This window comes from Melospiza melodia, chromosome Z, assembly GCF_035770615.1.
Source record: "Melospiza melodia melodia isolate bMelMel2 chromosome Z, bMelMel2.pri, whole genome shotgun sequence".
Taxonomy (NCBI): domain Eukaryota; kingdom Metazoa; phylum Chordata; class Aves; order Passeriformes; family Passerellidae; genus Melospiza; species Melospiza melodia.
In genome coordinates this window covers 63,829,339-63,956,647 of record NC_086226.1, presented here as the reverse complement: position 1 = coordinate 63,956,647, position 127,309 = coordinate 63,829,339, and the positions used below count along the sequence as shown (strand labels likewise).

The 127,309-nt window shown below is 40.2% G+C and overlaps 1 protein-coding gene across 3 annotated transcripts; it reads left to right on the top strand.

Annotated features, from left to right (window-relative positions):
* Positions 1-6,333: 6,333 nt before the first annotated feature.
* RNF38 (ring finger protein 38) lies at positions 6,334-120,619 on the top strand. 3 transcript variants are annotated; one of them, XM_063181466.1, is made up of 12 exons: positions 6,334-6,859; positions 60,883-60,953; positions 90,446-90,639; positions 96,361-96,574; positions 99,388-99,555; positions 103,535-103,705; positions 105,321-105,482; positions 108,386-108,492; positions 110,034-110,118; positions 111,630-111,751; positions 112,080-112,179; positions 117,176-120,619. In XM_063181466.1, the coding sequence occupies exons 1-12, from the start codon at positions 6,334-6,336 to the stop codon at positions 117,236-117,238; spliced, it is 1,983 nt and encodes a 660-aa protein (XP_063037536.1). In that variant the 3' UTR covers positions 117,239-120,619. The 3 variants fall into 3 exon arrangements, with proteins under 3 accessions (XP_063037536.1, XP_063037538.1, XP_063037539.1); XM_063181468.1 differs by lacking the exon at positions 6,334-6,859 and adding an exon at positions 20,895-20,919; XM_063181469.1 differs by lacking the exons at positions 6,334-6,859; positions 60,883-60,953 and adding an exon at positions 66,324-66,364.
* Positions 120,620-127,309: the final 6,690 nt, after the last annotated feature.

Sequence of the window (127,309 nt, the reverse complement as noted above, 5' to 3'; positions counted from 1 at the left end):
TGCCTCAGACCCACACAGTCACTGATGATGGGTTCTGTCATTCCAACCTATTTTTAAATTCCTGGTTTTATTCCTCCAAGAAACTTTAGCCTGGGATAGGAGAAATTACTTCAGTGTGCATTTGATGGGAAACTACACACAAAGCCTGTAAAACATTAAACAAGGCAGATAATAAAATTCTGTTACATATAAACAAAACCACCAGTGCTAATATTCTGTCAATGCTCTAGCTCAAGCTTTATTACTCTTGCCTGTCCTCTTCTTGCTCTGTAACTAAACTCCAGTCACTATAATTGATAACACCTCTGTTCCAAACCAAATGGCTGTTCATTCCTCCCTCTTTTCCTGTACCTTTTAATTCTTTAGGGAAGGTACAATGATATTTAAAGGCATTTGGTGGAAAAAAAAAAAAAGAAATTTGGCCACAGGTCAAGACTGCATACTGATTATTTCTTTAAACCTGGCTCTTAAGCTCTGTCAGTGAATAAGCAAATACAAACCTAGCTTTCAGAGTACTCCTTGTAGGTCTTCCATTGATTATACATACATTTCTTATACACTACGATGCAACATCAGGAAGGAGATAGTATTCTCACTGGCAGGTAATCATTTAACAATTGATGTGTTAAATGTGATATATTTTTGACATGGAGCGAAAAACAATATGCAAATATACCAGAACAAGAATATAAAAGCTAATAAAACAGAACACAATATTACAATGAATCATAGCATATAAGATGTAATATGCCAGATACAAATGGTGTGAATTCCGTAAAAATATCACACCAATGATATCCAGCATTTTGTTCAATTTCTCTTGTGATTCAAAAAATTCTAGCAGGTATTATGGCTGATTGCAATAGTCACTTGTTTTTGTTACATAATAGCCTTTTCATATCTATTTTTTCAGGTTTCTAGTTTTTCAAATTGAGAGCATGTTGTGTTCCATATTGGTCCTAAGGCTACAGGCCAAACTGAAGTCCAGAATTCTGCCAGCATTGATGTGAGCTTTTTGATATTTGGACCTCACTGTCTGCAGAATTTACCAACTTTTGTGGGTTTACAATGTAGAATATCAGACTTCTCAATGCAAGGGTTAGCATTGTCTGATACATGACGCTTCCTATCTTTTCAGATGTTGTCAACACTGTCTCCAGTTATAACACCTCATCATCAGTGTATTAATAAAGCTCCAAGGAACACTTAGTATACTTTCTAAACAGTTACTTCCTGTAGTATGCAAACCGAATGACAGCTTTCACATATTCATTTATCAGTTCCTAGTAGAGGAGAAAGAAGTCTTGGATTGTATCCAAGCCTCAGTAATGACTAGTTTCATTCTCACAGTTTCCCTTATTCCTTTCCCTTGAAGTCCAGCAAAGTGACTCTGTGTTTTTTGAGTGATAGGTGTTGAATCCTCTCCTGATTTCCTGAATACCACACCAAGATATTTAAAGTATACTGCTGGTGTTGTTCAGTACATGCATCCTATTCATTAAGAATATTAACTATATCACTTTTCCTGGGAACAGCTGCAGTGAGTAGTTCAGGGACACTGTTCAAGGCTCTGCAATCTACTGGCAGTCACCATGTGCCATGAGATTACCGTCAGCTATACAGGGAGAATGAGACTTGATAACAATTCCCCACTCCTCTAGTTATCAATTATGATAATATTAATATATCAGTTCTTCTATCAACATAAATTCAAAATAATATAAATTCAATTATCTAATTCTTTCATCAATCCACAGGTGGATAGCATTAGAAGGAAACTTGGACCGTGAAATGTCAACTAGAATTGCTATGGGATAAAGGAGCAGCTGCTCGCAACAGATTGACAGCCAGGGATGTATTTGCATAAGGCAAACTGTGAGTCAAAGGGTGTGGTGCCCCTTTTTCCCCTTTCCCCATGAGACCACCCGTGAGTGTCCCCTGAATACACACTAGCTAAAATCTGAGCAGGAGATGAGTGAACATAGTCCAGGAATCTAATTGCCTAAAGGTTAGCTTTTAAATCTGTAATAGCAGGTCCACTTTTCTTCAGTTTCATGTTCCCTTCAGTCTGGCTACACTCTTGTACAATTACTAGCTATGACAATCATGAAACTTCACATTGGGTTTAAATATTAGCCACCATGTCTAACAGTCATTTGAAAAAGCAGGTCTGTATTTCTGCTACTGCTTGTTCAGAAACAAAGGGATGCATGAATGGTGTTTTACAGTGTGGGATAAAGCTGCATTACGTACTACAAACAATGTCATATTCTCCACTGTAACATGGAAGAGCTTCACAACATTCCTCTTTGATGGGCATTTTAATATATCTGAAGACTAGAGTATAAGAAATTTAGAGTGACTGAAGCTGTTTTACTTGGGTTTCTTGTGGAGAACCTGTGCCATCACAGGTCAAAAATCTTATAATCTACATAGAGCCTGACTGTCAGGGTTAATCCACAGCAGCTACTGAAAGGATGAGAAACATCCTGCCACGGACAAAATAAAATGCATGATGGAAACACCTATCCTTTTGACTGCACTGTCCCTTCCACATTGTATTTCTCATACTCATTCGAACCATGTATTTTTTCCCTAAAAATCAAAACTTATTAGAGAAAAGTCACTCTAAACCAAAGAAGGGTTAGTTTAGATTAGGTACAAGGGGCTTAAAAAATGTGGGAAGAGAGTTTACCACTAAAAACTGAGGTAAAAAAATGTTTTCTGTACTAGACCAGTTGTCCTGTCTTATTTATTGGAGGCTTACATTTTCTTTGGTCTCCTTTTCTGACCACATACCTGAGGAAGTCATTATTATTCTTATTATTGTGGTAAAGTTTCTTCTCTGGTTGGGCTATCACCTGGATTAAGACCTCAGTGCATTCCAGGAGTCTCCTGGCGTGTTTACGGGAGACAGAAGTTGCTGGGCTACTTTCCCAGTAGATGTCAGAGTATTTGAAATCCCCCCATCTGGATCAGAGCCTGGAGTGTGAATCTTCCTGTAGCTGAAGTAAAAACACTTCATTAACATCCTCCCCTACGTCTGGTGGCCTGTAGTAAACATCAACCATGAGGTTTCCCTTGTTGGCTTGACCCCAAATTTTACCTATAAATTTTTACCCATTTCGCCTGTTCATTGCTGGTTTTCCATGGCAGCTCTCTGTAGTTCACCCATTTTCCACACAGAGGGTAACACGATCCCCACTGCTGCCCACTCCTCCTTCCTTGCCTGTCACTTGTGAACAGCCCATAGCACTGGTGCAGTGCTCCAGCCGTGCAGTTTGTCCCTCAGTCACATCTCAGTGGCACTGATTAGACCACGGTGTTCCAGCTGCACAGAGGTTTCCAGCTGTTGCAGTTACCGTGCTGTGGGCATTGCTGCAGGGGCGCTTCACCTGTGCTGCAGATTGTCTCCCCTCTTCGGACAAACACTCCCCAGGGACATTGAGGCATTCCACAGGTCAGTTATCACATCAATTTTCAAGGTCCATTATCAGTTTTTTCAATCTTGCCAGCCTTGCAAATTACTTGCAGTAATTTTCTTTTTCTAATGATCAGGGACTTCAGCAGCACCAACAGAAACAAAACAGAGATAATGAAGGATTCAAATCCCATTGCAAAGTCTGGTTTATGCAAAGTCTTAAAACACCACTTCAGAGGCTATCAGATTTAAGAGATGCTCTGGGCACAGTGGATGTTTAACTTTTTCAATTTCTAGTGAAATAATATACCTAATCCCACAGTTTTCAACATTGTATCACAGTAAGACCCTGAATATCATACATGTACACTTCCATTTTTTATTGTTTTTTTAAGCAGCTTTGCAAGTTTGTAAACTTTATAACAAAAATCACAACAAAGGAGAAAAAAAGCTTTTTATAACTTTTCCCTGGATCTGTTCAATATAAACTACCAAGGAGTGTAATTCTGGATAGCCAGCAGTATGTTTATTTAGAAAAATGAGTTAACAGTTGTTTAAAACCTTAGACAAAACCTTGTGTTTAAGTACCTGAGGACCTTAAGCAGATTTGAAGGCTTTTTGTACACTGCCAAAAGCTTGCCTATTTTCCAAATATGGCACTTACCCTAACAGGGTATTAGACTAAAGGTAGTATCTCTTATCATACTTGAGTAAAATGACTCCAGGAAAAAAAAAAAATTAAAAGCTTGGATCTAGCTTTTGCAATGATGTTATCTTGAAAAAGCTTTATTTAAATTTAGAACTAACAGGAAAATGGAACACCAAAGCTCCAGAAGAAAATGAAGTGCAGTGCACCGCAACTGTCAGGTTATGTCTGCAAGACTCCTGCCCCAAATTGCACAGAAACAGCTTTCCTGAACTTCCAGACAGCCTGTAGTCTGGAGTGTGCATTAGACTAATAGCTGAAGTAACTTCATAATTCAGAAATACCTCTTCTTTACTTATCTCTGGAAGACAATCTACATACAAAAAGATTAGAAAAATTGTCTTAGCTGAAGGACTGGTGCTATTTTCACACCTTTTCCTGTAGGGTATACTTAGTATTCAAATCTGCCATTTTTGGAGGGCTCACAAAAAAGAAGGAAGTCTGTGCCAAAAAGCACTTTTAGGTATTACCTTCAACATGGGAGTAGTTTTAAAGCAACTTCCCCCCAGGAAGTGAGTGAAAAATGAATCATCACAAAAGCAATAGTGGCTCTGTTCATCACTTTCTGCCAGCTGTAAACTGCCAAGAGTTTCATGCAGGCTGCATGTGCATGCCAGAGAGCAGCAATCTGAAAGAAGTGTAGACACCTCGGAAAGGTGAAGTGTAAGGAAAGTAATTCAGACCCTCATGTTTCACATAATCAGGAAATAGGAGCTGTTGAAGTTGTTTCCAATTTCAGGGCTGGAGACCTGAAACACTCCATGAAGCTTAAGACAAACAAATGAAGAAATGTTCAGAACGACCTTAAAAATTGTTTGGACATAAGAATCACATCAATAGTCTGCTACAAACCCCAGAGTTGTTAATCCTCTGGGGAGTCATGATTACCTGCTCCCACATTGGATGAAAACCGCAACCAAATGATATGGAGTGACAGAAAAAACTGGCACAGTGGGGCAGGCAAATGCAGGATTTGTGGAAACATTTCCTACTCATAGCATGACACAGGAGAAGGCAGCACTGCTGTGATGTGCAAAATGAAACAAATTCTCTGCACATTTAGATCTCAGAGAATTACTGTTGCTCCACTGAAGACAGCAAGTGCACCCCTCTGGCTAGTAAATTTCGCTAAGCATTTTCTTTTGTTAATGCATGTGTCATTTTTCCCACTATTCCATTCTTTCTGAGAACCAAACCCGCTGGGCTCGCTCCACACACGCAGCTGTTCCTCCGCATCGCAGAGGCGCATGGACGCACCACACAGGCATTTCCCGCACTTTCAGAGAAACTCTTAGCTGCGTCTTGGCTGCGTTCCTGGCGTCTTCTCATGCCAATGGATTTGCTCGAATGTTGTTCGTCTGACAACGAAACTGGCGTCACCGTGACAGCTTAAGGAAATCCCTGTCCTTAACCTATCCCTTTACCGACATCCTTGACTCTTTCGCACATATACCGGCAGGCGCGGTTTGTCCCTGCGAGAGATCGGTACCCACCGCCCCCCGCTGACGCCTGGATGGGGCGGTCCCCGCTACCTACACGTGCCTCTGGGGGCTGGCTCACCCCTCGATGGCACCCTTTGCCCCTGCCCCCCGGCCGTCGTCCCCGGAGCGCCGTGCCGAGTTGGGGAGGGGCGCCGAGCCGGTCAGCGAGGGCGAAAACCCGCGGCGGTGCCCTTGCCCGCGGCGGCGGAACGCGGGACAGGGCGAGGATGGTTCCGGGCTCTGGGCGCAAGGGTTGCTCGGGGAGGGCTGCGACCCGCCGGGGGTCCTGGCAGGGACCCCGCTCCCGCTGTCCCGAGGAGGCACCGCCGCAGGGCGGAGCAGCCGCGCCTGTGCGCGCCCGGCGGGTCGTCACGCTTTGCGACAGCGCTGCTGCGGGCGGCAAGAGGCCTTGGGGAGGCGCCGGACTGCCTGCGGGCCGCTGGGGCTAGAGGCAGGGAGGGAAGGAGGGAGGCAGGGAAGGAGGAAGCAGGCGGGGAGACTTCCTCCTCCTCCTCGGTGGCAGCAGTAAGCAGCTGCGCGGCTGGAGCAGCCGGCACGGTTGGGCACCGGCCCCCCCGCCGGGCGGCGGGCTGCGCCCCGGCCAGAGGCTCCCCACGCCGCCCATGCCACCCACGCGTCCCCGCTAGCGCTGACCGCTCCGCCGTCCCCGCGGTGGGGCTGCTCCTGGGGCGGCGGCCGCCGCCGGCCGGCCGGAACGGACAGCGATGCCGGTGGCCGCCCGCTCGGCAGCCCCCGGGGCGCAGCCCGACGCCGGCTTCCATGCCCCTGCCCGCCAGCGGGACCGCGGCGTCGCTCCGCGCGGCGAGGAGAGCGGCGGCGAGCGGCACCTCCGTCAGGCCGGCGAGGCGGGCCGGCGCGGCAGATGGGTGGCTTCTTCCGCCGCCCCCTTCCTGCCTGCCTTCTCCTCCTCCCCTCCGCCGCCCCCCGCCTCCTCCGTTGCCTCCTCCCCCGCTGGTGGGGCCGCCGTCGCCGCCTCCACCTCCCCCTCGGCTGCCTCCCTTCTCCCGGCACTCCCCCAGACCCGCGCCCGTGTCCGCTCCTGCTCCGGCTTCCCGGGACTCGCCATGAGCGGCGGTTCCGGTCGCTTACCGCCGCCCGCCGCCCTCTGCCCGCCGCCGCCCCTCCACGGGCCGAGCTTGCCGGAGGCGGGAGCGCGGAGCCAGGGCCGGGGCAGCCCCGCCGGGCACGGCGCGCCCCGCGGCGCCCCGGGCTCCAGAGCCCCGCCACCAGGTGAGCAGGAGAGGGGCCCCGGGGGACTGGGAGCGGGTCCGGGCGTCCCACCCCCGGCTGGCAGCGCAGCCGGCCCGCAGGGCCGCGGAGTTGCCCTCCGCAGCGCCTCGGGTCCGTCCCGGGTGGGCACCACAGGCGGGACGGGACGGGAGGGCAAACTCCCGCTGTTCTGAACACGGCGAGGCGAATCGCGGCGGCAGCTGGCGGCAGGCCATGTGTCGCCTGGCCAGCAGCGGAGTGCTCGGGGCCGCCTTTGAGCCGGTGCCCGGCGCGGCGATGGCTCTTTCCCCGACGGTCGGTCGGGATGCGGCGGTGCGAAGCGCGGGCAGCCCGCAGTGCTGGCGCTCGGGCGGGCGCCTCAGGCTGTGGCGCTGCTGCCGCCGGCGCTCCCCAGCCCCGCGCCCCTGCCCGCCCGTGCAGCTCCAGGGGTTGCGCTGTGCGGGGCACCGTGTGCCTGTGTCTTATCGCACTTTGGTGTGTCCTGGGCAGCGCCAGGGCCTCGGCGGTTCTGCCGCCCTGCCTCCCTTACGCAGCGGCCGCCGGCCTTCTGCTGCCTGTCGGCTGAGCCCCGCTCCTGGAAGGATTTTTGTGTGTGTGAGTGTGTGTGTGAGAGAGAGAGGGAGGGGGCGATGTGTCCGTATCCGTGCCCGGAGCCAGGCTCCGCCCCTCGCAGCGGGCTGCCGGTAACTGCGGGAATTCGCGGAGCGCAGTGACCGGTCATACCAAGTAATTTCGTGGTGCTCCTAAATGCTGATTGCAAGTCAGACTTTTGCCTTGTGAGACCCCCACTGAGTGTCTTCGGGGCTCTCATCGTCAGTTCCACAGACGTGTTTTTGCATTTCCTCTTAGAAACCGCTCCGCGGCAGGGTCCCTCTGAGGAGCTGGTTTCGAACATGTGGTTCGTTCATCCTGAAGCTTCGATGTTTTCAGGATTGTGGTCCTAACATATGGGTTGATGTGCTTGTTTATAGTCAAACACAATAGCCGCTTCCAAGGCTGTGCTGGAGTTTCCCACATGCTTATATTTAAACGCGTGTCTGTGTGGTTTTGGGATCAGGGCCTTAGATGTTTTCCTAAGCTGTTCTTTGTGAATGGCAGCCAGAATTAAGTTGTTTATGCGTATATGAAGTTACTAATTAGGAAGTGGTATGGGAGAAGGTCAGAAAACAAGACATTGTTGGGCCTGGAGGGTGAAAAAATGAGGTGTCTAATTAAGTCTTTTCTTAGAATATATTTTTAGTGGTGCTTATATCTTGGGCACTTAGTTGGGTGTTTATACTGATAGAATCTTGCTCTGAAATGAGTTTATAGACGAGCTCCTCTTGAAATTCGTGACTGACAGCATAGTAAAGGATTACTTACAATGTGGAAAGTTGAGGGAGAACTTGAATTTTTACCTTTGCATTGTATTATATAGTGCAAAAGCAGCTTTTGCTGTGTCCTGAGACACATGGTACATGGGGCAGATTAGTCCCTCCCAGGCCTTCCAAAAAAATTTATTGGGAGAAAAATATTTTTCCAGTATACATTATTTGGAAATGGTGGTTTTGTCTGATGAAACTCTGTTTCAACTTTTTGTTTTAAAATTGCATGGGCATTCCTGGTATAGATGATAACCTTATCTTAATGCCTGATCTCAAAACCTCTCTTAATCTTCTTAAGCTCTCAGCAATCCTATAGACAAATTGACCTAGTATGCTACTGCTGGGAGATAAAAGCTTTTGTATTTTCCGTGATTTGGAAAGTCACGGTAGAGAAAACTATAACCTTTACCATATAATATATTCATCACAGGCCTAGTGTACAAAGACCTTAATGTCGGATTAAGGAATACTGGATTTTTTTTTCTCCAGAAAGGGGCTTTTTTGGGGTTTGTTCTGAAGTTTTGGTATTCACTAGGACAGTTGCTGTGTTTAAAAGCCCTTAAAAGTCCTGTGTTAAATGGCAATTGCAATAACCAGAATGATTTTGCTCAAAAGAGCTCTTGAAGACACACAAATTGAAATATTAAGTTTTACAGTGTACTTAAGTCACAGTAGCAGGTCAATGCTTGTTACTAGTCATTGTCTGAAAAATATAAAGAACATTTTCAGATAGTGTTATATGTGATTCATCTTATAATTTTGAAATAGTGTCATAATTTAAAGACAAATCCAGGAGATTTCTAGATTGGGCATGAGAAATGTCTGTTTCTTTGCTTGCTTTTCTCCAAAGGAAAAGACTCTTCATGGAGGTCTATCTTTTCCAGTCAAATATTGGTCACCAGTGGGAAAAACGATGAACTAAACTCAGGCAGCAGGGCCGAAGTTGGACTGTTTTGCTGAGCATATTCTTAGTTGTAGTCTTAATCCTAATATATTAACTTTTGATAAAAACCTGTATTGTGACCTAATCTTCAAATATCGAGGGGCAGTGAAATTGCTGTACTTTGCATGCAAGGTTAGGAGAATGTTTGGTATTTCGTTTCTCCTAGCAGAAAAATGTGCAGTGGTAGTTGGGTCTCTTCTGGTGTTGTTTCTTTTGTGTTTTTTTTCCAGTATGTGTCAACAGAATGGAACATCTCCATTCATGGCTGTCAAATGTGAAAGGATATTGGACTAGAAATGCTGATGATTCTTTACTTCATTTAGAAAATTGATCCTGATCTTAAAAGGCATTTCACTGTCCATGAAGTAATTTGCCTCCAGTGGGGTACCTGCGTCTCCTTGGTGAAAAAAAGTAATTCACCTAGAGGAAAGGTTGTCAGCTAGGAAAAGTATGTCTGTAGTGGAAATTCTTTTTTTTTTTTTTGTATGTTTATTTGTTTAGGTTTTGCCTTTTCATTTTTTTTTTGTTTTTTTAGGTCTGAATTGACATTCTCATTTGTGGAAGGAAAGATGGCTTTTGGAAGTTGTGCTGTATCTAACATTTGGTGTTATGTCCATAACTGGCGAAAACAGCTTTTCTCTTAAACATCTTTGTTACTCATATCAGCTCTTTGGATGTCATCTGATGAACTTTGCTATGTCTACTTAATACTGCTTTTTCTCCTTCTGTGGCTAAGTCTTTAGTTAGTTTAATTGTTTTTTAAGGTACCCACTAAGTTAAGTCCTATATTAACAGGGGTAATGGAAGGTGCTTATTTTGGCAGATAACAGTGTTTGCTAAGTCTTTCAGTGTGAAGAAGCTGAAACTTCTATTGAAAGGATTAATCCCAGTTTTCAAGCCTAGCTGATTGTAAGAATGTGAGGAGTTGGACTTCTTGTGAAGATCATACGAAGTGTCAGTTGAATGCAGTGGAAAGCAGAATTATTAGTGATTCTGCTTAATTCTGTATATGCTGAGCAGTTGAACTAGAATTGTATGTTCATAGTGACACATAAATTTTTGTGCTTTTAGCAGTTGTGCATAGTTATACCATCTCTGTGTGGTATTTGTGGTTTTGTTCTCAAACTGGAGAACAGTTGGTGTGGCTTTACAGTGAGAGTCACATTTAATTCTGGCATGCCTGGTGATAGATGCTAGTTTTTTTATTTATGACATGGTGGTGCCTTCACTGCCTTAGAACCATATAAAATAAAGTGAGATGGAAAAACAGCTTCTTGGTTGGAACAGGTGAAGCATATTCAGTATGTGGAGACTTCTCAAGAGTTATAATTGATTTTGATAGATTAAAGAAAAAATAAACAAACAAAAAACCTCCCACTGAAACTAGAAAGTATCATTAGAGGATCTCCATTTTAATTTGGTCAAAGTGTGATGTAAAAAAATGGCTTGATGGCACTTCTTGTTTGGAATTACCACAGTGTTGTAAATCTGTAACTTTGTGTGTTTGAACATATTCTGTTTTGCACATGAGATTGCAATTACCTTTAGCATACCAGAATTTTTTATTATAATGGTGGTATGTTAGTTCTGCTATTTTCGAATTATAAAGGAAGATAGGAGGCTATGTCTTCACATAAATTAGTTGTACTTTTTAAATAGATTATAGTAATTACAGATTTAATGTTAGCCGACATATAATAAATGTTTGTTTCAAGAAGTTAGTTATAAGATATGTGATCTGCATATTTATCGGATTTATTTGGGAAATAAATACAAATGTATTTCCTTAACAATTATTTTCAGATAAGGTGTAATGATTTTAAGCCATGCTCTGTGACTATCACTTTTTTATTTTTATTTCTCTTTTAACCTGTAGTATTTACAGAATCTGGAAATTTTGATTTTATGGTCTGAAATTGTTCTTTGGAGGTGTGCCTTTTAGGTGCGAGCATCAAGGCAGCTCAAGTGGATGCTAGCAAGTGTTAATATACTGCCATACCCTGCCCCCAACAGAAATATTTAAGGATAAAGTGAGGCTAAAACAAAATTTTTTAAAAGAAAATATAGAATATAAAATTAATATACAGTTCATTTGATTGTAGTGCACAGAATATGAACAACTCGATTGTTGTCTAATCCGGTATATTTTAGATGTAAAATGTGCAAAAGCATGGAAATTAAAAATTCAGAATATTCTCTAAAGTACAAATTTCAGTTTAATAATAGCAAGAAGACCAGAGATATGTCTTTAATTTGGAAATGCATGCTTTGCTTTGTAACATCTGCTTATGAAATAATCTAAATTATCCTTTTGGTCTAAGTCATCAAAATACTGAGCTTGAGAATTATATTTGCATTGTCACAGAAAGGTTAAAATGAAAAACTGTTTTAAAGAATATTAATGGGCATGATTGAGAACACTGTAAATTCTTGGAAAAGCTGTGTTCAATTAAAAAATAATGGTGGGGTTAGGAGTTTTTTCTTTGCCTTTTAATGTTTAGTTTTGCTGCTTATACAGCCCTTTTTTCACCCACAAATTATCTTGGCAAAATGAAATCCACATGCAGACAGAACCTATTTAACCAATTTTTTTTTATTTCCTGAGAAAGATAGGCTTTAAATCTTTTTCAGTGGATCGCTTTGCAGTTTTTTTGTTAGTTCTTGCACCCTAGGTATTTTAAATGATCTCGTATGGCATCTGCTTCATATTAGAAGTTCAAATGGAGATATGTCATCTGAACGTAAGGGTTGTCACTGTTAATGTGATGCAGGATGTGGATGGGTGAACAGGAAGGTACAGTACCAGAATAAGAGAATGTTACAAATTTTTCAGGGTCTTGGTTTTTGGTGGAATAGAGTTAATTTTCTTCCTGGCAGGCACTTTGGGCTTCAGCCAGTGTGTGGTGATGGAGGTATTGTGCATCATTTTTTTCTCTTGGGTTTTATTGCTGGGTCACCCCTTCCCCTCACCCCCTCATCTCCCTATTGATTATAATTATATCATTAATGTTGATTTGGTATTTTATTTCAATTACTAAGCTAGTCTTATCTCAAGACATGATTTTTACCTTTCGTGATTCTCACTCACATCCCACTGGCAAAGGGGGAGAGTGGTGGAGAGCTGCTGCTGGTACCTAGTCAGGGTTGTAGTCATGGCACACTGAGAGCTCCCTTTACATGAATATTTCAGTAAGATAGTACTTTTCCCCGCCTTTGTTTTACTGGGTTTTGTTTTGTTATGTTATACCTTTTTAGTGCCTTTTTATTTCTTTACACCTTCTTGCTGCATTCTTCTATGCTTGTTCTAAACCTTTCTTTTCTTGTTTGTGTATGTGAAGTACAGTAAGTGCTTGGTTGTTAGAATTCCTTGCATAAAGAAAAGATCCTCCATTCTTGCTAGGAAAAATAGTCCTATTCTTGTATTTTCATGACTTAAAGCTTCTTTCAGGAGGTTGCTTGATGTGTAATGTAGGGCAAAGAATGCATACTTCACTTAAAGAAAGATGCAGGAAGTGTTTTAAATAGTAAGTCATAGGTATTTTCACAACTATTTTAAGCAGGCATGACATACAGTGTTTTCTGAACTTCTGAAATGCACACACATGCTCCAAATGTTCATTCTAAAAACACTCTTCTTTAGATTTTCTCAGTGGAGAGCCTGGCATCCCAGCCCTAAGCTCCTGAGTTGCTGTTCCTATTGTCTCTGGCATTGTGTTGAGGTTGAGTCTCTGCAGCATCCCTCTCATGCAAGCCCTTTGCCACCGCAGTGCATGAAAAAGTAACATCTGTTGTCAGTCTCAGGGTGGGAAAGTGTGTCATCAAGATGTTTCTCTAATGTCTTTTGTAATGACTGGGGTTCTGCATCCAGACAAATAATCTGTGTTGCTTGTTGCATTGTCTGGCAGCTGGTGTGGTTTTCTTGACTATGGACTGTTATAATAACCAGCCTTCACTGTAATATTTCAAAGCTCATATCTCTAAGCATTTGGGCTTGGTCACCACCTTCTAGGACAACCCCAAATGGGAAATTAAAATATTAAAGGAAACCTACTCTAGCATTTCAATTACTAAAACCAAATGAAACCCAAACTTCCCCAAACAACAAGAAGATAATTCCAGCAAAATAACCCCCTGAAAAGCTTAAAGTCTTTAACTGAATTTCTGTTCATCACGTGTAAGATTCACACGTGTAGCACAATGGTGTGCAGCTAGTATCAGTAAAGAATATTGCTTAAATTGTTAGAGGGTGTTTATGATTGTTTCTGATATCCTTTAATAACAGGAATTGGATTTCTTCCCATGATACTATCAATCTCTACTTCCAAAAAAAGTTATTTGTGCTTATGCACATTTTTCTGGAAGGAGGGTACAAGGAAGGTAGTGATGTTTAAATTTTCTGCCAGCCTATGGAGGAGTAAAGTATGAATTCTGTGAATGTTATTAAAATACTTCATAATCTGCATGCCTGGAAAAATCCCTGTTAGGAACACTCCCCTTAAATAGTCTAAATAGCACTAAAAGCCATGCACTGTATTTGTTTGCATGACTTGTAGTTGTGCAAGAGCCCAAGGAATGGCTATTAAACCACAAAGTATGGCTAGAAACATTGTGTGTGTAGAACAGTTTTGTCTGTTGGAGAATACTTGGAACAGCTCCTATGCCGTGTGATTGAACCTGCACCATGGAACAGCAACATACAGTTTGGAAACTTTTGCTGCCTATTTTTTCAGCATAGCTGAAAGTTATCTCCACTTTATCTTTTGCTGCTTGGCACCTAAAGTACATTCAGGATCTGGAGTGAAAATATTAGAGATTTATATTTACTTTCTGATTGAGTTCTTGCTCTGTGAAGTTTTGGCTTTTAGGCACATGGATACTTCTGCTTTCATTAAGAGCCTTTGCAAATGTTTGTGGGATCTGGATTGTGGTGGATTTTTTTTCTCCCTACCTACAAGTCAACAGTCTAAAGTGATTTTTTGAATTTCCATTAAAAATGCTATCATCTGCTTTTTTAGTGTGTGCAAGCTCTCTGTATATGTCTTTTCCGTGGCATCGCTTTTTTCCTGTTTATAAGTTGAAATGGCCCAAAGCCAAGCAGAGTAAGCAGTAGTTTTTGGAAAGAATTATCATGCAGATTTAGTAGTAGGATATTGAGCCTTTTGGCACAGAAACCCTGTGAGTCTGTAATTGTTGTGATTTGTGTGTGGTTTTGAGCAAGTTTACATAAAGTGTTTATGATATGATCTGAAATTTGCTTTTACAGCTTATTTTGGAGGTTGGCTACAGGTTAGACTTCTCAGCTGTTTCAGAAATGCATTTTGATTTTTGGAGGCTTGGAAGTGAAAGCTTTTAGCCAGCAGTATGACAAGTGTGTCCTGGTTTAATCATTGAAGACAAAGTGTCTTCAAACTTAAGAAATATGTGATTATCCTTATAAAGATGAGCAAACTGAGGTGCACACTGCAGGGATGTATTTCAAAAAGTTAGAGTCAAGATGTATTTGATGTTGTTTGTCACAAGGCCCTGTTGAGTTGGAAAAAGTGAATGAGATAGAAAAATATTCTTTTCTTTATTAAAACTTTTAATTTAATTTTTATAACCCTGGCATTCTCTTGTGCCTGTACAGTATTGATTCTGCTTTTATGCACTGAGATACCAGAAAATATTAATAATGAAGAATTTGGACGCTGAGGAAAAATAACTTAAAGGATTTGTTACATTTTGTCAGCTTTTTATTTTATGAGGCGTTCTGAACATGAAGGATTGGGGAAAAGCTATGAAAGTTGTAAATATGGTAAAAATTATTGGGTGGGTGGCACCCATTCAAGGATAGCAATCCCTGACATAGTGGTGGAGCTCGCTTGCTCAAGGGCAGCAAGCTGATGTAGGGGCTGTAGCGTGGGACCTGTGAGGAGAGGTAGAGGACACCAGGATTGCACAGCATGGTGAAGAGATGGCCCAGGCTGTGAGGAGAGGTGGAGGACACCAGGATTGCACAGCATGGTGAAGAGATGGCCCAGGCTGTGAGGAGAGGTGGAGGACACCAGGATTGCACAGCATGGTGAAGAGATGGCCCAGGCTGTGAGGAGAGGTGGAGGACACCAGGATTGCACAGCATGGCTGAAGAGATGGCCCAGGCTGTGAGGAGAGGTAGAGGACACCAGGATTGCACAGCATGGTGAAGAGATGGCCCAGGCTGTGAGGAGAGGTGGAGGACACCAGGATTGCACAGCCTGGCTGAAGAGATGGCCCAGGCTGTGAGGAGAGGTAGAGGACACCAGGATTGCACAGCATGGCTGAAGAGACGGCCCAGGCTGTGAGGAGAGGTAGAGGACACCAGGATTGCACAGCATGGCTGAAGAGATGGCCCAGGCTGTGAGGAGAGGTGGAGGACACCAGGATTGCACAGCATGGTGAAGAGATGGCCCAGGCTGTGAGGAGAGGTGGAGGACACCAGGATTGCACAGCCTGGCTGAAGAGATGGCCCAGGCTGTGAGGAGAGGTAGAGGACACCAGGATTGCACAGCATGGTGAAGAGATGGCCCAGGCTGTGAGGAGAGGTAGAGGACACTAGGATGTGTGCACAGCATGGCTGAAGAGATGGCCCAGGCTAGATCCCAAACGAGAGATCCCAATGGCCTCTGTTCTCTTATGGCGCATGAAGAAAAGATAGTGCCAGACTTTTGCATGTGCTGGTAAGGCGAGTCACTGGGAATAGGGCTCAGGCAGAAATACCTAAATATCTGGCAGATAATTTTAGGAAGAATCTTTCTTCTCTCTGAAGCAGAGAACTGTGGACATTATGGACCTTACAACTTTGGAGAGATTCAGAACTTTGCCAGGCAAGGCTCTGCTCTAAATTGACCTGGTCTGAGCAGAGGGATTGAACTATCAGATATCCAGCAGTCTTTTGCAGCCTGAAAAACTTTGTTATGTGTAGTGAGCATGTTATCATTAGCCTGGGGATGCCTGCTTCAGGCATTTCAAGTAGAGAAGGAACAGCAATTTGGGACTGGTTTAGTTGTGCACGGTCAGAAGTGATGGTGAGAACTCAGTTTGCTGAGTGTCGCCTCAATCTTGTGAGACTGCTTTTTTTTCAACCTCGATTTTTTCACATGCTTCCTCCTCACACACTCAAAAGTCCCTCTTGTTATGGGTATTTAATATATAAATGCTTCTGGGTAAAGCATCAACAGCTGTTTGTATTTAAAGCAGAGCTATACTTCTGCCTCTCATCCCTTTTCATAACTTACTTGCTGGTTAATGTACAAACAGTCTGTTTTCATCTGACAGACAAAAATATGCGCTTCAATTCTTTATTTTTGCGTCCAAGAAGTGTAGGGGATGTTGGGTTCTGTCTTTCCTGGTACAACTCTCAGAAAGTGCCAGATAAATTAATTGAGAGATGTGTTCAGCAATGAGAGGGATTTTTCTTCCCAAGCTTGGACGGTATGTAAAAAAATATAAAAATATATTCACTGATGTATTCTTACCCTTTTTTGTTAGTCTTTATCAAACCAGTGTTTGTAATATGATGACTCTCCTAGTGTTTTTATAGTATTTTTAAGGGAGAATGGTACAGACAAGAATTTAGTCAATAAGATAAAATATGAACGCAGCAAAAGGTAAGAAAAGAGTGAAAAATCATGGTATATGACCTCCTCAGGCTGCCTTCCCATGCAAAAGTGAAATGGGCATTCTTAAGTAAAGCTGTCATACTTGTTCCCTTAGTCCTGTTTCTCTGTAAATAGCTTCAAACTTGACGGAGGCTTTTTAGCGTTTTAAAACAACTTATAGTAAATCACTGCTTAAGTACCAGAAAAATTAGTCTGCTCTCTCAAGCAAACAGCTTGAAGAGATCTGATGCTGTTTTGTGTGACTTACTGATCTGTGGACACAGGTAGTTGCTGGGCAGTTAGACAGTATTTTGCTTCCAAACAGCTGCAGTGTGTGGTCTCTCTGACAAGGACGCAGGAAATAAAGGAGGATCTTGAGAGCTTGGGAAACCAAAGGAATTGCAGTGAATGGGAATTGTAAGGATTTGGAGGCAAAACGTTTTACTGCTGGAGAAAACATAAAAGTACGCAACAAAATTCCACTAACGCAGATTTTCATTATTTCTGATGTTTATGTAACAACTGATTTCTTTTGAGGATCACTCTTAAAACATCTGTGCCATAAAAGAGAATTTTTAAAGCAAGTGAGTTGCCCATATTGTTATGGACTTGTTTACTGTGAATTAACTGAAGCATCATTGTATCTCTTGTTTATGAGCTCTGTGGAGGCTGTGTGGCAGGGTGGGTAATGAAGCAAAACGATGATGCCAGAGTGTTCTGGAGTTACCAAGTCTTCAGCTAGGTTGGGGCAAAAGTGGTTTTAGAGCATTTTTTAAAAAAGAGTAGTGTCAATTGTTTCATTTATTATTCTGTAGTGTTACATTTCTGCATTACATCAAGTTTTTGTTTTCTTAATTATCAGGCATTTTTTGAATGCTGCATTTTCTGTTTGCGGCTGATGTCATAGAGAGGTAACTGTTTCTAGAAGTTAGTTCTTGTGCACTTGTGTGTTTCTCCCTTTTCTGCTAGTTTAGCCCCTTGGGGTTTTTTGGTCTCAGGTAGCAAGAGAGGTAAAGAAAGAGTCTAATAGTTCGGATTAGCAAACAAGACATAGATCATTCTACCACTGTAAAATGCTGTAAAAGAGCTTTGTTTTCAAGGCACCATATGTAACTATGGCCTTTTATGTCTCTGTGGATTTTCAAAATAGGGTTGGCTATCCAGAAAAGAGATGCCTGAATGATTGCCTTCTGGAGTGGTTTTAATTTTGATCTTCTAAAGATCTTAAATTTACACAATTTGAAGAAGAAATGTTGTCTAAGGTTTACTGCATCTCTTTAAGAAGAAGGTGTACCATAACCATTAAAGATCTTATGATCTCTATAGAGAGCAGTAGGTGAGAATACTTTAATACTGGTTAGTGCAGTTGATATGACTGTTGCTGAATATCTGCATACTGACATGCTTTGATATTTATCATGCAGTATCTTTGGAGTTACTGATTAGGGTGCTAGAAACTTACGCTGTGCTAACTCAATCAGTGTATCTGAAGGGGCAAGGATGGTTTTCTCAGACATAAAAGGGACTTTAAAATGCTCATTCTGGCAGAGTTTGTCCTATTTTGAGAAACAAGGTAACTCATCAGTACGACCATTTTGGTCTGATAACCCCATTGTTCTTGGGTTGTATACACAGTGCATCTGGAAAATTGTGGTTAACAAATACACTTGTGTGTTCTCTTATATAGATTATCAGCTTATAGATGCTTGAAATTTCAAGTTCCTAACAGCTGTGTGTGGTACTGAAAACTAATTTTCAGCCATGTTGGGGCCTATGTGGTACCTGTTTGGAGAGTGGGTGTCAGCTGCCTCTTCCTTGCAGTCAGTCCATGTGATGAATTGAAGAGATGATTTCCTATAAAACGTTTGTGTTTTAAGCCTTTACCTTGCTTGCCTAGCTCTTGGTGTCTTGGGTTTGCTGCTCCTTGTGTTTAAAAACTTTGTGCACCCCTCAGGTCTTTTGAAGAGTCATGCTGGAACGTCCTGGATCGTTCTTACGGTTGTCCAGGCATTTTCTTTGCTTTTGCTACCTCCTTGGCAGATTAAGCTTGTCTATTTCAAGGCTATTGCTGGAGGAATAAATTTAAAAGTGCAGTGAAAAATCTTTCACTGGTGGGCTGAATTGCACCACTTGCAGATTATTACATTCAGCATTCTTGTGACCACTGAAGCTTTTTATGTTATCATTGGAGCAGTGACATCAAAAGAGAAGAGCTATCACAAAGTCTTAAGAGAGGGGAGACCAGGACATGTGGTTACGTATTCTCCAGGGCTGCCCAGAGTGCTCAATGGAAAATACAGTTAGCAGGCTGAGGGTGAAGAATCATGTCCTGGGAGACACATTTCTGGGACATGAAAATGATTCTCAGCGCTGGTAAACAAAATGCTGTCTTGTTTCAACTGCTCGGATTCCTTGTGAGGATTTTAAATGAACTGCAAAACTGGGCTTAGAACTTTCTTTTTATGGTGTTACCAAGAAACACTTTTGCACATGAAGCAAGCTGCTGTTGTTACGACTGTGTTATGAAAGAAGGGGAAGTAGACTTTGGTTGTTGTATGCATTTAAAAGTAATGTGGCAGTCTGATCTCTGGTTAAATCTGAACTTGCAGAGTTCTGCTCTTGCTGTAGCATATTTTGTTTTGGAAATACTTGGGCAGTGAATGCTTAAATACTAAATTTACTCACCCAAGCACTGCAGATGTTGCTTTCCAGAAAGCATTGTGAAACAGAGCAGATGGAGGCAGGTTTTGAGAAGCAGATTTGCTCTATTGCCTTCGGAAGTGTAGACATAATTCTCAGCATCAACCACAAATAGTCATGCTTCAACTTTGCAAATCAAGTATCATGAGTTAATGTCTGATCTACTGGTCTGTGTTGATTTCACTCTTTATGCTGATGTTTAAAAAGTCATGTGCTATTGTACGCTAAAGTTTGTATTTGTAAAGAGAAGGGCAAGAGAAGTTCTTCCAGAAGTCCAGTGGCTGATCTTCATTTCTATAGAGACGCTATTAGAAATCTTTGTTTTGCTTTGAAGATAACCCAGAAGCTGCTGAAATTGAAAAGGGTAGTGTGCTGAAACAAAAAATTGATACTTCTCAAGTCACAAGGTTGTTACTCGTTTGAACTCACCACTACATAAATATTTCTGTTGACTAGTCTCTATTGTTCCACTGGCTATTAATTTCATTAACATTCTGGTAATCTTAAAGAAGGCTTGAGAGTTCAAAACTGGTGAATGAGATGACTGATGTTAAATCCAGCGTCTTAAGTTCTAACATTTTTTCTTTTGACATGCATACTTTGAGTTTGTTTGCTTCTAGAGACAAACAGCACATGCATGTGGAAATGCTCACAGACGGACACACAAACTTAGATACCTCATATATATAAACAGTAATCTCTGTATCTCTAAGAATATCTGCCATTTGGTAGTGGCCACTGTCCTTTACTTCTAATTGCCTCAGTGCATTATGTAAGGTATAAAAAAAAGATTTGCTGAAACTGGCTCTGTGGTTTCCTAGAATTAATGTGTGTTGACTGCATTGTAAACTTTCAGGGATTTTTTTGTGAAACTTGTCTACAGTATGCAGTACTATAGCTAATAATTTGCTGTTGGGACTGGGTGACCCAGTTACTTTGAAACTTCTTTTCCAGTTCTATATGCTGGTTACTGAGATCTTGTGTGCAGCTGAAATATGCTTAAAAGAAAACCGTATGATATATGTGTCTTCCAATACGTGTATATAGTTTTTGTGTAAATGTTGGAGCCCTGTGTTCTGGACTGGAGGGAGGTATGCCTTCATTAAGAGCAACAGTGGTAGTTTGTTCAGTTGTATAAAAATACTGGTGATAACAATCCCCACCAAAAGAAGTTAGTCTCTTAAAATGACCTGGATATAACTGCAGTAACTAGTCCTCTTTCTCAAAGTTTTCATGTCAAAGGGGTATTTTGGCTGCTAAGCTGCTGGACAAACAACTGAAAACTGCTGAGCTACGTGGATATGTCACAGGTACTGGCTGACGTGCATCTGTGTTGCTGCTTTTGCTTTCAGATGTTACCATGAGTATCAGTTGGAGCACAAGGAGCTATGGTAGTAGGAGAGTTTGGGAGAGCTGGGTCTTGTTTACTTGAGAAAGGTAAGAGTGTGATGGGGTTGTGGGAATTCCTGATGGAATAGAGTGAGAATGGGTGATAACTAGCCAGGCAAGATAACCCAGCAATGAGATGCTTTACCTTACTAAGTCAAAGAGGATATCACAAGCTGAGAATTGGCAACTACAGAGAAGGAAATACTAAATCCACATTGTCTCTGTAGCATGTAACTGAATTAGGAGGTATGAAGCAAATCTCAGAGTATAGTTCATTTCTGCAGAACATATAAGACAATATAGAAACTAAAGTAAAATTCAGTGGGGAAAGAAGGTTATGTTCTGATGAGATAACTTTGAACACAAGGTGCCCACCAAAGCCACTCTAATCACCTTCCTCATCTGGATGGTGAAGAAAAAGTATGACAGAAGGTTCAGCAAGTATGGTCACTGCAAACCAGACTTGGTTCAGAGAAATAATTTAATTAACTGCCAATGAGAAGCCAGAGAAGGATAATAAGAAATAAATACAAACCTTAAAACATCTTTCACCCACCCCTCCCTTCTTCCCAGGTTCAACTTCAGCTCCAGATTGTTCTCCTCCGAGTGGCTCAGGCAGATGGGGGATGGGAGCTGTGGTCAGTTTGTCACACTTGTCTCTGCTGCTCCTCCCTCCTCAGGTACTTTCTGTGAGGTCTCTCCCAACTCTTCTAGCATGAGTCCTCCCCATGGACTGCAGTTCTTCATGAACTGCTCTAGTGTGTCTTCCAGCATGGTTACAGCCTCCATCAGGCACCTGCTCAGGTGTGGAGGCCTCCGTGGGCTGCAGGAGATCTCTGCTGCACCATGGACCTCAGTGGGCTGCAGAGGGGATAGCCTGCCTCATCATAGTCCTCAGCACTATGGGCTGCAGAACAATTTCTGCTCCAGGGCCTGAAGCAGAATTTTCACTGACCTTGAGGTCTACTTCGCTGTTGCTGTGCAGCAGTTTTTCCTCTTCTTAAGTATGTTCTCTTAGAGGCGCAGTCACTGTCACCGATGGGCTTGGCCTTGGCCACTGGTGGTTCTGTTTTGGAGCTGGCTGCACTGGCTCTTGTACATAGAGGAAGCTTCTGACATTGTCTGACGGATGTTACCCTGTAGCCAGCCACCAAAACCTTGCCACACAAGATGGTCTGAAAAAAATTTCTTATTATCCACATAAGTAACCAGTGCAGACAGACGTTGCCTGTATGTATGTGTTGTCTGACCTTTGTCTACACAATGATTTTGATGTCATGATTTATCCACAGCTCCAAGACAGTTGCTTGAAGAAGGAAACACAACTTATTTCCATAGGGGGTCCTGGAGCAAGATGAGTTATATGATGAATTGGGTGAAAAGGGTAATGCAGGGAAGTAGAGTGAATTCAGCATGTTTTACTTTCTGGTTTGTGATTGCTTATGACTTAAACTTTTCTGCCTAGAAAAGTTCTACAGCTGAAAAGGGTAATGTAGTTGGCCCTAAAGTCAGGTTTTTCTGGGTTTCACATCCTATACCTTGCATTTAAAATTGAAAGCGAACTGCATTGCAGCCATTATGTTGAAAAAAGAAGTATAAATATACAGAAGGAGCTAGATAAAGGCTGTGAATCCTACTAGATTACTCACTTGTCAGAAATAAAGATGCTCTTTATACTTGTAAGTTTGCCTATGGGGAGCGGTCTGGAATTATTAAAAAATAAAATAATGAAATTCCAATTGAAATGCTAAACCACAACTTCTTGATGTAGATAGAGATTCATGTGTCATGTCTTTTGCTTAGCTTTTTGGGGATTTCGAATTTTCAACTTAAGATTGGAGGCTTTCAAAAAATTGTGGGGGCTTTGTGGTGGTGTTTATGTGTTGGGTTTTGTTTGTTTGTTTGGTTTGGTTTGGTTTTTTTTTGGTGTGTGTGTCTGTGTGTTGGTTCCCCCCCTCCCTACCCGCCTCTGGAGAGAAAGCAACTGCAGAGCCAACAAAGCTGCAGAAATAATCCAGCGTATAAATGGAATGGAAACAGTAGTGTTCAGACTAATCTGTGATTTTCAGTAAAATCTACTTATGACTGACCTGCTGCTTTGCCATTTGATTGAAATCTTTGCACTTTTTCTGTTGTCTTTGTGAATCTGGTACCTATATTTTTGAGCGTGTTTTTGCAACAATCTTCCAGGTGGATTATGCCTATCTAATACCCATCCTCTGGTAAAATGTCAATGGCTGTGATGTTCAGAGTAAACTTCAGAAAGCAGTTGCATCCATCACAAGAATGGAGGGAGCTTTGATAATATTGATAATATATTTTCATGTAAGGACAGAGGTCAGCAAGGTTGTTGACAGGAATAGAGCGTAATAAGCTTTACTCAGCAGTGAAACTATGTTTCTGGAAGAGTGCATGGGTTTATGAGTAAGGAGAAAAGGGAAATGACTGCTGTCCTAGTGCATGTAAGGAAGTGCTCCTTTCCCAGTAGCACTTGGTTTGCATACCAAGGAAAAACTGGTATTTGAAAGCATCAGCTGGTGTTGCTGTAGCTGACCCAGCTTGTATTGTGTACTGTGGTGAAAATGTGCCCATTTCTAGCCTTTCCAAAGTGATCAAAGACATCTGTATTGTTTAAAGAAAATTTTCTGATTTGCGTTTGAAGGGATCTGTTTTTCACAGAATGAGTGGGTATGGGGATTCTCCATGAGCTCCTTAGGTAGACTGTCCCTCTGTGAATCTTTCATCGTGATGTTGCGGCAGTCTCTTTAAAGAGCACCGTCTGAACCAATTGCTAGAAGTGCTTCAGTGTTTCCTTCTATTGAGTGTGATACTGTGGACCTCTGGGACAAACAAAGGAATAAGGCGAAATAAAGACATGTGCAAGAGCTGGTTTAGGTGGTGTGTTAGGTTGGCCTTGGGTGCTCAAGGGAGATAAGGACAGCCTTGGTCTTTTCAGAGTTCATAAAGCATTTGGCTTGTGCATGTACGTTTTCTCTACTTCATGTCATCAGGGATCTACCTTTTTATTAGCTATGTAGAATCAATACAAGGAATATCCCAAAAACTGTGTTTCTAGGGTAATAGCTTTATGTATTTTTAAGGTGCAGCTAGGAATAGCAGAAATAGCTGCGCATTATCACGTGGCTTCTGACCACTTTAGAACCTACTGCTGCAATTTAACACTAGTAGTAGGTGTTAACTGAGGTAAACCATTGTCCAGGTCCACTGGGTTTTCTGACAGATACATACCTACATCTGGAAGTGTTTCCCTCATTGCTAGTGCTGCTCTAACATGGGATCAAGAAAAGAAAGCAAAGAGATTGCAACCACTTTTTTTCTGCCTGTGTAGTAACTTCCAGGTGGTATTTGTTTCCTCCTTTCATCATTCATTGTACCTATTACAATCCATTCGATACTTTTTAAAGGGCTACTAGGATATACATAGTAAACACAAATGAGTGCTTTGTAAAAGTAAATAAATAGTGATGGCATTGATTTTTTAAATTTATGGCTATTTAAAAAATTCACCATGTGGAAATAGTGATAGAGATAGCATCAGTGATGAAGGTACATATACTTGAGAACTTGGGAGGAAGACAAAAAGAGAGTAAACTTGTTTTTTCAGGAAGAAAAGCCAGATGGTTCATGAATCAAAGTCAATAGCTTATGCAGAGTGTAACTGCAATTTTGAAAAATCCTCACATACCAGGTGACTGAAGCTAGAGACCTCTCAATTTGAGGTACTGATCCTTCCTGCCTGACCCTAAATAATATTGCAAAGCATAAGTTTGCAGCCTGGTAAACGTCAACCTCAGCTGCTGAATGTAATTATTACCTGACTCTGCAGTATGGTTTGGTCATGTAGCTTTCCCCCTTTACAGTAATAGTACAGGGTTGTTGCTCTTTGTCTGGTACTTGGCATGCTTTTTTCTTCATGGTGCAGAATCCTTTTACTTACATTTCTGTTGTGCTTGGAGAGGCTATATTTTGCAGAAAAGAAAAACTGTAATCAAGCAGACTACTTTCAGACTACTACAGAAAGTGTCATATAGATTTTATCTGACCTGGGATCGGGAATGTTCTTTTGCCTTGTTGTTCAGGCACTTACTAGTCTTATAGGAACTGCTAGGACTGTGAACAACTGCTTGTCTCCAGTAATTACACAATGTCTGTTAATGGGTTTCTTCTGAAAAGGTCTGCTGTCAGTCCTGTTGATGGTGCCCTGTTCTGTCTTGCAGCTTTACTGATACCACACAAAAGTACTGAAGAGGTTTCCAAAACCTGGAACCTGTCTACAGCTGGCCTTACAAGTCTGGAGGAGAATGTTTGTAGAAGGTGAAAAATGGCTTTTGGAGCAAATTGTTCTTGTTTCGTCAGATACTGGCTAGTCATAAGGCAGTATCTGACAAATACAAGCTGACTGTACCTGTACCATCATATTACCAAGCTTCAAGAATCCTGGTCAGGGACTGCCAGAGGGGGAAGTTCTGCCAAGCATATTGTGTTCAGTGGGCCGGACTTTTTTTGAGGCACAGTGAGTGTTCTTCATCAACGTTCTTTTTGGCAGTATTATACTCACTCAAGCAATTTAAAAGCTGAAGGTCTGTGTGCTGTCTTCTTGCTTTTCCCCACACTCATCTATTTAATCAGTGTTCTCGGACTAATTACAGGTTCTTAAGAATGTAGTTATCAAGGTACTGGAAAACCCTGAGGTATTTTTCAGTCTCATTCTGTAGTCTTAACGGGACTACAGAAGGGGAGAAGGCAAAAGGAAGGTTTTGGTTCACAAGTGGAGCTGGAATGATCTTTCTCCGTGTGTGGACTCATTTTTAGTTACTGGCGCTGTATTTCATCAGTCACTTTATTTGCTCTTCACTTGCTATTGTTAAATACTGTCATAATTCTATTGTATATTTTTCTTCCATTTGACCCCAGGTCATGCCTGTTGCTGATTTTAATAGACTAGGAAATGAGAATTGCTTTGAAATGGATTGCTTTGAAACTTTGAAGGCCTTGTCCATTAATTGCAAAGCCATGTTAGACGGATGAGGATAAACACTCCTTAGTTGAACAATTCTGCCCACACTTAATCAAGCATATTTGCCTGTCTGTGGAACTGGCTGCGTCATGTCTTCCACATTGACTTTACTAGCAGTGTGCTGCTCTGCTTGCTTCTGAATAGAGATGTCCTGAGGATATTCTGGAAATGTGGAGGCCATGCCCTGGCAGTGGGAACAAAGGTTGCACAGAGTAACTCCCTCTTGATTTCAATAATGATTTTGTCTTCTTGCTCCTCCTTTCATCTCCTTAAAGGTATTTTTTGGCCCTCTCCCTGCTTCTACTTATGAAGTTACTTAAATTTGATTTTTCCTCTTTAAAATGATAAGTAACTGGGTCAACAGCCTTGATTTTTAATTGCTTTGAAAAATTTGGAAGCTTTTACAGTAACCCATCACTGCTTCTTCAGGATGACTTAGTGAATCTTCTGATCTCTCCATCCTCTGCTTTCTGGGAATGTGTTCACTCCACATTCCACTGCTGGGATTGCCTTTTTTCCATGTCATTCCTAAGAGATATCTTAATAGAAAATCTTGCTGTTAAGTCAGAGTGTACAAAGCTGTAATTGCACTAGAGTGGGATGGAGTTTGGAAGATCTTACAAAACCCCCACAAATCAAATGTTTTTTTTTAAGGAGCGCTTCCAGCTGTTACTGTATTCCAATTTTAGATTGTGTTTTTGCACCTGCTTTAGAAGTCTGGGTTCTGTCCACTAGCTAAATCAACTTGTTGCTTCCTTGAAATTAGCAGTACCAAAAAGTATGCCTCATGTCTGCTTTGTTTGTGTTCTAATCAGAGAAGAAAAGTGGTAATTACGCTGCAGGGTAAATAACTGTAAATTTCTTAAGTAAGATTTGAGCAATGCAATTGAGGAAAAAAAATGTCCTGAATATAACTGGCTAGTTACTAGTATTAGTACTACTAGTAGTTAGTAATACTATTAACTGGTAGTAGTACACCTAGGACAGTCTCCCTGTTCTTAGAAGTCTGTTTTTTAGAGACAAAGTGAACTATGTTCTGAAAACATTCCTGTAAATATATTGACTTCTCATTGAAGTAGTGTCACAAAAGAAGAATGGACTAAGCTTGTATGGGCTTTTGCAGTAGTCCAAATGCTGGAGGCAGTATTTATATTTTGCATCTGCAGTTGAGCTGGTGGGAAGAGAAATGGCAGAAGGATTCGCCCTGGGGAGTTGCTGTACTTCATGTGCCAGCCATGTCCTTCATGTTTCCCAAATAAGCTTTGATTGGAGTTCTAAGCTTTCTGATACATAACATCTGCTTGCTGTCCAACGTAAGAAACAAGTGTATATTTGAGTCTTCTGATAGATGAGGAAGCTGAAGTGTTCTCTCTGATTAGCATTAGCACTTTCAATTAAAAAGAAGTCTTTGGTGAGATGTACATTGTCATTAGCATGCTAGTTGGTCTACATTATTGGCTAGACATTTAATATCATGTTGTCAGTCTTATATTATTTGGCAGTATGCCTCAGATACAAAGGAGGATGAGTGAAATAAATTTTTAAAACTGCTGCATTGGAAGAAATGGATGTTTTGATATTTCTGTACAACAGTATAGCAGATCTAGTCAGAGAAACAAATGATTGTTACATATTTGGGGTTAAGAGAGAAGGAAAAATGAACAGTTAAAGCAATTATGTGTGATACCGAACCCTGCATGCTTCAAGGATGAGCTTCCAAGGGTACTCAAAAAACTTGTGTTGTGTGGTTTAATTTCAGCTACAGCCATGAAAGCATATCATAGGACAGCTTTCCTGTTTCTCCATTCTGAGTTAGAAAAGATTATGTAATGATCACAGTTCAGCTCCTCAGTATTCAGGCAGCTACCTGAGGTTTTTCCACTGCTGTTTTTCTCCTGTGAGCAACACGTGCAGCTTCTTGTCCCTGTAAAGCCATAAGTTTTAAAACATCTTCTGTAAATTAGGGAATGGCAGGTTAAATATGTGATTATCCCAAAAATTATCTGATGTGTGATTATCGCAAAAATCACTGTCATTATTTGTTAACTTTGAACATTATACTTCTATGATCTCTGTTTCATGTGAGATACACTTAGTGCTATTTCCAGTTTTTCCTGTGTGAAAGCTCCTTCTGGGTAATTTGTTTTAGAAGTTTCGCAGAATTGCCCTCCTTAACTTACATTATGCCCCTTGACCTTTGCCTTGTCTTTCAATGTGTCTTTCCTGTAGTCTTCAGAGATATTCTTCTTTGTCTGGTCACTGACTTTCATACTGTTACGTAAACCTATGGCTTCACGTTTTTGGGCTTAAGTGTTGTGTCCTTTAGTTACCTCTTCTCTAAGTTAAAATGTAGTGGTCTTTTTATGATCTCTTCATGTCCTGATCATTCTTGCTCCATGCTGTCTGCTGGCTTTGAGCATAACCTTTGATTCTTGCTTCTCTGCTTTGGCCTCCTTTATAAATTCAGCTCTCATCTAATCTTCACACCTCAGTCGCTGAAAGCTGGGGAAGAAGAGAAATATATTAATGTGGAACTAAAATATGCTGTGTGTTGCTGCTACCAGCTTACTCTATCCCATCCTTTTAAGCCTTGCTCTGGCATTGCCCTTGTAGCCTCCTAGTGAATGTGGTAAGCTGTTGCCCTCAGCCAGCCTAGCTTTGAGTAGCAGACTTTGTCTAGCATAGATATGCTGCACTGAACACTAGGCAAATAACCAGTTACAAAAAAAGGTGCTCATCCCAGTACCTTGATAATTAACTTCATTACGTGTACAGTTTTTTCATGTAGGGAGTGAATCAGAAAGTATATTAATTCTGGAAAAATTGTACAGTTGGGTTCTTTGTGTTCCTTCATTTCTGTATCAAATATCATCATTTGAAGCATACAAGACTGTCCTGACTGTAAGCAAAATTCACATTGTACTTTAACTTCTTTCCTCATTTTGCCTAGTAATAAATAGTGAAGGCCAGGTCTCTGTCACTTATGTGTCACCTCTCAACAAAGTTTTGAAAGTCTGAACTAGTGATCAGTATGTGCAACAAATAGCACTTGACTCCCTTCTCTGAGCAGTGCTGAAACTTATCTTTTGTCTTCTCTCAGCATATGGTATCTTCATGTTTTCTCTTTGAAGTTAATCAGACTGTTAAGTTTGCAAGAAACAGAATCTTTAATGCAAGAGTCCACCAATGTATATAATTGGTTTTTTGGAAGAGAAGCATTTTTGTACAAAAACTTAATTTGCTTATTTCCAGTAGTTAGTCCATAGTTTTGATCACTGTATTGTGCTACAGTTTTTTCAGATGAGAGCACAGATAGTGAACAGTGTTGTAATGAATTTCCTTAATACGAATAAATTGTGCCATTGGCTTTAATGCTCCACTGTAAGAGCAATTTGGATAAGTATGTAAATTCTGTGTTTACAATAATTACAGCTTTGGCACTACATTCAGTTTGTTTTGTAGTCAGTTATGTAGGGTCCTCTTCTTGGTAACTGTGCTGCTCTTACTTCTCAGAAAACAGCAAGCCGAAAAAAGGGAGCATTTGATGTAAAGCTTTTAAAAGGTTTTCAGGCTCTAATGAACCTGTTCAAAGTTTGTAGCTGTTCCTATTTCTTGTCACATATGTGACAGAATTAATTGATTGTGCATTGCTAAAATGGTGGATTTAGAACTCCTACTCAGCAAGTTTCTCCAAAATTATGCCTTTTTGAGGAGGAAGAAAGAGTTAGGGCATAGTCATTTCTAGTTCTTGCATTGCACTTTTCTAAGTTAGCTTTTAAATTGAGCATGTTTTCTAAATTCATGGCTTTTGATTGTTTGAACATGTGGGGTTGGGTAGCTAACTGGTCTTTTACTGTATGTTTCTTTTCCTCTGGTATACTACCTCCTACTGAGGATAAAAATGCCTTTTTATATTTTGGTGTTGCAGCTGAGAAGATTGCAAATGCACATTGAAAAATAAAAAAAAAAAAACAATTAATGGATTTTCTTCCTTGTTCTCTGAATAGGCAGACAGCAGTATGATTTTATAATTTCATTTTCTTTGGCATCAATATATTCTTGCCCTAAATCAAGTGGACAATATATTATGTTCTTGCATCCTCATTGTGGATTGCATGCTATCTGGAGAAGTGGCCAAAATAGCTGAAATTTAAAGGAAAAAGTAGTAGCTGTGTTCCCTTCTGTTATGACAGCTCTGGTTGTGGGATTGAGGAATAGAAGCAGTGAGCACAAACTGAAACATAGGAGCTTCCTTCTGAACATCAGGAAACTGTGAGAGGGACTGCACTTTGGAATAAGTTGTCCATGGAGATGTTGGAGTCTCCCATGTTGGAGATACTCATCTGGACATAGTGCTGAGCAGCCTGCTCTGGGGAGTCCAGCTGGAGCAAGGAGGTTGGACAGGATGACTGCCTCCAGTGGTCTTTTTCACAGCCGACTTGTTTCCATAGTAATCATCAATGATGGCAGATTATTTCTTCCACATTAAAAAAGCTGTCAGCATTTTTCTCTGAAGCATGAAATGAGAAGTACCTCCAAAAAATGTTATCTTTGTTCCAGAAGTGCTTCCTTTTCTAATACTTGGAAGTGACTTTTGAGGCCTTTCAAATTAAAACATTTTACCAGAAATTGATTTATACTAACTTCAGAAGGTAAAAATCAAATATTTGCTAAGTTTTAGTTGTGGGCTGAAGAGGAAAGTCAGTTTAAGTAGAGTATCCCAGCTTCTGTTTTGGAGAAGGCATCTTCCCATAGTAAACTCTTTGGAGGAGAGAGACACCTGAAGCAAGTACGTATTTATGCCAAAGCATTTGTACCTTAGCAATGTATTTGACAAATTTAAACTTTAATTATTTTAAGAATATCAACTGTTGCAGTAATTTTGAATTTAAATAAGAATTGGCAGCTTTTCAGACACTGGAAATACTGTTTTGTGGCTGTGTTTTGTAACATACCAGATGAATTTTATGAAGGAAGGTTAGGGGTATTCTTTGACTGAACAGCTTTGATTTGAATTTGTCATCCTGTTGATAGCTTTTCATGTTGCTGAGAAGGCATAAGCCCTTGAAAGCTTTGTCAGTAAGCAAGTGTAATCTAACTTGTAACCCACTGGGAAAATGCCCACTTCATGAAGAGAAAAGAAGTGACACAGGGTTTTGTACAGTGAGAGTGAGAACTACTTCTCTCGGACAGCAGCAGCCCTCCAAGCAATCCTTTTTAGCTGGCTCCAAAAAAAACCCCCAAAACAATAACCCAAACAAAACAAACAAAGTACAAATGAACAAAAAACCCAAACAAAAGACCCCCAAACAAACAAAAAAAAACCAAAGCCAAAACAAATCACCTGGCTTTATTGCAAAACATCTTGTTTTGTTATGACAGTCTTTTTGACGGCAAGGTCATATGCTTATTATCCCATTGAGATGATAAGGTCTTGAAGCTCTTTAGTTTTGTGTGTTGATAAAAGGAGATTTTAGGAAAGAAGAAAAAAAAGTTATTTGAAAAATGAGGTATTTCTTATGAATCTTAAAGTGAAAATCTGTATTCTGCCTCTGGAGTGCCACATAGGTGAGGTAGTCCAACCAAGGCGCACATTCAGATGTGTCAGCAGTAAAAATTGCTGATAATTGAAAATTTGTTCATGTATTCTTTAATTAAGTGCTGAGGTAGTACTTTACCTTTCAAGAACCTTTCCCCTTCAATATGAAAGAAGAACTGCCATAAAAAGAGCTCATGTCATTCCAGAGTAATGTACAAGACAAAAAGATCTGTTGAGCAACTTCTACCAACTGTCACTTCTCCACATAGTTTTTGTTAAGTACCGCATATATGAATTTTAGGTTTTAGCAGCAAAAATTACTGGGGGTAGGTGGCGGGCTGGCAGTCTGTGAAGCAGTTTGCCATCTGGAGGTGGTATAAGCAATCTGTTCACCAGGGCTTTCATACAGAAATGAACTCTGGACATTTTTTCAGAGGACACTGGCAAAAGAACAGCTAGACAAAAGTGAAGCTCATCAGAAAAATTACCCACACCTTGCAACAGCTGCATGGTTTCCAGCCACAGAGATCATAACAAATTCATCACTAAATTCATGGGCTAGCAAACATGGTGTTACTGAAAAAGGGGAACACTTTTTGTGTGCTGTGGAAATCCAGTGGTCACTTCTGACCTGGCTGTTTTGTGCATTGCTGTCAAAAAAATATCAGCTGGATGTCCTGTGTTTGGTAACTGGCCATTGCAGCTACTCTGACTGTGAAAGTTGTTCAGAAAACATGAGGAGAGAATAGGGGATTTTTTTTGTGTCTGTGGTTGTTGGACTTTTGGTTCTTTGCTCCAACTTTCTGATAACTGTCTAACCTATGTAATCAAATGTTGACGAGGGTAGAATTTATGTTAGAAGTAATCTAAAGCCTTTTATTCTTCTTAGAAAACAAATGTTTTGCAACAACTTTTTGAAGGTTTGTATCAAACTGCTCATTTACTCCAGCAGAAATTAAGTAGACTGAAATGGTTCATTATTCTGTTGGACTGGTATTTTCTTTGAGCTCTTTAAGAACATGTCACCAAAATTCTGCATCAACAGTTAAGGAACATTAGTGGGCTTTTGGATAAACTGGAGCTCCAGCTGAGTGCAGTGACAAAAGCTTGACTGAGTTCACTTTAGACTGCTCTGTGCATTTTTCCTGACCGCAGACATGTTACATACATGGCTCTTTGATTTGCTAGTAGCAGTTTAGGTTTCTGATGGCCAGTGTCCTCCTTCGCATGGTAGATTCACTGACAGATTTACCAGGCTGTGGAATTGCCAGGTTTGTACACCACAGCTGATGTGCAGTGACTGACTACTGCCATGGAATAGCATCTTTTAGTGCTGTCTGTGTCCTTTTCTATTTAAAAGGATTTAAAGTTATTTGTACAGCATTTTATTGCTCTTTACCTACACAAACCCCACTTCTCAGTGCAAGAGTCTGTGCATTTTATTCGAGAATGTTAGTGTAATATTGTAAGCATTTCTGAAGTGTTGGTGAATGTGTTGCATTACTGTAGAGATGCTTCTGATTCTAGTCTGTGTCAGGGAAAAGCCTTTTCTAGTGCTCTAAACTTTGATAAAAGTGAAAGAGACTCTCCAAACAACCTAGGGGCTTCCAGTTATAGCAATAAGACACAAGCACAGAAATTCTTGGTGTTTCCCCAACGGTAAAACAGAACTCACCGAAACATTGTAAAAACCAAATGATCCGAATGATTTTGACTGATTGGCAGATTTCAGTTTAAATAATGCTGAATTTGTCCCAGGCTGCTCTACTTCTAACCCTCAAATTATGATTAATGTTTTCTTGCCTTTAATGCTCTTCTGCTTTCCGTCTGCCCAAACAGCTGACTTCAGTATCTGACTTCCACTGTCACTCAAATAACATGTGGGGCTTTCTTACTATGTCAGGTGCACTGTTTTGCAACCCTTTAAGACTTTCGGATTTTTTGCTGAAGTCCTTCTCTCTCCCCTCTCCCCCCTCCACCCCTCCCCTCTTCAGATTACTGTTTCCTACTCGGCAAAACCAGGAAAATCTTCATATCATTCAAATCTTAGCTAAGGGAACTCTTCTGAAGCTGGTAACTGCCCCATGGGTTTATATGTAATTTTTGAGTACTGGAATGGCTTAAGTTTGTATGTTGTTCTTATTGATTAGAAGTCTTGGTTTTTATTAGCTGTTTGTCCTCTGAGGAAAAAACACATTTAAAAGAAAGATCTGTGGAAATCTGAAGAGGCAGAGCTCAATCACATGTCTTTTTCAAAATTGTTTAAAAGTTAAGTATGCTTGACAGTAGTAGCTATGTAAATCAAAAACCTGTTGCTTTTTCTTTGGAGACCATGCGGACCAAAAACTAGAAGAGGTCAAGTGCATAGTTATTGTACCAGTCTTGGCTTGTACAGGGAGATCTTGCTCATTACAGAGCAGTTATATTAGCCACCTACCTGGGACTGTAGAGCTGTTGGTAAGCTCTGGTCCTTCATTAGACAGTTTTAAAAATTCTTAAAGTGCCCCATAAAGCAGTTTGAGTTACTTTAAGCCTACATTCTAGATGTGTGCAGTGTGGGAGGCGATTAAATGACTGAACCCTGCTGTCCCATGCTGTGAGTGAATTCCTTCACTTGCAATGTCTCCTGGCCAAAAGCAGACATTCACTCTTCTAAATGCAGATGATAAAACTAAAGCAGAGCAAGATCATATTAAAGGTCTGTATGACATACCAAGAGAAGATAGCCTGCAACACAAACAAACGTGGATTCTGTGAAAGTGTCAGAGGAACCGGCTTAGAAGTTATAAGGCAGTGGCGGGGAGTCTCCTTAGCAAATTTTTTTTACTACAAGCTTATTACAAATTTACTTATATGATCAAACAAGTTTTATAAAATATTTACAGCTTTCATTTCACCTTGGCTGGAGAATGAGTACATTCTCTCCTTGTGATATGGCTCTTTAATTAGTTAAGGAAAGAAACAGAACAGCACAATAGTCCCCATTTGGAAAGACATAAACTACATTGTTCTAAGTGGGATAAAGTCTCTTGAAGCAGTTTCTGGGTACATTAAATAGGAGGTTTCATTAAACTGAATATCTTCTGTGATGAAATTACAATATCTGTGAATGATGGGAGAGTAGAGGCTGTCATCTGCCTTGATTCTTAGCAAGGTTTTTGCTGTGGCATCTCCCGTGGCATCACTGCACGGGGTTGGGATGGTAAAGTCTAGATGAATGAAAAACTACTAGATGAGATTAACAAGGACAGTGAAGGTTCTTGAAGGAAGCTGTCTGAAGAATGACTGAGGTTGCTTGGTCTGTTCAGACTGAAGACTGAGGGGTGACCTCATTGCAGTTTCAACTTCCTCATGAGGGGAAGAGGAAGGGCAGGCACTGATAATCTCTCTGTAGTGACCGGTGAAAGAACCCAAGGGAATGGCCCAAAGTTGTGTCAGGGGAGTTTTAGGTTGGATATTGGGCAAAATTTCTTCACCCAGAGGGTGGTTGCACACTGGAACCAGCTCCCCCAGAGAAGTGTCTGTCCTAAAATCCGTTTAATATCTTCACATTTCCTTGTTCAGCTGTTGGTCATGCACATCACTAAAATCTGTGAATGACTCCAGTCTGGGTTTGCAGTTTGTACACTTGAAGTACGGGCTGCCGTCCAGAACAATCCAGACAGGCTACAAGAGTGTACCAACAGGCATGTTGTGTAGCTGAGCTGAGACACAGGCAGTAGGAGATGCTATCTGCCTCAGACAGGAGCTGACTGGCTGGGGAATTGCTGAGCTGAAAAGCTCTTAGGGATCCTGGGTGACGGTGGCCATGCATGAACAGAACGTGCTCTGCAGCTGATAAAAGCCAGCAGCATCCTGGGCTGTATTAACAGGAGCCTAACAAGGAAATCAGACCAAGCGATTCCTCTTTAGTTATCCCTTGTTAAATTGCGTCTGGAATACTGCATCCACTTTTGATGCCCCAGTACGAGTAAAAATGATGCAGAACTGTCTTGAGCTCAGTAGAGGACTATGAAGTACCACAGCATCTGGGGTGTGTGGTCTCCGAGGAGAGGCTGAGGGACTGGGGCTTGTTTGGCTTGGAGGAAAGACAACTGTAGAGCAGGGATCTGTAGTAATAGTCTGCCTACATTTATAAAGAAGTTGCTTACAATACAGGTACCGACTCTGTACTTGGACATAGAGCAGGAGAATGAGAGAGTGATCATTAATTGAATCAGGTAGTATGGTGAATACCACGAACTATTTTTAATAATAGTTTTTTATGCTCTTTTTGGAGATTCTGTTATTATTTTTAATAATGGCATTTCATACAGTGTTGTCTCTAAAGTGGTGTGGCAAGCTTTAAAATACCACATACTTGCTTGGGGTGGTGTAGCCTTTTCTGGAGTAGATGGCTTCCCTAGTTAGCCAAAAGTAAGCTGTGTCATTGTACACAGATCAGAAAAGCACTGGTGTTGGAAGGCATGTTTTGAGATCATCTAGTCCAACCTCTTTGCTGAAACAGGGTCATTTAGAACACGTTGACCAGGAGAGTGTCCTGAACTTGGATTCTTTTTAATATCTCCAGATCCTGAAACTGATTTTAGTATAGATGCTATTGTAAAATTTGATGTGGAGACAGGGCCTCTCTGTGACAGCACAGCTCGGGTGGAAAAAAACTACATAAAAGTCAAGTAGTCCAAATAAGTTCAGTCAGCGTTATGAAAAAAAAAGCAAACAAAAACCCAACAAAACCCTACATCAAAAAAAAACACCTTAAAAAACCTAAAAAAACAATGTCTCCCAAAGCAAACAACCAAAAATACCCCAGACACAAACAAAAATCTCCAAATAATACCTCTTCATACATCATTTCTTAGTGAAAAGAGCCTGAGAAAGGGTAGCTTTTCTGCCCAAATTTCACTACTGTTAAGACTTTTATACTCTTTCCAATTTGTTTTTAAGCATGTGTATCCTTTGTTGTGGTATATAGATAGAATGCAGATGTTGCTTCTTTGACCTTTACAAGTTGTATTTATTTGCACTATTTCTATGAACTGTAATAATGAACTGTTATGTGTAACATTTAAAATTGACAAGTTTAGAAAGCAGTTGGGAGAGTTTGTAGTGTTTTTTCTAATTTGTTAACTTTAAGTACGTGATGACAATTGACGGATGGAGTCTTATTCTTTGAAACTTTAATCTACTTCCTCAGATCTTTTCCAGTGATCTCTTTTGTGTGTTTCTTTCATGTATCATTTAAGCAAGGAGAATGTTGTTTTTCTGCTTATATGTGCAGTTACAAACCTACTCAGCAGCTGGTGTAGATACTCACATAAAACCTGTTTTTCACTATTTTTTTCTCCAATTCCATAGCAAATTTGGCCTAGTTTTTTAAAACTTGCTCAAAAGTTCTGTCTTGAGGTATGATTGTGAGTTTTAATACCCGAAATGCATTTTACTGTTGAAAAGTCAGGGAGTCAAACTTCCTTGCTGTTTCTCTCCCTACAGAGCTAACGAAATGTGTAGCTTTGTGCTTAACTCAGACAAAAGGGATGCTGACCCTAATGTACAGATCTCATTGACATTTTCTAGGTTTGAAAAAGGAATTATAAAGAGCTACAATGTGCCTGAGTGCTGCCTGAGTTGTGTGTCAAGTGTGCGTGTCACTGCAGCCCATTTACTGATGTTATCAGCCTACCAACAGGTGCCTGCCAGCAGAGAGGCTGCTGCTGGTATACACAGCGGGGAGCATTGTGAGGGCTGGGAACCCTTAGACCCTTCAATGGCAATTGCAGGAGGACATTTTTCACTCAAGGAGACTAAATAAACGTGGCGCAGCTTTCTAAATGGAGGCTATGTATATACTTACTTGAATGCTGTTGGGATGAGAAAAGAGAGCTTGTATTAGGTTATTCCCAATGTAGCTTAAGAACATGTAGTTCCAACCCTATTGTGAATAGAGACAACTTCTGCTAGATCAGGTTGTTGAGAGCTCTGTCCAGCATGGCCTTGAACAGGGATGGGGCATCCACAGCTTTTCTGGGCAAACTGTGCCACATAACCCTCACAATAAAGATTTTCTTCCTAATACCTCATCTAAATCTGCTGCCTTTGAATTTCAAGGTGTTTCCCTTTGTTCTGTCATTACATACCTTCATAAATAGTTTCTTTTCATCTGTCTCGGAAGACTCCTTTTAGGTGCTGGAAGACTCCAAACAGGTCACCCCTAAGCCTCCCTTTTCCCAGCTGAACAATTCCAGTTCTCTCAGCCTTTCAGAAAGAAGTGTGACTATTCTGTCCTGGTTGTAGAATGTTGAAGGAATTAGGGTGTGATTTAGTAATGATGCTGCATTCACCTACTTTGTTTTATCTGTTTCATGTTATTAACATAGAAAGGAATTTCCAGAACTGAATCCTCAAGAGAATATCTTAGAAATAAACCTGGTAGCCAAATTATTGTTACACATGTTTCTTCAGGCTCCTGTCACATGCTAGATGATCTTTTAGACTGGTACCGAGAGACAAAACTACTGCTGGTGTAGCTTTTTCAGTGGATTTCTGCATCTGGACATAATCTTTCTGACTGCCCTTTGCTTGTCTGTATACTGCATTCAGTTGTGTTTCTATCCTCGTTTTTTAGCTATGTTGTCATGATTCCTTGCTTATTTGGGAGTTGGGCTGTACTCAGATAGTGTGTGTGTATCCGTGTGTGTGGCTTTCAGTCTTGCTGTTCCTGCTGAGTAGAATACCAGTAAGCTATACAGTGAAGATGTCTTTGGATTGTCTATGGCTAAGGGAAACTTGGAAGAAGTGAAAACCTTGAAAAACAATTCTGAATGCTGGTGGCATTTGGATTGAGAAATTCTTGGCTAAAGCAAGTACCTCCCCTAAACACAGCCAAGCACTACCCACAGTATTGTCCCTGGATGTTGTATATGCTGGTTTCAGTCACCATATTAGCTAATTTATGTAAGTGATTCTCTGCCTTTCCACATAATTTGGAATAATTTGGAAATACAATTTAGCTTCCTTATAGAGTGTTTTTTACTAGCTAAAGGTTAGGTTAATTGTTAGATTTCCGGTCTTTAGGAAACCCAGTAAAATATTCTACTCAGTTTGCGATTTTATAATTGTCCATCAAATATTATAATTAAAAATCATATTGAGGGTCATCATGTCCTGCATGCAACAATGTTTGTGTGTGTCTGTGTGTGTGATTTCCTGATGTACAATTAATCACTGAAAAATGTGATTTATACACTGTAGTAGTCAAAGCCTAACAGAAGTTCTGTACATTGCTGGGAAAGACCTTTCTATTTTTACCTGTATATAATTTTGTCATTCCTTTTATATTTGGTTTAACATGAGGAGTTGTGGGAGTGTTGTCATTTTAAGGTTTGAATGTTTGCTGAGTTTCATTCAGCTTTTCTGAGTAAGCCAGGGTGGTAAGAATGGTTCATTGCATGTAGTCTACTGAAGCTGCAATACACCAAGGTTTAGTTTTGTGTTTAGACATCCAGTTTATTTCTCTGATTAATACGTCTGTGCTGGATCTACTGTACTAGTTTTTTTCTTTGGTCTGTATGATAACATGAGGACCTTCATCTTGGGCCTCCTTTCTTCTCTATAAGATGATGAAAATATTATCTGCACTTGGTTTAAAAGGTTAAGGTATAAGAACTAAGAAAGTTTATCAGCCTGATGAAGATACTTAATTTTGAAATTTTGCTCATGAAAAACAGGTGTGGATGTGGTTTTCTTACATCCCAATTATTTGTAAAAGCAAAAAAACAAAACCACATAATAGACCTAATCTCATTTAGTTTACCTTCTACAAAGTAACATCAACTGTAAAATCATATTATATTTCAGAGACCCATTTTTCTGGCCTTTTTTCACCATCATCTATTTCACATTAAGGCCACCATTGATTTCAGTATCTTTTCAATTTCTCTTGAGTCATGGGCTCACTCTGAAATTTACTCCTATTCTTTAAGATGCATCCAGAGGCAGAGCAAATTAAGCAATTTTTTTGTAGAAGCAGAGGAACCCATTTCAGTACTAAAATTCCCAATGTTTCATAAACTGTTCAAGTGCACACACCTTAAAACAAGTTTTCACATTTCCGACAAGTGTGAAAATGTATGTGCAAAATGCCAAAAATTCAAGACACATGTCACCAAAGTGCAGAAACAAAATATTTGCTCCTGCAGCTCCTCCAGAGCCTCAGCCCAAAATCTTCCTGCCTCTTTATCAGTTCCCAGTCACCTCCCTCTACTGATGACATACGTCTTTAAAGTGTTGTACCAGTTGTCCTAAGTTTGGGGTTGGTTTCCTGAAGTCCCCAGTGAGAAGGTTGGTGTGTACTGGAATTTGTCCAACTGAGCCTGTTTGCTTGGAGTGGCCAGTCAGCCTGGGCCAGGCACCCTGTCTGTCCCACTTGGGTTACCAAAAACTTGTGCCAGCTGTGGGCTCCTTTCCCAGTTTGCAGCACCAACTCACACACCCAGGCGAGGTATTTCTACCTCTTATTTTGGTTTGTGCAAAGGAGGGAGCAGGGTGGTAGCCCACAAAAGACTGGCTCCCCAGTCATCAAAACTTTACACGATTTGTACATTTTAACAAACAAACATCAGCATTCATTGCTTACAGATTACGTGACTTTCATTAATTAGTGCTCAACCCCCTATGTGCCACGCTAATTAGTCTGCAGGTGCAGTTCTTCCCTCTGTCTGACTCCGGGCTCTGGTTGGAGTAGGTGGTCCCTGAGTTGGTGGCCACTGCTGGAGTTACCTCTCCCCCAGTTACTGCTCAGGCCTGACCTTACTCCTGGTGGCTCTCATCCAGACAGGCCATTCATCTTGGGATTGCCTTTCCTTCTCCCTAAAACAAGCACTAGCCAAGCATATAATGTTCACAATGCAATTGCTTAATCATAGCTGTCTAGTTATGATCTACATCTACTGATTGACAACAACAAAAATTGCAAAGTTGGCTTCAGATCTTGAGAGGCTTGATCCAAGATGTGCATATGCTTTTGTTTGGATTCTGAGATCTGCAGCTGGCCTCCATCATGGGAAGCGGTGCAAGGGTATGTGCCGATGGGGTGGGTGAACTATGGGGGGTCACTGTGAGGAAATAAAACATCCTTGAGGCTCTGTGTAACTGGTCTGGGCATAATGGGAAGCAAACTGTCCCAGCCTACTGTAACAACAATAAGTGTTCCTGACTGCATACTTGATGAGGAGAGCTGGGCTAACTTGGGTCCTCACAGCAGAGTTTTCTCTTGCCCTACACAGGGTTACAGCGTTTTCCTGCTAGCTCTTGAGTATACCAGGAGATCTCTTTACATGTCACGGTTACTAGAAAAATCATCTTTGTGTGCTTCATTGTCCCATGAAGTCTATGTGAGACAAAATACCAAACTTTACTTTCATTAGGTAGCCTCTGAACTTTTTCTGGTCATTTTTATTTTGTCCCCTCTCACATTTACATCCAACCTTTGAACAGTGGGGGCAAAGAAACCCCAACAAACCAACGAAAAATAACCAACCATGTGCTCACAATATTTTTGAGACGAGATGGTTGTTTTCATTCATTCTCAGTTTTTCCTTTCTCAGAGTCAAGCCTCCAAGAGGCCTTGGTATGAGGAAGGAAGAGACTTTAGAAAGGATATTGCACCACAGATTCTGTTACATGAGCATGGGTTTTCAGTAAGTAATTTTAAGCCAGGTATGATACACAACCAGAACAATGTAGATGAAGAATGAGAGAGGATCTGTGTGACGCTGCAAATTGCTCAAAAGCTTTTTAGTGAATGTTTCTGGACAATAATATTGTAATGAGGGAGAAGCTTGCATTTGTAGAATGCAAGCCTCTTCTGTCTGAGCGGTGATCTGTGTCAGAACACAAGGGGTGCTGCTATGTCGTGCTTTGAAAATTGGGAGGATGCTGATGCTGAGGGCATCTCAGTTCCAGCTGAGTTCTTCAGAGCTACCTACAGCTGCCAGAGACAGTAATTTTCAGGAACACTTGCAAATATTCCTCTTTTTGAAAAAGAAAGCCCATTCATACTGTTTAAGAAGGTGTGTTGGGGTTTCTGTATTGGTGGATTTCAGTGGCAAAGAGTGGCTTGCAATAATACTGACAGTTTGGCATTTAAAAAAGCAGTTTCTGTCCTAAAAGCTTGAGACTTTTGTGGGCTTCCAATGGTAGTCTTCCTGTTGTTCTTCTGGTGCTTGCAGGTCTTATTGCTGGTGAGCTTTTCCTTTACTAATGCCATTCCTGCATGCCCGGGCAATGTATGTAAATGTTTCCTTTGTAGCCTAACTTTGCTTTCACCTCCTGTATACTGCCTTTTAGCAATGGAGTTCCACCATAAGTTCTTTGGCTGCGCTGGTCTTCTGATATGTGTACTTCACATTATTGGGCTGGACTGTTCTGTGCTCGGAGAATGTCCTTTGACCTGCTTGCTTTATTGTGATGCTTTACCATCATTGCAGCTTTCAGTGGGATCATAGCTACCAGTCCCCAGATTTGCTTTCCAAAAGTCCATGGTCTGTCTGCTCACTTCCTCTCTGCCCTCAGCGTTTAGAATTCCCCTATGTCATGGGCATTACCACTGAGGCTGCCAGTCATTTTTGTATCCTTAATTGGTACTTCCCAGCTAGTGAATCGCAGATGTGCTTAGCTGTACACCCTTCCCTTCCCTTCCCTTCCCTTCCCTTCCCTTCCCTTCCCTTCCCTTCCCTTCCCTTCCCTTCCCTTCCCTTCCCTTCCCTTCCCTTCCCTTCCCTTCCCTTCCCTTCCCTTCCCTTCCCTTCCCTTCCCTTCCCTTCCCTTCCCTTCCCTTCCCTTCCCTTCCCTTCCCTTCCCTTCCCTTCCCTTCCCTTCCCTTCCCTTCCCTTCCCTTCCCTTCCCTTCCCTTCCCTTCCCTTCCCTTCCCTTCCCTTCCCTTCCCTTCCCTTCCCTTCCCTTCCCTTCCCTGTCCCCACCTGCTCTGTTGTTTTTTCAAGGAGATTAAAATCATTCATAAGAACCAAGGTTGTGATCAAAAGCAACCCTCAAGTTGTTTAGGGTGCCCTGTCTATGTGGGAGGTCTGTAAAAATGGCTTTTTTTATGATGCCACGTTTCCTGACATCTTTTCTGATGTGGCTCCATAAACCCTCATCCACCTGTTGTCCCCTAAAAGAGCTTCAAAAATCCACACTGATCTTTTGCATAAAGGCACCCTTTACATTCATGTTCCCTGTCTACATTTCCTGAATAGCATCTGTTTGTCCATCACAGCTCTGTCATTCCTGCCAGATCTCAATTATTCCAGTCACGTTGTATGGTGACTGGATGCAGAGCTCTTGTTCCTCCTCCTGTGTGTTTTCAGACTGCATGTGTTACATGTACACTTCAGACGGGGGCCCCTTCAGCCTGTAGTGTTGCTGCTTAAGTGCCTCTTTTTCTTGTTGCTCAGGGTCCTTTATTCTTTCTACTGCTACTCCCCAGTTCTTCACTTATCTGTGAGCGTCCCTTCCTAGTTGGAGATAATGTGAGTTTGAAAGTAACTTGGCTGGTAAAAATTGATGTATTGCCTTGACTGATGCTGCTGTGCAAGGAAGTAAGTGGAGAGCATAATATCCATTCACACTGACTATCTTCTGCCTGTTGCAAACACTGGTACCTCCTCTGTCAAAATCTTGTGTGTTAGTTTGTGAGTTTTTGGGTTGTTCGGTGGTTTTGTTTTGTTTTGGTTTTTGGTGTTCGTTTTGTTTTTGGTTTTTTTAAAGATTGTTCAAGAAAAGGAAGTGAGGAAAAGGAAGAGAGTTTGGTGACCAACTTCAAATCTCAAAAAGAATTAACAGTTTTATGAAATGTGCTAAAGGCTGTTCCTGTTATTAGGGTTGTATTAGAGATTGCTGCTCATACTATAACCTCTTCTGTGGCAGGATTTATCACTTTGCAGTGAAAACATACTACAGGCAATAGAATTTGGCATTCCTGGCCTGAGTCCAAGTAAACGCTAATGTTTGGTTTCTTTGTTCCTTTTTTAATTTAAAAACATAATTTCCTTTTGATTTGAAAGACACTGAGTAGTAGAGGTTTTGTGGATTTGGCTGGTGTTTATAGTTCCTGCAGCTATATTCTGTTTGTATACAAATTGCTGGGTAATTAATAATGTGATCTAATTTGTTTCCATTATATGTACACAGTGTTAAAATTGAACTTGAATGTTTACTGTTAACTAACAGTAAAGCTTATATTGAGAATGTATTGGGGTTTTTTTAAATATCCATTGGAATACATTTTCATGTTTCCCTATAAACACACAAACACACCATGCACACACACAGTTTGTTGGAGTGGGAGAAACAGAGCTGTGACTTCAGCAACTTCAGTTTGCCTGTGAGTGCTCTGAACTGATTCCAGTTAGACTGATAGCATAGCTTTGCCTTCCTGGGCTGTGTCTCCTGCCATCTGAGTGCGTGCACATTTCTGATTGCTCTTCATTCTTTACAGTCCTTCTTGCTGCAGTCATTGTGTAGTGACCCAGTGATTTGAGCAGGTGATTAAAAGGAGGTCTCTATTTGTGAATTACTTTGCAAGAGGGTGTTTTTGAGAGAAGCCTGTTCAGCAGATGTTTACTGTATAATGGTAGGTAGCTCTGCATCAAATTCTAGTTTTGTTTGCTAGCTTCTAATGTTTTGGAGAAGTGCAGGTGAACCTTTTGTACCCATAAGTGGCCTACCATGTGTAGGTTGTGGAGAGAGAGTTTGAGTAGGACTATAAACAATAATTCATTTTGTAGTGAGTTGTGGGGGTGTTGTATGACATTTAGCTAGAACAAGTTTACTGGTGTGTTTAGGAAACCAAGGTTGCAGCTCTGAGACAGTTCAAATTGGCAAAAGCATATTTTGCTGGGAAAAACTGCCTCAATTTAAGTTATGAAAAACTGTCTCATAGATAATTTTTATCTTTAACTTAGGATTGCTTTTGAAATGAAGTAGTGTATATTACTTACTTTTAAATTATGTTCATGTTGATGTGTATTGCCTTGGCCTTTTAAAGCTGATGTTAAAGTAATGAAGTTAAAATCTGTGTCCCACTAATTTTAACTTTTTTGACATGTGTTGAGGCATCTCACAGATTTTGCAAACTATCAAATGGGCAGGTATAGCTACACAGACACATTGAAAGAAAGAAAAACATGAGCCTCCCTCTGCTTCATTTAGGATTTTAGTTCATTTGTATGGTAGCCGAAGGCACTTTGCTCTCAGCCTAACGTCTGTCCAGTTCAAAACCATACCTAGTTTTACTGAGTTTTAGTTACCCTGCAACACCAGGTGGAATAGCACTGGGAAGGATTCACAGGCAAACTGTGCATTGCTTGTTTTTGTGAATGGAGCATTTATGGCTTCTTGATTTTCTGTTCCCTTATTTTTCCTAGGTATAGTGAAGTGACAAGACTGTTTCAATTATGATAGAGGACAGTTCTGCATTGGGAAACTTTTGTTAGGCAGTTTCTCTAGGTTATAGACTTAAAGTAGATGCGATCCTTAGGGTAGAAAGAAAAAAATTTCTTTATATCCATTATGCTTTTGATGCTTAAAAATGAGCAGTAGTTTAAGTTATTCTTCTCATGCTACACCTCTGTTTATAGTAGGAGGGCAAGGGGATGTACTTCTGCTCATAGCAGAGAGTTGCCCTGTGGCAACTTTGGTCAAAGTCACTCCAGATGCCCCATTCACAATTGAGCTTGGTAGTGTTATGCCAGCTTTTCAGGTAGCACCCCTCTTGGTCAGTTAGTGACTTCGGAGCATGGAATTAAAGGATGTCTGAGAAGACTGGATGCATTCAGAGGAATATTTCTACTGTTGTGTTAGGAGTCACTGAGCAGGTCTGTTGGAGACTGATCATGGAAACTAGCTGCAAGATCCTGGACTTTCTGTGCACATTCTTGGTCATGGATCTCTCTCCTCATTGTGTGTGACCCAGGCTGCTTTTGCTGTTGCCTGAAGAAGTAGTGAAGTAGCAAAGAAAGGCTCAGCACATGTGTGGTGCCTGGCAATGAATGTAGGTGCTGTAGGATTGACAAGCTGTGTATGAGAGGAGCCTGGTAATTGGAAGGCATCTCAAATGTCAAACATCTATGGGTTAAATATCTGATACAGTTAACAGTTCAAACATTTTTACAGAACCATTTTTAATAATCATCTTGTAGTTATTTTAAAATAATTTATATTGTGGTTTCATAATTGTTCCATTCAAGGTCTTTTCTTTATCTGTAGTAGTGCTTCCAGCAACTACCGAACCTCAGTAACAAACCAGCAATTTGCTTTACATTTCAGAGAAACAATCTACTTAGGTTTTACAGCTTCATACCTTGAAAACAAATGCTGTTGTAAGTCAAGATATGATGTCCCTTACTTTGTTGTTGGTTTTACTTAGCATATGTTTATGCTAGTATGCCTTACATCTTGCTGCTTTTGAATTCATAAAGGTTGTGCATGCTTTCTGTTTACCTTTAACATGGGAGGAAAAAAGCCTGAAGCAAAACCCATAGGCTGCCACAAAAATGCCTTCATGGGGAAACTGAGTTAGGCTGGTTTTAATTTATTTAAATTGCCAATTAGGATACTTCTTTGATTCATGGTTTTCAGTTTAACTTGGAGCATTCATCTAGAGAAAACTGGAATCTTAGTAGTCAATAAGTGTATTTCCTATTGAACATAACATTTGAAATCTTATTTGATAAATTTTGTGAGGAAAGGAGGTAATTTACAGGCGGATTTAAGGAATTTATATAACTGCACATTATATTGGCTTCTTATGTTCTGTGTTTTAGGCTTTTGAAAAATTGTATGGTTTACTTTGTTTTCCTTGATAAGATTAATTTTTATTTCTTATTTGATGATGGGCTTCTATTTAATAGAAACATAAATTATATTTTGACAACAAGCTTGTTAAAACAGTCTTGAAAGGCAGATGTGTTTTGTCAGTATGCTGAAAATAAAGTGGCTTTGAGAAATCGGGAAAGTAGAAACAAAATTATTTGGAGAAGATGCAAATTTAAGCTTTTATTTCTTGATCGGTAGTATTTGTAGAACTAGTGATTTAGCATTCACTTGCACTTTGCCTTCTTTTTCTGGGATGTAAAAATTAGACTGTTTTCTCCTATAATTTGTAATAAATTTCCTAACTTTGAATGAGCAAGCTATTAAACTCTTTTCAGTGGGAAGAGGAACAAAAGGCATCAACTTCTGAAAGAAAACCCTAAACATCTCTGACTTCATTTGATTGGCCAAGAACTTCCTTCAGAGACTTGACTGATCCTAAAAGTTCAGGACTAATTTCACTGTCTGAAGTATTTTATTACCTTTTGGTTTTTGTTCTAGACAACTTAGGTTTGAATTTCTAGTACATTTGAAAATAGCTTTGATTGAGTTTAAATTCAGTATCTTAATTTAAATTTATGTATTTTTACCTGCTGGTTTCCAATATTCAAAGACTTCTTTGGATCAAAGATTGTAATCAAGGTTGTGCATACAATTTCTATATTGGCCCATCATGATTTTTCTTAGACAGCATATTATTATGGCGTTCAATTTTTCTGCATTTTTTGCCCTTTGTTGTGAAAGGGTTTGGAATAGAAATGGTCTTCTGAGAACTTCTCAGTAATCTTATGTTTTAAAATACTGACAAGTAGAATGTACTTTCCAAAAAATGGGTCTGTGTGGCTATCTCAGTGGACCTCCAGGTAGAAGAATCTTTCTGTATGTGTATTCTGTATGCTGTGAATTAATGAGAAATGGCCTGTATGCTGCATATTTTATAGAGCCAAAGGGAGCTAACCTTTACCTCTGGTATTACTCATCCTGTTAGTTTTGATGTTCGCTATATTAGGCCATTTGATTCCAAATATTTAACACAGACAGATGGATGCAATCCAGCTTGTGTTGCTTGAATAGATAATTGACAGAAAGGTAAATTACCTTGGTAATAGATATTACCTGCAGTGATTTCAAAATAGCATGTTAGTTGGAGTTAATTTTGTTAATATGCTCTTTCCAAGAAGAAAAGATTCTTTTCTGTTGAGAACCTTCGATGAGTTTTAGAAAATGCAAGGATTATCAGAAGTGAAAAACTTAATGGAGTTTAAATTAGTTATGAAAAGTAGAGGACTGAGAATAGCGCAAATTTATGAGGGATGGATCTGTCACTTTTTACTTGTCAGCACATGCAACCTGCAGATCCAGGGTCCCAGAACTATTGTTTATTTTGAGCTTTTTTTGTTGATGTTGATATTTGGCTATGCCAGATGGAAAAATGAAGTGCTATCTTCTGTGCTCTCTCCAGGCGGAATTGCTATTGACCAGTACTGCAACAAGATTATCCATTTATTCTGAAGTATCAAAGCTTCCAGAATTTCTTTTCTAGAGTTATTAACGTCTAACAAAGGTAAAATAAATGTAAACATTTGCTCCTATTTACAAATTTAACTCATTCCATGGCTGGCAGATTTCTAATCTGAGTGTTGAATATGTATTGGAAAAAAAAAAGGCTCCCAATATTACCAGTTAGATTGTGCCTGGGCCAGTCTGACCCTCGCTGGTGGGCCAAAGGCAGCAACTGCGGTGTGTCACCCCAGAGATACCTTGGCTTGCTGATGGTTGCAGCTGGGCACTGAACAAGTCCAGGCTTGTTAGGAACCCCGTTACCTCAGGAGGAGAACTTCAGGCGATGGTGAAGAGAAAAAGGAGAGGATTCTGCTGGAGGGTTTAATGTCCAGAGGTTTATTCCATGGTTACAGAGGTCTGAACGTGAGGAACTGCTCCAACAGAATCTGGCCGCATGCTCTGATCACCTTTTTAAGCTCAGGGACAGGGGGAGGGGAGGTACAGGTGAGCCACCAACCAGGTGAGAGGGGCAGGGTCTCAGGGGAAGATGACACCCAGACAGGCCAATGACCTCTGGGCATAGGGGCATCCTTTGAACTTGACCAACCACAGGACGCCTTGCTGGAATGTTAAGTCTGAGTGACAGGACTCACTCAGCATGGGGGCAAGGGGGAAGGGAGAGACGTATAGGCACACTTGGGGAAATGACCTGGAAGGCCAAAATGGGACATTACAGCACACCACAACAAATATGTACCAGAAGAATGCTTATGTTAACATTTAATGATCTTGCTGAGACATGGTAGCCTGTGGAATGTAGATAGACCAATTTCTTTGTTTTTAAAAGAGAAAAGCCAACGTTGTGCAATAAATGACTTATGATAATGACTGATCCAGCCATAGTGAAAAGTTGCCCTATTTGGTAAAAATACTCAATAGGGGAGTGTGGGTGTTCTTCTTACACTGAAAAATAAGCATATTTAACCCTGGAAAGTTTTCACCTCTATCCTAGGGCATATGGTTGTTTTCAGAAGAGTTTTTCTGTCTGCTGGTATTGCTGGAAAAACTAAAGAATTTTTCCTGTGTTAAATTTGGGAGGACTATAGAAGATACATTCTGCAATCTCCAGGGTCCAGGACAGAGAGAAATGCATTTTGGCTCAAGAGGTGAACTGTATCCTGAAGTGATTTTGCCCCTCTTCTCTGCTCTTATGAACCCCAGTGGGAATTCTGCACCCAGTTCTGGGGACCTCCATAAACAAAAGGCATGGACCTATTGAAATGGGTCCAGAGGTCAGCCACAAAAATGATCAGGGGGCTGAAGCACCTCTCCTTGGAGGAGAGCCTGAGAGTTGGGCTTGTTCAGTCTGGAGAAGTCGTCTGGGAAAACCTTACTGTGACCTTTCAAAAGCATGAACAGAGATTTACTGCCAAGGCTTGTAGTGACAGGACAGGGAGCAAAGGTTTTAACTGTAAGTTTGTCAGAGTACTTCTTCACTGAAAAATTTCTCGTTACCTAATGTGCCTTTCAGATTTCAAACTTGACACAGGCTTGACCTCCTGTTCACTGAACATTATGCCAGTGTTCTGATTTACTCTCCTTATGGATGTCCTTTTAAATTAACCTTTAAAACTCAAAATCATCAAAATAGAAACCAGATTTCTGAAGGGCTGGAAACTGAAAGCAAGAAACCTGACGCTTTCTGCATACCTGATTGCTGGCTGAATTACTTGTAGTTTTACCTGTTGGTTATGCCTCTGATAACTGTCTCTGACATTTGCACCAGAACTAAAACTTGGGATTATATACCAGTTGATATCCTTCCTCAGGATAGGCAGTGCAGAAGAAAAAGGTTTTGAAAATAAGCATAGAGTGTGGACAAAGGCAAGTGAGATATAGGTGATGACAGGGAGGGAGAGCTGTGGAGATGCCTAGGCATCTTGGGAAAGGAATATCAAGATTGGACATAGTAAGCGGTAGTGTATCTTGGTTTTAAAAGCCAGAGTACACAAAAACAAGTTGCAGAGAGTTCCCCATGACAGAATTAGCACAGAATTGTTATTCTGTAAAACTTAATGTAATTTACTTACTGAATGTTACTCCAAAGACTTAGAATCTGCTTTTTCAGAGAAACATTTGTCATTTGATGATATGTAAATATCAAATTTTATTCTTATTTTCTCAGAAGCTTTTTCTTATTGATGATAATGATGCTGCTGCTTGTGATAAACCAAGTTGAGGTTCCTCAGAATGTTTCTGTCTTCAGAAAAGCCTTGTCAGCTTGAGACAGGACACATTCAGAAAGGGAGGAAAACTGTGATATTGTGGGATTGAAAACACAGAATCACAGAATTTCTAGGTTGGAAGAGACCTTTAGGATCATGAAGTCCAACCCATGTTCTAACACCTCAACTAGATCATGGCAGCAAGTGCCACATCCAGTCTTTTTTTAAACACATTGAGGGATGGTGACTCCACCACCTCCCTGGGCAGATGATTCCAGTATTTGACCACTCTTTCTGTGAAAAACTTCCTCCTTAATTCTACCCTGTATCTCCCTTGGCACAGCTTGAGACTGTGTCCTCTTGTTCTGTCTGTTGTTGCCCGGAGAAAGTTGCCTGGAAAAAATCTCTATTATAATTTACCACAAGCAGCGCTAGGTTAAAAGAGGAGTTCTGTTGACCTTCTGTTCTTTTCCTCCAAAGTAACTTCTATGTTATTCTCATAGCTTGCTTTGTTCAGGGGACAGAAATATTGCTAAATATTTTCTATTAGGTTTTTGAGAAGTTGGTGTGGTGTCTCAGGCTTCTGATGGCCTTATAGTCTGCATGTATGAGAAAAAGACATAAAGTGTTGATTGTTAACATGGTTTTCTTTGAAACAAGACTGGGACAAATGCTTACTAATTGGAGCAAAACCAAGAAAGACAGGAAGAGAGAAAGTTATTTCATGGCCTGTCAAATGTAAATTAACTTTTTCATTTTGTTGGGGCAAGTAATTCCTTACTGATTATTAATGTAAGTTGCAGTTGTAAGCACTTAATGGGCTTCAGGGAGGTGAGGGATGTGGAGAGCTCATACACATTAACAGAGCACTGTTAAACTCACTTCTCTGGATTCTCTCTTAGACCAGTTTTGATTGTGTTGAGGTTTTCACATTTCATTAAATAAGCTGTCTTTGGAGGGAGCTTGGGCTCTGTGTTGTTTGAAACAATTTCCTAGAGGTTGCTTGATCATGCACCTTTAACCATGCTTTCAGAATTAATTCTGTTTCAAACAGATATTTGCAAATTCAGTTCCTAAGTAGGAAATACCTCTTTATTACCCTTCGCTGTATGGTTAGATTGAATATACAGTGGAAAAAAAGACAAAAGAATAAATAATTGAGGTGCATTTAAAACTTTGTTTCTGGGATTACACTGACATTGTTCTTTGCTATCTGTGTTAAAGACTACAAGAATTAGTACCAACGTTATTTTTACCACTGAAGCATTCGCTTCTCCAGGGTAGGCTGGATGGGAACTTTAAGGCTGTTATTAGGAAAACCTGATCAAAACTGAAAACCCCAACCAAACAACTACCACAGCCTTTCTGCAGATTAATGCTAAATTTCATAAGTGATACCATAAAGAAACAGGCAGGGGGTAACAAGGTTCAGAGTTAATATTATGCTTCTATGCCTGTTTAGTTTTTTTGTGGTAATGATGGCTGGTTTATGTTGGTATCAATAAATGTAAGCCATAGAAAGGCCTTTATTGATTGCATCCAGAAAGTTTTTGTAAGCAGTTTTTTATTTGTTAGAGACTAAATGAAATTCTCAAGAGTAGATTGAATTCAAGAAAATCAGTTTAATAATGTAGTTACAAATAGAGAAGAACAAATGCTTGAAATTTCAGGTAGCATTTGAAAAATAACTACGATTCAGGAGGCACAGAAATTCAAGACAACTGAATCTTCAAAACCAGTAATTCAAAATCCTATAAAGATGGAAATAGAACAGTATAGAGGATATCTGTGTGATCTTTTATGCTTATACTGGGCCTTTAATGTAATGTAGTTGTGCTTGGTATTTGCATCTCTTGCTTCAGCTCCCACACAGTGGTTGATGAAAACTGAATTCCAGGACAAGATTAAAAGATTTTATCTTTTTAAAATGCTTTGTGGCTTGCCAGTTTTATTCTTTGTTCTACAATTGATTTACTTTCAGTAAAAGTCAGCCTTGAGTTATTGAAATACCTGTTTTATCTCTTTTTCTAGCTGTTTACATAGGCTTTATAGTAACTGTGTTTGGATGCCTTTTGGGCTTATGGTACTGCTGTTTGCCTCCTTTTGAAACACAACAAGAAGAGGCAAAAAGTTTCCTTCTTTCTAAGTAGATACTGAATGTCCTTGAGGAGAGGCTCCTTATGAAAAGGCACTGCTATATTTTGGTCCTTCAGTACTATTTTCTGTGATGAGTTTCACTACACTCTTTGTCTATAAATGACTGTTACCGTTCTTCTCTGGAATGGCAGTAACTGTGCATTGAAGGCTGTGAGCATCCTTTACTAGACTACACTTGCACAGAAGCAATCCTAATGAAACAGCCTTTAGGGAACAGCAAGGAAACTGTGACAGCTACTAAGCAAAGCAGCCACAGAGATCGGCACCACAAACTGGAGACGTTGTTCAGAGTTTCTTAGCAATAGTGTCCTTCTCTTGCAGGATTTTAATGCAGAAAGGGCGTTTCCTTTTAGCTTGTTAATGAACTATTAATTGTTTTTTTTATGTCTCAGGGATAACTCCAGAGCTGTGAATCTTACTGTACACAGGGGAGAATAGAATGGAAAATAAAACATTGCTTGTCTTTAATCTCTGTGTTTTAAAGCATCAAGCTTTGTGTCTCAAGTATTCTTTGTTAGGTGGGTATTGTAAGAGTTCTGCAGTACAGCAGTTAAGAGGAAGTGTGTTTTTGTGCTTTAGCTGCAAATGTCATATATTTCAAGCTGAAACTTAAATTTATGTCAGTTCTTCAGAAAATTACCTCAGAATGATTTTGTCATGAGAGAAGATCTAAAGAGAATGAGAGCTTAGAGGGGGAGGAACTGGTGATTGTGTTGTTCACTTGGTTCAAGTACCTGAGTGCCATGTCCATGGGAGTAATCTCTTCTGAATCTGTACATCTTGTCTGCAGCAGCATGGAATAATCTGCAGAGTGTACAGGTAGATTACCCCTTAAGAAACATGTACTGATTGTGGGACCAAGTCAGTTTTTGGAAAATGGTTCCCTTTCCCACACAAAAGTTGGCTTATATATTAGGTGTTATTTTCGTATGTCCTTAGAGCAGTTGAGGTGGTTGAGATTCATGTACCTAAAATCAATAATCCCATAGGCACTTCAGGCTTTCTTCTGGACACACCCTTTTTAAAAGGGTAAAAAAAAGGGCCCTGAAATTACTGACCAGTGAACCTCACCTCTGTGCCCAGCAATATCAGAACAGATGCTACTGGTAGCTATGTCAAATCATAAGGAAGACATGGAGGTGCCTGGAGACAGCAGCACTTCACCTAGGGCAAATCATGCCTGACTAATCTCACAGCCTTCTATGATGGAATCATGACTGTGTCAGTAGACCAGGGAAGAGCTACAGATATCTCCCTGGACTTCTGCAAAGCCTACAGTATGGTCCCACACAGTGTTCTTGTTGCTGATTTGGAGGGAGTAGGATCTGATGAATGTACTGTGTGATGGGTAAGAGATAGGTTGGCTGGCCGTGTCCCAGAGTTACAGTCAACAGTATCCAAGTGGAAACCAGTAATGACTGGTGTCTCTTGGGGGTCTCTACTGGGACAAGTACATTTTGATACCTTAATCAATTGCATAAAATAATTGAGCAGAGCCTCAGCAAGTTTGTGGATGACACCATGCTGAGTGGTGCAGTTGATAGGCTTGATGAAAGGGATGCCATCCATCGCTAGACAGCATTGAGCCATGTGAACCTCAGAGGGTTTAACAAGGCCAAATGCAAGGTCCTGACCCTGGGTGAGTGTGATTCCCCATTCCCATGGAGGCTGGTGAATGAATTGACTGAATGCAGCCTTGCAAAGAAAGACTGTGGGTGTACTGGTGGATTAACATTCACATGAGCCAGCAGTGTGTGTTTACAAGTCATAGTTTAGAACCATGTCCTCAGCTGTTGGAAGAGAAGCATGGCCAGCAGGTCAAGAGACATGATTCTGCTCCTTCTACTGCACTCTGTTGAGACCCCCATCTATTGTACTGCATCCAGCTCTGTGGTCTTTATGGTTTTAAATGGAAAGAGGGTAGATTTCGGAATATAAGGAGGATAGAAGGAAGAAAGTTAACAATGAGGGTGGAGAAACACTGGAGCTGGTTGTCCGCGTGGATTTTGTGGAGAAGTTATAGAAATTCCATCACAGAAAGTATTAAAGGCAGGTTGAACAGTGTTTTGAGCAACCTGGTCTAATGATAGCTAGACTAGATGGTATTTAAAGGTTCCTTAAAATCCAAATGGCTCTATGATTCTTTGAAATTAGTTTGTACCCTAATGAATGAGCAGTGAATTTTCTCAGTGGACTTGAACTGTCATCTGATGCAGGTTTTTTGGTTGCAAAGTTCTTAAATGATTTCCTGGTCCTGATTTATTGTCAGTCTTTCATGTTTGACACTTGCACGAGACAGCTGGAAACAGTGTGATTTTTATGAACTTAGTTCATCAGAAATAGGAGGATACAAAGGTAACAGATAGGGAATCGTCAAATTAGCTTATCTGACACAAATAGTACTTTTGCTGTATTTATATAGTTCTTTTTCTCCAATTGTGACCTTCTACTGGGAACCAGACTTAACACCTTGCTAACATTTTGTTGATGCTTGGCTGTGTAGCCTCTTCAGGTACAGTTCATGTCTTGACTTTTGAGTGTTAAGAGCACCAGTAAAATATTGGTACTGTGTTTATGGGTGTAGTAATATTTCTACATTAAGCTGATTTCCTGAAGGTTTATTGATGCTGTAAATTTTTTCACCAGATGATTTTTTGCTGAACAGCTCCTTGAATAAGCCGGAGAAAATGATCCCCAGAGCAAAGCACTGCTGTCAATAAACCTACGGAAAACATTCCTTGCCTTTCTATGTGCACTGTAAAGATATGAAACCTCAAATTTTAGAATACTTCATGGTTATTGAGTCTTTGGTTATTCGGTAATGCTGCACTATTAGTTCAGGAAGAAATCTTTTGATGTACTTGATACTCGAGCTGTAGGGTATGTGGGTAAGCAAGTTGCTGGTGATTTGAATCCTTCAGACACTTAATTGTGTGAAAGTGACTCTTTTTTTTTGCAGGTATGCGTTTAGCTTAAAAATATGCAAATATTTTCAGAATTTAGACCTTGCAAGATGAAGTTGGGTGGCTGCCAAAGCAGTGGCCTCTCTCCTTGTGCCAGACTGCTGTGGAGGGGATGAAACCATCTGGTTGACTCTGTGGGTTACCAGGCCATCTGAAGTGTAGTTATCCTCATTCTTCTCTAAAAAAACATGTAGCTGCTAAAGTTAGTGGAGAAGGAAAAAGGCAACTGCTAGGCCACAGTACTTCCTTGTATGAGGTGAGGGGGCCCTTATTATAAGTGTGTTCGCAAGCATAGTGTTGAAGAAATTTAGATGAGTTTTGTTCTCATCTCCATTAGGTAGTTTATTGCATGTCTTGTGTGACAGTCTGGAAAAATAGCAGTGTTAAGGTCTGGGATCTTGCTCTTCGCCGGTTCATTGTTACCAAGTAGTTGCCTTGTGGTCATCTTCACGCCTTAGGTCTTAGGTTGGTTTTGGTGGGGGTTTCTGTCAGTTTTATGGTCCGTGTTGAAATATGGCTGTTACAGTTCATAAACCACAATCTATGGGCTGTCTACTCTAACTATTTATTTAAAAATAATATTTAAGTTGCTGGGTTTCTCTTTACTAACTATTATTAATGTTCAGATTTTTAGCTCCAGGTTTTACTATAATACATCTTTGACTTACATAACATAGCCTTATAGTTCAGATAAAGTTCAGCTTGCATCCTAACAATTCAAGCTACTGATATCTACTTCCAAATAATATAACATTTTCAACACTAAGGTAAATGGTATGTGGATGGGGTTATATTCAGATGGCTGCTATAAGGGTCATTTTGTGGACAGTTCCTGGAGTAAGCTGTCCAGTTTGTACCTGTAAATTTAAATTAGATGTTCCTTGAAGTAAAAGTGTTTATGCCGTCTTGTAGAGACACAGCAGAAACTTGAGGTAAAAAGATCTTTCTTCAGTTCTGATTTATAGATGAGTTTTCTTCAGTTCTGATTTTTAGATGAGTTTATGAAGCTGAGGCCTGCCTCATATTCAGGCTTTTTGCTGTACTAAAGTAAATTTATCTGTTCTTTTTTTAAGCTCTGATATTGTTATATGTCAGACATCAAGGTTTTAAAATACAAAGAACCCTTTAGGTTGCTCTCCTTTTCTCTAGAAGTGTCTTGGAGGTGTCATACAGTCAGAAGTTTGACTGGAAGATACACTTTATATATATATGCAATTAATGTAGGCCCAGATTTTGTTTTGAACTCTCAGTTTTGTCATTTTCATCCCATTTTCTTGCTGGTTAGTAAGCATGCTGTGTGTTTCTCTGATAGCTGCAGAAAAAAGAAAAGCTGAGAGAGCTTTTCTTGCAGAGTGTTACCATGCTTCCTGATGATTACTAGATATCTAAGTTTTCACTGGGTGTGTGGAATTGACGACAGCACTCCTTGGCTGAGAATTACAGTGGGGAAAACAAGTAAGGTTGACTCAGTCAGGATATGGAAGGGGACACCAGAACTCAGAAAACACCAGCAAACCTATGCTGGTTGCAGTTTGACAAGAGCATGGATTTCTTGACAAGTAGAAGAAGCAGGAGAAAAGGAAGGAGAGAAGCTCAGGAGGCATTTAACCTTTTTTTTTTCTGCTTTAGTGGCTTTAGGCTGCTTCCTGGCTAGAATGTGTTCCAGAGTTTTATCACAACGCCTAAGATAGGTATTCTCCATGCTGAGGAGTTGCTTTAAATTATCAGTGTTGTGTCCCATACCATGCAACTGAAAACATTAGCTCTTCCTACAGTGTAATAGATTCTTTCATCAACTTAAGGTAAAGTGGATGGAAATCCATGGGAATTTCAATTTGTTGGAGTTTATAAAAGAAGGAGTGGAAGGAAGAGGGGAACAATGGCAATCCTAGTATGAATTTTATGCAGCTAGCATAAATGTATCGTGTTTCTTCTTTGTGGTCAGATTTGCACACGTAGAGAAAAAAGTTTTAAAGTATTATATACTTAATTTGCAGCCTTGTTCCTACTTGACCAACCTCAGTAGCTGTATCTTTTATTGAACTCACCACTAACTTTTCTGTCGTAAGAGCAAAGTATTCTGTTTACCCCATTAAGTAAGTTCTTTGTTGCAGTTTGAAAGGTTCTTGGTTTAGAAGGTGCTTCTAAAATCTAAATAATATGCCACAGGTACAGGAACATTGTTGACTAGTACATTATAATAATCTGCAGAAGTGGTTTGCATTATTTTGTTGGAAGTTGAGGAAGATCACAGATAACTTAACCTCCCTTCCTTGTATCTTTTCAAATAGACTAACCATCCAAGGCTGTACCTCGCCAGATATACGCCATTCAACTCACAGGTTTTTTAAAGGGAGCAGTTAATTAAGAGTCTAAGGTTGATCCAATTCAGACTTTGTTTCCATGCATTTCCTACTTTCCAAACTCTAGTCTGCAAATCAAACACTTAGCCCAGAACTTGTCTGATTCATGCAAGTTAGTAAGACTGAAGAGATTCCCTCTATAGATAAAGTAGGTTTAATAGTATAGGTATTTCCTATGAGACTGATGCTGGAGAGTCAGTGAATTTATTAATCAGCATCATTCACTTAAGCAGTGAGATACTTCCAGTAGCACTGAAGTTTCTGAATTAAAAGATTTGAATTCACATCTCTTTTTCCCTTGGACCAGCATTGTGTGTGTTTGGATGGTTTAAATTGGCAAGCATGACACTGGCCTTTCAAACCTGATACTGATTCTCTTTATTACAATGCAGAAGTTAGACAGAACCATGAAATTCTGAAGATTCTTTTTGCTGTTCAGTTTAATGTGGGAGTTTAGAAAAAAAAAAAAGCCCCTTTCCTATGGTAACTGGGAGGTGTAGCAGTCTTTCTTTCTTGCCTGTTCCAAAAGAATGGATATTTTTCCTGGAGGGCAAGTCATAGTACTAAGCTGGTATCTCACTTTATTTGAAGAAGGGTATGCAAAAGAATTTAACTGTGTTTAAAGAAGTTATATATATATATATATATATATATATATATATATATATATATATACACATAGTGCATCAATTGAAGCGCATTACTCTCTACCCTGTCTGATACTGGTAATGGTGAAGGGATGCCTGATCTGATGTTTCACATATGCCTGCTGTGTTTTGGTGGTGTCTCAGCATAAATTGAGGGTACTCTTTTATCACCCAGGTATTGGAAGCTGTGAGTCTGAGAAAACCAGCTGACTGTTACAAAGTGCCCTGTTACTTGCCCAGCATGGAAATTGCTTTGTGGGAGAGAGGAAGTTCAAATTAGGATTAGGTTTGAGAAAATGATGGGCATTAGACCTCATAGTTGCATCTCCTGAACACAGTAGCAAGGAAGTGTATTTGGGAAGGTGCTGTGGGCAGTGGCCTGTGTGCTGTGTTCTGCTCCTTACATAGGAGTCTTGATGGCATTTTCCCCACTCTCAGTCAGCTTTGCAGAGATAATTCTTCAGTCAGAATTAAAGCTTTGATTGTAGTAACCCTAGGGTAAGCTAGCCCTGGACTGCAGTTGGTCTTGAGTTGGTCTGAAATTCCTGTCAATTTGGGGATATGAAGGCAGTTTAATGGAGTTTGTATTTACTCCCTGCAGTCGGTGCAATGCAAATTGGCTTTTGTTCCTTTCAGTCCTTGGGCATCTCTAACAGTTAAACAACAATTGAAAAGTCTTTGGCACAGACTAGAGAGCTGCTGAGTTCATCTTTTGAGATTCTGACTGTGATCTTCCTTGCAGGTAGGTGAAATGTGATTAACCTGTCTTCAGGTTTGTCTCAGTGCAATCAGTCAGAAAGACAATGCTGTAAAAACATAACTCAGTTATTAAAAACTGCTTTTATATTTTATGCGTATAAATGTAAAAAATATTTTTAAGATCAGAGAAGTCCTACAGGACTTTCCTGACCATTGAACTCAACATTACAGATTGCACTGTCATGAAGCAGAGCCTTTAGGTGGTAGTCTGCTGTGTCACTGTCTTCAGATCTGTTACCTCTGCTGGCCCATTCAAGGGACTGTACTATCAATGCTATCTTTGATGTAAACCCTTTTCCAAAGGCAGCTTTTGGTGAGGCTGTTGGTGAGGTCAGCCAGCTCACTGGTGCAAAGCAGCCAGGATGTGTGTAATGCCTTCATTTCTTGCAGTTAGGGATTGTGTCTTATATTTTGTTATTGTACTGTAGGGTATTAGTTGACTGCAAATGAAACAAATATGTCATAAAGGCCATGAAAATCCCTAAGAGGAAAAAAAAGCAATTGGTTAGCAGGTTCTCTGCTAACTGCAAAATAGTTGAGTTTGACTGAAATATGCAGATAAAACCCAAGCTAGAATTTTTTTTTGATAATGTGAATATTGTTAGAATTTAAGGTATAGCATCATGAAAACTGATGAGCTGCCCTGGTGTATTATGTTGCATTAACTAACTGGAAGCTCTGCTACTGGAGCTATGTTGCTTCTGCTGGTATTTGTTATAGCTAGAACAAAGTCAGCTTATCATCATGATGGTGCATGCGATCACGGTTTGTGAAAAGCCTGTCTGTAAAGTACATAATATAGCCTGTAATGCAAGGTCCACATTTATGAATTTTAATTTGTTAGAGAGTAAGTCTTAGGAATTTAACCTCTTGAAATTCCTTTCATTATCCACATGCATGGATGCCTGAAACAAGTTTATGTGTAATTTTTGTAATTTGGCTGAATTTACCTATTTTTTGTTGGCTATTTCCTTATTTTAGACCAATTCAAAAAGTTGTATTTTACATCAATTCTGCCTCTGGTGTAATGGTCAGAAAGGTATCAAGCTTTACCTTTAACACTGTGTTCTCTTAAGTTTTGTAGCTTGCTTTGCTTTTGAGCTTGAACGGATTCCAGTTCAAGAAAACATGTGGAGTGCTTATAGTGAAACACTTGCAGTTTGCTTAAGTCTAAATCAAGTGGGAGGGGAGCACTGCATATTTCGAACAGTTTAAAACTAGTTCTTTTTTCCCTTTTCACCTTGAAACTTCAACTGTATAGTGATTTCTTCTTTGCCTTCTCTTCCTACAAAAAATACACAGTATGATCATGCATTACTGTTGTTCAAGCCAGTACAATGACTCCTATTGCAAAATAATATTTTTTCTGAAGTGGTAAGTCAGAAAGAAGCTTTGTGAAATATTTTCATATATTCTTTGGACAGAAGTCTCAGGACTGGAGTAAGCCTTTGTAGGGGTGTACTGTCCCTTTTGTTCCTAGGCTTAAAGAAACTTGTATAGAAACATTAAGCAGGCAGAAATTCCACTACAAGAAAATTGTACACAATTAAAACTTTGACCTTGGAATTCTCCTCTTTTAGTCTTAATGTATTGCTGGAATGAGGCTGCTGGTTTGTGGTTACCAGGTAGTACAGTATATGAACTTGAATTGCATAGCTTCTCCTTATTTTTATATGCCTGTATGTACTTTAGTGCATTTGTTTGTTTTGGATTGATGAGCTAGCTATAATTTAATTCTGTTTAAAATTCTTAAAAAATATATGTGAAGACATTGGCACACTTATAAAATGTCTCTGATGCTTGTTCTGTTATCAAACCTAGCTGTTTCTTGAGAACTAAATCTTGAGAAAAGAAAGTTTGCTATATTTACCTTTATTTTTAGTGTTCACAGAATTTGGGTTATCATTTTAGTTATTTTTTTTCTCCCTTCCCTCCTTGTTTTCCAGGTAGTATTGGTACAGCGTTTCAATGCCACACAATCCATCAAGATCACATTTGTACTGATGACAGTGACAAGGTGAGATTTATGTGAATGTTTAATTCACAAGATGAATATGCATTGGAGGGTTTTTATATATTGCTTTTACTACACAAACATTATTGTTTTGCAGATATAGCAGTCAGTTTTCAGAGTTACTTTTTGAACTATCTCTATCATAGTAAGGTACATATTTTTCTCCAGACAATCTTTTAGACAGTTAATGAGAAATTTGTCTTTAGTACTGTATTTTTATTTTTGCTTGTATTCTTTGCCATATTGACCCTCAGTTAATAAATAATGGCAATGGCTTTGCCAATTTCTAGATAAGGTAGTATGTCTTGTTTCTTCTGACTTTAGAGATTAGAGCCTAGCTAAGTGTTCAAAGCTTTTTGTTTTGTTTTGTTTTGTTTTTTTTTTCACAGTAGCCGTATTTTTCTCTTTTTGAATTGAGAATTGAAGCTTTTACATGTTAGGACTTCTGTTCTGTCGTGCACCTTCAAAATAGCAACCTGTCTAGTAGTGTGCATGTGTTTCCCTAACCCTTTCTGGCATATTTGCAGATTAGTTTGCTTGGGAGTCAGTAGAGTACTGTGTATTAAATGTTCAGTGGTACTTGGATCACTACTGTAAGTGTGGCATGCAGAAAAGAGTAGTTTTGACATTGAACTCCTTGTGAAACGGGATGTTGATGGTTTTACCTTAAGTTTTATTGTCTGTAAATACTGCAAATTGATTAACTTTAGTTCAACATATAATGTATCTTACACTGTAGGCATGTATGACACGTTCATAGTAAACTAACTTCTTGGCTTGACATGTCTGGGAAGTGGTGGGTATTGGTCAAATTCTAAATCATTTTTCTTGGGAAATGAAAAAACCTATGGGGCACTGCCTTAATAAGTACACTAATAATTGTGCTTTGAAACTCTGGAAGAAGTTAATTATATAGTTGTTCCAGCTTATTGTAGAGCTAGAGTTGTTTTCAGAAAGAGCTTCTTTTACTGTTCTACTCCCTTACTGTCTTTTTTTTTCTCTCTCACTTTCCTTCCTCTGGTTTTATGGGGAGTGTTTTGTTTGTTTCTTTGTTTTCTTTGTGGGTGTTTTAGGGGTTTTTTTTTTTGTTTGTGTGGGTTTTTTGGGTGTTTTTTGTTGGTTTTATTTTTTTTTGTTTGTTTGTTCAAGATTTTGTTTGTTTTTTTATTTAGAGCGTGTGTATTTGTTTCTTGTTGGGTTGGTTTTTGGGGGTTTTTTTTTTTGGTATGGTTTAGTGTTTTAGTTTAATTTTATTTTTAGGTACCACCCTAGATTTGGTTACTGGTTCATCCTACAGATACTGATCAAACATGCTATCTAGAGCATGGCTAACATTATTTTAAATTTCCACTTCATAATCTGGCTAGCTATATTCAACAGTATTTACTGCTTTGTTTTTTGGGCCTTGTATACTCTGCACTGGAAGATTCTTGGATGAGGAATGGGGTGGGGGAAATTTCATTTCAGAGCCATCCTAGTGCACCAACCTAACCATTTTCCTTTTGTGAGTCATTACATGGAATACCACTTCTTGTGTTACACTGATTGCCTTTCCTTAGTTTTATGTCACATCAAGGCAATTAAAGCTTGTTTAAATCTTGATGGAAAATCTGTTTGATAGTTGCTTCACTGGTTTGGGGGCAGGGGAATAGGAAAGGGTGTGGCAGCTTGCCTGGTATAAATTTCAGGGGAGTGGTTTGGCACACCACCTGCCTCCATATTAATAGAGGAATTAGGCCAAATGTTATTTTTTGCATATTTAGAGATGGTGGAAGAAAACAGTCTTTCTCCTCAGGGTTGATTCTGCACCAATTGAGAAAGAACTTCCAACTATAAACTTTAGTTAAGTAGGACCAGTATAAAAAGCAGAAAGAATGTGGTTTTGGCTCTCTTTAAGAGACACGTTTTTCCCTCAGGTGTCAGGTTTATTTGGTAAGGGTTTTGATTTTTCTGTAAGAATATGTGAAGCTGTCTGACATGGATTTTGTAGGAAATTCTAGTTGATTCCTTGATTAAAATAGTCACTTGTTTGGAGAAACAATGAACCATCCTCTTGTGCAGATCTCTCTGGATGGCATCCTGTCTTTCAGGAGTGTCAACCACATCACCTTGGTGTCATCCCTAAATTTGATGAGGGTGCACTCAATCCTTTCATCTGTTTCACTAATAAAAGTATTGAATAACACTGGTCCTGGTACAGATCCCTGTGGGACACAACTTGGCACTGATGTCCATTGGGACTCTGAGCTTTTGGTCACTGCCCTTTGTATGCCCACTGATTGGGGCTTGTTGGTTTTTTTCCAAAGGATTTGTGTATATGGATAGACTTTTTTTAAATCATAAGTAATGCTTCCTTAAAGTAGCCTGTGCTAGGGCACAGTTGCAATCCCCTCTCACTCCTTGCTTGTATTCACATATGCCTATATTCTTGTGTTAGTTTTGGTCACAGTTTCCACTGTGAATTACTTTGAAAATCAGGTTCTGATTTATTCTGCTATTACTGAGAGATACCACCTATTCATTTTGGTATGAATATAATTTAAATTATACTAAATGCTGGATTTAATAAATTTTTCTACAAATGTATTAATTGTTGGGGCTTTTCATATTCATTCTGGAAACTTTATGAAAAGCATGCATTTAAAATAGTTTGACATGCATTTGATTAGTCAACAGGCATATTTCAGCAAAGTAATTTACTACTTTTTGCCTGATTGTGCAGAACCAGTTTTTGCATTTTAGAAGAAATGTAAAGGTTAGTATTTGACTGGTAATCCACACATATTTTACAGTATTTTCTCCACAGGCCTAGATGTCATTTTCTGTACAACAGCATGAGAAAAGTTCCACACCACACATGCTAAAAGAATGTTGCAATCTTAATGAAAACAATTCCCAGGCTTCCAGTCCAATTACTTGATTTTGTTGACTTGGCACATGAGAATCTTGAATTCATGTTCAGTGACATCAGCAGAAAACCAAAGTGTAAGATTTTTCATGTGTGGACTCACTGCATTAAGTGAACTTGTCTCATTTTGTAGCGTCAAAGGCAGTGCTTCTTGTATTACAAAGAAATCTAATATAGCATAAGTATAAAATACATTTCCCATTTTATTTGGTGTAGTAAAGTGAATAGAATTAAAATTTATTTTAAAATAATTGTTGCTTTGGTGGTGGGAGCTTTTAAACCTCAGTGCGTGAGTCAGGGCACTGTTTTTTCATGTTTTTCATTTCTTTGATTTTTGCTTTAAAGTAGAAATATTAAATAAAAACTGAATAAGTCTCTTTATTGAGCACAGCATTTAGGGAAAGATACTTGTAAGAAGGAACTGGTATTCCTTAGTATATCACTTTAATGGTCAAGCAGTGGATTCCTACTAGGGTTAGAGATATATCTCCATATACTCTGCAAGTATATCATCCTGCAGAGGCTTTCAATTATACCAAGTTTATTTAGCTTTTAAAATACTTTTTTGTCCCTTGGGTGGCTGTTTCATCAGTGGTGTGCTTCTGTTAAAGAACGCTGACTCATTTTGAAAAGAAAATACAAAGATGCAACCCTTAACTACTCTTGCAACATCCCTTTTCACAGATCTCATCAAGTTACCTATTCCATACAGTTAAAAACCAGATTGGCCACCTAGTAGTAATGACAAAAAAAAAAAAAAAATCACTGGAATTTTTTCCAGGGAAATTTCTGGGAAAAAATCCTCTGGAATTTTTTTTCAAGTACTAAGGGGTTGGTAATTATACTTTATTTTTCTCCTTTTTAGCTTATTGTAATTTATTTTACTTTCACAGCATGTAAAGAATTTTTTTTTCTTTTTAATACTTTTGACTGAAATACATAGCTACATAATTTATTTTAGTATTTCTAACCTTTAAATTTCCTAGCTATAGTTGGTGCATCTTCCACACACATTTTGTGTCACCTGCGTGAGGTCGCCCTGCCCTGACAGGGGAATAGGATGGGATGATCTCCAGAGGTCCCTTCTAACCCTAACAATTCTGTGCTTCTATCGACTTCCTCCCATTGGCCTGTCTTAACAAAATTGTCATGGATGTGAGCTACTCAGTCTGTAATAAAGAGGCCTGTCAACTCATTAAAAAGATGTTTTCACAAGAAGGAAAGTATTTTTAAGTTCTAATCCTAAAGTAAAAATTAGCAGCTTTCTGTTCCACTTTGGATGGTGCAGCCTACGAAATTCACATATAGTTGAACAAAAAGTGATTAACGAATTCAGGTATCTGGAGGACCCATCACATTTATTTGTATATGATGTATTATATAGGACCACATGCACCTCTTGTGGGGAATGTATGAGGGGCAGTACATAGAAAAATGGGAATAATCAGGAGGAATTTCTATTGTCCCCTCCAATTTCAAAACTGGAAAATTTTCTTGTCCAATTAGGTCAGATTCATTTTTCATGTGGTGTATTGCTGTCACATCCGCATGCCCACACACACTTAGTCCCAGTTCATTCTGTCTGTGTTTATGGAGCAGCTTTATGCCTTTTTCATTTCACTTTTGGCAGCTGCAAGGATGTCATTTACCAGTTTTCAACCACTTTCATGCCTAGTGAGTCATCTCCTTTAGAACGTTAGTTCTTTATACCTACAGCAGATGTTTGTTTTCCTGGTTTAGAGTTGGGAAAAAACTTTAATTACGCTGAGGTAGAGAGTGTAGGGAGGTTGGAAAGGTGAAAAGTAAGGCGGTAGTATATTATTTGAGGGGAACAGCTCGAGTAAATCAGTTCAGTGAGGCTCCGTTTGCTGCCTTTGCTGATCAGGGCTGCATCCCGAGCCGGCACCCGTGTGGCACCGTCAGCAAATCCTGTTTATCCAGTGACTCTCGAGAGTTAGGTGAGGGTCGGTCTCCTCAATCGACAGAAGCGGAGGCGGCCTCAAGCTCAAGGCCTCGGCCTGGACGTGAGGAAGGATTTCTTCAGCGGGTGGTCAGTCACTGGAACGGGCTGCCCGGGGAGGCGCTGGGGTCGCCGTCGCGGAAGATGTTTAAGGAAACACTGGACGTGGCACCCATTGCCACGGTCTGGTTGGCAAGATGAAGATCGGCCCCAGCCTGGTCTCGGAGGTCTCTCCCGGCGCTCTCCGCTCTCGATCCTGTGAAACCGAAACTAAAACGGGGCCGGGCGGGGGGGCCGTGCCGTCACCGCGGCGCGCAGGCGCGTTGGGCCCGCGGCCGCACCGGGCGCAGACAAAGAACGCCTCGCGCCGGCCGTGGTGTGACGTCACCGGCCAGCGGGGAATGATGTCACCAGCCCGGGGGGCGGGGGCCGCGCTCCCGGAAGCGCTGGCGGAAGGGTCGGGCCCGGCCCGGGGCGGCCGCGGCGGCCCCGAGGTTGAGGCGGGGCAGCCCCGCGGGAGCCGCGGCCGAGGCGGCGGGGCCGCAGGTACCGGCGGGGCCGCAGGTGCCGGCGCGGGGAGCGGCGGGGGGCGGGGCCTCGGCGGCGCCGCCCGGTGCCCGCGGCTCGTCAGCCGGGCGGGGGAAGGCGCGATGTCCCGGCGGCGCCGGCCGCCCCCCGTACAGGTAGAGGGTGAAGGAGGCCGTGTGGCGTGGGCCGACGGGGAGCCCGAGCTCCTTCCACGTGGGCGGCCCGCGAGGTGGACGAGAGCTCGGGAAGGGGTGTAATTGTCTGGCGTTGTTAAAGCTGTTTTATCTGCTTTGGCAAAAGGCAGAATTGGAACCTGAAAATTACCCGGCTTTCTGGGACTGAACTGCTGTGTGCTGTCTTCAGGACAGGCAGGTTAATGTGCAAGGCGGTAGCAAGTGTTTCTGAAGCACTGAACGTCCTCCCATCCGTGTAGTAAAATGACGTCTCTAGGTGTCTGTAATCCTCTTAAATTACTCGAAAGAACAGCTGTTGAAGGGAACACTGATTTAGCAAGCATAAATGTTAGGGCATTCGGTATTTTTTTAGTGCACGTCACTTAATTCCTAAGCAACACAAACGGAATTTCTTTCTTTTTAATGCTTGAACTGTAAAGTTACATCTTTTATCCTTACGAAGTGTGTTTTTAAACGTCCTGTACATTGAGATCTTAAGTGGGGGCACCCATTTCAAATTGTAACTGTTCAGAGCAAGTAGCTTAGTTATTATTTACACAGAAGTTCATTGAACTGGAAGTCATGACAATGTTTATGAATGTATAGTATTTGCATTTTAAAAGAGATTTTTGAGGGTGGTATTTGAAGCAGACCTGTATTTTCTGGTAAGTTCTTCACATGTGGAGTGGGTCAAGCAGAATGGTAAGATGAACAGGATTAATAGAAGTCTGCCATATTCAAGTACTGAATTACAATAATATTTAATTCGATGTTGCTGATGGTGTGCTTGTTCTTAAATGTCATTCACTGAAGCAACTGCTTTGGTTTCATGTGCCAGTTTCATGCTATTTATCCACATCCTGGGGATCTTGCTGTCTGCTGACCCAACAGACTCCTTAACTGCTTTGCAGCATTATATAACATTACCTTTCTTACCTTCAAAGGGGTATTGTGGCTGTGGTATTAGAGACTCATTGCTCTGAGAGAAGAAAAAACTCCTTTGGGATACTAATGTGTGAAGTAAGAGAAGGGAAGGTGCAGTCATTAGACTATGAAGTCTGAGATGGAAGAGCGGATAGGTTTTGTGGCAGGTTTCATGGCTGGTGATAGTTCATAATCCTTACTCACCAAATCTCTGGGCAAAAATGAACTATATGCATACATAGAGTAACATGTGAAGAAAGTTTTCAGGGAATTGTAACTTGGAGTTATGCTACTTGTGAAAAGTGTCAATTGTGAAAAATTGTATGTAAATAAAAGGGTCTTAAAAAGTAAAGATTTAATGATCTCCTTTGTAAATCTTACTTTGTTATCTCATGGATTTACAGAGTAGGTTAAACTTCATTTGATTCTTACCTGGTTCACTTTGTGGGGTTTTTATAATTAACCAAAGTATACTAAATACTGAATTGAAGTTGCATGTTGTTAAGTCCTTGCTTTGTACCTGCACTGGTGTTGAAGTAACAGTATATAATTGACTTCTGAAATACAAGGATTTGGCTCAGAAGCTTACATTAGTTGAATCACTTACTGTTGTGATTTGTCAGGTTTATGTATCAGCTGTTCTAAATATGTTTTTTTAATATGGCTTACTGACATTATAATAAGAGATAATTTTTATGATTTAAAGTGGACTGTTGAGGAAGTCAAATTATTTTTTCAACTTTTTGCTTAAAAAGTCTTTAAGAGTTGTGATGGTTTTTATGTAACATCTTCCTAAAATATAAAAATTGTGTGGTGAGGGAGGGAAGTTACTTCTTCAGATCTGCCTGCTGTTGAATTGTAGTCTTGTACTATGAAACTGGTCTTGTCATAAGTCAGATTTGTCATACGTCTTTGTTTGTAGAGACTACATGGTCTGAATCGCTGGGGATCTAATGAGAATCTGTACAGAGCAGGTCTTTGAGTTACAATGTTCTCAGGTAGTCTTTGTGTTATTTTACCATCCCCACCTTGCTTCAGAAGGATGGGAAAGGTGGAAATAAGGGTAGAGGAAGTGTATAGAACTTCTTTTTTCCTAATTTTAGTCAGAAAGTTGTTTTGCCTGTGGGAAGAGTGATTCTTAAAACTTGTGGAAGAAGATACAGGCTTGAATTAATCAGTTCATATGGAAGTAGAACTTGTGGTTTCCTTTTCTATGTAAGAATTTATATCAAGTTAAATTATCTAATACAGAATATTTAAATTCTGCTGTGGGCACAACATGATGACATCTGTGATTTAACAGGATGGTTTTAATATTTTTTACTCTTCAGCTTCGCGTGGGAGTGGGTAGATTCCTCTTTTAATAAGTTCTTTAAAGATAAGGAAACTTGTTTGCTTTTTGGTGCCCTCTACTGATGCCTTTGTCAGAACATTGAAAACTGGTGCTGGTTTTGGCCTTTAATAGCAGTGCATGCTATTAAAGGGCAGCAACAGCTGCCCTTTAAAAGCACTGGGAAGGGGGAAAAGAGAAAAGAAGCCCTTTTACACCTTGAGTGTTTTGCTCTTTGCCTTCCAACCAGATTGCATTGGAACTGTACCTCACCTGGTAGAAAAGTAGGTAAGCAGCAGACATCTGACTTGCTACTGCCTTCTCTTGGCATTGTAGCAGTAGAAAGGCTGATTTGCTTTTCTCCTCTCAGGAAAATAGGGACATTCTTCCTTTAATGTATGCAGTTCCTGGTTCTCAGTAAATACATTCCGGGTTTGCTGTCTCAGAATTTTTTATCTTCTTGTTTATTTTTGATAACTTTGCTTTTTTTGTATTTCCCACTAGTACCTCAGTTACTACAAAAAATAACCAGTGCTTCATGTGAGCACCACTACATAGGCTCTGCTTTGCTTACTTTCTGTTTAAGTAGCTGTTTCATCTCATCAGTCTTGCAGTTTTGTTCCTTTGCAAAATCTGTGAACACCTCCGTTCTAAAAAAATTCAGAAATTGCATTAAGTCAGGTACATTCTCTCTACAGAACCTCTTACCTTAGCCTTGTGGTCTGTCTTTGCCAGCTTTGCTTATTTCTGACGGAAGTGGGTATTTATTTTTTTTGTCACAGTGCAGTAACTGTAAATTGTGTGAGAAGGGGATGGGAACATTCATGGCACAATTTATGGTGCTGCTGAGCAGATGCTCTGTCAGTCTTCATGAAAGCTTTAGGAGATGACTTTTTAGACAAAAATTGGGGACTTTTCTTCCTTATTCAGGTGACCTTATTAGATGACCTGTTGGGACTGTTCTTTAAAAATTTTGTGGTGTGCTGAATATTTTTGATAAACCTCATTTTGAAAATCTAAGTCTTGGAAATTAATCTCTTGCAAGACTGTTTTGTTTGCAAGTACTGAGGGGAGGGCATTTTTGATCTGTCTTCTGTGTTTGTGTCTTGGTAAAACATCAGAACTGAATACAAAGCAAGATGGGAAATGAAGAGATGGGAGACATAAAAGACAAGAAAATTCATTTAAAATAGCATTTGGAAGGCAAGTGAGTTCCAAGTGGCTTTGAGAAAAACATTCAGAGATGGGCACAAAGGACCTGGTGAGACCAATAGGCATTTAGTCATTTTGTATGTGAAGCTCTACTGCGCATAGGTTACAGATCATATGTGACGCTTTCTTCCTCTTTTATTTAATTTCCTTACTGTATCAGAGAACAGCCAGAGTACTTTTTCTCAAATTCAAATACAGAGACCTAGTATAGTTCTTGTATTCTTTGGGTCTGCTTTCTGTAAGTGAATATTTATGTGAATCTGTTTTGTTCACCATTGGGCAGGACTTGAGAGTGTTTTAAAAAAGGACATATCTCACCAAATTTCTTCATGGTTTTAAGTTCTTGACGCCTATTTTTTCCTCCTTATAAAAGGTGTGGCATAAGGTTTAAGAAGTGAGTCAGCAAACCATGCTTATTTGAGTGTGTTTGGGGAGCAAGGCTGATGTTCCTTTGCCTATCATCTAATGTGTATCGTGGTTTGTTTTTTATTGACCTTCCTTTGACTTCATGTGAGAATAATCTTGTTTTCTAAAGTAAATGGAAAGATCTGCACAAGTAGGAGCTGTTTTTTGAAGTTGAGAATCTGCAGTGTTTCCTCCTGTGTTCCTTGTTAACTTAGCAGAAAATGCCAATTCTTTCTTGGTTTTGTCATCTCAAATAATTTGTTGCTTATATTGAGGAGTGAATTCTTTACCCATTACATGACCTCTTTGATGACAGCCTCCCAACATGTGTGTTTTGCAGGGGCAGAGGAACCAGCCACTGCTGCAGTAGTTAATATGTTTACAGGGCCTTTACTGGGTCTGACACATGTAAAAAAGGAAGTTCTGCAAGCTACTAAGGGTAAAAGGTGTGTATAAATCGGAGCTCTAGAGAAGAACGTTTTTTTCCCCCTAAGCTTTTTAAAGCAAGTCTTACTAATTTATCCAAGCTGTTAATAAAAACTAAATTATGTGTATGTATTTAAATCAAGTAGACTCTATTATGTAGCACATTGTCTAAATCGGATGAGCTTTGAAAAGAGTAAAAGAATCATTTAGATTGAAAAGGACCCATAAGATAGATGATCAAGTCCAGCCATTAACATCGTACTGTCAAGTCTAGCACTAAATGACCTCCCTATGTCTATCTTTTTATTGCCTCCAGAGATGGTGACTCAACTGCTTCCCTTGCTTGTTCCAATGCTTGTCAATCCTTTTTGTGAGGAAAATTTTCCTAATACCTGATTTAACCCATTTCTGTTGCAAGCTGAGGTCATTTCTTCTTGTCACTTGGAAAACAGATCAACTGCCACCTTGCTGCTGCCTGTTTTTTCAGGTAGCTGTGGAGAGAGACAAGGTCTCCTCTGAGTCTCCTTTCCTCCAGGTTAAACAACCCCAGCCTCTTCAGCCACTCCTCATAAGACTTCTGCTCCAGACCCACCATGTTCCAGCACCTCAGTGCTGGAACCCTCTTGTTGTGAGGGGCCCAGAACTGGACACAGCACTCGAGATGTGCCCTCACCAGTGCCAAGTCCTGCTGGCCACACTATTGATGATACAGGCTAGGTGCCACTGGCTTTCTTGGCCACCTGGGCACACTCCTGGCTTGTGTTCAGTGTTTGTCAGCCAGCAGCCCCAGATCCTTTTTGCTGGGCACTTTCCAGACGCTGTCCCAGCCTTAGGAACTGCATGGGGTTGTTGTGATGCAATGGCAGGACCCACCACTTGACCTTGTGAACTTTGACCTCAGTGCATCCTTTGACCTTTGGTACGTCCTGTCCAGATACATCCGCAGAGCCTTCTTACCCTACAGCAGGTCAACTTCTGCCCAACTTAATGTCCTCTGCAGACTCACTGAGGAGTCATTTGATCGCCTTGTCCAGTTTGTTTATAGAGATGTTATGCAGGTCTGGCCCCAGTACTGAGTCCTGTGGAACACCACTTGTCACCAGACACCAGCTGGATATAATTCCATTCACCACAATTTTCTAGGCCGGGCCATTCAGGCTGTTCTTTACCAAGGAAAGAGGACATCTCTCTAAGTCGTGAGCTGCCATGACCTGGAGTCCTAGACTGTGCTGTTATTGAGGCTATTTCTGCTGTGTATCAACATTCTGTAGTGTAAATAAATTAATTTTTTTAAAAAGTTTAACAAAATATTATCACATTGTGCTTGGTGACCTGCTGTGTCCAGCCATAGGTGATGAAGAGTTTACTTGTCCTAAACTGTGTGAAGGGCAGAGTTAAGCCTTGGTATTTATTTCACCTGTGAAAATTTGCTTTTGTGTGTAAATTTCTGTAGAATAAAGAAATAATAAATTAAGCATCATAAATAGAAGGACAGAACTGATGCACAGGGTGAGAGGTTTGGTGTTGGAGGTTGCTGTGACCGTTAAGGACAAGGGTTGTAGTTGTGCTTTGTGCCATTTGGGATGTGTTTTCTCCCTTGCTCACTGGCATCTCCCCATAGAGAAAGGAATTTGAGGAAGGTTGAACTTAGCATGCCTTATTCTTAGAATTAAGTATCTTGACCTTTGAATTTTCAAGCCTGTGTTTAAATACAACTCTTTTAAGCTGTATCCTTTAAGAATTGCTTCTCTTGGTTTTTTGATTTTTTTTTCCCCGCTAATACCAGTGTGAGTATATTGAAGAGCATTCTGTTGTTAACGTGACAGTTTGGTTGTACTGATTAGGTAGGTAGGTTTTTGTGGATTCATTGTGTAGTTTCTAAAACAGATGAAGAGTATTTGTTGGGGCTTCAAATTTCTAACAATAGAGAGAGACTGAAGCAACGTAGAGAGAAAATTGTGGTATGAACTGAGAACACGTGAACTACATTACGCACAGAAATTTTTAACAGTATGGTGTGCTGACCAGATACTTCCATCTTCCTGTAATGCAGGTCAGTATTGTGATGACAAGCAGCAGTGAAGGCAGGCAAGTGTAAATATGTGTTGTCGCAATAGAGGTTGAGTTATTATGCCATTAGTCCTCTCACTAGGAACAGATTTCAAATGCTGACTGATCCTTGTGCCTATTGCAAATGTCAGTTATAGTAGTGTGAGTAATGTTTCCATTGGTGTAAATGTTTGGATGTTCTTCTTTTGATACTATGTCAACAAATATGGTCAGCATAACATCCATTAAAACAAATAAAAGATGTCGGTCTTCAGTGCTCAAGTGATAGCTTGTCCATTTACTTATGCTGTGTTTCATATATGTGTGTGCATACCAGTGTGCATCTATATATCTGTAGTTTAATATAGGGAAAAATCTTAAAAGTGGAAAGAGTATGATTTTGGTTTTTTAACTTGTAATGAATGTCCTAATTAACCTGTCTCCACTGAGATACCTGTATTGTTAATTTCACATGTCTAAATTGCAAAATCATTAGTGAATACACAATGAATATGCAAACTATGTGTAGAGTAGACTTGGCTATTAAGCAATTTTGAGCCAGATTCTCTTCAGATCCCTGGTCCCTTCAAAGCAGGAAGAGCAGAATTATGTTTAAAATTGAAAAGGTGATCTCTTTCAGATGTGCCTATACCTGAGCACCTTGTCTTGATTTCCCCACTTCACTCTTGCCCTGGCATTTATTTTAAGTATGTCAATTTCAGCACATTTTATGACATTTAAAGAAATTATTTTACAGCAATGAATACATTTTAATGGTACATGTGCAAAGTTTTATGTGTTTCAGCTTTATATATAGAAAAATGATAGTGATGGTGATGATAATGATGTGTAATTCTGTAGTATAAAATTTGTCTTCTGCTTACATATGAAAGAGTGGATCAGGACTCTGGAGGCCCACAGAAAGCTTTTAACATCATCACCTGAAATAACACTTTCTGTATTGTGTAAGATGGTGCAGATGTCAAAACATGGACACTTTACCTCAGATCTTAGTAGGCATTTTGGAGATTGACTGATAGAAATTATCAATGGAAAATATTTTTTTTAAGTCTTTTTGGATACCAGTACTGTTTGTTACATAACTCTTTCAATTTTCAGTTTTAAGAAAGCTTGAAATGTTTGCTATCATAGTACATACTAATTGCACGGAACATCTGCAGAAATAGCACAATTTTTTTTCCATTTTCTATCACACATATCACTGACTAAGTTGAAAACTGCAACCATAAATTGAGATTTTAAGGTAAACTTAATATTCTTCCAGCAATTGGATTTTATAAAATAGGGAAGTGTAGCTGAGGTTTCCTCCCATATTGACATTTGGTTGGTATTTTTGGATTGAGAGTTAAAGATTCCCATTCAGAAGAAATACGATGATGTGATACAAAAATAAATACTTGCTAACATATTTGTGAGTTTGGAGCATTTAAAGTGCTTTGATTCATTCCTGCAAAAGATGATTGCAAAACCTTTTCATATTTCAAAGGATTGTTTGCATGCAGCAAGTACTGCAAGCAGTTACAAATACTAATTAAATTTAATATTTGAAGATCTTTGAGATGGTTATGTGCTGCCTCATTCCTTAAACCTGCTTCACTGTTAGAAAAGGAGGTGCTACAGTTGTGATATATGGGTTTTACTGTCCATTTTGTATGAGCAAGAGAGCTTGAATATGAGAAACATGTCGTCATATTAAAACACTTTTTTTTAATGCTGTTTAATTCTGTAGTGCTAAATATGATGCTAATATTTTTACATTTTTCTAATGCCTTTGTGTGTTTTAAATTCATGTGCAGCAAAGTAATATTCCAGTGTTTGGAATGAAAATTTGGTATCTAATAATCAAATTCTTAGGGCTGTTTCAAGTACTTACTGTGTGAAACTTCAGCAGTTCAGATGTAGTTGTCTCTTAATGTTGATTTTTGTATATCCTAAATACTCACTTAAGTGAGAAATGCATTTCAGAGAAAAAGGGGAGAAAAGACTGGAAAAACACAGAAGTGTCAGTCTAATGTAGAATAAGCAACAAATCAAAAATGCAGCTTATTAATGGTGTTTTGACCATAAGTAAAGCAAGTCTTTATTGGCTGTCCTGTGTGTCAGTGTTTCTTTTTTTTTTTAGTAGGAGCCCAGAACTGCGCACAGTACTCCAGATGCTATCTCCTAGGACTTTTGCAAGAATTATCTCATTTTGGCCTTTCTTTCAGTCACCTGGTTGTTTTTTTTTTTTGAAACAGGTCTGTAGATTGCTATGTGGTTTGCTATTGCATGCCTCAGATCTTCACAGATAAACTTTGCATGAAGTATTCCTTGTCAGTTCTGATTGCTGAAGAACAAATTGGCTTTTGTGCCCACTGTCAGTAAATAATGAATAATCTTGTTAGCCAGAAATGAATTATGGATGGCCAGAAAGATTACTAAGGCATGTTCTTGGTACAGTTGTTACAGCTATAATTTATACATACCATCATAGCCTTGAAAGACAAAAAATGATATGAACTTGCACTTCTTTTTACCTCATCTGGTAATGTTGCTCTTGTTTCACAAATCGTGTTCCTTTTACTAAATATAGTGGAAAGTTCTGCTGTTCCACTCTCAGAAGGGCTCTTTAATTCAGAAAAATTACTTAGAAACCTGATATATATATAAAACTGCTACAGAAGATTTTGTACCAGCAGCCTGACACATGGCTATTGAACTTTGGTTTCCATTTTAAGGTGTAGTGGCTAGTTTTCTTCTTACCACATACTCGGAAGCAAGTTAAAGAAAATATTGTAGGCTTCATTTCAGAATGATGTGCCTTGCTAAGTACTGTTCTGTCCAAATTGATATACTTTCTTCACAAATCAACAGAAATATCACCAGGAGCATGAAGTTTTTTAATTGCCTTTTTTTTTTTAGATTTTGCTGTGGCTATAGGAAACAGTGTCATGCTTAGTGTTTTTTGTTCTCTGTGGAATTTTCATCCCAAGTGCTAGTTACAGATTCATTTTCTTAATTCTTGAGAGTGTGAGAATTAAGACAAAAAAATTAAGAAAAAAGTTCTGAAGTGCAGAAAGAAATTATCTTCCTTTTTGAATACTCACATGTATCTAGTGTTCAGTGGGGAACTGTAGATACAGGAATACTTCACACCTCAAGTGTACATCTTGAAGTACCCTGAAGTCCCACATGAGTTGCACTTTGCTTCTTTCACAGGAAAAAGGCTTCCAAAAGCCTTTGGTTTAGCATCTGCCGAATCACAGTGGCTGGAGTTGGAAGGGACTTCTGGAGGTCATCTGGTCGAGCTCTTCTACTGAAACAGGTTTAGGTAGAGCTAAGTGCCGAGGACCATGGCTTTTGAGATGATCCAGGGAGAGAGGCTCCGCAGCCTCCATGAAACCTGTGCTGGTGCTCAGTCAAGTTACTCATGTTCACATGGAGCCTGCGATGTCTCTCTGATGAGGTAGCCCTGAGCCTTCTCTTTTCTAAGCTCATCAGTCAGTCCAAGGCTGTCTCAGCCTTTTTTTTGCACAAAGGGTGCTCTAGGCGCTTCATCATCTCTTTGACCCTTTAGTGGAGTCTCCAGTATGTCAGTGTTTCTCTTGTGGTGGAGAGCCCAGAACTGCACACAGTCCTCCAGATGCTGTCCCCTAGGACTTTTGCAGGAGTTGGCTCATTTTGGCCTTCCTTTCAGTCACCTGCTTTTATAGAAACCGTTTGCAGATTTGGGAAGGTCTGCATTTCTTTGCCAACTTTTTATTAGACCAAATTCAGATTTCCCTTACTGATCTTTCATCAGGAAGTTGTCTAGCATGTGCCCAGTCAATCAAGTTTCCAAGTTTTATCCTGGTCACAACTCTGAAATAAAAGCTTGACTAGAAAAAAAATTGCTCTGAATATTACTTATAATGAGGTTTTTAGGTAAAGTTTGAATTATTTAAAAAAACCAAACACATGAAGCATTTTTTACATTCTAGGATTTCTGTCTAGTGCTTGGCAGATGCAGGGTGTCAGTATTAGATGCATGGACATCAATATTAGAATTTTTATTTTCTCACCATGTACCCATTTACCTTGACTTCATGACTGTGTTATACCAAGATTGTTCTCATCATCAACAGCTGTAACAGTTTGCATTTCTTACTGCAGAGGTCACTGTATCTGTTCAGATGTTCTCTTATTCATGAAAAGAGGTATAATGGTTATGTGAATGGAGGTGAGTTGAAGCAAGGGTTCTGAATGCTCGCTACCCTGGAGAAGTTGAACGAGCAGTGTTACATGCTCTAATTGGACTGGCACACAGTTGCCAGAATGAAAAATATCACTGTGTTGGCCAATGCAGCTAAGCCAGCAAAATACTTTGGGCAAATCCAGTTATACTAGCAAAAGATTCTTATTCCTGGTGTTTATTTTGTCGGCTGAAGTTCCTCTAAAGAGCTTTTGCCAGTGAAAGACGTGTGTCATCACAGTATGATTCTGCCGGCAAATCTTCATGCGCGGACAGGTCCTTTGTCGTGCAGCTTTGAGTCCAACTGGATAATCCTTGTTTATTTTGTCTTGAAAAAAGCACACCAGTTAGGCTTGGAAGTAGTCCACTTTTTCATAAAATCTGTTAATTTTTGCCAGTTTTGTGGCACAGGGCTTTTAATTTCCTGCCCCACCGTTGCTTCTTATAGTTGCTCCTTTCTGGTTTTATTTAAAGCTAGAATTTTAAGAATATATTAAAAGGTAATGTCAAACTTCCTGATCCGCAAGAGTTTTTCATCTGCCAGCTTACAAGTTAATAAGATGCCACTTTTTCATGCTATTCTTTTTTTCCCCCCCTCACTGTTATACAAAATGTAGATGTGGATCCTTCAGCAATAAGGCAGGACAATGAGCATGTGAAAGCTTTGGCTTTCATGAAAGCTGAGTCACCACTGTGGAAGCCTTGGGACACCACTGCTCATTGAATGGGGACCTGATTTGGAGTGAAGCTCAAGGGAAAGCACAGCAGGGAAGGATGATAAAACCTGTGCTTATTAGTACACAATGAATATGCAGTGTCCTGTTTTGCTCATTAGGGACCTGGCTGATGAGTGCAGGTGCTGCTCTCTGAATTCCAAGATCTGCAGCTGGCATCTGTCGTGTATTGAAGTACATACAGATGGGGGTGTGTAAACTATCCTGGGTTATCATGGCAAAAAGATAAAATGTCCTTTGGACTTTGCATACCTGGATGGAAGAGACAAACTTTCCTGATTTACCATAACAAATTCATCTCGTCCCCTACACCAACCCTTTGATTTTCAGTAAATATTCCTGTTTAGGGCGAGGGTGAAGGGCTGTTGTTTATTCCCATATTCTTAGTTTTTACTGTTTTCAGAAGTAATCTTTATTTCATTCTTCCTGGACTGACCAAGTGATTACAGTTGTGCTCTGTATTGTTCGTGAAAGAGTTTTGTGGTCTGTAAGGGAACATGGAAGGAGAGACCCATCAGCTCGTGTAAGTTGTGTCTGGTCAAGGAACATTTGAATGCCATAAGGGGATAAAAAGAAATGGAGTAATAAATAGGAACATTTTTAGGCACAAATTTTTTGAACCAAAAAATAAGGGAGGTAGATAAAAGGACCAAACCTGATCAGTCACTAATTGAAGAGGGTATGTGGAATGTAGCCATGTTTAATTCAGTGAGATTATTTGATTGTAGATCTCATTGCATGGCACTATGAGAGAAAGGAGAGAGTCATAAACAGCTTATGGAGAGAGTCACAAACCTGCCAAGCAAACTTAATGGATACAAACATAAGAAACAAAACCTGGTCTGTCACAGTAACTGATGATGAGCTATCGGAAATGTGTGCACAAATAAGATTCTGTAATTTATCAGGATGCAAACTGGAGAGTCTAGGATATTGGGGCAGGTCAGTGAGACTATGCCATCTGAAAAGGTGATTTGCAAGGGAAGGGAGTTGGAAAAGGGACAAAATGAGGCCAGACAGAAAAAGGGCCGATACAGATGAACTGTGGCTAGTCTTTACTGTTGTTTGGTTGAGCCCTGTGCCTGATCTCTGCAGTCTGTCCTGTTTTATTAGATCTCTTCTTAACTGCCTCTCTGTGTAATTTCACTTTCTGTACCATGTGTGTGAGTGCTGCAGGGGCTAGGTGAGACCAGCTTGAGTAGAAACTAGGCCAGCAGCTGGAGTCCCTCTGGAGATGTTGGCAACAGCCAGGTCTGCATTGCCAGTGGTAGAAGTGAGTGAGGTTCTTGGTGGCAGGAGCTGGAGGGGCTGTAGCTATCTGCATTATTTTGTTGGTTTCCTACAGAATTTGTATCTATAGTGACAGCTACAGGGGAGTTGCGTGAGCTTGTAAACTCTGCGTTGTAATGCCACACCAAAGTTAAACTTCTGCAGCTTCTTGTTTCTGTGGAAGAGGTGGAGGACAGTAATGCTTACAAAGCCATCTGGCCTGAAATGGCTTCATCTGTCACATAAGTGATTTCCCTTGCCTTGGTTTTAGGGTTGTGGGCAGAGCTTATTCGACCTTGGCCAAAAAATGTACTTAGGATTAGTTTGGTCTTGGATTATGAACAAGCCACTGCATTTGGATGTAGCTGTCTGTTCAGCCCAAGAACTTATTGTTACTGTTGGTACCATCAGACTAACTGAAGTGTTGAAATGTAATTCATATTACAGTTGTTAAAATTGTTGGAGCAGATAGGATATGCAGAATACTCAGTTTACTAGATGCCTGTAGTTAAATTTGAAAATGCTTATAAATGTTGATGTTTACCAACTTGTATTGATGCCTTGAGAAAGCTGACCTAGAACAGAGGCTAGACAGAGTTAAAGAATAAAGTAGGTATATGTTAAAAGTTATAAAGAATACACCTTGGGCAGTGTAAGAGCCTGGCCAGGGCTACACCCAAGATAAACCCAGACTGATCACCAAACGGATGACCAGTTACAAGGTCCCATACTTCCTTAAATTTTTGTCTGTTTGCATATTGGGGTTAATTGCCCAATTACACCTTCAGATCATGAAGTCCCATTCTTCTTGTTTTCTCTCTACAATTCACCCTTGTTCATGCTCTTTGGCATAAACTTGTTAATGGTTGTCCTTGGTCCCAAGCTAGAAAAAGAATTGTTTTGTCTACCTACTCTGTGAAGAGAGCTTGCTGACACTTGATATGAAGCTCAGAACTACACACCTAGGCAGCACAGAATCTGAAAAATATTAAAGCTAAAACTTAGGGCTTCAGTGTCATGGGGAAAAATACTTTCCTTTTCAGTATGCAGTCATGAAGAGGAAACATGCAGCTGATGATTCCTGGTCAGCCTGTGGTAGGGTTTTATAGAGTATGCCCATCAGATTATCCTTATGTAAAGCCTTCTATGGGCTATGCATGAGAATATTCCTGAAGTATTAGTTTGCTTTTAAAATACAGGTGTTTTTGTGGGCTACAGGATAGATGTAGTTTATTCTCTGAATTTGAGATGGAGGGTATGGACTAGTTTCTTGTGTTTTACAGGACCATTAAGTGGAAATATATAGGAGTTGGAGAGGAAAATTATTTTCAGATATTTGCAGTAATGGCTTTTCTAATAATTCCATTCTGTGATGGTTAATAATCAGTGTGTGGCTGCAGTATTTATAATTTTACTGGAAAAGGACAGTGGCAAAAACACACCTCAAAGGGTGTTGCCTTGGTGAAAATACCTTGTTTTTCCCCAAATAAAATGGAAAAGCTTTCAGATAAAACATTACTGCAATAAACCTATACAGAAACAGAACGAACACTTTTAAACAGTGTTTTACAAACAGGCAAACTCTGTATTCACCTTTATTACCATTACAGTAATGAGAGTTTATGGGGTGCACAGATGAGTATGAGACAACTATACTACGTATGTCAGTGAAATGATAACTTTTGGGAATGTCAGTGGAATGCCCACTTTTAGGGGTGGGATTGTGTATTTTAGTGGTCTTGCTGTTTCTTTTACTAGTAAAAGTCACATATGCTACAAATAGTAGCATGCTGCTACTTTTACTAGTAAAAGTCTGATGACTTTGTCCTGGTACTGCTTTCTTTAAATACAAAGTAATCTATATTCCTGTTCTTCATGCGCTTTTGGTTCAGTGTATTTTAAAGAAGGGCAGTGAGTTTATCTTGTTAGTTAAATGCTAGGTAGAATGTTCTTGATAACTGCCATCAGTCTGTTCTTGTTGCATGTTGGACCCTGTATACTGTATGGTTGAAAAAATTAGGAATAGTGCCAGAAAATATTTTGAGTATGAACAAAAAACAATAAGAGCCATTTGGGATTTGGAGACTTGTCGTTTTGGAAAGTGTCGTATATTCCACAAATAAACTACTAAACTTAGTGGCGAATAATAATAAGGTAGGCTGAAACAGCTGTCTAAAATACTGTCAATATATAGTTATTCCACACGCTGATTGAAAATAATATGAAAACAAAATTATACAGGATATGTGTCTTTTATTAGCTCCTTGTACTTTCGTGCATGCTAGTATTGATACAATTACCACATGAGAATTGGTTTCTTAATAAAAACTAAGACAAAACATGGGATCTTCAATTAATTAGGTCTATATTGCGGTTTTTATAGAATCTGTTTGCAAATAAGTTGAGCTTAGCTTTAGGTTACTTCTTTTTCAGTACAGAAAAAGACACAATTACATTTTAAATCTCTGTACATGTAGTTCCAAAAAATTATTTTACCTTTATTTTCGTTCTAATGGGAAACAATTTTGAATAAAATTACTGTTGCTTACTGCAGAGGGCAGTTAGCACTTAGAGAGTTTGAAATATCTGTGAGCGTTAGTAATCTGGAGTGGTGATGAAGGCAACTGCTTAGCAGTTTACATCTCCACAGTGTTTGAAGTGGTGCACTCGTGATGCAAAAGGAAAAAAAATAATAATAGAGGAGCCGTCTTTCTATGGGGCAGGGTATATTAGTGTTAATGCTTGGGAAGGGTGTCACATTTAAATTAGGGCAGTACCAGTGGGAGATCCCCAGCCAGCGGCACGTATAGATTGTATTAGGATAGAAGTGGTTATTGTATTCTTTCAAGATTTTGTTTTCTGCCACCTTCACTAAATCCACTTTTTTTTTTCTTCCTCCATTTGCCATTTTCTTCTGCACTCACAAAATCCCAGCATACCTAATTTACCAGCACTTTTATTACCTGTCTTTCTCTTTGAATAGACTTAGTCATCATGGTGAAGAAGTTGGACCACAAATCATCCTTCTCTCACTCTTGTAGCACAGTTGCTGTAAGATTTGTCCTTTGGCAGTGTTCTCTGAAATCTGATAAAATATGTGTTTTCACAGCAGCCGTGCTCTCAAGGCACTTACTGGATATCTCTTCCAGTTGTATTTTTTTTTGGTGTTGAGCTTCTCAGGGCTAGCAACCTTCTGGAAGAGTCACCCTTTACCTGGACATCTACTGTCATGAACCATCAGGTGCATACCTGCCTTTTAACCTACTTTTCTCTAAAAATTTAAAGTGCAGTTGGTTAAGGAGTTCAAAAGAGATTGAGCAACAAGCAGATGCATGGGTTATCTGGATAGTTCTCTAAGGAAGATGACTGTTTTAGATAAGATACAGTAGGGAAAAACTACAATCTGTGTTAAAGTATTTGAAGACAAGAGACTGAAAAACTATAAAATTTTGTAAAAAATGGCCACAAGTCAAAGAGAGGAAAAATACCTTTTGTCTCTTGAACACTTGAACAAAACTTCTCATTCTTAAAGGAGTGTCCTTGCACTGCAAAGAATGCTGGAGTACAAACTATATGTTGATGGAAACCTACCAAGAAGCAACTAAATACTGTTCAGAAAACAAAATGCTCCTGTAAAGCTAAGAGGCAGGAGAGGTCCAGAATCCAGTCTGCAGATAAGTGTGAAGTGAGGCCTCTAACAATCTAGGGCGAGGGGGCAGTTCTGGAACACAAAGCCTTTGCAGGCAAGTTATTTTCTCTGCTTCAGCTATCTGCAGTTACATGCAGATGTGATTGAAATAGTGCAGTGATGGACTAAAACAGAAGTGGTGGAGTGACTGGACAAGCTAGAGGCCAACAAAATACTAGAAGTTTGCTTGCACTAGGAATTCTGACAGAGAAGTTCACGTGATGCTTGGACTCAAGGGTAGTTCCAATGGTAGTTCATGTGGTTTTAGCTTTTTGTTCAGTTGCTGGTCTCTGCAGTTTGATGTGTAGTTTTCTGTATTTTCAGTTGTCGTGTCTATTAACAGCATGATGTATTTTAATTTTGGTAGAATAGTGAGTTGGAGGGGAGGGATGTTTATTGCATTTTATGCTGGCTTCATAGGCATTGGTGGGAGCTTCTGAAAAGAATGACAGCTCTGTTTGATAACATGGACACACAGTGGAAGTTGTGTTCGTAGCCAACTGGGAAAACATTGCTTGGAGGTGAATGACCGTTTGTCCTGGTTTAGGACAAATTAGGGGAAATCTCCAAAAGGGAGCCCCCCCAACTAAACAAACCCCCAACCACCCCTCCCCCAACACCGGGTTTGGGAAGGAATTTCTCGGAGGAGCAAAGTGGAAAACAAAACCTATTTATTTACAAGTAACAAAAGAACACTCCCCAGCACAAGAAAAGGAAAGAAACAGACTGTGTGGTGAGGGCGCTGAGCTTCTCTTGCAAGCTCCAGGTGTCCTGGACGTCTCAGGTCAGGTCCGGAGCCGGTCCAGTATCTTCAGGGGAGGGTAAGAAAGAGGGAACAAAAGAAAAGAAAAAAAAAACAGCACAAAAAGCAGAAAGCAAGCAAGCAAAGCGGCTAGCCAAGCCAAGCAGCAAAAAGCCCAAAAGCCAAAAAGGCCTGGTCAAACACTCCCCCCCTCTCTTCCCTGCCCCGCCGCAGCAAGACGGCCGGGGGGGGAAAGAGAGAAAAGGCACAGCTGCCAGACACAACACACGATATTGGGATAAAGGCTGTCAACCCACGACACTCCACCCCTTATCCCATATCGTGAATATACAATAAAAACTTTCATTTCACTTACTCACACCTTTGACACTTACGCATTCCTCTCATCTTACTTGCTCAGACCTTTGACACTTACAGTTTCCTTCTGTCTCACATTCAACAAACAATGACATTCATATATGAGTCTCATCCCACAATCAGGTCTCCCTGAGGTACACACCGTGTTGTTCCATCTTTCTGCATTATCCACCATGTATAACCTGGTCCTTGAGCAAAGACAATCCCACGGATGAATTTGTCTGTACTCAAGGCAGGGTTGATCCATACTGTCTTTCCCAACAAACCTCTGACATGGGCCACTGGGGCTTTATCCCCATCTACTATATTAAGGAGCTCAGACTGAGCAGGACCCGCTCGGTTGGTGGAACCTCGAGTGTTAACTAACCAGGTAGCCTTTGCCAAATGCTGCTCCCAGTTTTTTAAAGACCCCCCCCCCACTGCTTTTAAGGTGGTTTTTAACAATCCATTGTACCTTTCCACTTTCCCTGCAGCTGGTGCATGATAGGGGATATGGTATATCCACTCGATGCCATGTTCCCTAGCCCAAGTATTAATAAGATTGTTTTTAAAATGAGTCCCATTATCCGACTCAGTTCTCTCGGGAGTACCGTGCCTCCAAAGGACCTGCTTTTCAAGGCCCAAGATAGTGTTCCGGGCTGTGGCATGAGACACAGGGTAGGTTTCCAACCATCCCGTGGTGGCTTCTACCATGGTCAGTACATAGCGCTTGCCTTGGCGGGTTTGAGGCAGTGTGATGTAGTCAATCTGCCAGGCCTCCCCATATTTGTACTTAGACCACCGCCCCCCATACCAGAGGGGCTTCACCCGCTTGGCCTGCTTAATGGCAGCGCACGTCTCACAGTTACGAATAACCTGAGAGATACTGTCCATGGTTAGATCCACCCCTCGGTCTCGTGCCCACTTATAGGTGGCATCTCTACCCTGGTGGCCTGAGGCATCATGGGCCCATCGTGCTAAGAATAACTCTCCCTTATGCTCCCAGTTGAGATCTATCTTCAACTCCCCTATCTTTGCAGCCTGATGTACTTGCTGGTTGTTTTGCTGCTCTTCATTAGCTCTACTTCTGGGGACATGGGCATCTACATGGCGAACCTTCACAGGTAACTTCTCTAACCGAGTAGTGATATCTTTCCACTTTCCACTTTCTGCAGCCCAAATTGGTTTTCCTCTGCGCTGTCAGTTGGCCTCTTTCCATCTCTTCAGCCATCCCCATAGAGCATTGGCTACCATCCAAGAATCGGTATACAAATAGAGCCTTGGCCACTTCTCTCTCTCTGCAATACCTAGGGCCAGTTGAATAGCTTTGATTTCAGCAAATTGACTGGATTCGCCTTCTCCTTCAGTAGCCTCTGCAACCCGTCGAGTGGGACTCCATACAGCTGCTTTCCACCTCCGTTTCATCCCTATGACGCGACAAGAACCATCGGTGAATAGAGCGTAACGCGTTTCTTCTGCTGGTAACTGATTGTATGGCGGAGCTTCCTCAACCCGGGTCACTGGCTCTTGTTCCTCATCCGCGACACTAAAGCTTTCACCTTCGGGCCAATTTGTAATTATTTCCAGGATCCCAGGGCGATTTAACTTCCCAATTCGAGCGCGCTGCGTAATGAGGGCAATCCACTTACTCCAAGTAGCATTGGTGGCATGGTGGGTAGAGGGAACCTTTCCTCTGAACATCCATCCCAGCACCGGTAGTCGGGGTGCCAGAAGGAGTTGTGCCTCTGTACCAATCACCTCCGAGGCGGCTTGGACTCCTTCATAGGCAGCCAAGATTTCCTTTTCTGTTGGGGTATAGTTATCTTCAGACCCCCTGTAGCTCTGACTCCAAAATCCCAATGGTCGGCCTCGGGTCTCGCCAGGCACCTTCTGCCAAAGGCTCCAGGACAGACCATGGCTCCCGGCTGCAGAGTAGAGCACGTTCTTCACATCTGGTCCCGTCCTGACTGGACCAAGGGCTACAGCATGAGCGATCTCCTGCTTGATCTGGATGAAAGCTTGCTGCTGCTCAGGGCCCCAATGGAAGTTGTTCTTCTTGCGGGTAACCAGATAAAGGGGTCTCACAATCTGACTATACTCAGGGATGTGCATCCTCCAGAAACCTATAGCACCTAAGAAAGCTTGTGTTTCCTTCTTATCAGTTGGTGGGGACATAGCAGTGATTTTGTTAATAACATCCGCAGGAATCTGACGCCGTCCATCTTGCCACTTCACCCCCAAGAACTGAATTTCTCGGGCAGGTCCCTTGACTTTGCTCTTCTTAATGGCAAATCTGGCTTTCAGGACAATATGAATGATCTTCTCTCCTTTCTCGAACACTTCTATTGCCGTGTTCCCCCAAACAATGATATCATCAATATATTGTAAATGTTCTGGAGCCTCACCCTCTTCTAGTGCAGCCTGGATCAGTCCATGACAGATGGTAGGACTGTGTTTCCACCCCTGGGGCAGTTGGTTCCAGGTATACTGCACTCCCCTCCATGTAAAAGCAAACTGGGGCCTGCATTCTGCTGCCAGAGGGATGGAGAAAAACGCGTTAGCAATATCGATGGTCGCATACCACTTTGCTGCCTTGGACTCCAGCTCGTACTGCAGTTCCAGTATGTCCGGTACAGCCGCACTCAGTGGTGGAGTCACTTCATTCAAGGCACGATAGTCCACAGTCAGTCTCCATTCTCCGTCAGATTTTCGCACAGGCCAGATAGGGCTGTTGAAGGGTGAGTGGGTTTTACTGACCACCCCTTGGCTCTCCAGCTCTCGGATCATTTTGTGGATGGGGATCACAGCATCTCGATTCGTCCGGTACTGCCTGCGGTGCACTGTTGAGGTGGCAATTGGCACTCGTTGCTCCTCTACCTTCAAGAGTCCTACTGCAGATGGGTTCTCTGATAGTCCAGACAAGGTATTCAGTTGTTTAATACCCTCTATCTCCACTGCAGCTATTCCAAAAGCCCACCTGAATCCCTTAGGATCTTTGTAATAGCCATTCCGGAGGAAGTCTATGCCCAAAATACACGGAGCCTCTGGACCAGTCACAATCGGATGTTCCTGCCACTCCTTCCCAGTCAAGCTCACCTCAGCTTCCAACAAAGTCAACTGTTGTGATCCCCCCGTCACTCCAGCAATGGAAACAGGTTCTGTCCCCACGTGTTCCGATGGCATCAAGGTACACTGTGATCCAGTGTCAACCAATGCTTCATAGTGTTGTGGCTCTGATGTGCCAGGCCATCTGATCCACACCTTCCAGAAAACCCGGTTCTCCCGTGCCTCTTCCTGGCTGGAGGCAGGGCCCCTCTAAGCCAGATTGTCCTTCTTTCCTTGGGCGTATGCCTTAGAAGTTCCTTCAAGGGGATCGGACATGTCATCGTCATCAGCATACTTAACATCTCGGCTACGAGCGACCGGAGCTGCTATCCTTTTGGTGATACTTTCTCTTTTCTTCAAATCACTTTGGCACCCGTTGTGCCAAAGCAGCGGTGGGTTTTCCATCCCATCTCCTCATGTCTTCTCCAGACTCACGCAGAAAAGCCCATAACTCAGCCCGTGGGATGTACCTTCTCTCCCCATCAAAGGAGCGCCAGCGTTGGACACCAGGGCCTCTAATTTGTACAGCTGAGATTTGAATAAGGTCCTCCTTAATCTCTTCCCGGAGTTTCTTATGATTCTCCTCTATTTTGTCCTCTAGTTTCTGCAGTCGGGTTTCCACTGCTGCAATTCTGGCATGAGTTGGGCCATGCACAGCATCTGCATATGCTCGAAGCTTCTTTGCCATATCGAGCACAGTCTCATATGTATCATCCCGCTTCATTATTGCTAGGGCAGAAGCGTATTCAGGTGGCCCAAGTCGCACAAGCTTCCTCCACATTACAGGTGTGCATGGTACCAGGTCCGGATTCCTAGTTGTTGTATCATCTGAGAAAATGAGCTCTGCCACTGCCATCTCTCTCAGGCGTTGGATCCCCTGTTCTATGGTCTTCCACCGTGTCTGCTGCATATAGAGATCATCCGTACACAGGTATCGTTCTGCTACGCTTCTTAGGGCCCATTCCCAGAGGCTGTGAGGGTTAGCCCCCCTCATCATACCTTGATCAATGACAGGATCATGTGACAGGGATCCCAAATGCCTCCCTTCAGTACCATCCAAAATCGTAACCTCCCCTGCAGCATCCCAAAGGCGGACTAACCAACTAATTACAGATTCGTCAGGTTGTCATCTGTAATCCTTTCTTAGGCCTCTGAGGTCCTTCAGAGAAAAGGAGTCAATATTAGCTCCAGATTCTGTGCCCCTTGATGTGGCCTCTGATTTTGGTGAGGGTCCTTCTCCTGCATCATCATCATCATCCTCCACCTTTCGATCAGTCTTGCCTTTGCACTTTCCACCTCTTGTATTAGCTGCAACAGCCATGGTTTGGGGCCTATTGTCTGATTCAGCTGCAAGCCTGGAGCCTGGGATGTTAGCTGCAGCCTGGGTCACTGGGATAGTAACTAACTTATCTCCCTGTTCCCTTTCTGCTATCTGCTGCTCCACAGTATCTAGCAGAGTACGGTAAACAAACGCCAAGGCCCAGCTCACTGCAGTAACCCTTTCCTCCTTAGTATTACCATGGCACTTCTCCCTCAAATACTTGCCACCTCAACTGGATCCTGAATTTGATCAGATGGAAAGTCCCAGTCTATAGGATTGGAAAATTCCTTTAAAGTCTGGCCCATGTCCTCCCATTTCCCACTCCAGTCAAGATTTTTCCTGCTTTGTTTTACTCCTAAGTCAGGAGTGTCTCTAACCCCTCTAGAAATCTCAGTCTTCATTTTATACACACTCCAGACAGTATAGAAAAGGCTTAATAAATTAAATGCCAGAAAGATGGTTTCTTTCAAACTCAGGGGAAATTCAGTATTTTCTAATAGAGATGTCAACAATTTGGAGGACAAGAAGGAAGACAAAGGCTGAAAAGCCCCTTCCCCTTCTTCTCCCCAAACAAACTGAGTAAACAACCATAACAACAATCCATACATTCCTGAAATAAAGTCCAGCATTTTTATCCGACACATCATCACACATAAGACCAGCACAATGACTATTCTGGTTAGTGCCCCCCGCTTACAAAAGCTACTTATTAGGGACAACATCAGAGCTATTTTTGGGTAAGGAAATAACCCCAGGGACCACAAAAGTATTAAAACTTCAAAAACCCCTAGGGACCAGAAATACCGGCAGGCTTCCACTCCAAATGACATTATGAATCACCAATATGCCCACAAAATAGCCAAAACCAAAATATTATTGTTATAGGTTTTTTTTTCCACTGTTTTTTGGCCTCCGTTTCCCGGCCAACGCACCAAAAAGTATATTGTCCTGGTTTAGGACAAATTAGGGGAAATCTCCAAAAGGGAGCCCCCCCAAACAAAACAAACCCCCAACCACCCCTCCCCCAACACCGGGTTTGGGAAGGAATTTCTCGGAGGAGCAAAGTGGATAACAAAACCTATTTATTTACAAGTAACAAAAGAACACTCCCCAGCACAAGAAAAGGAAAGAAACAGACTGTGTGGTGAGGGCGCTGAGCTTCTCTTGCAAGCTCCAGGTGTCCTGGACGTCTCAGGTCAGGTCCGGAGCCGGTCCAGTATCTTCAGGGGAGGGTAAGAAAGAGGGAACAAAAGAAAAGAAAAAAAAAACAGCGCAAAAAGCAGAAAGCAAGCAAGCAAAGCGGCTAGCCAAGCCAAGCAGCAAAAGGCCAAAAGCCAAAAAGGCCTGGTCAAACACTCCCCCCCTCTCTTCCCCGCCCCGCCGCAGCAAGACGGCAGGGGGGGGAAAGAGAGAAAAGGCACAGCTGCCAGACACAACACACGATATTGGGATAAAGGCTGTCACCCCACAACACCGTTGCATCAGCCCTGCAAATTTCAGGCACTATGAAGGAATAGGCCTTGTGGAGTTAAAATTAAGTTTTAACTGGAGATTGATAATTTTTTTTTCAGGTTAGGTCTATGAATGGTTATGATTACAGGAATAACTAGAAGGATGAAGCATCTCTGTGCTGAGTTAGCAGAAGTAAAATAGGCTGCAGTACAGAGCAAATGTCAGATTAGCTAGGTACAGACCTGATAGGAAGGAGGTCCAGTGCAGAGAGTAAGCTCTATATGCCAGCTGCTTACTGACTAGTACTGATTCCATTGCTGTGAAGAGTGTGTTTATACATCTTCCCATGCTTCTGTAGCCTGTAAGTGCTATTGCAGGAGGAATGTAAAATAGATGATAGTTTACTTTCTTCATGTTACTCTTTTCTGGTAGAGTTTTGATTTTGCATGGATGTTGGAATTTAATTTTTCTAGAGGTTAGGGAACCATAAAAAAATCAGCATTTATAAACAAAATATAAAGATGAATGCTTGTAGGTGCTAAATTTCATGATGTCTTCAATTTTCAAGGAGTCACTTGTAATGCTAGGCGCAAAGCAATACTGAAGTATGGTTTGCAATTCACTCATCTGGAGGTTGGTTTTGTTTTTGTTTTGTTTTTTGTTTTCTTTGCACTGGTGTAGAGCGAAGACAGTCCTAGTCCCAAGCGACAACGCCTTTCCCATTCCGTCTTTGACTACACAGCAGCATCACCAGCCCCATCACCACCAATGCGACCATGGGAGATGACATCAAACAGGCAACCTCCTTTGGCTCGACCCAACCAACACCACTTCTCAGGGGAACGATGCAACACACCTGCACGAAACAGGAGGAGGTAAGCAAGCTGGGTAGCTTGGGGAAAAAGTTCTTATTCTTTCTGAGTTTAGCTCAAGGAAAGTGTGTTTTGGGTACACTGACTAGATTACACATGGTAAACATGCTAACATTGCCTTTGAGCTGTAATATAATGCAGTTGTGACTAAAAGGCTACTGGAAGTATTTCAGGCTTGTGCATCATCTTATCTGAAAAGTCAGCTTGAGGAAAAGAGTGCTCCAAACGTTTTTTATTATGAACATAATTCTCTATTACTCTGTGCCGAGGTAAAAAAAATGTAGAAAAGTGCAAGGAAAAATGTTTCTCATCAGGGTACTTTTAAAGGTGTTAAGAATTACTCGTGTAATACCATCATTTTCACTTCAGTCACAATTATTATTGTACTTAAAACCAATCAAAATAAAGATTAGAGACACCAGCTGGGGAGATGAGAAGGTTAGCATAGTGTCACATGTTTGCTGAGGTGGGTGATTCACGTGTAGTAGTAATTAGATTTTCATGTTGGTTTTAGCTTGTGGCTCATTAACTTCTCAAAGCAGAGATTTTGGAATAAGTTCTAGTGGTCATGGAAGAGAGAAATTGGAACTGGGACCTGGATGGATGACACTCTAGCAAAATATGAACTCACAGATTTTTTTTGCTATTCTAGTTAAATTATCCAAAACAGAAGCTTTCATTGCCTCACATTCTGCCTCAAATATACTGAGTCATCTTATGCAAGCTAAAACACACTGCCTCTGTTTGCTTCTAAGAAATGGTTTTGCTTGGTTTGTACTAAAAAAAAAAACCAAACATGTCTGCCCTTTTTCATTAATATTAAATTTAGGCTTAAGATCTATTTAGCTAGTTTTCTTCAGATTCCACAAATCAAATTTGTCAACAATGGTCACCCAGTAGTTTTGCAGCAAGAGAGAGGTTAAAGCATGCTATTTTTGTATCTTTGCTTCAACTTCATGAATTTGAAAACCCTGAGTCAGTCGCATTTAAAATGTGCAGCTCTCAATGCAGCTTGTCAGACTTGTGAACTTAAAATGGTTGTTGTGAAGACAGAAGATCAGACCTTTCATATAGTTTGGTACAAGGATGCTCTGTTAGGGGCATTTGGCCCACAAAATGATCTTGACCTCAAATGTTTTGAGCTGAGATGCCTAGCTTATGTGTATTCAGTCATTTTTGTTTGGTGTCCAGTCAGCTTACACAAATTTAGTTGCAATGTTCATTAACATCAGCAGAGTTAAACAGTGCTTAACTAACTTAAGATAGTGCTTAACTAACTATCTGTCTAGTTGTCTGGCTAAATGCTAGACAGCAGAATCTAGACAGTTTGGATATACCATGGGATGAAGGATAAGAGCAGAAATGTGTAAGGGCTGAATATGCACAGGACAAGTGTCTTGCTGTTCAGATGCAGTCAAGTGCTAATGAAGTAGTAGCCTGTGGCTTTTTGCAAGTAAGCCACTTGCAAAGAGGGAGACACCTCATTGCCAAGCCATCTTCAGTCTGGCAGGAACTGTTAGGTTGGCTGCAGCTTTATGAACACAGACATTACTCTTTCTAGAGCCAGCTCACCTGCTCCTGGGTAATAACACAAGATTTTGCTCTAATCAGAGACACCTGAATGTATCAGTACTTTGTTTCCCTGCACTTGGGTCAGTTCATTTTTTAGTTTGGGTGCAGTGTTGCATTTGAGCTAGCTTCAGGTCAGTTCCACAATAACAGTGCACCTAGTTTCTTCTAGAACCAGCATTTTTAGGGAGAACAATACATACATGTTTCTTGTTTGGCAGGAGTCTTTCTGAGTCTTAAGAGTTCTCTGGAGTCATACCAGAACTAATAGGCATTCTCATAGATCAAAGGCTTGCATCTTTAAGATCATTATGAGTGCATCTGTTATTAATGCTTTAGGTGAGGTTATGCTTATGCTTTTGAAGCAATTTTTTTTGTTTTCCCTGCTTTGTTTTCTCTTCTCATTGCAGAATGGTTTCAAGAGTTTGGCAGGCTTTCAGGTTTAAGATAAGATGAAAGGTGAACTCCAGCAGCAAATGGTCACTGAGCTCAAGGAAGCCGGCTAGGGCAAGTGCAGGCAAAACCTTTGAAGTGTGTCTAGTGTGGACATCACTGCCCTAGTATCATCAGCATTAACTCCTTCATCCTACCAGTTGACTCCTGTTGATCAGGACAGTCTGTCTTGGGTATTTTTATTACCTGGATTTTTATTTTTTTTATTACCTACCTTGCTATTCTGACCTTTCCTCTTGGTAACACCGATTTTGTACTGTGCCTAACACAAGAGTGCCCCGATTTGTTGTGGTTTTTTATTCTGATTCGTTGTAAGCCAACAAATACTGCATTAATAAAGATAGCCTTCTGGTGTGAATTTGCAGAAAGATTATTTTTGTCTAGATACTTATATATAGTACAGATAAATTATGAATATAAGAGCATAATGCATGCCGGTATGAAATAGAGAAGGCCATTCCAATTTATCAGTCATTGTGAAATGGGGGTATCTGTACCATTGCTGTGCCTTACCTTTCATCTGTGCTTCCTTTCCTCCTTGTCTTGAATGTAATTCTGAACTAAAGGGATTCAAGAATGTCTTACTGCAAAGAAATTACCCTTGTTACAAATACTAAGTTCTGCACATACTAACTCTGTGTGGGATCTCAGCACCTCAGGATGAAGGTGCAGAGACCGAGACCACCCTTGGGGGGCTCGGGAGTCCTGGAATGTTGCCAGAAGTGTCTGGTGGCTGGACTTTGATCCTACACAGGAGATAACATCTGTATGAGGACTGGGAGGATTTCACTGGGTGAATGGTGAAGGGATAAGTTAATTAAGGTGTAGAACACAGGGTTTAGGATTTCTGTACAGGGGGGTCTAAAGAAGTAAGATGGAGGAATTGGGGCGTGTCCTGTCCTTCTTCTTCTTCTTGGCCTCCATCTTCTGTGGTGATGGTGGCACTTTGGGATTGGTCTTTACTAGAAGTGCACCGGTTAATAAGAGTAGAAGGTATTGGAGAAAAATCATAAATATTGTACACGTAACTTTGGGTATAAAGATAAGTGACCGCCCCAGAGGCTGCGGGAGTGTGCCCATGGCTGACTTGCTGTGCAGACCTCTGTCGGGCTGAAAGAAAATCTTTTAGATAAACAATTAATAAACACCGAGACCGAAACAAGATCAGAAGTCTCTCCTCGTCCTTTGAAGCGCCGGGCTGCCCAAGGCCACTCTGAGAATTCCAGGTCTTTGAAACAGCCGAGAAACCGAGCAAGTGGCATCCCTGAATCTCCGGACATAAAACAGCCGGGAGAAACAGAAAACCGACAAACATAAATCAACCTAAAATAAATCAGCTTAAATCAGAGAAAAGAGAAAAACATTGAAAATCTACAACTCTGCAGTTATGGGTACCTTTTGATGGCTGTTCTTACCTGAGGGTAGGAATTCCTGCAACTTTTTCACCATTTTCATCCTGTCTCTTTGTTTTAACCTGGCATTTGCCAGGTTTATAGTGTGCATGTAGTAACAGAGGATTTTTTGTGGCTGTTTTTAAAGACTTCAAGCCCAAATTCATTACTGAAGTTTATTAATAGTTTAGACTCATGTCTTGACAATTATTCTGAAGTAATTTCCAATAATTCAGAAGCTAATAAAGCCATGTATCCAGATATTCTGAATTTTGCTGACTGAAAGGATAGTATATTTATAATTCTGCACAGGAAAAAAATACAGCTTTGCTTTTTTCCAGAGAATGCTACATATTCATTCATTTTAAAAGATACTCCAGAATTTTTGCCAGCCTTTGTTGGCTTTTTCATAATTCTGGGTTCATAGAAAAGTAAAACCAGGCCTTTTAACCAAGACAGAGGCAAGACTAGTTTTATGAGAACTGCTACCATGTCTAAGAAGCCACCTTGTCTAAGTGCTGGTGGCAGTTAAGAGAATTTTGTTCTTCTGAAGCAGCTGTGCTGTCTTTTGTAACTTTTCTCTATTTTTGGAGCTTTTTTTATGTTAAATTATTCAGACCATTTCTGTTTCATAGCAGGATATAGCAAATTTAAAACAACTAAGTACTCCAAGCAGTAGAACATCTTCTGCATTACTAGTTCCATGATTAGAAATTATATATGCAGTTTTACCTAAGGAGAATGTAGCAGTTATACCATATTAGTAATAAAGCAATGCAGCATGCAGCAGACACTTCAGGAAAGAAAACTGGGTTTAAAATACACTGGTAAGAACTAAAGTTTAGGTTTCTCAGTGGTTAGAAGAAAACACAGTTTGTATGTTCTGCCATGGTTATTTATAAAAATAAAGGTGGTTATGCATTTTAAAATTTGTTTTTTTCTTTGCTGTGTTACAGCCTGGCCTTAGGCCTTCTGCCTGACCTGTTGAGAATTACCATTTGTTTCAGTTCTAAGAGAGGCAATAGTGTCAAAAATCTTTGTGAGGTAGAGTAGGAAAAGAGTGGCTTGAGACATTGTATCATATGCTTACGGTTGCATCTGGGTATCTGTTGATGTGGTCTCACTTTCCCCGAGTGTGTCTGTTTCATGCAGCACAAAAGTTGGACTCAGCCTGAGAAGTATCTGGGATTTGCCAACAGGTTGCAGGTTGATATGATTTTTATTTCATAATAGCAGAAATTCTGTTCCATGCAGTTGGAGAGGACATGTTCTAGTAATGGTCACAGATTCTTTTTGTCTCTTCTCTGCAGTTTAGGTCCTTTAGCCTGTTTCATAAATTGGAAACCATTTCACCCTATGTGGCTTTAATATGCTGTTGCTTCTGGGACCTGTAACTTGAGTGTGTGGTGGAGATTGGAAGGCATGTGCTGAAAGTACTGCAGGATCATTTTGTGCTCTCAGTGCTTTCCCTTTCCAAATAAATGAGAAGTGACTTGTTCAAAACTTCTCATAGTGAGTTTATCATATCTGTGTGCATCATTTTCTGGGTGCTGAACCTGAGCCAGTGGTCTCTGATTTCTAGAACTTTTAGCTCAAGATAGTTGCAGCTCTACTCAGAACTTGTGCACAATTATATAAGAATACATAATCAAATCCTGCACCTATAGATCGGTTGCTCTAACAGGTATGTGCTGTAGTCTAAGTCTGTCTACAGAAGTTCTCCACTCTGGAAAAGAAACAACGCCACAATCATAATTTTGTGGGACCTCCTGGAGAGAATTTTAGAATGCACTCAAGTTATGCAGTGAACATGTGAGAGCTGAAAAATGAATTTGTTTCTTCAAAGAAGTCTACTGTTTTGTCTGCTGTCACTAAGCAAGCAATCAGTATGTGGTGTGGTTGAAACATAGACCCTGGGGAAATCTGTGATCATTTAATGAAGGATTTTTACTTAGATAGAATAAAGGCATGGGAATATCATGAAGATTGCTGTCTTGACTTTTGAGTACTACTGTGGCAATCCAAGTGTTATTTTTTTAATAAGGTAATATTTACATTGCAGTTCTCCTCTTGGTTTCCCTAACAGCACTAAGTTATGCTTTGCTAAGCATTTCCATACTGAAAAAAGTGTCATTTATAAGGATTCTAGAAGTTCTGTCAGCAAAAAAAAATTATTCCAATCTACTAAACTTGTTCTAGTAAAATTTTCCAGTTCAAAAAATTCCTGGATATTTGATTCTCTTGAGGTTTTAGTTAGTAAGAAGGATTTATGTCATTTACGTAACCTCTAATTTTTTTAATGCATGTCCAGTCCTCCGGTTCGACGTCAGAGAACAAGGAGAGATCGTTTGTCTAGACATAATTCTATTAGCCAGGATGAAAACTATCACCATCTCTCCTATGGACAGCAGCAAGCAATAGAAGAGCCTCGAGCTTTTCGCCCACCGAATGTATCTCCTCGTATGTTGCACCCAGCTGCTCACCCACCACAGCAGAATGCAGTGATGGTTGACATTCATGATCAGGTAAAATTTTTACAGCACAATGAGAAGGCTGTTCGAGAGGTGGTGTTTGGTTTTAGGGGGTTTTCCCACCATCTTCAAGATCCGTCTCCTCACCAGATCATCTCGTCTCATGGTTGACAATGAAAGTCACAGAGCACTAATTTCTATTTGACTTCTTACAGAGTGGTGGTTTTTGTTGAATATTATGTGTATGAAGCATTGCAGTAGGCATTGAAAAAAATAAACTCCAAACATTCACACTTTTAATAAAGAAGATTGATACTTAACAATTCATACTTAACAATTTGTCAGTACATAAATTGGCATATTTCTCTATGTCTCTGTCTCAAACCTTTGAAATGCAGTTATTTTGCTTTTGTAATTAGTTTCTTGCAAGAAAGATGTAGTATGATACTTATTAATTATGTATTCTATTTCACATGAAAGGCTTCACCTTAGCTTAGGAGTCACAAAATAATACGGTTAGAATGTATTATTTAGAGGTAGAATTACAATGCCTATAGTTGGTTGTCTGTGTAGCAGCAGGAATCACAATAGTTTTGTTGCATAACTAAATCAACTCTCCAAGCCTAATCAACTCCTCCTTAAATTATATGAAAAAGTTATATTCAAGTTGGTCCAGAAAGTAAATAATTCCTCTCCGCGACAGCACTTTGTATAGAATTCTGTAATTGAGAACCTGTAATAGAGGTTTTGGGCCTCTCACTACAATAGGGACATTGCATTGATGGAGCATGTCCTTGGAAGAGCAGTGGAACTAGTGAAGGATCTGGAGCACAGATCATATGAGGAGTTGCTGAGGGAGCTGTGTGTTTACCCTGGAGAAAAGGAGGCTCTGGGAAGACTTTACCAATCTCTAAAAGTACCTGAAAGGAGGTTGTAACCTGGGCATTGGTTTCCCAAGTAACAAGTGACAGGACAATGGAAGGAAGTTGGACAGTGGTAGTGTAGACTGGATATTACAAAAAATTACTGAAAGGGTGGTCAAGCATTGGATCTGGCTTCCCAGGGAGGTGGTGGAGTCACTGTGCCTGGTGGTATTTCCAAGACATGTAGGTGTGGCAATTACAGACATGATTTAGGGGTGGCAGTGCTGAGTTAATGGTTGGACTTGAGGAGCTCAGTGGTCTTTTCCAGCCTAAATGGTTCTGTGATCCTGTTGAGGTAACCTTTGTTGTTGTCTACTAAATTAAGAGGCCCTAGCACAAGAACACTGCTTGCTGCATAGCTGCGAGTAGATCCTAGATGTCCACATCGGGAGCTGCACACGCACAGAGTGCAGCTGTAACATCTGTGCTTAAAAGCTGGTTGGCATTCAGTGCAGATGCATAGCGCTAGTGTGTCACACTCTGTGTGCAGAGCAGTTCTCAGCAGGGAAGTATTTGCATTTGGGACCAAGTGAAAGGATAGATGCCAGTGCCATTCTAGCATCTCACAAACTTATATTTTTAGGAGTTCTTCTGCTGGAGGTCTGAAAATGCTCTTGCTTTATGTCATAAGCTCATTACAAGTCTGGCTGAACAGTTTTCCATTCCACTGCCAAACACCATCTGTGATTAGATGTATTTCCAGACTGACTGAAGTCTTCCATGGTGCTACTTTCCAATTCAGGGGCATGAACATTTTGAGAAGTCATTTCTTTATTATTATTATGAGCAACAAACATTCCAGGATCACATACAGCATTGCACTTAGGCCCAGCTTTTCATAGCAGAGCCAGAATTGGTTCACGTTCAGTGTCTTTCCTGAACCTGGTTTCTGTCATTATTGATGTTTGAGATTTTAACCTGTGTTCAGTGATCTGTGTTCTATTTTGGTTTCTTTATTTGACTGTACACTACCAGTTTGGTAGTTTAGCTCTCTTTGCTCCTTCTCACCTTCATGAGGAGCTGTTCTTGTTCTGTTTTAAATAAGAAGGTTCTATTTTGCCTGATCATGAAGGAAGAGAGTACTTTGAAATAATTACTTTCAATTAATCTGTGCTTCCTGACTCTTAAACCTTTTCAGTTTTATTAGAGCATGAAAATGTTAAAAGATTGTTCAGTGTTATAAGAATCCAACAAAATTTCAAACAAACATCCCATGTGGTTTCTAGGTGCAGAGTACCTTTGGATCTTGGTTTGATGATTAAATTTTACGGATTGCCACTAGTTAGCAAATTTGGTTATGTGGTTTCCTAATATGAATCTGGACAGTTAGGGTCTGCTGCCTCTTAGTCTTGTTAACTTCTCCTTTTCAGCTTTCTAGTTAGCTGTTCTGTTAGTTAAGTTAGGAATTTAACTTAAATGCTGGCTTGAAAATGAATCAAGAGAGTGGTCTCTTAGGAAGAAAGAAAATTTGGAAAATTGTTTTGTTGTTTAAAGATACAAATTTCTTGAATTAGTACTGAATCAGTCCCTTCAGAACTGAGAAAATTCTTGAGCTGCTTGTAGATTGGCTTTTTATGTGGGAGTTACCACCTTCTTATTTCATAAGAAGGTTAATTTCATCATTAACTTGGGGAGAGAAGGGAGGGTAGGCAGGCTTAATGGTCTGACATGCTTCTGAGTGACTGAGGTGCCACTGAAGTTTTAACGTGTTAAGCTGAGAGCTCCCTCTTGCCCAGAAATTCTGAATTTTATCAGTAAATAACATTCCATTGATTAAAACATTTTAATGAACAGAAATTACAACCATGCACCTCCTATTACACTTCCTTTGTGAATATATTATTTTTCTGATGTGTAAATAAAAGCTTGTCTTATTGTGCTGTACAAGAGTGTTAAGACTTTACAGTAAGTTATTAAATACATTTTCTTTTCCTTTTGCTGCAGATCCATCAGGGCACAGTTCCTGTTTCATACACAGTGACAACTGTGGCTCCACATGGGATACCACTTTGCACAGGCCAGCACATTCCAGCCTGCAGCACGCAGCAGGTCCCAGGTTGCTCAGTGGTTTTCAGTGGCCAGCACCTTCCAGTTTGCAGTGTGCCTCCCCCAGTAAGTAGGTCTCTCTAACTACACCAGCTTCAGTCTGTTTTTCTAGTACAAATCTAAAATGTCATATGCAGTACAATATACAGCGTCTAGTGTAGACTTTTGATGTTGGTATAATGTTGGTCTCTGGCAACAGTGTGTAACTTTGCTTTTCCTGTGGTGCTTTCTGTGAAAAGAGTAAGCCTGTGTTGCACTGAAACAAAACCCTTGATATGACCCATCTATTTCTTTAGGCTGCCCATTGAAGAGTAAGGGTAGTTTGTGTTTATCATGCCCAGGTACCATTTATCCCCATCAGAGGCAACAAGGTCTGCAGCATGATACTGGCAAGTCTGGATTATTTGTGAGAATCAGTTCCTTTCCTGTCAAATTGGTGAAAATCTGTTACATAAGCTGATGTATATCCCTGAGGCAGCATGAGAGACAGGCTTTTTCTTCTGTTTAGTGGTGGTGGTAGTGGAACAAAGCAATCTCAGAATAAGTATCTACCCAGAGACTGGAACAATTCTTAGTAAATTCAGCAAGGAAAGAAGGAACATATCCTAAGAAACAACAGAGAAAAATCTGAAAATTAGGGAAATCCATCCAACGCATACTAATAATCTTACCCTATGCTTTGAATAGATATATTACCTGTGTAATTCATAAAAAGTTTTCTAATTCAACAATGCAGTTTTCCTTTTAATACATATAGGAGTAAAGCTCTGGTTTTTGTTTTCAATGTACAACAGTTAATGAAGTGTATTGAGAGAATAGATTCAGTATAAATTAATATAAACAGTTGGGTTTCTGTAGCATCAGCAGGCAGACTTTATGCTTTCTTCTGTTAAAGCATAAAATTGAGGAATAGTTTTAAGTTAAGAGAGGACTCTGGAGGTTGTCTGGTGGTCACCTGCTGCACTACCTGCTTCCAAGTATGGAGATTTCACAGAACCTGTAAGTTTCTGCTTCAGTGTTTGACTGTCCTTGTGATGAAGAACTTCCTCTGGATGTCTGGTTGAGTTTTCTTTGTTGCATCTTGGTCCCATTGGTCTTGTGCTCTTTCACTTTGCTTCTTGAGGAGGTCTTGGATTCTTCCTGTCCACTCTCAGGAAGTAGTTAGACACAGGGGTAAGGTATTGGCTTACTTTTCTCTTTTTAAAGAAGAAAAGTCTAGTTCTGCCACCTCTTTTATGCAGTTCTCTCCAAGTCACTGGTCATCATGACTTTCACCAAGGCCTGATCATCATGTTGCCATTGTGTTTGGCACTGACATGCCCAAAACTGGGCCCAGGAATTGAGATAAATGTTACAGTTTCTGAATGGAGGAGCAGAATCACTTTACTAGTTTCACCAGTTGCTTTCTTAGCCATGCATGCCATAGGCCTTTTTGGGTAAGAACACTATGGGTATTATGTATGTGTCCGCGACAACTTCACTTTTTTGCTGCAAATCTGACTGCAACCAATTAGTCTCAAGAGTGTCCTGATCCATGGAGTTACTCTTGTCCAGCGCCAGACTTCACATTTACCTTGGAACTTTAAATAGTTCCTGTCAGCCAATTTCTCCAGCCCATAAAAATACATCTCAAGGTAGCACGTGCCCTCCAGCATGTCACTTTGCTTCCCAGCTACATCTGTGAATTTCCCAGTTTCCTTTTGTCATTTCATAGTGACAGAAGGAAACTGGGAAATTTGTCTATCTCACTGCATGTGTCACTATGAAATAAACAAATGCCATTTATTAAACACCTTTATCAGTTTTAAAAGTTCTTCAGAGACCACAATGGCATCCAGAGGGACATGGACAAGCTTGAGAAATGGGCCTATATGAAATCTCATGGGGTGTAACAAGACCAACCACAAAGTGCTGCACCTGGATTGTACCAACACAGGCTGGGCATGAGCAGATGCAGAGCAGCCCTGTGAGAAGGGCTTGGGGGTGCTGGTGGGTGAGAGGCTGGACATGAGCCAGCCATGGGCACTCCCAGCCCAGAGAGCCAAACGTGTCCTGGGCTGCATCCAGAGCAGCGTGGGCAGCAGGGCAGGGAGGGGATTCTGCCCCTCTGCTCTGCTCTGGGGAGAGCCCACCTGGAACCTGCATCCAGCTCTGGGCTCCCAGCACAGGGAGGACATGGAACTGCTGGAGTGAGTCCAGAGGAGGGCCACTAAGATGGCACCTCTCCTGTGGGGAAAGGCTGAAAGAATTTGGTTTGTTCAGACTGGAAAAGAGAAGGCTTTGGGGTACCCTAATTCAGATACTTGAAGGCAACCTAAAAGTATGGTGGACTAAGACTTCTTACAAAGGCATGTAGTGACAGAACATGATGCAGAATGGCTTTAAACTGAAAAAGAGTAGGTTTAAATTATATGTCAGGAAAAGAAAGCTCTTTACTGTGAGGATGGTATGGCACTGGAACAGGTTGCCCAGAAAAGTTATGGATGCCACATCCTTGAAAGTGTTCAAGGCCAGGTTGGATGAAACTCTGAGCATCTAAGGAACGGTGTCCCTGCCCATGGCAGGGGGTTTGGAACAAAATGATCTTTAAGGTGCCTTCCAACCCAGGTCATTCTACAATATGTTCAAACTGAAGAAGTTTTCTAAAGCTTGAATGAATAAAAAGGTAATTTTCATTTCTTTCTGCTTTGAAGTTAGAGTCACCTCATTTGCTCTAGCTTTAAAAAGTGACATGGGCATAGCACAAATCAAACATTTGCAAACCTGTATGGGAGCTGTGGTAATCTCTACCATGTAGAATCGTATTTCAGTGTTTCCCAAAGAATCTCATGTTTTGAAGAAGACTGTGAGATGTTCTACCTGCAAATTTATCGTCAGCTATTTCAGAGGACAGTTTTCAGTTTTAAAAAAAAAGGTTATTAAAAGCATAGAAACATTTGTTTATGGTATTTGTTTTTTAGAAAAATGATGTAGTAACTGAGGGAAAAGTATAGTCAGCATTTAAATTAAAAATAGTAGTTGGATCAAATTAATCTACTAGTATTCTGGTGCATTTGGAGGTTTATGTTTGGTTATGATCACAGCAAATTGAGATGATAGTTTCACCTCCGCTACTGAAATCTAATTTTAAATTAATTCCTTTTACCATTTTATGCTATTAGAGTCAATATGTAAATGTTTGCTGTGTGATATGACTAATAAAAAAAAAAGTGAGAGATCAAAACTGGGTGATTTTTCAAGATTTGATAATGAATATCTTAATTAAATGTTGTTGTAATTGTTAAAAGTGTAAAAGAAATGCCTGGCATTCTCATAACAGTTCAAAGTGCAACAAAAAGGAGATTGCAGGTTCCTTGCTCCTCCATATATAAAGGTGGAAGTAAAACTGAACAATGCCACAAAGTACATTCCTGTTTCCCTGCTGTGCTTTCAGCATTTTATTATTCAAACGTTAATGCTGAAAGTTGCTTTTTTGTCAGGTATTTAAAGGAGGAGAGAAAAAGAGCTGTTTTCTGTAGTATCTGTCACTAGGGAGCTGCTTTCAGAGCATAGGATTCGCCCAAAAGTGCAAAAGAAAGCAGACATGTGAATTATTCATAGTATATGAGGCAACAGGTTTTTAGGCACAGTCTGACAGCTGATTCCCTCATCTGCATCTAGACTTATAGTGCTTGCAAGACCATTGCTTTGGCATGTTGTTTTGATGATGGTATGTGGGGAAAATAAAATTACTAGGATAGCTGTATCTGTTCATCACTTAGGAGCTTGTCTGGTCCTGGAGTATGGAAAATCCAGTCTTCTGGCAACCCCATGAGCACCTAGCAGATATTGTACTATGCAACTTCCTAGAGCCTGTTCTGTAGTAATCGCTGTTCCTTGGGTATTTGAATGAAATCTTATTTATGTGTATTTTGGAGGCTTTTTCAACAAGGGTAAAGAACTGTTCTGTTACAATTATATCTTTCCATAATAAATTCATAGAATATGGAACATTGTGTAGGTAATGTTTGTGCTACAAAAATGTATTGTTTTCATTGTATTTCAGATGCTTCAGGCCTGCTCAGTCCAGCACCTGCCTGTCCCATATGCAGCATTTCCACCCCTCATTTCTAGTGACCCATTCCTTTTGCATCCTCCTCATCTCTCTACACACCACCCTCCTCACTTACCTCCTCCAGGACAATTTGTTCCTTTCCAAGCACAACAGTCACGGTCGGTAAGTAATGCTTCTTACCCCACTCTCAGTAGAACTGGTGGGCTGGATGGGCACATAGTACTGATACCTGATTGAGGAGACAAGGATTTTCTTTCAAATTGTAGCCGCTTGGTGTGAAGATGAAAAAATACTTCTGAAGTTCAGAGTTTCACTTCAGGTTTCGTCATTGCCTGTGCTGTTTGTCCATATGCTTTTACTTCTCTCAGAAAGATGGGTATTTCCTTCACCATTAGGTATTTCTTTCCCAGGAAGCAGACTAGAATCCAGAGGAGGTTGTGAGAGCGTAGTAGGCATCTCAGAAAAGCTTAGCAGAGAAAAAAGCACAATGTTGCTTTTATTTTAGTTTCTTTTGTATTACTTCATGATTAATTTTTAAATAACCAGTCCTTTCCCTAGGACATTTTCTTTACACTTACGAAAATTACTGATGTTGCTTAAGCAGATTTGGGTTCATGAAATGGACTATGCAGACATGGAAAAAATGTGACCCTGTGACCCTGTTTTGGATTTAGAGGGAAATCAGGTTTACAGTTCTGGCCTACCACTCTTTCTGTGTGGTTATCTGAGTACTTATCCATTTGTTTGCCCCGGTGAGTAGAAGATGCAGATATTTCAGTAACACAGAGATAGGATATAGCTTTATTATTGCAAACATTGCTGAGACTCCTTCATGCCATGACTCTGGTGTGGATAGGATTGTAATCACCTCATTACAGTGATGGGAGAACAGTTTCCATCATCCTAACAAAATGGTTCTTTGTGGTAGAAATCTTTGCGAGACTTAGCTTTAGAAAATTTATGGACTCAGGTTTTACCTTGAGTTGCTTAATTAGATTTTTAACAAGGCTTGCCTCTCTGCTTTCAGCTTTGCCAAAAAGCTTGCATCATAGTGATTTAAGAATATTTTGTTCTATATAGCAGAAAAATAGTAAATTCCTTTGGTTCCACAAGGTGGCTTTCTTAGCTGAATTTCTTGAAATGGTGAAATTCAGTATCAATAACAGAATGGTGTGTTTGTGAAACAGTAAGAATTCCTAGTTGTTTCTTGGGCATTTTAACTAGATTTGACAAGCAACAAAACCAATCTGGAATCCCATGCTTCTGAAACTTCAGGACTGCTTGTTAGCACTGCTTGCATGACCCTCCTAGGAAAGCATCTGCTTGCTTTCTGGATATCATTATCAGTTTCATCTGCTGGAACCACCATGATTCCCCTCCACTTTTCAGTTTTTCTGGCACAATTTCAGTTCTTGTCTATGGTTGTTTATTTTTTTCTCTCGCATAGTTATACAGTGAGAGCAGCCTGGCAAGAAGGAGAACAAATATTTGTCCTGAAAAATGCAAGATACAGAAAATTACAGCCACTCCTATATTTGCTAGATCGCATAAATTCCTGGCCTATATGCATGGCTAGCTGGAAAAGGTGAATTTATATCAAATGTGTAGTGTTGTCTTTGCTATTTTGGGTAGTGTTAATGACCTAGGAATTGCTCACAGAGTTACTATTAAATTGATCATGGCAGCACAGAATATACAGCTGGGACTGCAGTTCTTTATTCGGGAGAAAATTTCATCTCTGTTATTGCAACAAAGACTATCTCTGTTTCTTTTGTAGCCACTTCAAAGGATAGAAAATGATGTAGAATTGCTTGGAGAACATCTTCCTGTAGGAGGTTTTACATACCCTCCCTCAGCCCATCCACCAACGTTGCCTCCCTCAGCTCCTCTTCAATTCTTAGCCCATGATCCATTACACCAGGAGGTGTCATTTGGGGTAGTAAGTATTGTTTTCTATGCTACATTCTCTTTCACACTGCATTGACATTCTTGATCTTTATTCTGTAGTACCTTTTGTTGAAAAGTCATGCTTTTGCAATCATATTCCATTATTGGAATAGCTGTATATTTTGGTATTCTCTTTAAGCCTAAGTTAATCAAGTTAAGAGTAATTTAATGAGACCAGCAAATTATTTCCAGTAACATTATCTGCAGAGTGCAGCAGCATTTACTTAGAAAACTTTCCATGTCTTCACATAGTTCAGGATTTCTACTGCAGGTATAGGTTAGTACAGTTCAGAAAAATTGTTACCACTTTTAGTTAATTCTTCATCATATGTTGAGTCTCCACAGCTCAGGAAAGCCAGAATGCTTTAAAAACAGTTCTGTTTAAGCAGTTGTAGAGTGCTTCCATAATTTAGACTACACCATATATTATAAAGATAGCCACGTTCTAAAGCTTGATTTAACTCAGCTTTCAGGGGATCAACAGACAGTTCAACTGCAGCAGTACAAAATAAAATTAAAAGGGGTGCAGGATAAAGTCTGTGTTGAATTTTGTTGAATCATGTGCTTCTGTGGTGTGTCTAGTGGTGCTACTTCTAGGATCTTTGTCTTGTACTTCAATTTGCAATTATACTAGTCTTGAGATTTGTCATGGTTTTGTTGTTGTGGTTTTGTGTGGATCACTTTTTTAAAAAAACCAAAATACCGCCTCTCCTGCCTGTGTGGTGCTGGGAGAAATAGCTAGATCCCAAGTTTAGGTGCTGAAATTTTTATTGTCTGACACATTCATCAAGTTGTCAGTGGTTTATGGGCCATATTGTTATTTAAATTTTAAATAATTATTAAATTTTAGGCCCTGCAGCTGCAGAATCTGCAGATACTTTGTCTTCAATTATTCTTCTTGAAATCACTGAACCTAATCAAGTGGTTGCTTGCAGTTTTCATAAAGGTTCAAGTAAATGTCCACCATTTCAAAAAGTGATCAACTTCTCCTAATCTAAAGGTGTACAGATTTTCAGTGAAGTCTTCATGCACTATGAGACACTCTGGAGTCCAGGACACTTGAAAGCTTCTATAAACTGTTTGTATTTTATTCAGTGTGCTTGTTAGATAAATTAATTAATCATACATGTTTTGCTTGGAGTCAGACCTTTTCATTTTTAAGTTTGGTTGTTAAATCAGATAGGAAACATAGTTACCATTTTCTGCAGATCGTAGCACTTGTCCTCACTGATGCTTCAACTCTGTGTTGTTTATTGCGAAGGAGTAGAATAGAGACATATTACAAGTAACCATGTGACCTTTTATAAAGTAATACTAAATTTTTACAAAGCTTTATTTGCATTGACATTAGAATGGAATAGATGCATTTCTGATTCTTCTTCATTCAGTGAACACAATAGTTTCTAAATACGTTTTCGGATTGTAGAATTCACAAAGCAGTAAAATTAATATTTCATATGTCTAGTTTGAGACTCCAACCAAAAGGAACCTGGCTCTTTTGTATTGTTCTTATATTCATATGTTCATATTCATACATTAATTTTATGTATGACCGTGGCTACCTAATTATAATGTTTCTGTTGTAAAATTAGGGGATTTTAGGTTAATCATTGGGAGTGCTGGGCTCTTGTGCTTTCAAATTTCAAACATGTAAGAAGAAAAATGTGTTTGTAAAGGCTTAAAGTGTTCTTTGTTTCAAAAAAAAAAGTCTTAAGGCCCTCAAATATGAATTTAATAGGGATACATGAATTTTGAAAAAATTCAAAAACATTAATTGTAGAAAATACAAAACCAGTTTTTAGTAAAAGATTTTAGTAAAAGATGACAAAAAGCACCCTGATTTATCCATAGAATGAATGCATGGAAACTTTGGGCTTGAGTGTCTCTCTGTGTGTGGTTCAGCTGCAGAAGTTGTTCTGATTAAACCTTCTACATGCACCTGAAAGGCTTCAAGCCTTTAAGCCTAAATATAAGTATATACCACTGCTTCAAAGTTAGGTATTTTTAAAAGAGATTTTTTTTAAATTCTCATTTTTAAAGAGTTTTTTAAGGGCTTCTTTACTCAACTGCATATGCACAGCCCTTAGCACCTGAGCTTTTTATATTTAGAAGAGCTTCAGCAATTCATGTCCTGTTTCCCAAACTGTACTGACTGTAGACTAAACATACAAAAACTTGTAGGGATTTCTGTTGTATATTACCACTTTTTCACATTAATTGATATGGTTGTATATTATAGATGGGAATAGTAATTTCAAATTGAGGCTGAGATTCTGTTGGATTTTAGCAGAGGCAAAATTTTTTAAATAATGCTTTATTGAAAGTGAATGTCATTATTTCATTATTGATTAAGAATAGAAAATGTAGAATGATATGCTTACAGGCTGGCTAAGGTTGGAAGGCAGGTCATCTGGTCAAGCAGGGCCACCTAAAACTGGGTGTCCAGGACTATGTCCAGCCAGCTTTTGAGCATCTCCAGGAAGGCAGACTCCACCATCTCCCTAAGCAACCTGTGTCAGTACTCAGTCACCCTCAGAGTAAAGTGTTTCCTGATGTTCACACGGAGCCTCCTGTGTTTCAGTCTGTGCCCAGTGTCTCTGGTCCTGCCACTGGGCACCACTGAAAAGAGCCTGGCTCTGCCTTCTTTGCACCCTCCCTTCAGGTATTTAGATACATTGACAGGATCCCCCCAGCGAGCCCTCTCTTCTCCAGGCTGAACAGGCTCAGCTGTTTCAGCCTTCTTGCACACATGAAATCCTTCAGTCCCATCTTAGTGACCTTTGTTGGACTCTCCCAAGTATGTCCAGGTCTGTCTTGTGGTGGGGCGCTCAGAACTGGACACAAGTTCCAGTTCTGCAGGTTGGAGTTGAAGCTTATTTTTCTTCTTTCTTGCAGCCTTATCCACCTTTTATGCCTCGAAGACTCACAGGGCGCAGCAGATACCGATCACAGCAGCCAATACCACCACACCCTTACCATCCCAGCCTATTACCTTATGTGCTGTAAGTGAAAAGTACATTTGTTTGCTTCCATGTAGGCTATTAAGAAGTCAGAAAGCATCTTGGCACTTTTTATGGTTGGACTCTACCAGAGACCAGGCATATTTCACCTGTCTCAGAGGAAAACTTTGATTTATGTGTAAACTTTTCAGCCTACTTTTAATAACCAACACCACTGAGCAAGAAAAGATTTAAGTGAACAGTTTCGTCCAATGTAGTTTTGTAGGTATTTTGAGGTGCAGCAGCCTCTTGTTTCTGAACTCTTGGTAAAATCTTCAACATATTTTAAATCATAGTTCTATGATGCTCTTACAGAGGCATAGTTACACTGTAGGATCAAGTTAAAGGAGTCTTCATTTATGGAATAAATTAATTTGGTTTGGTTCTTGATTGTAAAACACAAGAGTGGGGACTTCTGTGATTTATTATTCTTTATTGGCTTGAGTGCTGCTCTGTCACAACTGTCACATTTCTGTTCTGCCTCTGAGTAGCTGTTTCTGGAAAAGATGTGAGACAATTAAGACAATTAACATTTAGGAATTATCTGTAGTGTTATGGTAGACTCTGGAAGAGAGTTTAGGTCTATGACATGTATTAGTCTTCTGTGTTCTGTACTGGAAGTAAGAATTAAATGTTTGGAAAAAAAGATTAAGTTTCTAGTGGCAGAGGGGACACTGACAAGGAAATAATCAAGGACTGGCACCAGATCTGTAGATTCTCTCTGTGCAATGTCAAACGTGGCATGAGAATGGCTCCAGAAATCCGATTCAGCAAAGTTGTTCAACTTTTCGTCTTGTAATCTGAGTAGTGTCATAGCTTCTTGCCTATTCATTGAGGACATGATGTGGCATAGTAACTCCTGATTCTACTATATTAGTGCTTTGAATTTGTGATTTCCATGTCTGTGGATGAAGTTTTGACCTATTGTACTACCTTGAGGGGGGGGTAAAAAGACTTACTGAATATACAACCAGAAAAACATCTCTCTGATCTCTCAGTCTGAAGGGATTCTGCTTTTACCAGTACATGAGAAAGTGAATTTGTGCTTGCCTTCAGGATGGGTTTGTCCGGTACAAATCCTATTTATCTTCACTTTTGTGGTTTAGGCTTGCAGAAGTTGCAAGACTTTCATGTTGGAGATCTAAATGGACTTAGTATTCCTCTTTGATGGTCTTTTATCCACTTAAGGAAATAAAGCATATTTAAAAGCCGAATGTCAATTTTTTGTCAGTTTTAGGTCTCCATAGTCTGTGATAATTAAAAGATGTGTTTTTGTAATAAAGCTGAGCTTGGTTAAAAGCGTCAAGCGAAGCACGCATGCAGTTAAAAAGCACTCCCAATATCAGTAAGTTAGCAAAAAAAATATTTTTCTGTGACTCTTTCACTTCAAATGTCTGGTCTTGACTTCAAACACAACATTTTTGCCACTTCTGAGAACGTGTTGATTTGAGAGGCATCAGAAAGGTTACTTTACCTCTGCCAGATGTTTCTGTGCTTCCCTTCAGCAAGATGCTGAACCTTATCCTTGTTTGCTCTCATGGTAGATCAATGCTCCCAGTGCCACCGGCAGTTGGACCAGCTTTCAGCTTTGAGTTGGATGTGGAAGATGGAGAGGTAGAAAACTATGAGGTTGGTGTGTGAACTACAACTGTCTTTAAAGAACAGATGTTAGCTCAAGCAATAGATAACATTTTATTATATTTTGCTTTTAATCCTGGTTTTGCTTTTCAAATAAATGTAGTGACTATGAAGACAGAATCCAAAAATGGTCCTTTCAGATTTTTTTGTAATACTGAATATTAGAAGCGTTTAGCTTTCTTTCTTGTCTGTTTCTCTCAGAATTCACCTTTCCAGGCTAGTAATCATTAAATTGTTCAACTTTTATGTTCTCCATGCTACTCTTCTCCTTTCAAAATGTAATTGATTTTAAATACCAAACAGAAGTGAAGCACTTTCAAAAGAAAAGGGTAAGGTGCTGGTTTTATGAGTGTAATTTTCAGAGTAGTTTTAATATCATAGGAATAATTAAACATATTTATAAAATTACCTTACTGCCTTTTCATCTCGCCCTCTGGAGGGGATGGTAATTCACATCTAGAGATGCAGAACCCTCTTCAATATCCTAGATAATTATGGGGCTGTTCCGACTGTTGTTTCTTTGCTGGTTCTGAAGCTAATGGATTCCATTTGATTTCTCTTGAGTTAGTCATCGTTAACCCTGACTTCTGCATCTCTTTGCCTGTGCTCTCATTAAGATATCTGTGTAGTTGCACATCTTCAGTTTAACAATGAGTGCTTCTTTAATAACTTCTGTGGTGATTCAGAAACAGTAGTCTCTTGTGAGAATTTGGGCCCTAGGTTCAGTAGTGTAAGAAATCAATACCATTTGCAGCTTTCATGGTATCTTTTTCCTCAATTGATTGTCTATTACACTGATGTTGTTTCCTATGCCCCTCATGAAGGAGTGTGAGTTAAATACATGACAGATTTCAAATTATATACATGAAAGGATTTTAGTTGCAACCATTGGCTTACAGAAAATTAACATAAAAATGAGCAGCCAAAATAGCACGTAAAGTTTGATGATATGTATTTGTTTTCCAGATTGAGGCTAAAGTCTCCATATTTTACTTCAACTAGCCCAAGACACAGAATGGGAATCATAAACTGTCCCATTAAATTTATGGTTTCTCTCACAAGACCAAATTCACATATTCTAATGAAGGAAATTAGTTGACAATTTCTTTCTGACAATTACCAGCACTGTTAATTTCATAGCAGGGTGAGGTGATCCCTCAGAAGTGAATTATTTATTCAGTCACAGGACTAATTGAAAATTGGGTTCTTGGATGAATCTCAATCCCTCTGGGATGGGATTTCAAAACCACATCCTCTTGGGAGGTGAGTTTTGAAATCCCAGAGAAAATAACTTACATCATTACAAGGACGGTTAAGCTCTGAAAGACTTTCTAAGGAGCTTGTATTGTGTGGGAGAACTAAGGTTCTAAACATTTATTGATAGCAGGGTGTTTTGTGCTAGCAGCTGGTGTAGTGAGATGTGATGGTAGTGGCCAGCACTAATGGAAACAGAGCCTGTTTGATCAGTGAATTTTTATATGTCTGATTTCCATGTTTTGCAGGCACTGCTGAATTTGGCAGAACGTCTGGGAGAAGCCAAACCACGGGGATTAACAAAAGCTGACATTGAGCAGCTTCCATCCTACAGATTCAATCCAAACAATCACCAGTCAGAACAGACTTTGTAAGTATACAGTGGTCTCTTTCAAGGTTCCATAATTTAGGTGGCCTGATTTTAATTTCTTTAACTTGCAGTCACAGCAAGGTAGAAGAGCAAGAATACCTGATTTGTGATGTGAAAGCACAGTAAATTAAAAAAAAAAAAAAAAAAAGAAAACACCCATAGAATCCCTCAGTCAGTTCTCAGTTTCCATTGTCAGATGTAGATCACTGTAGCTACTGAAGGAATAAAATAGCTACTGTGTTGCAATCATACCTCTAAGGTTTTATATGGAATGCATATTTGTTGTTCTTATATACCAGATACATTTGAACTTCATTGTCTTTTTTAGATGTGTCGTGTGCATGTGTGATTTTGAGTCAAGGCAGCTACTTAGAGTCTTACCCTGTAACCACGAGTTCCATGCCAAGTGTGTTGATAAATGGCTGAAGGTAAGAAAATGTAATCCTATCTTAGATGAAATTGATTATGTAGTTTTGTAGGAGAGGGTGGGGATATTTTGCTGTTATGCTTAATTTCATCTTGTTTTGTGTTTCTGATACTTAAGAAGCCAGCAGAATGGAATCACTGCCTACGTATTATATTATTCTAATAATTGATGAAGACTGTTTCTTCATAATATTTGGCACAATGGAAAATTAATATGAATACAGTTGTTCCATTGACAGCTCTTACTGTCTTCCATTTGCTTAAAACAGTAACTGTGCATTTGAGTATTACACATTAAAGAAGACTTGAGAAAAAGTAAATAATATAGGAGATACGATACAGAGTTTGTTGATGATGGTGGCTTCAACTGTTTTACATAGCAAGAATGAGTACCAACAGATTTCCTTCCCCACTTTGCTGTTAATGTTGGTTTCTGGGGCAGATAAAGTGGGTTACATATGTACATTTATGTGTATGTATATATAAATAAATGTAATATATACAAATAGAAGCTACAGTTTTACAAAATAATTTACCCATCCAAGAGGATTTGAGCAAAATAGAAAGGCTCAAGAGTCAGGACCAGCCAGGAAGAGTACTTATTAAATAGCAGCTGTGCAGAAGGTGAGAAGAACAAGAAATACAAGTAGATTATGGCAGACATTTCTACAGGCTACATTGAGCCAGATCTACTGCTAGCAAGGTATTGATTCCCATCTTGCCTCAGTTTTTTGACTATTTTATTCTATTCAGCTTTAATCCATTTAGTCTGTCATGTGGAACATTGGAAACTGCAGTGATCCTCTCTTGATATGGTCCCTAGAAAATTACAGATGGTGTTTGTTGTTTTGGAAAAAGAAATAAAACTCCCTTGCCTTTATGGCATGATAAATACGGCATCATATCTTAGGCAAGTGCTAAAATATGCAGTGCAGAGAGTGAAAAAAGTCAAGTCACTATTCACAGTATTTTTTTTCCTAAGAAGATACCAAGAATAATGAGAAGGATTTGAAAAAATGGAGTGTCAAATTGCCCTTTAGCTACAGTACCCATAGTAGTCTAAGTCTAAAGCTCCTACAAAATCTAGGGCCAGTGTAACTGTTTGTCATGCTCTTACTTTTTGGTATAAATGGTTCAAAAGTGTTTGAATTCACATACGTGCATAAAAATGAGCAAGAGTAATCAAAACACCTCGTTTTTTTGTCATACTAAGAGGCTGCATGCACACACTCCACATAATATTATTAGTTTTTCTCTGCTAGATGTATGAAGTTTTATTCACTTAGTACAAATTAAGACTAGAGTCTGTATGTATCAAAGTGGTGTTCTTCAGTGTTCCCCTTCTCAATCAGCATCCACACTATATGTGTCAGTCTTTCATTGCATGAAACTCTCTAAGTCAGTTGTGGTGGGGACAGTGAGAATCCAGGGATAGTATTCTCTCCACTTTATGGAAAGAAAGAAAAAAAAAAGAAAATGTCACTTGACATAGCTTGTGTGATAGTGGATGCTATAGGTTTATTATGTGGATTTTTTTAAAGACAGTTCATTCCAGGCTGTTAATGCAAAAAAAATATATATACCTCTGATCCGTAGAACCCCTGATCTGCAGATTTCTGGAAGTTAGAGGAACACATCAGGAAAGTATCATACGTGTTTATCTTATTGTTCTTTCCTTACCTGACATCCCACTCAGGAGTTAGACAAGCATGTGGAGCTAGTCTCTTTTGGACTCAGTATGTTACTTTAAAAGTTAAAGGGTTAGTCCTTTCAATTGAAAATGCCAATAGAATTTGGAACTGCAAAGATTTTAGTTTAGTCTGTTTTCATAATCGTAGTGTATTGTTCTAGTAGTGAAATAGTTTTGCTGATGTGCCTGTCCCATCATAGAATCTGCATTTTCTAACAGATCTTCACCTGTAGTATTTTCTAAAGGTTGTCCTTAGAATGAGGTGCAAGATATGCAATCAAAATGTAGAGGGGTGCAGTTAAACCTAATAGAAGTTGCAGACCTGAGTGCAAAATAAGATAGAGAACTTTAAACCATTCTAGTGTAAGTTCACTAAGACAATACTTTTACACCATGTGGGCTCAGTTACAGTGGTATGAAGATGATATTTGCAAATAAAGACTATTTTGCTTTGGAAGCTGTAACAAATTATCTGTAACACCAGTCTGTTTTAGTTACTGCCTCTGTCCAAACTTGGTTACAGTTAAGAAGCTAATATCTGGAAGTGATAATAACTGGAAAATATTTTGTGCTTTAGTTTTGCTTCTGTCCAATTGTTTATGACTTTGAGAGCTTTGTTTAATGTATCTTGATTGTGTAATTATGTCCACATCTGCCTAATCCACATCATCCAGCCAACATCATAAATTCTACAAGGGAAAGTTAAAATTCTATCTTTCAATACTTGTAATGTTATTCCATGAAGTAGACAAAGAAAAATATTATCAGTTAGTCACTATTTTTTACTGATTTAATTTAATTTCTTTGAAGAGTGTATTTGTTATCTAGGACTATTTCTAGAACTATGGAGTCAAATTAATTTTTTTTAAGCTCCATCATATGCCACTTCAGTGAAAGATATAAGTAAAAGGTTAGTGATTCAATCTGAGTACTTTAAAAATACTCTTGGGTTGCCTGTTGGTGATGATGGCAGAGTAAAAAAACTGTCTAAAAACATTTTTAGATAGTGGCTTGTATGCATGGAATATGTGACAACACTATCTTTTTAGGTGGCGAGCAAGTAAGAGGACATGTTCTATAACAGTGCATTAAGCAAACTTAAAGACATGACAAGAGAAGATATAATACAGTGGAGGAAACAAAATAATTAAAAGGAGAGAGGTTATCCTTTCACTTTGTGTAGTATTCCTAGTTCCCATGTTTCACAGTATTTGGCTCCTTCTTACCCTATATCCTCTAGTCATGTATGAACACATGAGAAATGTGTTCTTCTATACAATAAAAATCATAATTCCAAAAGAGTACTTGACACCATGACCTATCTTCACCTTGAGGGTTGAGAACAATGTTAAGAGGACAACCTGCCCTTATATTAACCTACTAGGAAATGCTGTATTATATATAAGAAAAGACAAACTGTAACTATACTTCAACTTACTTCTGATAGACTAACACCAAAGCAGTGCAGTGGTTTTTAGAGGATTCTAGTAGCCCTATAGTTTCATTATTCTAAATGCAGTTCACTTTAACTATAAATTTCTATAGAATATTTTTAAAAAATGAATTAATTGTGCAGCACTCTATAGTTACAGCACAAAATTAATTCTGCCTGGAAGAGTGGCAAGTTAGAAGATCATATTACAATGTTATGTCCTACTCACTCCTCTTTTGGTGTCAAAGAGTCATATAAAATGCCAGGAGGGGGAAATTAATTTAATGAAAGACAAGAATGCAACTAAATTTAAAGCAGATGTTCATGTAGAATCTTGAAAAGTTACTTTAAAAGCAGTGGTTTGGTGTCCATGAGTATTCATGTTATCCTGGCAGAGGAGGTCTATGTCTGCAATTCCTGTCAGGAAGTTACTCCTACTGAATGCTGTTCTGTAGTGCAAGTGGTTGTTACTTCAGTACCAACCTAAGCAAATAGGTTTGATTCATTAATGCGCTGAACTCCATGTTTAGAACATGCCTTTTTATTTTAAACATTATATCAGCCAGGCTATATTTAGAATCAGGCACATGAAATGAAATTAAATGACTGACTAAGGACATTTTGAAACTGCTAGTGAAAAAGCAAGAAATATAAGTTTAATTGATAGTCCAATCCATGATTTACAAAAATTACAAAGCAATAAAATTTATGGACAGTGCTAACAGTTGGCAGCAGGAAAACTGACAGGAAAAAATATACTGTAACTTTAATTTCCATTACTGAATAATGCTTTTCAGTAAAAAATAACACAGTACTTTCATAGGATTGGTTATTTTTTGATTTAAAATATTTGACAAAGAATTCTGAATTCTGGCCTTCAGAGTCATACTTCTTGATACTCTTCACTTGTATTTTCATTGAAAAATCTGGTTGCCTTAGAAGACTTGGAGTACAGTGGTTGGTCTTGCAGTTTTGGTAACTATGAAATAGAAATTTGTGACAGGGAAGAGCTCTCTTCACTCTTCCCTTTGCAAGGGAAGTATTGACTCATGGATGTTATATATTTTTCTGGGCCTTTTTCTCATTGTTTGCTAAAATGAAAGTAGCCACTGTTTGAAAAGGGGAATGAGAAGGCAGAAATACTTTCACAGTAGCTTAAGGATCATTACTTCTTATCTGCCTTACTTTTTAAGGAAGCTAGAAAAATAAATGAGTCACAGGACATATTTTCAATATGTGCTTTACTAAAGAGCTAAATATAGGCCTGCTGAGGTGTGTTACTTGAATATCTGCTTGGTCGGGTCATCTTTTCTTTCTTTATTTTATTCCACTTCCCCTTTACTAAAAGCCCCTCCCTTTTCCCCCTGTTTGCTTTCAGCTTTGACCAAGTCTGTCTGATGTTTTTCTGTGATGATAACCAAATGAACAAAGTACGGTATTATTCCTTATCAGTACAGTTTGTGACAATATGACATTCTCACACAAAATGTTTATTTGAGCCGAAAGTGTCTCAGTTTGTTTTGGTGGTTTTCTCTTCATCGTACAGTACAGGTTGTTAGTTATATCCATCTGACTGCAATACACTCTTAATTGTGAATCTGCATTAATGAAACCACCGTCACTTAGCTAGAGCCTTATTTGTTGTCTTGCTTTGGCTTTAAAGGTAAAAGGCACAATTATTTTTTGGTAAATGTAATTTTGAATTTGCAAACTCACCACACCATTCAAACATAACTAAACAAGAAAAGACATAAGCACATTCTGTCTTCTCTTGAATTGCTGTTCAGCAGTCACAGATGTCAGTGTCATGTACACATTACTTTAACAATGTATTTGTCAGTCTGGTTAACCCTGTTTTGTTTTTCTGGTTTTACAGGCAAATCGCACCTGCCCAATCTGTAGAGCTGATGCTTCAGAAGTGCATCGTGATTCAGAATGACCAATCTAAGAGCACAAATCTGGTTTGGATGTTTCTGGTCACATGTATATATGAACTCTCTATTGAACTTACCTACCCATGTGGCTTCCAGCCTACCCTTTACACAAAAGGGTCAATGGACCTTACTTTGCACTGTGTGACTTAATCAATTATAAAGCTTATAACTAGTCTTCACAGTTATGGGATTGTTATACTAACAAGTGTGATTGGAACTCCAAAGATTTTTTTTTTAGCTTAATTTTGTGTGTGCACTAACATTCCCTGGGTTTTGTGTGATCATTCCAAGTATTACTGCGAGATTACTGTGGATGTGATCTTTTAGCATGTGCTTTTATATAAAAGAAAAAGAAAAAAAAAGTGGTAGCTCCAAACAATATAGCAATCTACCTTATATAGAGCCTTCAGATACTGTGAGTGGGGATGAATGGTATGAGTGTGTGTTTGCCTGAGAGAGGATGAGTGAAGTGTGCTTGTGACTGGGTGTGCCTGTGTGTTTGAGAACCTATATACCAGCATGTACTGAGAACGTATGTGTGTAGTAATAATTATGCTGCAATGTATAATCTTGTGTGTTATTTAAACAGTACTAGTACTGTACACTGGTTCCTTCCCTTGTGTTTGCAGTTGCACACTGAATGCAATGGGTGCAGCAATTACAGACATTTAGTATTTTGTCCCCAGCGTACTTACAGGTGTAAAGACCTTTCTACCTACTACTATTCAAACAGCTGTTATGCTTCCCCTTCACTGGAGGCTTTAAGTGTGTACCACTAAAGAATGCATTGATTCTTCATACATGAGTAACCTTGTGGGTTTTATCATATGTTACAAAGTCTGGATTTTTAAATGGCTGATTTACAAGTTATTTTATCAATTTAGAGTCACAATATCACATTTAGCAATATTAATGTTTTCAATTGCTGAAATATGTCAATGTTTTTCTGTTTTCCTTTTAAATTTTTCTACCTGGGTTTACCAGTTATGTATTTCTTTCATGAAAGGAAGCAGGAAGTACACTGAGGGTGTCCTGGTCTTTTGGAAAAGCTCTTAACTTTTGCCCATTGTACTTGCTAAATACATAATCTTTTAGCTTATAAACACTGGCTTTTCATTCTTTGTCATCTGCAAGGAAGTTGATATGTAACTAAAATAACTTGTAAAAAGTTACAATTTTATTCCTGCGACTTCATGAATAAAATGCATTTCTAGCGTTTTCTCAGAGAAGTAGAATTTCATATTTCTTTCACCCTATCACAAGAGGAGGTAGGTTTTGGTCATAACCTGCAGAACTCAGTTGCCCTGATGCTGCTTCTTTCCCTTCCTTATTTCATGATAAGTGTAATAGGAAGAAGGAACTCCTAGGTTTTTGCAATCAAGTTTCCAGAGTGCTCCACTAGAGGAGAAATTTGGAATACTTTCCAGAACAGTGCTGTGAAAAAAGGGGATAATGTCTATTCAAGTGCTCTGAATAATATTTTATTTGGGCTATGAAAAAAAATGAACTTTTTTTGTAATGTTCACACTGTTAACGTCTGTGATGTGTTCTAGCAAAATACTTAGGTCTGCATATGCCACAGTTATTAAAAGGATGCACTTTTTGCAAGGAAACTCTTCTCATAAATTCAGTGTCATTTCTTTGGTTGCAGTTGCAGCACAAGTGGCACAATTACCAGTATTGCTACAACTTGCTGCCAGTCTCAGCTTTAAGTTTATTCTTTATAATTTCTGATGCTTTTGTATGCTGCTATGCTTTAGTATCAGTTAAAATTTCAGTGTTAGAGGTTCTCCAAGCTGGTTTTCCTCTTTGAAGATTTTACAGACCAGTCACAGCTCTTGGTGCAGCTAAATAAAAGCACAATTTTGCCCTGTTTCAAATGGTTTTCCCTCTGTTTAGTTATGCAGGTGGTTCTCAAAAATAGTGATGCTTTCTGTACCTGTCCTTACTTAGGAACACTAAATAAACAAAAATGCTGTTATTTCCACTTCAAAATACTATAATTTCTTTTTCCTCTCTTCCAGTGGAGTTAAAGAATAGGCTTTTCACAACAGCACCTAGCAGGTTAAATTACATGTAATAAAATTTATTTTTTTAACAAAGAAAATCATGTTTAAAAAGCATATGCCACGTATGTCTTACAAAACTTAGCCTCTTTTATATAACTGCAAAAGAAAAAGAATCCATGTACAGATTTAAACATGACTAACATTTCTGTGTTTAGTATTCAGTTCAAAGCATAGAAAGAGGGTACTTTTTCTAAACTTGATACAAGTGAACAAGACACATACTTCTGAAGCTGAGGGAAAGTAGTTCTCTTTCTGGAACTGGAGAAATGTCCCTTTTCCCCCACTAAAATACAGTGAGACAATGGGGGGTCTAGGAGATGGAGAGTCTAAGTTGGTAAAATCCTGCACTTAATTGTTGCACTCTTATGGCTCATCTCTTCTGGAACGGTTCTTCGGTTTGCTTGGATGAATGGGGACTTGCTTCTCGTGGTCAGTGTGTACAAAGAGCACACATGCTTAATGTTTTGAATCAGCTCAGACAGGCTTCAACCACATCTTCTGTGGTGGCTGTCAAGGGCAGGGGATTTATGTTCAGCTCTTAACTGCCATGTATTATGCACAGCTGCCGTGGTGCCTGACAGCACCTGAATTCAGCAACACTTCTTTATGTTCTTTGCCTTTCTGCCATCCAGTTACTCTTTTCTTCTCCAAAAAAACAAAAATATACAACCTCCAATATGTTTGCTTTATCATATTGGCACTGCTGTGTTTTTTTGCATAAACTGTCAATTTAATTTGACATTTTGGTGGATATCAAGGCCTACAGATAATTCCAGTGTCTCATTTTTTGGCTTTCTTTAGAAAAAGAAGTAAGGCCATGTGTTGTACGTCATTTTGTAGAGGCTCTTGAATGTGACTTCACAGCTCTTAATAAAATGCATAATACTTGGGATGAGACTTACCAACTGTTTTAATCTTAATTGTAGAAAACAGTTTCTACTGAGTTATCTTTGGGCCTTTGTAAAAGCTGTGGTTTTTTCCTTTGGTACATTGTTACCTCATTTTGCTACTTGTGTTTCAGACTTGCTAATTATTATGAAAGCTTATGGGTTTTGTTGGAATCATATTTTTTAAGTGTTTTCTTTAAATCATATGCTATTGTATCATTTAACATGTAGTTTTAAATGTATTATAAATATCTGTAACCAAATCATTTGAAGGCTTGATAAATTTTTAACAAAATTTGTACATTTTTTATGAGAGTTACTAGTAATGCTTTACTAGGTAGTGCAATGAATTTTTATTTTTAATCCCTGTGCCCAATTTTGGAGTTGAGAGAGTTGTTCAGTAATAAATGTATGATGTACACTTACACAATTTTGTCCTGTTCTTTCTTTGAGAAGTGTATGGTTTTCTTTCATTACTGGGCGTATTTCTGTGCATCATTATGCAAATTGAAATATTACTGGCAACAGACACTTGTGTTGTAGGTGTTTTGCCACCTTAACTGTAGCACACAACTTTTTCTTTATTCTTATGGTGAGAGAGCCTCAGAAACTAATCTGAAATGCTGTACCATATTTCTGAGGGTGTGAGAATTGAACTTACTCAAAGCCCTGTGCTCTAAAGATCTTACTTACTTAGCCAGAAGAAACTTTGCAGGGATGAAGGTGCTTCTTAGGCATACTGTTTGCACTGTGAATCAGCAGAAGAGATGTGTTACACTTGCAGTGCCCTGACAGTAGTAGGTGATACATCCTGAATTATAATGGTTTCATTAGCCAGGGTCACACAAGAAACTGGTAGTAAAACAAAACCAAAAAGAAAGGGAAAAAAAAAAGGAATTGTGTGATTTTGGTTTTAAGATAATGTAAACTAAGTTGACAGATGTAGATTTTTAAGAGGTTTACATTACCATAGGACATTTAATAGCTGCATCTATAGCAGGTGTTCTAGGTACTCAGACACATTTGAAGATTAATTCATACTTTTGAGAATCCTTATGCAGGTTCACACACATACCTTTTATATTTGGGAGATGCTGGAAAAGAGAAAGGTATCAATCTTTGATACCTTTGAGCTCAGATACTTGCAAAGTCACATTTTTTGCACGAGTATATTGCAGAGCAGCTTCCAGCATCATCAGTAGTTTGGCCATGACCAGTCCTAGCCTAAGAGCCGAATTGCCCTGCTTGTCTCTCCTCATCTGGTCTCTGCTCCCCACCTTTGTGTCACAGCATTTCAGTCTCTTCCTCAGCCTGTGCAGTGTCTGTCTTTGCTCAGAATCCTGTGTTACCACTCCTTGGGAGTCTCCTGGCATTCTCATTAATTACCTGACAATTTCTGTTGCTAACTTCTAGTAAATCATATCACTGCCACCAGATACCTCATCCTGTGTACTCTTTTGTGGTTCTGTTTTTCTTTCTTGCTTTCAGCTACAGCCGACAGCTCTAGTTTGTCTGTCTGGTGTGTCTGCTGTAACCCTCCTTCTCACACTGCAGTGCACATAACCATCTGACTTCTAGATGTGGTATTTCCTTGCAACTGATTTGCCTTGCAAATTTGTGATTTGCATGCTCACAGTGCTTATCAACTGATTCAGGAATGACAGCATGCTGAAGAAAAGATGGAGTTCCCGATTTCTTACTTAGTCTTATATGTGCAATAGACAGGCTTGGCTTTTCAGGAGCAGTGGCATTGCTGCAGCTTTTGTCTAATTCTGGCCTTTGCTAACCTTGGTAGGTGTAGATGTTTTTATTTAACAGCATAAGGATCTTCCCTTATCTATGGTTCTTTGAGGAACTAGGGTACACTTCCAAATCAACTGCCCTTGTCTTTATAGGGGAGTTCAACTTGCCAGAAACACACTGGGAGCCATCACACACCTGGTACAACCCAGGTCATAACATTCTTAAAAACCTTGTAAGAGCTTTACAGAAGCAAAGGGAGCCAGCTGGAAAAGATTCCCTCCTTGACCTCTGTTTGTAAACAGGGAGGATCTCATGCATGGAGATTGGCTCCATCTTGGCCACAAAGTGGTTAAAATCTTCATTGATGTGAGAGAAAATCCCAGCAAAACTCAGCTCTGGACATGAGGAGAGCAGACTGTTCAGGGAACTAGACAGTAAAATCCTCTGGGAAAATGTTTAGGCAGATGCTGGGGTCCATCAGTGCTGGTCACTTTTTAAACATCACCTAGGGGCACAGTAACAGGCAATTCCTAAATGTTGGAAGTCCGGCAGCTGAGGCAGGAGGCCAGCTTGGCTGAGGAGGCATCTTCTCTCGGAAATAAGGCAAAAAATAAGGTATATGCCCAGGAAGTAAGGTCAGGTAACATGGGGAGAATGCAGAGATGCTGCTTCCCACTGTAGTGAGAAAATATGCAGCCAAAGATCAACTGGAGTGGAAGCTGGCCAGAAATGGGGACAATAAAAACAGTCTATTCCAATGTATTAAGTGCAAAAGGTAGTGTAATCAGCCTGTTACAGGATGAGCAAGGTCACCTCATGAACAGGGACAGGGGCAAGGCAGAGGTGTTAAATGCATTCTTTGCCCTGTCTTTAACACAGATAATGGGCCAGGGATGATGGACACCCGAGGGGGTTTCAGTGCCCTGAGCTGGAGGACCATGACTGTGAGAAAGATCCATTTCCTTTTGACCCTGAACTTGTGCAGGATCTTTTCCATCTGGATCTCTGCAAATCTGTGGGGCCTGATGAGATTCATCCAGGAATCCTCAAAGAGCTAGTTGATGTCATCACAAAGCCTCTCTCCATGGATTTTTAGTAGTCTTGGGAATTTGGAGAGGTCCAGATGATTGGAAGTTGGTGAACATTATCTTGGTTTTCAAGAAGGAAAAGAAGGAACCTCCTAAAACTACAGTGAAGTCTTATTTCACTGTCAGGTAAAATTGTGGAAAAGATTATTCTAGGAGTACTGAAAAACACTTGGATGACGACTCAGTCATCAGTCACAGCCAGCACAGCTTCATGAGGGGCAAGCCCGGCTTGTTGAACCTGATTTCCTTCTACAGAAACATAACCCACCTAGCTGACCAAGGGAAGCTGGGTAATGTAATCTTTTTGGGTTCCAGTAAAGCTTTCCATACTGGCTCTCACAGCATCCTTCTGGACAAAACATCCAGCACACACCTGGGTGAACACATCACATGATGGGTGAGCAACTGGCTCATGGGTCATTCAATGGGGTGACATCAGACCGGTGACCTGTCACTGGTGGGGTTCCACAGGGCTCCAGCCTCAGCCCTGTGCTCTTCAACAGCTTCACAAATGACCTGGACACAAGACTGGAAGGGATACTAAGTGAGTTTGCCAACAACACTTCACGCGGGCCCACTGGAGCCTGGGCTAGCTCTTAGAGCTCTGGTGCTGCACCAGGAGTGGGGAAGGCAGGGCTTGGGGTCTGCCCACGGCTGAACCTGAGGAGCCACTTGCTTTCCAGGGCAGACAGAGACAGTGACAGGGAGCGGGTGGAGGAGAAAGGAGGAGGCCCTTCTCTTGAGGTTCCACAGGGAAGAGTCTATTACCAGTAAAGGGAGTAAGGTAAGAGAGCCCCAAGCACCATTCTGCACAGGTTTTTAATCAGTCTCGATTTAGGGGGTGGTTACAAACAATCATCCAACGGAGTATCTTCAGGGGCAGAGTGAGGGGAATACATCCCTGGTTTGGGACCCATCAGGACTCAGGGGAGGAGAGGGTAGGTCACATGGGCCAATGGGGTGTCCAGGTTTAGGGGAATTCCAAAGGGTGTCATGATCAGGGATTGGCCCAAGGGGAGAGTGACAGAGAAGGTTCCGGAAAAAGGGACTGGGTTGCCTTGACAGGCAAGGGAAGAAGCGGGAAACAAAGGGTGGAGAAAGGCATGAGGGACGGCTTTGAGGGATGGTACAAATCAGGGGTGAACCAACTTTGGGGAGAACATAGGGGTACAACAGAACAAACCATTAAACAATAAACTAAAACAAACATGAACCACAGCAAAAGCAAACACTAAATTGGGAAAGCTGTCTACTCCCTCAGAGGCCTTGCAGAGAAACCTGGACACATGAGAGGGCTGGACAGGCATCTCCTGTATGAAGTTCAATGAGGGAAAGTGCCTGATTCTGTGCCTGGGACATGGTAACCCTGTTGGAATTAGAGGCTGGAGAGTAGCTCCATGGAAAGGGACCTGGGGGTCCTGACTGAACATGAGCCAGCAGTGCCCTGGCAGCCAGAATGGCCACCCGTGTGCTGGGGTGCATCAGGCACAGCATCACAGCCAGGCAAGGGAGGGGATTGTCCTGCTCTGCTCTGGGGCAGCCTCACCTCCAGTGCTGGGGGCTGTTCTGGTGACATAATATAAAAAAGACATTGAGCTTTTCTAGAATGCTCAAAGGGTGGCAATGAAACTGGTGAAGGGTCCGGAGGTGAAGCAGCTGGAGGTCACTTGTTCTCTTCAGCCTGCAGGAGACTGAGGGGAGACCTCAACATCCTCAAAGTGAAGGGGCCGGCACTGATCTCATGACTGTCATGACCAGTGGCAGGACATGAGGAAATGGCATGAAGCTGAGTCAGGAGAGATTTAGGTTGCATTATCAGAAAAGGCTCTTCACCCAGAGGGCACTGGAGCAGGCTCCCAGGGAAGTGGTCACAGCACCAAGCCTGTGTTCAAGAAAGGTTTGGACAATTCTCCTGGGGACGGTGGTGTGCAGGGCCAGGAGCTGGACAGAATGATCCTGATGGGTCCCTTCCAACTCAGCATATTCTGTAAGTTTGTGAATTACTGCATCCACAAAGCTCTGTGCTTTTTCAAGCACACAAATATTCTATTTGTGAGCAATCAGTTCTGAAATGCCTGTTCTGCCTAGCACAGTCTCACATGCTGGCCTTTGCAGTGGATTGCACTTTGCCACTTAACACATCACTGTGTCTCAAAGTGCAATTTTCAGTTGTGAAAGAACTCCAGTATCATCAGACTTCTAACACTTAGAACAAAATTCATCAAATCTTCATTTTGATATGGATGTCTTGGAAAGGCTCATCCTGGCATCACTAGAAGAGTCTAAAGTTAACAGCTGTGCAGATGCCCAAGCCAGCACAGTCCTCCATGATAAATGTCCTGGGAGGTACCCCACCAAGTTCCTCTGTCTCACTGTTTCTTCCCATACATTTGTGTGTGCAGGAGAATAATTTTCACCACACCGTGTTTGCTAGGGTTTGAATAATGTTTATGTTTTTTGAGAGGCGGTGAAGGAAAGAATATGGAGAGAGAAGTTCACAGCTCATTTGAGTACTAGGAGCTTGGGCCATCATATAGTCTTATTTAAAAACTGAAGATAAATCTGTGAGTTCAGCAAGAGAAACAAGACGAAACTGTAGTCAAAACAAGGAATGGAAATCTTTTTTTCATGTGCAACAGACTAGTAATGAAACGAGGTACATAGACCATAACATTCATATGGTCTACCATCTTCAAAAGAAATCCTCAGTGAGTAGCTGTGATAGTTTTGCATAGTAATTAGGAAGTATTTCCATAAAAATTAATGAAACTATTGTGCTGATTGAAAGAAGAAAGAAGTAATTATGCATACTGGTGCTGTTAAAACACTTTTTTTTGCAATATTTGAAGTATTGGTTCTCTCAGCTTGCTCTTGCTCTGCAATTTACTGACCTGCTGTTGATCATAGACTATCCCTTCTGTGTACAGAGATTATTTCTTCTCTGTTGAAACATACTTTTCCTTTCTACCCAGATCTAGTCCAACCTGCAGGGCCAGGAGCACTTTGGGCCTGTATGATTTAATTTTGCTTGGTCTTAATGCATTTTGCTATGTCTTTTCCTTCCTTTTGGCAAGGCCAAATTTAAAAACTAGTTACTGCAAACTGCTTTTCATCTTCCTCTGCATACCATTGCATCTTGGGCCAGCAAGAATAGATTTAAGGAAACAGAGCAGGGAAAGGAAGTTGCAGAGCAAGTGACTGCACTTTGTCTTTAAGACTTCAGCATGGAGAATGATCCGTTTGCCACAAAAGGAGTAAATGCAGTTGAATATTACAAATGACACAGCATCAAAAAATAAGTATATCAGTTTTGGTCTTGGATGGTTGCTCACTCACATGCTAAAATAATTCTATGACCAGACCATCTGTCTGTTATTAATAGGGTGTCTCATTCCACAAATAATGTGCTTCTACAATGTACACAAAAGGATAGGAAACCATACAACTTCTGTAGTGTTTGACATTTACTGACAAATATCAATACCAGATGCTGAGGGAACACAATCACAGTAATCAATCTGTATGGTCATATAATTCTGTGTATCCTCATTTTTGTGTAATGTCCTCAACAAGTCAAGTTTCATCAGTTTACTAGTAGAAGAAGAGCGGAGCAGATAAAGAATTGTTGTGTGACTTCAGTTTACCGCAGGGTGGGAGCTAGGGATAAGAGCCAGAAGCAAAAGCCTTCGGGTTAACTAAAGGTCATGTGGGATGATTAGCTGCTAAATTCATCTTGAGGTAGCAGGTAGGAGTGCTATTTTGACAGAACTCCATACCTGAAATGAAAGGTACAATCTGTCTGAATCCATTTAGAAAAGAAACAATGATCTGCTTTGATAAATCTTTCTCAGGGTATGAGACATTCAGAGAACAGACAAGATTTGCTGAATTAAGGATATTATCTGCTGATTAAGAAGACTATTCCTTGGGAAACCACTTATACCAAATGCCCCTGGGCTCTGGTCTTCCTGGGGATTGTCTTAGTGAGCCCATAATTATGCTTACGGTGGATTTTGCAAGATCTGACGCCAGGGGGAATCTCAACATCAAGTGTCACAGATCACAGCATCCCTGAGCTTCAGAAACACTGCTGAGTCTGTGGGCTAGAATTTCTGCCCTCATTTTATGGACTGTTAGGTAGGTGGCTCTGTAGGAGAGTGGAAATGGAAAGATAAACTTCCATTTAGTTCTTGTTTTGGGACCTGGAGGAAAAAAATGAGCCAAAGAGAGATTGAGAAGACTGTACCCAGGCACAAGAAGCCCCTGCTGCTCTGTGCCCTTTGGATGAG

Bases quoted from the DNA above. Each gene is read 5' to 3' on its own strand.
- RNF38 (XM_063181466.1), top strand. From the start codon at position 6,334: ATGCCGGTGGCCGCCCGCTCGGCAGCCCCCGGGGCGCAGCCCGACGCC. The intron at 6,860-60,882 runs GTGAGCAGGAGA...CTTGTTTTCCAG, and splicing joins CTCCAGAGCCCCGCCACCAG to GTAGTATTGGTACAGCGTTT. The intron at 108,493-110,033 runs GTAAGTGAAAAG...CTCTCATGGTAG, and splicing joins AGCCTATTACCTTATGTGCT to ATCAATGCTCCCAGTGCCAC.